The sequence below is a fragment of the Notolepis coatsorum genome (genome assembly GCF_963971535.1).
Source record: "Notolepis coatsorum genome assembly, chromosome: 9".
NCBI lineage: Eukaryota > Metazoa > Chordata > Actinopteri > Aulopiformes > Paralepididae > Notolepis > Notolepis coatsorum.
Genome location: NC_140173.1, coordinates 56,675,576 through 56,819,754, shown reverse-complemented (window position 1 = coordinate 56,819,754; position 144,179 = coordinate 56,675,576). Strand labels below are relative to the sequence as shown.

Sequence of the window (144,179 nt, the reverse complement as noted above, 5' to 3'; positions counted from 1 at the left end):
GTTCACGTCTGAGAGAGGTACCTTGTACATGGGTTGGTGTTATGGTGGGGGGGAAACGGACACACAAATAAACAAACAAACATACATAGGTAAAGAAAACTAATCCGGCCCAAGGGCAAGACCCAATTCTTTTTGCCCGTCTACCGGCCCACTGGCCCGGGCGGATTAGACATATTTATATAACTACCAAACAATAACTAAAAGTGTTTCACGACAAGAGCAGCTGGACCACTGGTGCTCTGCCGGGAAACAAACACAACAGTATTAAAACACTTTATTATTAAAACAATAACACACATAATTATTAGACAACATTACATGCTAAAACAAAGTTCTACATTTAAAATACCTGTTACCGTCGGTGGTCCTATTATCCTACCGACTACTTTCAATCCCGCTGGGAACCAGGCAAATGATCTGGAACAAACACTCCATGTCACACATATTGCCGAGCACATTAAAACCCGCTATTCCTATACCATAATACTACCACTGCCTACCTTAGCGTGTAATGCTTGTTCCTGCATTCCGGAGTGAGGTGTGCACCTACCTCACTGCACCGGCCGCAACAAACAATTCCAACTAACGTTCCTCCCGCAGGTATCCCCCTATAACGGAACCTGGCTCATTGAGGCCACTCCTCCTTTCTCATTAATGCCACCCGTCACACATAGATCTGATGAATGTCTTGTATTCGAGAGGGTCACCAGTGAATGTTGGAATGGTGAGCTCAGGAAGTAATGAAGCTTTGTGATTCTTCACGAGGTATTCTGTGACATTCGCCTGTTGAGAGATAGCCTTGCTTAGACTATGAAGCTCCCATCCTTCATTGAATTCCCTTTTTGTTGATTTTAATATGCTGGTCGTTAGTGGTGCTGCTGGAAGCTGCACGTCCTCTGGTTTACTGGGGGGAGGTGGTGAGGCACGCTGATATAGCGGTTGGAAGTTCCTCTCTTCTGTTTCATCTGCCTTTTCGATGTTTAAGACAGTCCCGTCATTTAATGGAGTACATTCATAATTTTCCAGAACTCCCATTTTTGCATCTGACTCAGCGAGAGCCGTCTTCATTGCATGTATTTCTAGCTTTCTTTTTTGTTCTGCTTCAAACCTCATTTCTTCAGCTTGTAGTTGAGCCTCCTTGCATCGTTTTTGTGCTAACCAGTCTGCTTCTTCCTGCTCAAGAGCTAACCTTTCATTTAAAGCGGTGGCCTTTACTTGTAGAGCCGCCCGCTCCATCTCTGCACTCAGTCTGATTGCGTTTGTTGAGCGAGAGCCTGATGAGCATCTACTTATTACTGTTCCAGACTTAGATTTGGTATCCATAGGTTTTTCCTGATTGGCAAATACAGTACTGTTTGTGATATAAAAATTGTCCAGAAAAGAGAGTATATACATTTGACGTAGAAACTGTTGGAGGAGGTAGGGTAGGTGGGGTGCGGTTGGGTGGGTGGGGGGGGGGGGGGGACACACACACACTGTACAAGCAAAACTGTACATTGGAATATTGACAAAACCATACTTGGTCATTTACTGTACATTGGAGGGGGTGATATAGCTATAAACCTGCATTCCTTCGAATATATCATTAATCAATTAAACTTATATCGAAATACACTATATAGCCTATACACCAACACTGAAATGACAGTGGATAAATAAATAAATAAGAACTAAAGCTAATCGCATGGCAATAGACTGCATTAATATTCCATAACAAGTCTTGTGTGCGCCAGTATGGCCTACATGTCTAATGAACAGTATAGGCTTAATATATTCTAGTTACTTGTTTCATTAGGATTTAGTAGATACTATATACGCTCTGCCTCTGCCCTACGTACAGTAGGGCAGACCATATAGTATCTAAATCCTAATGCAACAAGTCATTAATGGAATAATAAGCCTATACTGCGTTCATTCATTACGCCGTAGGCATTAATGTAATAATAAGCCTATACTGCATTCACGCCGTAGCGGCCCATAGGCTATACAGTATACTTATACTGCGCGCGCGTGTGTGTGTGTGTGTGTGTGCGCGCGGTGCGGCAGGTGTACCACAAGCTGTATATGATGACAATACATTAATCTAATCTCATTTCGATGGGTCGCAAGACTCGCAAAGCGCTTCCGCATGCATTTCCACACAGCTGCGTCATTACTTTGCCTTATAAGGAGCTCTGGAGGCGTTGTTTTGTATGCAAATTACCTGAACGGGAACGCGCTTTTGAGTTTAAGACAGAATGCCATTCTCCAAGCAGATATCAGATCATATCATTTGTGCGACCGTTTCAGCCACTTAAGACATAATACCAGCACGTTCGGGACTCAGAGTGAACTTGTCATTGATTCTGTCTCAGTCGTTCCAAGATAAGTCTTCCAAAATAACTCTTTGGACAATTTTCGGGAATGAGACCCAATGATACTATGTTTGTTTCTGACTCAAAGTGTGTGTGTGTGTGTGTGTGTGTGTGTGTGTGTGTGTGTGTGTGTGTGTGTGTGTGTGTGTGTGTGTGTGTGTGTGTGTGTGTGTGTGTGTGTGTGTGTGTGTGTGTGTGTGTGTGTGTGTGTGTGTGTGTGTGTGTGTGTGTGTGTGTGTGTGTGAGAGAGAGAGAGAGAGAGAGAGAGAGAGAGAGAGAGAGAGAGAGAGAGAGAGAGAGAGAGAGAGAGAGAGAGAGAGAGAGAGAGAGAGAGAGAGAGAGAGAGGGGGGGGGGGTGAGAGAGATGAGGAAGGGGCAAGAGAGAAAGAGAGCTGGGAAAGTGTGTGTGTGTGAGAGAGAGAGGGGGGGGGGAGTCCTCAGCCCTTGTGTGGGTGAATGTGACAAGTTCCTAACGTTTTCTTTCCCCTATTATTTTCATGCACACTTTATTCATTGTTTTATTATTTTCTTTTAAGTTATTTTGTGCATCACTCTGTTTTGAATTTGATGCAAATTTGCAATGCATGAGGGTAATCCTTTTGTGTTAAATGGCTGCATAAAGCAAGCATTTGTTGACTCATGTTGATAAGAGTATTAAAACTTGAAAAAGATCCGTGGTAGATTTAGAACAGATACAAAATATGTAATATAATCTGCGATTAATCGCGAGTTAACTATGGACAATCATGTGATTAATCAGATTAAATATTTTAATCGATTGACAGCCTTAGTATATGTGTGTATGTGTGTATGTGTATGTGTATGCATTTATGTGTATGTGTATGTGTGTATGTGTATGTGTGTATGTGTATGTGTGTATGTGTGTATGTGTATGCAATTATGTGTATGTGCATGTGTATGTGTATGTGTATGTGTATGTGTATGTGTATGTGTGTATGTGTGTATGTGTGTATGTGTATGTGTATGTGTGTGTTTGTGTAGGTCTGTGGGAACAGAGTGTCTTTTGGCAGATGAGGGTGAATATTTGGTGAGCTTTCCTGTCCATAGATGGACAGCTAAATGGGCTGATATCCTCCAACTTGCTACACCCCCCCCCCCGCCTGGACTGCTCACAGCTCTCCCACACACACACACACACACACACACACACACACACACACACACACACACACACACACACACACACACACACACACACACACACACACACACACACACACACACACACACACACACACACACACACACACACACACACACACACACACACACACACACACACACACACACACACACACACACACACACGCGCGCACGCTCACACACACACGCACACAACACACTCCTCCAGTCCAGAGGAATTAAGATGTTTTAATTAGTGGCGATAAGCAGAGACAGGGAGAGCATTGAGGAGCTCTGACACACAGCATCTGCTATCAGCGAGCTGATAAAGGAGCTACTCAGACACTACTTACAGCCTCCCTCCTCCTGCCCCCCCTGTCTCGCTCTCCTTCTGTACCTCCTCCTGCCCCCCCTGTCTCTCTCTCCTTCTGTACCTCCTCCTGCCCCCCCCTGTCTCGCTCTCCTTCTGTACCTCCTTTTGCCCCCCCTGTCTCGCTCTCCTTCTGTACCTCCTCCTGCCTCTCCCCCCTGTCTCGCTCTCCTTCTGTACCTCCTCCTGCCCCCCCTGTCTCTCTCTCCTTCTGTACCTCCTCCTGCCCCCCCTGTCTCGCTCTCCTTCTGTACCTCCTCCTGCCTCTCCCCCCTGTCTCTCTCTCCTTCTGTACCTCCTCCTGCCCCCCCTGTCTCTCTCTCCTTCTGTACCTCCTCCTGCCCCCCCTGTCTCTCTCTCCTTCTGTACCTCCTCCTGCCCCCCCTGTCTCTCTCTCCTTCTGTACCTCCTTTTGCAGTATATTATACATTGCAATAAATATGGTTACAATAAACACTAGAATCTAAATATATACTATGAGTAAGTAAAGTATACAGGGAAACCCCATGCAGTAACATTTAAAAGAAGAGAAAACCTGCGCTCCCCCCCCCCACCCCGTCGTCTGATTAGACGTGATGTACTCTCCCAGCACAGGTCCAGAGGGCTGGGGGGAGGCGTGTCTCTCTGTAGGAGGTACAGAAGGAGAGAGAGACACTTGCGACCCTCTCTACGCCGCACCCATACATCAAATGGATTCGCCATGCCATCAGCTCTATTTTCAATCTTTCAAAATGTTCAGTTGCTATTGCATGCACTTATTTGTGTTTCATTACACATTATGTGTGCATGCTTACCAACTGTTTCACCTGTTTTATTGCAACACTACTATCACCGACATCTAAGAAGGGAGATCCCCCCCCTTGAACGGCCCTTCTAAGGTTTCTCTCCTCCACATTGACTGTGGAGGGGGTACAGAAGGAGAGAGAGGCAGGGGGGCAGGAGGGGGTACGGTACAGAAGGAGAGAGACACAGGGGGAGGTATCGCAGGAGGAGGTATCACATTTGTTTGTGATCATGTGATTTTGAGTATCTGCCGATACCGATCTTTCCCGATCCGATCTTTCACATTAGTAACCAATTTGACGCATTTTTGTCAGAAACTGGCGAAGCGAGACAAGCCTCTCTGTTGCCTCAATAGCCCCGCCTCGAGCGCCGTGGCTCACATTACATTCACCCTGAGCCCCTGTTTGCACATTAGTATACATTCACAGTGTTCGACTTACGTAATGATTTTCTCCATTTTTTGTCTGAAATGCAGACGATAATCCTCACAAAGAGAATAACGACAGCTCCGCGGTTAACAACAGCTGAACAGCAACAATTAAATGCCCCCACACTGCAGACACAGACTAAAACATGAATGTCATCATGATACAAAAGCATACCGAAAACACTCATAAACCAGCAGCCAATTAATTTGAGTAAATCAGGACTCACCACTTCGCTGTTGATGAACGTCACGTCAGCAACAAAAACCTCTTGCGTTGAACAACGTTAACAAAACTTTGCCAACCGGCTAAATCAATCAATGGATGCAATCCTACTTGGAGGGGAGAGAACAGATGGTAGAGGTAAACGGTACTCTATCCCCCCCCCCCCCTCACAGTGAGCTGTGGTGTTCCACAAGGAAGCATACTAGGTCCGCTACTGTTCCTAATTTATGCAAATGACATGTCGTCAGCTTGTGACTGCAACTTGTTCCTGTTTGCGGACGACTCAGCCCTGCTGGTCTCTGACAAGAACAAGTTACAGGTTGAAAAAACCCTCAGCTCAGAACTAGGCAAAATCTGCATATGGCTCGCTGATAACAAACTATCATTACACATGGGCAAAACAGAGTCCATTCTCTTCGGTTCAAATAACAAACTCAGCAAGACCGACGGCTTCTCAGTTACAGTGGGTGACAATATTGTCACAAGGAAAGAAGAAATTACCTACCTGGGTTCCATCCTAGAGGCAAATCTTTCCGGTGACAAAATGGCAACCAATGTAATAAAAAAAGTCAACCAACGAACTCGATTCTTGTACCGGATCTCCTCACTGGTAAACAAGAATACCCTGAAGACTCTGGCAGGAGCACTCATTCAAGGGTACTACGACTATGCTTGCACCTCATGGTACCAAAGCACCTCAAAGGCGCTAAAAACAAAATTACAAACATCTCAAAACAAACTGGTCAGACTACTGCTTGACCTTACTCCTAGAACCCACCTCACCCCTGCCCACTTTGACAACCTAGGATGGCTTAGATTATACGACAGAGTACAGCAACTTGCAATGGGCCTGGTCTACAAGATACACTACATGACCAAGGTACCCATGTACATGTCAAAATACTTCCCAAAGGTCAGTGAATACCACGATCACAACACCAGAGGGAGCTCCACAAATCATGTTAAGCCCAGATTCGGCTCAAACAAGGGACTAAACACGTTTAGCAATTATGCCACATCAATGTGGAACGCCCTACCCAAAGCTGTAAAGGAATGTGAATCACTACCCACTTTCAAAAACACTCTAAAAAAACACCTACGGGAGACTGCAATTCGAAACTGGCCCCTGTAAATGTCCTAACACAACCCCCTCCAATGTACAGTAAATGACCAAGTATGGTCTTGTCAATATTCCAATGTACAGTTTTGCTTGTACAGTTGTACAGTGTCGCCCACCCACCCCTCCTTTGTTTTTCCGATCCCGATCTTCTGAAAATCATGTGATCGGTCCCCGATCCCGATCACGTGGTCGGATCGGGACATCCCTAATGACATTTCACTAGCTTCCACTAGCATTGCTAAATTAATGCTTTTGTCTTGGACTCGAATGAGATAGGCTTCTAATTAAAGGTGCTGTAAGTGGTATTTGTTTTTGTTAAAATAAGTGGTCTACATGTTATAGTATAGTGTATATAGTATATATAGTATATAGTGCTTGGTCAGTAACATGGGTCTTCCAGTCGCTCGCTCTGCAGTAAACAGAAAATTTATTTTCTGGTATCCCGTTCCCACTTTATCCAATCAGCAGAGAGAACTATGCACTGTAAAAATGGTCTGACAAAAATAAGAAATAGAAACTAGTTTTAAGCAAGTAAAATAATCTACCAGTGCAGTAAGAAAATTTGACTTGGTAAGATTTCTTGAAATAAGTAAAAATATCTAGGGTTCTCTCTCCTGATTGGATAAAGTGGGAAGGGATACTAGGAAATGTAAATGTAGGAAATGTATTTTGTGTTTACTTCAGAGTGGAGGGACTGGGAGACCCATGTTACTGACAGAACACTCTATATCAGTGATGATCAGAATGTAGAGATACTTAACACTTATTGTAACAAAATAAATACCACTTACAGCACCTTTAAAACCGATATGTGTAAGAATGTTGATGTGTGATCACAGTGGTGTGATTATAATTTTGACATAACATCCTCAGAATCATATCGAATGACCACTGATTATTGAAAGCTATAGTTCTAGAATTCAAAATAGAAATCCTGAGGAAACCCTAAAAAAATTCAAATAAAAACTCACCTCAAAGGGTCCAGATCTGTGCATTCCGGGTACTTTTGGGGTTTTTCACGGTCATACCTTTGGTGGACGCCATTCCTATAGATCATGATTGTATTGTATTTGACCTGTATAACAGATCGCTTAGATTTATTGAAACGTTTGTTTTGTCAGTGCACTATTGTGCACATTGTGAAAAGTTGCATTTTATTTCATTATAGATTTCAGGCACCTTCGTCTTCCCCTATTGTATTTCTCCATTCAGCTGCAGGATATTTTCCCCCTTTCCCTACCTGGACATTTAATATTATGCTTATGAATCTCCAGGGGACCTAGACTAAGAGATAATGACTATTTCTGGGACTTGATAGTCTTTGGTGTGATTTAGATCAGTATGACACTCACCATTGTTTCCTGTATGATAAGTTTGGCTGGTCTTCTCTTGCAGAGAGGCGTAATAAACATTGGTATTTGTTTATTTTCAAATCTCTTGTTGGTAAGCAACCCACTTACTTTACAACAATGCTGGATTGGAATTTTGGATTCTATCAAACTCGCTCAAGTGATCTTATTCACGAAGCTCACAGCATGAACTCTTGGTCTTCATACAACAATGAAAGGTTTTCATATTTCAATCTGAACGTGGAGCTAAAGCAATGAATGAATGTTCGAAAAATTATTTGTTTGTTTATTTATTTGTAAACATTCGAAATAAAATAATTCATTCATTCAATGAACCCAAACATGAACCAGTTTAAAAAGAGCTATAAGGAGGTACAGGGATGAAGAAGGGCTGTGACAGTCACCTGGGCCCTCATTTATCAATGCTGCGTACGCACAGATCTGTGCGTAAACCGTGCGTATGATCATTTCTAAGCAATGTGTGGGATTTATCAATATTAAAGGGGAACTATCTTATAAATGGCCTTTTTCAGTGTTTAGCATTGTTTCCTAGCTATGTGGACTTATATTAATATGATCTATGTCTCTAATTCTCATATTGGCGCATTCTTCCAATTCTCCTCTCACAATATTCACCCTCACTGAACTGAGTCATCTGAAAATGTGATGATTTGTGATGTCAGAGAGACTCAGCTGCATGTTAATGTGGCAGATGCCACCAGGCCACACAGTGGTTTAGGAGCCCAGCCTCAAAACGGCTCGAGATCTTGAGGTAGAAAAATGCTGTTTTTGAGGACTTGATTAGAAATACAAAACAATGAATTAAAAAAAATTATAATTACAGAGGTGTTCCATAAACTCACAGGAATTGTGTAAAAGTGCCCAAATAGTGAAAGAAATAGTAAAATAGTTCCCCTTTAACGTGTGCTTGTGATTGTGCGTACATGGCACCAAGCGGTAGAATATGAAAACAACAGACGGAATAAGCTTTCATGCATTAGAGTTTCAACACCGACGTGTTCTGTATGACTCATAATTAATTATAGTTAATTGTAAAATAGAGACATGAGTTTAATTGTTGTCAAACTCGATAAATAGCATCTGGAATAGTTCTTTCCGAATGAATGCAGCATGGCTTATCTTGCGTTATCGAAAGCGTTGTCACACGGTGCGCTCCGCAGGGAGCGTGTTTTCAGAGAGAGGGCAGAATGGGCTAGATCCACAAAGAATGGATTGCACGGTGCTAATTGCACCCTTACTTACAATTCATTATGAATTGAAAATGGGGGACCCTGATGTAAACAAGACGAAAGTCTTTCTCTGGTCTGCATCCCCTTAACAATTGTGTGTATTGAGCCGTACTGTATTGTACCCATTCTGCAATCTGTTAATAAAATGTTCATTCAATCAATCACCTGCATCACCAACGGCATACGTTGTGGAGTAACGTTACACACACACGTTGTGATCGAGGTGAAATCATGGTTGGATCAAAGCAGGATTGATATAATTTAGTCCTTACCTTCACTAGGAGGTACCCCAAAAAGAATATTCCAATTGTCTGATTGCGAGTCCAAGTACTGGTGTCCATTGTGTCACCAACATAATCCACCACAACAGATGCATCGGGGGCATTTGACACTTCTCAATGGGATCGGGATACCCGCTCGCCTCACCTGACAAAGAAGAGTGCGCCCGGAGATATTTGATCGTTGCACAGGCCAAGATATAAGGTTTCAAAGGGTGCTCGATACTGCCACCTGGGAGGATGCGGCCGGTATTGCACTTTGGCATTCTCAGGATGATTCCCCATGTTAACCCCGAGTCCGTGTGCCTGTAATGAATGGAAATATTGAATAAAAGAAATAACGGTGAAAACCCGACTATACTCGGGTCTGGCGCTGAACGGTCGGCGTCTCGGCGAGATAACCCGGCTATCCTCGGGTCTGGCGCTGATTGAGTTAAGATGTTTCACCTGTCGCTGGACAAAAATAACAACTTAAGGAACACAGCAACATTTGGGGAAATTAGCTTACCATCTTCTCCAGAGAGAGACAAGAAGATAGATACCAGTTTCCTCTCTGTGCGTTCAGTAGAAAGCAATCTGGCTGCATCTTAGCCTAGCTTAGCACAATGAATGGAAGCGGACATGGCCGGTTAGCCTTCGGGAGAGTGTTACAGTAGTTGGACAATGCCTAGACTAACCGGCCATGTACGCTTCCATTCATTGTGCTAAGCTAGGCTAACGTGCTGCCGGATAGCTTTCTACTGAACGCACAGAGAGAAAACTGGTATCTATCTTCTTGTTGCTCTCTGGAGAAGATGGTAAACTAATTTCCCCAAATGTTGGCATTTTCTTTTAACAAATCGTTAGTGATAAACATTACAAATGATTAATTGATTCTTGACTTGCCTGATTTATGACTTTACATCCAAACTAGTTATGCGCCAAGTAATCACAGTTTTAGCAGCTCTGACTTAGGAGAGCGCTAACACATAGCTGGTGCAGCCCAGTGCTGTTGTAGAAAACATCACCCATTAAAATGCCAGTGTTTTTAGTTCCAAGAGAGGGATGAGTGAGAGATGCGATTAAAAGCTCCTTTTAAAAGCTTGTTTTAAAATACAATTTATAAAACTGTGTGAGTTTCTGTAGTGAATTTATAGTACGAGACTATATTATAATAAAATACAATAAATGTTTTTCTAGTAGGTCTACTAGAACTATACAAAGTGCTTTACAATGGAATGAGTGCATACATTTTTCTTTTAGTATGGGTCACCTCAGTGGCAATCAAACCCCCAACCCTGTTATGCTCAGAGTGCCAAGCACTCTTGTCCTACACAGGACCACAACTTACATATAACATTCACACTCTAAATAATATGGTTTGGCTAAATAAATATTGATTAGATTAGGTTCAAATGTCATCATACAGCACAAGTACAGTACAACGAAAAGAAGTTTGGCATCCAACCATGCAAATGTAACAGTAAAGTGCAATAGTAATAAACAATGTGCAGGTGATTAAACTGGGTAAAAAATACATAAATTAGTACTACTTAGTAATTGTGCTAATCAGATGTGTACAGAGTTGTAGTATTAATATGTACAGTGATATAGGTATAAAAATACTATGGTAGAAAGTCATACTGGCCAGCAGCGTAACTAGCCTCTTATCAAGCAGGCAGAAATGTTACGGTTTGTATGCGACCCCAATAGCACAAAACAAGACAGGTATGAGAGTTAGCCAAAAACTGGGCATAATTTATTCACAAACAAAAAGCGGCGCTGTCCCTTTAAGGGAGAACAAAAATACACTGGTGAATCTTCTAGAGTCCATGAATGAAATGACAGTTCTGAGTCTGGTCTTGTACAGACTCACCAGAACACTGCCGACGGGCAACTCAGCAAACAGGGGTCCATGAAAAAGGAGTGAGAACATAGGGATCCTCCCGTGGAAGCATAGAGAGCGATGACGATGTCTCACAACAGGAACGAGGGACACGAAGAGAGAGTAGGGCAGTAGATGGCACGACGTCAGGAGTGAGAACATAGGGATCCTCCGGTGGAAGCATAGAGAGCGATGACGATGTCTCACACCAGGAACGCGGCGGTAGATGGTAGCAACAAGATGGCACGACGTCTCACGCCGGAGACGCGGCAGTAGATGGTAGTGTACAGAACGACCTGGCAATGAGTGGAAGGCAGTCGGCAGTACTTGTAGTCTCCCGACGAGCTGATTGCCAACCACTCTCAGGTGCGTGAGGTAGAATGTTCGGCACGCCCCCTTGAGGACTGCATACTTTTTTTGCAAACCAAAATACTATACTTTATACTTATAGCACATGCACAAGCCTGGTCTCTTTTGAAAGATAACATTCACTTTTAATGCTAATGAAATAGAGTAACATAGGTCTGAACTTGAGTTGTAGAAAAACGTGTTACTCACTTTTTTCCGCGTTTTTTTCTCTTCCTGTTTTCGCTTGTGACTTTTCACCTAGATCCCTGATCGCTCATCCCCAAGTGGGGTATCATTGGAAAGCCACCCTCATTGGTTACAACCCTGTCTAATAATATTAGAGATCGCCAAATGATTGATGGAGCTAGAGCCTCAGGGGTCGAGGGTGGTATTCAGAAGGAAAAAAAGTTTGCAGTGTACTTTGGCGCACGCCTCACATATCGGCATGTAATTCGAGAACCGCTGAACGGATTTTTTTGCCTAAAACGGCAATCGACAGGCAACGAAATATGCACACCCGAGCCACTAGAGGTCGGCAAAGTGGCACGTTGTCCTCAAGAGGGCCCGTATACGGGCCGTTGCGTGTTAAGAGGCTCTAGTAAGAGTAGGTAAGGGCTATGTACAGATATAGATATAGTATCTACAGATATGTAAAAAGGATTACATATGCAGGTATGTACAGACAGATATATACGGTAAGAATAAATAAATATATATATATGGTATACAGCATTGTTGTACATGCTATCGTGGGTCATAAGTAGGTGTATGGAAATTCAGATAATGGCTTTAATTAAAACAGACTGGAATAGGCTACTCTGACAACTTGTCCACAGCCACCCGGTCTTTGCCAGACCAGTTTACATTGTCAGGAGCTCCAAGGCACAGCAGATCTTATTTGACAGGAAAGAAAGACAGCTTTCTTTTCAAGATCAAGTTCAAAGACCAGAAGGCCTGTTTCTCCCCCTGTGTCCCTGGTTGCACCTGTGCTGCTCAGCCACACACACGCCCATATATGCACACACACACACACACACACACACACACACACACACACACACACACACACACACACACACACACACACACACACACACACACACACACACACACACACACACACACACACACACACACACACACACACACACCACGTCTTGTTCACACCAATGACAGATGACTTCAGAGGTATCTGGCTGTCCGTATGTAGGTGTGTGTGTGCACTGGCGTGTGCGTGTGTGTTGTGTGTGCCTATGGGTGTGTGTTGACTTGCGGTCGCTCTCTGAAGGGCTTGTCAGGAGGTGTTATGGCTTTGTTTACCTTTTGAAGGAATTTGTCACAACAGCCGAGCCGGCGGGAAGAGGAGAGAAAGTATATCATGCAGTCATCAGCAACAACAACACACACACACACACACACACACACACACACACACACACACACACACACACACACACACACACATACACAATTTCACAACCCTCCTGAAGGCCCCAGGGTGACAAATGTGGGTTGTGTTGAAATTGTGTGTGTGTGTGTGTGTGTGTGTCTGTGTGTGTGTGTGTGTGTGTGTGTGTGTGTGTGTGTGTGTGTGTGTGTGTGTGTGTGTGTGTGTGTGTGTGTGTGTGTGTGTGTGTGTGTGTGTGTGTGTGTGTGTGTGTGTGTGTGTGTGTGTGTGTGTGTGTGTGTGTGTGTGTGTGTGTGTGTGTGTGTGAGAGAGACTTTGATCTTTAAAGGAACCCTCCAACATTCGGGTAAATTCACTTATTTGGTATCTTCCCAGTCAGATAATAAGTTAGCTTAGTTAGTTAGTAGATAGTAGCAATTTATAAATATATGTATATATTTATAGAAAGTCTATAAATATATATATCACACTATAGTCTACCCATATAACTCTGTATGATAGCGTGTACAATAGTGCTTATACCGTATATATACAGCACTTATACTTAATAATTACATATATATATATATATGCTGTAATTATTAAGTATAAGTGCTGTATATATACGGTATAAGCACTATTGTACACGCTATCATACAGAGTTATATGGGTAGACTATAGTGTGATATATATATTTATAGACTTTCTATAAATATATACATATATTTATAAATTGCTACTATCTACTAATATATATATATCCATATCTGCATATAACCCATATAACTCTGTATGATAGCATGTACAATAATGCTGTATATACCGAATATATATATATTTATTCTTACCATATATATATATATATATATATATATATATATATATATATATATATATATATATATATATATATATATATATATATATATAATTCCACATCTGTCTGTACATACCTGCATATAATCCTTTTATCTATATCTGTACATATCCCTTACCTACTCTTACTAGTTATGCTGCTGGCCAGTATGACTTGTTATTACCATATTGTCTTTATACCTATATCACTGTACATATTAATACTACAACTCTGTACATACATCTGATTAGTACTATTACTCAGTAGTACTCATTTATATATTTTATATCCAGTTTAATCACCTGTACATTGCATATTAATATTGCACTTTACTATTACATTTGCACTCTGGTTGGATGCCAAACTTATTTTCGTTGTAATGTACTTGTGCTGTATAATGACAATACATTTAACAATACAAAGCTAAAATAGCAAGACAAAACACAATTAAATGATCAGCTATAACAATTCCATATTGAAACTGTGTTGTTTTTTATCATGGTTCCATGGTTGTCAACCCATCTTCTAACCAATCTGTAAGGTGTGTTGACAACCGTTCCATGTCTCTATGGTTTCTCTATGCATATTTCCCTTATTGCAGCATTTTACTTGGTTTTTGGTTAAAAGGTTAAAAGGCTCCTCCCTGTCTGTTCTCTGTCTCTCATGCTCTGTCATCATCACCATTCTGCTTCCCATTGGCATATATCAGTTTCCCATATCCCCCCTTCTCCCTATTTCTCTTTCTCTGTCTCTCTCTTTCTCCTCTTCTCGATCTGTGTGTGTCTCTCTCTCTCTTCTCTCTCTCTTTGTCCCTCTCTACTGTACACCATTTGTCTCTTAGATTATCTCTCTCCCACTCTCTCTCCCTCCTTCCCCCTCTCTCCAATTCTTCTCTATCTCTCTCTATCTCCACCCCCCCTCTCTCTCTCTGTCCCTCTCTACATCATTTGTCTCTTTCACTCTCTCCTCTTGCTCTCTGTTAGATTATCTCTCTCCCACTCCCTCTCCTTTCCCCCTCTCTCTCTCTTCTCCTTCTTCTATATCTCTCTCTATCCCCCCTTCTCTCTCTATCTCTCTCCTTCCCCTCTCTCTCTCCCCCCCTCTCTCTCTCCTGATACCCTCCTGGCTTGGACCATTAGCTGTGGCATTTCACCATAAACACTTGGATTTATCGGGGCGAGGTTGTCCATTCACTGCAAGTCTTGCATGATATTCTTTTATTAGATGCAGAGTGAGAAGTATCCCGTTACACAGTCAAACACGCACGCACGCAAGCTGCACACACGTTCCCTGGGTCATCTGCTGTCTACCGCGGGTTTGGCATCGCAGCGGACGAGTCCACATGCATGAATCAGCCAGCTGGATAAGCTCTTTCTCACAGGAACTGTGAAAATTATAATATATGTGTGTGGATGCCTGTGTGTTTTACTCTGTACATGTGTGTTGGGTGTTGTATTCGGTGGGTGTGTGCGCGCATGGCCGTGTGTAGTATCCGTGTGCTACTGTGATCCTGTGTGTAAAACCTCCTCATCATTTATCCTCATGGTGGTGGGAAGAATTTCTGCTCCCGACTGGTTCCTCCAAGTGATGACAGGAGACGTATCTCCCCACATCTCCATTCTCTGCACAATGGGAGACATTCAAGCCACAACTGGTACAGTGTGGTGATCATTAAACCCTCTTCCCATATTTTGATAGCGAGCACTCGTCCTCGAGTCGCACTTGCTCTCCCCAAATAATTCAAAACAACTCTACTATTACTACTACTACTACAATTAATACTACTACTATACTACAACTCTTAACAATGTTCATCAAAAAGTGTTGAAACTTGGCCGCTGCAGTGTTGAGTGCATAGTAGTAGACACATACTACTATTACTACAACTACTACTACTATTACAACTACTACTACGACTACTACTACAACCACTATTACTACTAGTACTACTCCTCTAGGCTCTTCTCCCGCAGCTTCCCCCTCTCCTCCCCTCTGTGTTCCTCTCTCACTCTCTCCTCTTTCGTCTCCCCTCCCCTGTTTCACCTCCTTCACGTGGGAGAGATGCAGGAAGCCAAAGAGGATTACAGCAACAGCCCCTTCATCCAGCAGCACTCCCAATGAGAAGTGAGATCACAGTGTGTGTGTGTGTGTGTGTGAGTGTGCAATCACACCTCATCGCTCAGCTGCTGGGAATCACGGCAGAAAGTGGTCATTATGGTGTAATCCTGTATCACTCTCTAATTCATACTGAGTGGTCTAGTCATGATGCTCTCTAATATATGGAGAGAGACCTGACAAGAGCGGCATAAATACAAGGAGAGAAGGTGCGAGAGAGAGAGAGAGAGCGAGAGGGAGAGAGTACTGTAGATGACCAGAGCTCTTCAGGAGTTCACATTCTTAAGTACCCTTGGAGTGTCTCTCTCTCTCTCCCCCTCTCTCTCTCCCTCTCTCTGTCTCTCTCTCTCTCTTATTTCTATTTTATTTTATTCTATTATTATTTGTATTTTTTTGCACAATCGAAGCGGGCATGGCCACCTTCATTTCACTATATGTCTTGTGTATGTATGTGATGAATAAACCTCTCTCTCTCTCTCTCTCTCTGTGATATAGACCCCTCCACAGGTGCTTGCTGTGAGGGTCTCTGACCCGAGGCTTGAATTTCCAAAACACAGCTTTACACCAACATACAGGGGAGGATATTGTGTGTGTGTGTGTGTGTGTGTGAGCCCTTCATCTGTGTGTGTGTGCGCGCACGTGTGCGTATGTGTACATGTGTGCCTTCCCTGTATGTGTGCATGTGTGTGTGTGTTTGCATGTGTTCACATGCTTTGGCATGTCTGTCTGTCTGTGTGTGTGTGTGTGTGTGTGTGTGTGTGTGTGTGAGTGTGTGTGTGTGTGTGTGTGTGTGTGTGTGTGTGTGTGTGTGTGTGTGTGTGTGTGAGTGAGTGAGAGAGTGCTCATCTTGGACCTCAAAATCAAGGCAGCATTGGAAAGTTAAAGGTGCTCTTTATTAGGTACATTAACTCTTTAATAAACAGATGACAGTAATCTGTGTCTCCTGTCATGTGTGACTCCTCAGCCATGCACACAGCCCACATATGATATGCCTTTATTAAAATAGGAGCATTAGAAAGCCTGTGATGACAGAGTCAGTGATTGTACAGTTTATTCATAAATAGTATGATCAAATTATGATTCAACGATAATGCAAAGACTCATCTCTGTGTGTGTGTGTGTGTGTGTGTGTCTCTCTCTCTCTCACACGCACACACCAGGTATCCACAAATGGATAGTTGCATACACACACCTACAGGGTAAATACCTCACCCACTAAATTACCGTCTAAACTACATATCTGTAGACATACATGTATCTCTCTATCTCGACTAGTCTTTGACTTACAGTTACCTGTACCAACATTTGCTTATGAGAGTGCCGTGGCGTCAGCATTGTAGTATCTCCCGGTTTGCGAGGTGAGGGGTCTGATTGCAGGGATACGATCGCTTGTCCTTATCACACCACGTCAGACGACATCGACGCGACAGCGGGGCCTCGGCATGGCAGCGATGAGTGGTGAGCAAGGTTACATATCGCTGCTGTCGGGACAAAACCTCATAACTCCATTTTTGGAATTTTTTTTATTATATAAATCAACTCCGTAGATCATCCTCCATATGTGTGTGTGGGTTTTACAATGGGAAAGCATTAAACCGATCATCTGTCTAAACCTCTTAACTCTATTCACCCTCAAATCTGTGTTAGTTTTTTTCATCTGCTGAAAAGTTGGGTTTTTGGAGTTATGAGGTTTTGTCCCGACAGCAGCGATATTCAAATAGACACCTGTGTCTGTTGACGTGCGAGAACCCGTCTTCGGGTCCGTCATCATCGATCCTTTATTCACGGAACACATAACAAAGACACGCGGTGTCACAGATGCAAAGCATTGATCGCACCGGTCTTACATAGTGTCTGTGAGACGCCATTAGGACAGAGTGGCTACTAAGCATAAGTGAATTACTGACTGACTGACTGACTGCCTGAGTGAGTTAGTGATGTGGCCGGTCCATGAAGCACTTTGCAACTAGAAATCTGCCAAGAAAGAGGGGAGATAAAGGGAGAAGACTTTGTTAGTAAATGTTTTAATGCTTTTTTTTTTTTAATAACTTGAATCTTTTGAAAAGTAGGCAATACATTTAAAGGTGCTGTAAGTGTTTTTGTTGTTGTAAAATAAGTGGTCTACGTACTAAAATAATAACTCTACACTCCGACAGCCGATACAGAGGGTTTTGTCAGTAACCACTCTGCAGTAAACTTTATCCAATGCAAAAATGCAAAAATGGTCTGACTGACACAAATAAGAAATAGAAACTAGTTTTAAGCAAATGTGTCCTTGAAACAAGTAAACTAATCTACCAGTGCAGTAAGCAAATTTAGCTTGGCAACATTTTGTAAAAATATAAGTACAAATATCTAGGGTTCTCTCTCCTGAAAGGTATTTTGTGTTTACTGCACAGCGGAGGGATTGAGAGACCCATGTTACTCACCAAACAATCTATTTCAGTGATGGCTGTCGGAATGTAGAGCTACTTAACACGATATCTTAACAAAAAACATCACTTACAGCATCTTTAAAGAGGTCCTTCCTTCATGTCGGAAACACACTTTCACATGTTTGTCCATTAAATCGACAAATCTAAAACCGATAAATAGCCTTGTGATTATTGGATGGAGAATGTCTTCAGTTGAGGACGCACTCTGATTCGGTCTTTACTCTTTAGTGAACAGAGAGAGAGAGTCACTTCAGTTGAGATGAACCACAGACTCCGTGGTTAACGGCACCACTTCACCGTAGCCCTCAGACCAATTAGGGCTAAGGAAAACACACACATGCACTCTCTCACTTAAACACACACAGACAGACATACACACACTCCTACAAATGGACAGTTGCACACACACACCACACTACTCAACACAATACACACAGGCACGGTGCACACACAGAGCAAAAGGGCAAATGAGCTCTGGGCCAGACTAAATAGTTTACATTAGAGAGGCAAAGAGAGATTTGTAGTAAGAAAACGCAACCACACACTCGGGTTCGTAGAGCTGCTTATTAGCAGGAAGGAGGAACCGTTCAAACTCTCCTCTGGCAAACACACTGGTTTCTACCCTGAGATTCTATTCTGCCTGACTTCTATTCCGTCTGTTATGCTGATATAATATCTATGGATTCTTCAGAGCTACATTGGATATAGCAGTCCTCTTCAGTGCTTATGAATTTGTTTACACTCACAGACACACACACACACACACACTCTCTCACTCACACACACACACGAACGTGCACACACACAAACACATAATATGTATGAATGTGCACACACACACACACACATAGATGTATGAACGTGCACACACACATACACTTATCCATTTAAGGTGTTTATGTTCTTTTGCTCAAACATGTGGTTATTGTTACTTCATCATTGTTCATTTTTTTTTTTTTTTTTTTTTTTTTATGAGATGTCACATGTCAGATAGTCGACCTGAAAGGGTTAAGTCGTCTCCTCTAAACCCTGTCAGTCAGATTGTCAATGATGAGCTACATCACCAGAGGCAGAGTGGGCAAGCTTGAGCTGGCTAATCCACAGCTGGGGAGAGAGGAGCAGGGCAAGCAAGCACGCACGCGCACGCACGCACACACACACACACACACACACACACACACACACACACACACACACACACACACGTGTGTGTACACATACACAAACACACAATACACTCTGACAGGAAAAATACACAATTAGGGGAATGTACAGTGGTTCAGAGAGAACACACACACACACACACATAGAGAGGGAGAGAGAGAGATAGAGAGAGAGTGAGAGAGAGACGGCTCATTAACACTCACTGTTTGAACAGGTGTCTGGCTGACAAGATGTGCAACTCTCTCTCTGTGTGTGTGTGTGTGTGTGTGTGTGTGTGTGTGTGTGTGTGTGTGTAGGTGTGTATGTATGCATAAGAGGGTAGGTAGTTATCACTCCGCACCTTGAAATTGTGAGATAGTTAGTTGTTAGTCCTCTCTAAACCTGCTTTTCTAAATGGAATTGTCACAGACACTCTCTTGCTGCCTGACGTACCAAAGGATTTATTGTTTATGTAGCATATCTTCTTTAAATCTCCCCCGGAGAAAAGCAACGATGAGAGCTTTTAAGCTTTTAAGCTCTTTGTTTCAGTCCATTTCTGCAACAACACATGATATCCGTCAAATCAAGTCATCATTTAGAAGCAAATTTTCCATGTGAACATAATTTCCCTCTGCTGCGTAACCCCTGGTTACATTACTTACACAACTCGTTGTCTCGCTAACAGAGTAACTATTTGTTGCCATATTAACCCTTTCACTACCACACTACAGAATGTTAACCCTTTCACTACCACACTACAGACGGTTAACCGACGGTGTGGTTGTGAAAGGGTTAACCCTTTGTTGTGTGGCAGTGAAAGGGTTAACCTTCTGTATTGTCGCAGTGAAAGGGTTAACACTTTGGTAGTGTGGTAGTGAAAGGGTAACATAAGTAAAAATAAATAAATAAATTCCTCCAGAAATTGTATTTTAGTCGTCTAATGAGGACAATAAACTAGGGATGTCCAATATTATCGGCCTACCGATATTATCGGCCGATATCGGCATTCAAATGTGATATTGGAAAATATCGGTATCGGTGTTAAAAATATATATATATATATTTTTTTACATTTCTATAACCTTTATTTACCCATAAAGCAAGTAAGAACAAATTCTGATTTTATTTATTGTCAAAAGTATGCATAATGTTGTGTTAATTCCACAACAATAGATATGTAATGTTAATTACCTGAAATTATTACATTTTTGGGGGGGGGGGGGGGGGGGGGGGGGGGAAACCCTGCATATATCGGTATCGGTTGATATCGTTATCGGAAATTAAGAGTTGGACAATATCGGTATATCGGTATCGGTAAAAAACCCAATATCGAGCATCCCTACAATAAACAACATTTTAGACTTTAATAAAAACTAATAAAAATGCGAAATGTTGTTGCAAGTCTTGCTGGTATGTTGCTTCTGTATATCTATAGTCTAATGTCTGAATAGACAATAGTGTGTCTGCATCCTTAGTTCATGCTTACTGACACTAGGATATGTTCATACATTTGTACTGGAAATAGATAGAATCTATCTTCCGTGTATCTATTTGAGTTGATGAATAGAAAATAAATATATAACATTAGCAACAAGATCTGGTTTGAAATCTGGTCATATGGAACCTAGAAAATATCTACTTCAACCAAATAGTAACATTATTTTGAATGATTTAATCTCTGTTTGATCAAATCCCTATTTAATGAACTACATTGCTTCAAAATAGGGTCGCTCTGTACTGTGAAATGATAATATGCCCTTTTCACGTCGGTAATTTTGACATGCCAGTGCAGGGTAAACATAGCTATATGTAATAACATTAATTATATATATTATATATGCTTTCTTATGTTCTATAGATGTATGTTATCTTGTGTATGCAGGGAACAAACTTAACTTTTTGACTTACCAGCCATTTGGCTGGTAGATTTTTAAAAGTACCAGCCGGGCAGATTTTTTACTAGCCAAAAATTATAAGTATATCGCCATGTGTTATTATTACATATAATACTCTCATATGCTATTTTCAATTAATATCATAAACAACATAAGGAATATTAGCATAATTTTGAGTGGACTGAAGGAATGAGTCAGCGTTAATAGTTTTAAATGCAAATAATTTATTGAAACATAGAAGTGGGGTCGGGACACACACACACTGTGTTTCAACTCACCACCCCCGCATCATATTGTAGTCTGTCTTCAAACTTCCACTCCTCTCAAATTTTTTTATATTTGAATATCAACATTATCTGTCCATCCTCAGTAATCCTCAGTTTACTATAATATACTCCTGTCCTGAGTCCTGACTAGTGACTCCGTCATCTTTCCAAACGCACGCACACACACACACAGGGAAGGGGAGAGTGCCCCCCCCCCCCCATTTCCCTTTCCTCGGTGCTGTTTACTGTGGCTCTGCCTCGTCTGATCATCAGGATTAGCTTGTTAGCTGACGTTAACGTTGTAGTGATTGGTACATAAACGTTAATTTCGGGCAATGTGGGCATAAAGGAATGGCGACGGTGCAAAGCATGTAGCTGCATTGGACTCGTTGTGAGAAGAAAAAAAACATCACAGACTTATTTCGCGCCTGTAGGCGCACTGCTGTGTTAACGCTGCTCTGTTTACAACGCCGCTCTGTTTTCAAGAAACAACACGGACTGGGTGGATATCATATGACTCGCGGAGTTGCTAGAGGGTTTTCAAAATAAGAGTATCATATTAACCTGAACGTTGCTAGCTGCCGGAGCCCAGATATTATGACTGGATCTGCGCTTGGGGCGGCAATGAGACCCGCACAGGATTTTCAAAATAAGAGTATCAATATGAATTACACGCCAGCTGGCGGGCAGACTATTATTTTTAGACGCCAGACGGTAAATCTACACGCATTTGGCGATGGGCGCCCAGTTATTTTGTTCCCTGTGAGGATTGGTTCATTCCCCGCCACACGCTTCTTAAGGTACTGTGATGATTGGTCCGTTGCCTAACGCACACTTCTAGGTCAAGTACCAATTACCATCACGCACCTGATGTGTGTTATAATCAGCGCTCCAGTGGCTTTTTATACTGGGACTTCCCTTCAATCGATGTCGGGTCGTTTTGAGTATTACTGCTTTGAATACTTCTGTTTCTGCCTGTTGTTCCCCGTTGCTGTGCCTCGTCTACTCTCCCTCCAGGACATCTGTGGATTGCCGCTGGTGAAGACCTTGTCCCCCCGTTTTGAGCTGCGCCTCGTTTACCCGCTTTACTCTTGCGCTTTGTTGAAGCTGGGAGTATCTGCAGAGCCGCTTCGGCGTCAACACCGTTTCCCCACCTCGAACACCAAGAGGATCTGCAGAGCCGCAGATAACTCTGCTGAAGGCAGTCTCCCTTTGTTTCAAGATTGTTACTTGCTCCTTTTTGACTCTGAAAATAAATACGCCCTAGTATTTGGCTAACTCTGAACTACCTGTCTGTGCCGTGCGTTTGAGGTCGGTTTCAAACCCTAACATTACGACCCGACCATGACGACCTCAGCCGACACAGACAGGGTCAGGGCAGCGTTGGCGGTCCAGATCGAGTTGGTCAACGACCACACCCAACAGTTGGGTGCGGCTGCGGCTGCTTTACAGGACCTCCGGGCCGAGGTCCAGCTTATTCTGGATGCCATTGACACTCTGGCCACCCAGCAGACTACCCAGGGGTATCAGCAGGCTGTTGTTCTGCACCAGCTACAGGCTCTCAGTACAGCATTAAACACTCTGCTTTTAACCCCACCTGTCCCAGGAGTCTCAGCCAGATCACCACCCGCGGCAGACCTCGCACCTCGGGAGCCCCGTCTCTCCGAACCACGTCTGTTCGAGGGTAACTTCGAGGATTGTGCCACATTCATCATGCAGTGTGAGTTGGTCTTCCTTCATCAACCCAGCCGTTTTTCGTCAGAGGGAGCCCGAGTAGCCTACATGACTAACCTGCTCACGGGCCGAGCAGCACAGTGGGTCACTGCTTCCTGGGCAATGAGGGCCGATTTTTGTTTCTCCTACCCAGACTTCGTGGCAGAGCTCCGAAGGGTTTTCCACCACCCAGCTCGTGGCCAGGACCCAGGAGCTCGGTTGGGCACCTTCCGGCAGGACAGTGGCAGTGTCAGAGACTACGCACTGGAGTTCAGACTGGCCGCAACGGAGAGCGGTTGGAACGATCAAGCGCTTCATCTCACCTTCCTGAGGGGGCTCAACGACGCAGTAAGGGACCAGCTCGCGACCCAAGAGGAGCCCGATTCTCTCGAGGGCCTGATCAGCCTCGCTATCCGCATCGACGGACGCCTCCGGGAGAGAAGGCGTGAGCGAGCACGACTAGGACCCCCAGACGTTCCCCAGACCCCCCGTCCTCGTGACCGTTCTGCTGACCGTCCTGCCCCCTCCGTGACTGGTGGGTTTTTTCCCTCCCGAGCTGTGACCGAGGAGGAACCCATGCAGCTGGGACGCACCCGCCTTAGCCCGGCCGAACGGGAGTCCAGGCTCAGGTCCGGCCTTTGCCTCTACTGCGGCCGGGATGGACACCGTGTCTCCAATTGCCCTACCCGGCCAAGAAGACCAGGCTCGCCGGGACCCCGGGAGATCCTGGTAAGCCGTTTTTCCTGTTCCCACACCCGTGCACCACCTAACTGTCTGACGAGCGTCACCCTAGCTTGGGCGGACCAGCGGGCGACGGTGGGTGCACTCATTGACTCTAGTGCTGATGGGAGTTTCCTGGACGTTGAGTTTGCCACCCGGGCCAACATTCCGCTTGAGGACCTCGAGAGGCCCTTGGAGGTCTTCGCGCTGGATCATCGCCGCCTGGCTGACATCACTCAACGCACCTGTCCTGTCCTCCTCACCGTGGCTGGTAACCACGTTGAGAGACTCCAGTTTTTCATGACCAGATCCCCTCTTGTCCCGGTAGTCCTGGGTCGGCCCTGGCTCGCGCTGCATGAGCCCCACATCGCCTGGTCCTCCGGCACCATCAGGGGGTGGAGCCCCTCCTGTCATGCCCAGTGTCTTCAGGTGCCGTCGCTCCGGGGTTCCCCTTGTGTCCCCGTCTCCAGCCCCCTCACCGGGCCTCTGTCTCCGTCTCCGGCCTCCCTCGCCGGTTCCCTGTCCCTTTCTCCGGTCCCTCACCGGGTCCCTGTCCCCGGCTCCAGCCCCTCTCACCGGGTCCCTGTCCCCGTCTCCAGCCTCCCTCACCGGTCCTCTGTCCCCGTCTCCGGTCCCCCTCTCCGGGCCTCTGTCTCTGTCCCCCTCTCCAGTGCCCCTGATCGCCAGCTTCCTTCGGTCCCATCCGGGCAGGCCGGGGCCGAGTGGGTCGCCGGGTGGCTCCCGTGGAGGGGGGGGGGGTACTGTGAGGATTGGTTCATTCCCCGCCACACGCTTCTTAAGGTACTGTGATGATTGGTCCGTTGCCTAACGCACACTTCTAGGTCAAGTACCAATTACCATCACGCACCTGATGTGTGTTCTAATCAGTGCTCCAGTGGCTTTTTATACTGGGACTTCCCTTCAATCGATGTCGGGTCGTTTTGAGTGTTACTGCTTTGAATACTTCTGTTTCTGCATGTTGTTCCCCGTTGCTGTGCCTCGTCTACTCTCCCTCCAGGACATCTGTGGATTGCCGCTGGTGAAGACCTTGTCCCCCCGTTTTGAGCTGCGCCTCGTTTACCCGCTTTACTCTTGCGCTTTGTTGAAGCTGGGAGTATCTGCAGAGCCGCTTCGGCGTCAACACCGTTTCCCCACCTCGAACACCAAGAGGATCTGCAGAGCCGCAGATAACTCTGCTGAAGGCAGTCTCCCTTTGTTTCAAGATTGTTACTTGCTCCTTTTTGACTCTGAAAAAAAATATGCCCTAGTATTTGGCTAACTCTGAACTACCTGTCTGTGCCGTGCGTTTGAGGTCGGTTTCAAACCCTAACAGTTCCCTGTGTGTATGTGTATGTTGTTGGACCCCAGGAAGACTAGCTGCCGCTAAGGCGTCAGCTAATGGGGATCTGTTTAAATAAACAAAAAAAAATAAACTAATAACATTAATTAGGGTTTTCGCCTAAATTCTATTGAGGTGTGCCTGAACCGTTTCAGTGACACAGCATGCATAGGCCACGGAACCTATACCTTGGCTGTGATGCGCCCGCACGCAATTTAGAAAATTATATATAATATATGTGCCACATAAATGGCATAATCATACTCCCTTATTCAATAACAATGCACTCTTGATTGTAAAACGACCTATAAGATTCCCTATATGGGAAAAGCAAGGCATACACTCATTAGGAGATGTTTTCAACAAACAGGGTTTTTGCAGTTATGATAAAATACGCAAAAAATGTAATCTCACCAATTCCACATATTATTTTTACGCACAGTTATTGTTATGTTTGAAGGCTCACGGTGTTCCATTAAGGATACCAATTGTACACCACAGATACCACAAATTCTTCTATGAAAGAGAGACATCGAGAGGTTTTGTTTCAGATTTTTATTATCAATTACTAACGTCCTCGTATGAAACCCTCCACCTAGACTCAGTCTGGAGGAGGGATATACCAGACCTGGAAAAAAAATTTGATTAGCAAGAAGCCTGGGCAAATGTTCGATTTACATCAAGGAACCCGGACCATCAACAAATCAATCTTAACTATATTCACAGGACATACTTGACTCCTATAAGACTGAACAGAATGGGTCTTAAACAAAACTCCAAATGCTCCTTATGTACAAATGGGGACGAGGGGACATTTATGCACATGTACTGGGATATTCTGGAAAGAAGTGACCCAGCAATTATCAAATCTCTTAACTCTGAATATACCTGTACACCCCTCTGTATTACTGCTGAATGATGTTTTTGAGTGTGCAGTACATCTCGTGCAGGTATCGCCCAGGCCTTTCTGTGTGGAGTTTGCATGTTCTCCCCGTGCTCGCAAGGGTTTCCCCCCCGATAAGATAAACCCAATGGAAAAACATGCACAACAGCAGATCGCTAACGCTGTGGCGTCCTTGACGAAGACGGACAGGAGCAATTGGATTGGTCCCCTGGCGCGGCTCACGTTGACGCCTGTCTGCTCCCGGCTGCCCTTGGGGGGGAAGGACGATGGGATGTCGGGATGGGTTAATCGCAGAGACGAATCGCATCGGCGATTCTAAAGAGACAATGTATGCGTGTGTGTTCCGGTGTGTGTGCTAAAAAAACTAACCGCTGTGTGTACCGCTAAAACATTGAGTGTCGTTGCATGCCGAATAAAGACCTCTGCAACAGGTCCTGCATTATTATATCCACAGCTAAAGAGATTGGTTTTATCGGGTATCACAGTGGCTAAAAAGCTGATAGCATCACGATGGTTTCAACCGGAAAAAATTTGCCGGAAGGTCTGGATTCTTACATATCTCGATGTGATTTATCAAGAAATATCTACAGCAAGAATTTTGGGTCTCAATGAATCCAAAATTACAATGTGGTTAGAAGTGGTGGAGAGAATAAAAGATAGCATATAATGGTAGTATCTGGTTAGGAGCGAGGGATAATGGATGGATTATCCAATGGGGGGTCCTGGAGGGGGGGGTACGAGCTAGAGCATATGTGTGTAGGGTATTAGATAGCAGGTATTAGGGGTATGTCCTGTATAAGACATTTAACTAAATGGTGATTTCATTGGATGTGCACTGTTAATTAATGCTTGTATATCTTATCGTGTGTTGTCATGTTTGTTTATATGTTTGTTTAAAAAATAATAAAAAAATAAAATACAAAAACAAATATATATGTGCGCAGCATTATATAGGCTACTATATTGTGTGTGTGTTGTGCTGCAGCCCTCTGGTGACAATTCAGCAAGGTGATTATGGGTAGGTTTAGGAAAAGAAAAAAAGAAAAAGCATTCCATGTACAGTCAGTATCCAATCACGCCGCAAAGCATAATTTATTTTTTGTAAACATCCGCATTCCGAATTTGCGCCCGCCAATAGCTTTGTAGTGAACACCAGCACGCTATTTTGAGTAAAATTTCTAAAAGCTAAATGGATATACAGTCTTTTTTCAAGGCAAAAGATAAACAAAGTAATTCAGAACCTGCGAGCAGCAGCACCCCTGCAGCCACAGGCAGCGAGCCCTGCCCGGGCTGCCCCTGGGCATACCACCGGATCACAACCTATTGTTGAGATGTTGCTTTATCTTGGCAAACAAGGGCTTAATCAGTTAATCAAATCGTGGACACTTTTTAGCAGAAGAGATCATTGATCAAAATGTGATCTGAATAGTGAGATCTTTTTTTTTTCTCTTCTCTTTCTTTTCTTTTTTATTCTTTATCATTATTATTATTATTTAAATTTTTCCTGTTTAACTGTGGATTGTGTTTCTTTTATAATGGTATAAATGATTATTTGTGTAAATAAGGTTATACGCCGACCATTAAGAAAATACATGTTAGTTTAGGAATAAGGGGCAGGTAATTATAAGATTTATTCTTCTTCCTGCTCCTTTTGTCCATGGAATGGCTATTTATGATTTTTTAATGAAGAAACTATGATTGTATTATTCCATGTGGCAAATAAAAACTCTGAACTGAACTGAACTGAACTGAACTGATCCCGTTGTACAGCGTGTTTGCCGGACATGCGAATTCTGCCAAACCACGCTGTACAGCGATATTGAGATCATATTTAATTTTTTCGCCATGGCATTCATAATTCCGCCACCCAGACTCTGGTGATACAGTGAGATCCTGCACAATAATGCAACGCCTCAATACCGCCGCCTGGTGGATGATCGGGCGAGTTACAACCGGAAGTGGCCATCGGTGCATCTGGGAAATCCGTCCGGCAGTCACATATCATTGCAGGACTACAGACAAACACTGGCGTGCATATGGATCGCTGCCATAACTCAATAATCGATATGATTTGGGCGTTTATTGCGCCATACAAACCGGAAATGGATCTAGTAGATCGACGTCAAATAAGTGGGACCTTTTTCCTCCAGTCTCATCGGCGAACGGTAAGAGGACAGTAACGTTATTTTCAGCTTGATTGTTTATTCTTTCCACTGTATAAAAAAGAAGCAGTGAAGCTAGACCAGGGCCCTCATGCATCAACGTGTTCTACGCACAGATCTGTGCGTAACCCGTGCGTACGATCATTTCTAAGCAAAGAGTGGGATTCATCAATTTCGATTTGAACTTGACTTCGTGCGTACATCTACGCACATTTCAGACCTGGCGTACCTAGCTCCCAGTGGTAGAATATATTATTACAACAAGGAAATGAGCTTCTGTGCATAATAACACTGGATGTTCTGTATGAACCGTAGTTCATTATAGTTCATTGTAAGATAGCAACAGTAGTGTAATTATGGTCAAAACCCTATAAATAGCATTTGGAATAATAGATCTTTCTCTCAGAATGAATGCAGCATGTCATATATGTTACGATGAATTGAAAATGGGGGACCCTGATGTAAACAAGACGAAAGTCTTTCTCTGGTCTGCATCCCCTTAACAATTGTATGTATTGAGCTGTACTGTACTGTACCCATTCTGCAATCTGTTAATAAAGTTTTCATTCATTCATTCATTCATGGTTTATATAGCGTTATCGGAATATACGGGGTGTAGGCTACTGACTGACTGCGCTCCGCGTAGCTTGATTGATTGATTGATTGAAAAGTTTATTAACAGATTGCAGAATGGGTACAGTACAGTACAGCTCAGTACATACAATTGTTAATTGGGGATGCAGACCAACTTTTGTCTTGTTTACATCAGGGTCCCCCATTTTCAATTCATCATAAATCATAAAGCTCAACTCGTTATTATTTTGCGCACAGACCGCCGAAACACGGGAACGTTTTGATTATATTTAAAAGGCTTTACGTTAAACGAAACAAGTGGAATTTCGAAGCTGTAAGCAGAATAAGTCATATGAATATAGTGTTCTTCCCCCTTTTTACTGTACAAGAAAGAATAGAAAACGCATTGCAATGACACCATGCAGATAGTGGACAGACTATATGATGGGATTCAAGTTCATGTATTGAAAGGCAGGATACATCATACATGCAGTGAGATTCATTGTTCTATGCTCTCGTATTATATTGTTTATATAGGCTACCCAATACTGACATCAAAATAGATTGTAGTATGCCTCTAGAAATCATATGCAGCAGGTAGAAAATTGACGGGAGATCCATCGCGATTTGGAATAGAATTGAGGAGAACTTTAATCCGTGGGTATTAATCAAACAACACGGGAAAAGGCAGTCATATTCCAGCGCGGTCTTTATTAGCCGACAACAAAATAGATGCCTCTAAAAATCATATAGCCAATCGAACACAACTAATAAAGGCATTCATACAGCACGGTTATAATGACACACAACCAGCGCCAAACAGTGGTCAACGAACGGTCTTTATTAGTATTTTGAGCTGTCCAGGCAGAATTGCAGCAATGGTTTTAGGGAGCCGTTGATATCTGACATCACCGTTTACAAGTCCGCCTTTTATTTATCCCATAAATCATAATACGCGATAGTGTCTTCTTGGTTCGACAGCAGTGAATTCTCCGTGGAGTTTCTCGGAGTCCCGCTCGGGTCGGTCCATTATTTCACATCCCATGGGGGGTGTTTCCAGCATGCCCTCATGCATCAACGTGGACTTTGAACTTGACCTACTTCCACACGTAAGCACGGAATGTAGAACTAGCGTACGCACAGGGAAGTCGGCATTCATCACACGTGCGTACGCAGGCTCTATGGTCCTCCGTGTTGATGAATACCACTTTGTTCTACCGTCAATGCTCGTGCATGAGTATCCATATATGGTCATGAAAATGAGGAAACACCCCCCATGGGATGTGAAATAATGGACCGACCCGAGCGGGACTCCGAGAAACTCCACGGAGAATTCACTGCTGTCGAACCAAGAAGACACTATCGCGTATTATGATTTATGGGATAAATAAAAGGCGGACTTGTAAACGGTGATGTCAGATATCAACGGCTCCCTAAAACCATTGCTGCAATTCTGCCTGGACAGCTCAAAATACTAATAAAGACCGTTCGTTGACCACTGTTTGGCGCTGGTTGTGTGTCATTATAACCGTGCTGTATGAATGCCTTTATTAGTTGTGTTCGATTGGCTATATGATTTTTAGAGGCATCTATTTTGTTGTCGGCTAATAAAGACCGCGCTGGAATATGACTGCCTTTTCCCGTGTTGTTTGATTAATACCCACGGATTAAAGTTCTCCTCAATTCTATTCCAAATCGCGATGGATCTCCCGTCAATTTTCTACCTGCTGCATATGATTTCTAGAGGCATACTACAATCTATTTTGATGTCAGTATTGGGTAGCCTATATAAACAATATAATACGAGAGCATAGAACAATGAATCTCACTGCATGTATGATGTATCCTGCCTTTCAATACATGAACTTGAATCCCATCATATAGTCTGTCCACTATCTGCATGGTGTCATTGCAATGCGTTTTCTATTCTTTCTTGTACAGTAAAAAGGGGGAAGAACACTATATTCATATGACTTATTCTGCTTACAGCTTCGAAATTCCACTTGTTTCGTTTAACGTAAAGCCTTTTAAATATAATCAAAACGTTCCCGTGTTTCGGCGGTCTGTGCGCAAAATAATAACGAGTTGAGCTTTATGATTTATGATGAATTGAAAATGGGGGACCCTGATGTAAACAAGACGAAAGTTGGTCTGCATCCCCAATTAACAATTGTATGTACTGAGCTGTACTGTACTGTACCCATTCTGCAATCTGTTAATAAACTTTTCAATCAATCAATCAATCAAGCAACGCGGAGCGCAGTCAGTCAGTAGCCTACACCCCGTATATTCCGATAACGCTATATAAACCATGAATGAATGAATGAATGAAAACGTTATTAACAGATTGCAGAATGGGTACAGTACAGTACAGCTCAATACATACAATTGTTAAGGGGATGCAGACCAGAGAAAGACTTTCGTCTTGTTTACATCAGGGTCCCCCATTTTCAATTCATCGTAACATATATGACATGCTGCATTCATTCTGAGAGAAAGATCTATTATTCCAAATGCTATTTATAGGGTTTTGACCATAATTACACTACTGTTGCTATCTTACAATGAACTATAATGAACTACGGTTCATACAGAACATCCAGTGTTATTATGCACAGAAGCTCATTTCCTTGTTGTAATAATATATTCTACCACTGGGAGCTAGGTACGCCAGGTCTGAAATGTGCGTAGATGTACGCACGAAGTCAAGTTCAAATCGAAATTGATGAATCCCACTCTTTGCTTAGAAATGATCGTACGCACGGGTTACGCACAGATCTGTGCGTAGAACACGTTGATGCATGAGGGCCCTGAACTCTCAGGTTCAAGAATTTAATGGCAGCCTGAAACAAACATGTTTCGGAATTACATATTCCTTCGTCAGTGTTATAGCTTGCAATGCACATGCAGTCAAGATGATGGTTATATACACAGGTGGTTAATGACTTGGCAGGAAATGACATCACGGCGCAGGTAAAGGTATTAAGTATGTAAATAAGTAAAGGGGCTCAATTAGCCCTATAAACTACGGGCATGTTACATAGCAAGTTTCTTGGTAATGTAATGTAATTTTGCTTTTGCTTTTGTTTTTTATATATGTTATATATTTGTATAATTTGTATTTACTAACAGACTCTATTTTGATAGGTCTTTCCTTTTGTCATTGAGGACCAATAGACTCAGGCACACCTGCGCCGTGATGTAATTTCCTGCCAAGTCATTAACCACCTGTGTATATTACCATCATCTTGACTGCATGTGCATTGCAAGCTATAACACTGACGAAGGAATATGTAATTCCGAAACATGTTTGTTTAAGGCTGCCATTACATTTTGAACCTGAGAGTGCTGGTCTAGCTTCACTGCTTCTTTTTTATATAATACTTAATGGGATTTCAGCACCCAGTGTCGAATCTTGAGAGCGCGGTCTAACTTGACATTGTATTCTTTCCACTGCAAACCGATCTGATCAATATATCACCAATACTACATAAAGCATTTACTGACGATCACGGAATTATAAACGACCCCCCCCCCCCCTTTCATCAGCGCATGATGAATCATAACGTATAGGATCATATACAGTTGAATTTTTTAATATAGCGTGTATCGGGAATAAACTGCAGTTGATAATCTATATATGCGTTTATGCCTATAACTCACGTTCTATGAATTACTGCAGAAAATGATAAAAACATACTTATATTCTAGAAGGTATTTTTGGAAGAATCTATGAATGAAAAAGTATAACGTTCCTACATCCTGAACGATAATCGATGTTGAATGGGCCATAGTAATGTCAATTTAGCAATACAATTAAAAAAGTTATAGCCCTGCAAAGAAGGTGAACATCTCCATAGGCTTAGAGTGGTGGCAGTGAGCCTACATTGATGGATATAACCGTGGCAGGGAATGTGTTAATGTTTTATGATGTTGTTTTATGTTGATGTATGTCCTGTTTTTTAATACCAGGGACCATGAGCTATCCTCTGCCCTTAGCTGTGGTTTTGGTGTCCCCCAAGGATCTATATTGGGACCGCTGTTGTTTAGTTTATACATTAATGATCTTCCAGCTGTATGCAATAAGTCTGACATCCAGATGTATGCAGATGATACGGCCATTTATGTCCATGCAGAAACGAAGCAGCAAGCTGCAAACAAGTTAACAGCGGTGTTGACATCGGTCACTGAATGGTTGACTAACTCATGTCTGCATTTAAACACCAAAAAGACTGTTTGCATGTTTTTTACAAAGAGGCTGATGAATACTGTCTCACCTGATGTCTATGTCAGAGGAGAAAGGTTGACAGTTGTATCCGAATATAGATACCTTGGGATAAAAATGGACTCCAATCTTACATTTAAAAAACAAATCAAATCGGTAGTAAACAATGCAAAGTTTCACTTATCAAACTTCCGTCACATCAGAAACTCTCTGTCAACAAAAGCAGCAGCACTGTATTTTAATGCCATTATTATGTCACACTTAACATACTGTCTGACTAGCTGGACACAAGCCTCCTGTACAACATTACGATCTGTACAGGTAGTTTACCATCAGGCTGTGAAGGTTCTGGACAGGAAAACAAACAGCCACCACCATTGTTATAGCATAGCAAACCAGAACCTACTGAGCTGGGACAATCTTGTCAAATTCAAAGATGCCTGCCTTACCTATAAAATCCTACATGGCTTGGCTCCTCCCCCCCTCTGTACTTTCATAAAACAGAAAGCATCTGCTGATAGATATACCAGGTCTGTAGTCAGAGGGGACTGTGTAGTCCCAAACAGGAGGTCTGCTTTTAGTCAGACAGCCTTTTCCGTGAGAGCAGCCCACACCTGGAACAGTCTGCCAACACGGCTCAGGGAGTATCAAAGTTACATCTCATTTAAAACTAACTTAAAATCATGGTTGAGAGATGGTCAAGTGTGCGACCATTTTAACTGAGGGATTGTATTTTAATGTATTTATTTGTATGTATTTTAGTGTATTGTAACCTATACTGATTCCTACTGTGTTTTAATTATTGTACTATGTTTTTTAACTGAGGGGTTGTATTTTAATGTATTTATTTGTATGTATTTTAGTGTATTGTAACCTATGCTGATTCCTGCTGTGTTTTAGTTATTGTACTGTGTTTTGATTATTGTTGTGCTCATGTCACCTGCCCCAGAGACTACAGTTGAAAATTAGCCAACTTGGCTAAACTGGCATATTTACAGTCAAATGTTCCTTAATATGCACTGTCTCTGTATTTTAAACCAATAAATACAAATAAAAAAAAATACAAAATGATGGAAATAAGTGCTCGCATTTTATCATGTTTTTATCCCTTGGATGATGTCTCTAATCCACAATAAAATCAATCAATCAATCATACCAAGACGAAACGTCGCATATTACAGCATTAAGGTAAGACAATGGTTAATAATATTGGATGCCTTAATTTGAACACTTAATTTGCACTATATATTAAATGGGTGGGTCTCGCTGTAGTAGCCTAGTAGTGGGTGTGTGTATTGTATGAATTCGGAACCATGTACAGCACTGTTCACAGGTGCGTGGGTGCAGCGCACGCAAGCATAAAAGGAAAAAAAGCATTACATGCTAGGGAGATCAACAGACAGACAGACAGACAGAACACTTGGAAATGTATTTGTGTGTGTCCCCCCCCAAATAAATTGGTCAAATTATGCTAAATAACTCATTGTTATTTAACTCAAAAATGTTTTAGCCTCTCCTAATGTTCGGCTCACCGGCCGCCTATGGCTAAGCCCAGACCTATTCATGGTCATTATTATACAACAGTTAGTTACGACCACGCATTGTGATTGGTCGAGAGCGTTCTAAACAGTGAGACAGTGAGACCTCCCTCTTCCTCCAGAGAGTTGACGAGACCCATCCGAGACCCGTCCTCTGATCCTCTCTCTTCCTCCAGAGAGTTGACGAGACCCATCTGAGACCCGTCCTCTGATCCTCTCTCTTCCTCCAGAGAGTTGACGAGACCCATCTGAGACCCGTCCTCTGATCCACCAAGACTGTCCTCAGTCTCCGGCGTGACCCCGTCAGCAGTCTCTATGGGTAGGAAGCTGATATCCAAGACAAGGTTGCGATGCACCACTCTCGTCTTCCCCTTGTCATCTTCCAGCTTGTAGACATGAGTCTGTGGGTTGCTGTCCATGACAGTATAGACTGTTGGTTCCCACTTGTCTGCAAGTTTCTTCTTCCCCCTCTCGCCTTTGTTTGCAAGGAGCACCCTGTCCCCCATGTTTAAACAAGTCCCTCTGACTTTACGGTTGTAACCTTTGGCTTGCATGTCTTGCTCCTTGATGGCATGTCTCCGAGCAATGTCTGCTGCTTCATGGAGGTGGGACATAAGCATCGTCACATAGCTGCTGTAGTCAACAACCACTGGGTCATGCAGAACCTGTCTGAACATCACATCAACAGGGAGCCTCGGAACCTGCCCAAACATTAGGTGGAAGGGTGCATACCCAGTTGTCTCATGCACCGTCGCATTGTATGCAAATGTAAGTCTGTATTTGCTGAGGCCACCTGGCCGTCTCTCTCAGCAGCAGTGAATGGATCATACCTCCCAGGGTTCTGTTAAACCTCTCAGTCCCTCCATTCCCCATGGGATGGTAGGCGGTAGTGTGTGACTTGGAGACACCTGACAACCTAAGCAGTTCCGCTATGAGCTCGCTCTCGAAGTTGGCTCCTTGATCCGTATGTATGCGCTTCGCAAATCCATATACACAGAATACGTTATCCCACAACTTCTTCGCAACTTGCTTCGCTTGTTGATTTGAGCAGGGAAAGGCATGTGCCAACTTTGTGAAATGATCTGTCAAGACAAGGATGTCCACCGAACGCTGTTTGCTATCTTCCGCACTCCAGAAGTCCAAACACACTAGTTCCATGGGAGCGGAGGTCCTTATACTTTCAAGTGGAGCCCTGGCAGACGGATCTGGAGTCTTGGCCAAAATGTACCTCTGGCAGCACTTCACATAGTCTTTAATTTGACGCTCCATCCTCGGCCAAAAGAAGCATTGTCTTGTCAGGTAGATCGTTCTCGCCTGCCCTTGATGTCCGGCTAAGTCATGTACGCCCCGCAAGGCCTCGTCCACTAGACACCGGGGCAAGACGAACTGAAGCCTCTTCTGCTTGCTCAATGGATCCTTAGTGACTCTATAGAGCACTCCATCAGTGACCTTCAGTCTCTCCCATTGTCTGATCAGTACCAGAGCACTTGCGCCCAGACCGTCTCTCTCTCGCCTCGATGGTCTCCTCTGTCGAATCAGAAGAGACGTGACCTTAAAGATGTCAGGGTCACTCTCTTGGCTTCTCTGAAGTTCTGCCAGAGAAAAGGCAGGTAGCAAATCCTGTCCTGGTGGAGCAAGATGTTGAACGGTTTGGATCAACTCTGTTGCCCTGGACTCCGCAGCTGCATCCCAATGGTCATGGGAATCAAGGACCGATTTCACAGCGTTGTCACACAAGGGTGGCGAACACTGGGACTGCATCACAGCAACGCGCTCTGAGAACTGCTCAGGGTCTTGCTTGCGAAAGCTATGGGGCGCGCTTTACTTTCACCAGCTGGTACTTGTGACAACACCGCTCCGAGCCCGTCCAAAGAAGCATCGGTTGACAGAATCAAGGGACGTGAGAAATCAGGATGCGCCAGAACCACACAGTCCAGCAGACTCTCTCTTAGACTGATTTTTTTTTTTTTATCAAATTTTTTTATTGACATTCTCACGAAACAAGACAACACATTAACCACAATCACAATACATAGAACTTCACAAGAAAATAACAAAAACAATAATAATAATACAGACTAACAATTATACAGACAAGAGAAAAGAAACCAGAGTTCAACCTACTAAATTAATTCCAAGGGGTACTATCTAATAAATGGTCTTTCCCAGTGTTCAGCCCCGATTCCCGGCCGTGTGACCCCATATTAATAAAACGTACATCTCCAACCCACCACAAGGACCATTTTTTGGGGGAACACGACCTGAAAACAGAGCAATGAACCTTCATGAAAAAACAAAAACCTGTAGAGGTGTTCCATAGACTCACAGAGACCATGTAAAAGTGGCCAAACAGTGAAGAAATAGTTAAATAGCTGCCCCCCCATAATATCCCCAGCTAAACTCAAGATGACAAGACAAGGGACAAGACAGACAAAAACATTTCCTCCTCCCCCTCCCAAGAGACCGCCGGACTCACCCGAACACGCACCCCAACCCCGCTCAGCCGCACACTGCGGTCTTTACCTTCTCAGCTGCTGCGAACCACAGGTCAATTCCAGCCTGCCCCACCCCAATCACCCGGGCTGTGGATATCTCAAGATAAATCACATCCAATAGAGTTAGGGACCAGTTAATCATTGTAAGCTTCTCAGGCTCCTTCCATCTCATTGCTATTAGCTTCTTCGCTGCTGTGACGCCCGCTAGGACAACCCTTTTCAGTTGTACGGACGCGGGTAGTGTCGTTATATCGTTCAGGAGTAGCGTAACAGCTGTGAATGGGATAGTTAAGCCACACAGATCTGAAAGTTTGTCCGTTATTGACCTCCAGAAGCGGGCCACTGGTGGGCAATCCCAATACATATGCATATAAGTGCCAGTGGCCTTTTGAGAGCACAAAGTGCACCGAGAGTCGGTTATCAGTCCCATAGCAAATAGCTTCCTAGGTGTAAGATAGGTCCTATGAATATAATTAAAATTAATTTGCTGGTGATTGGGGTTGCGGGAAGATAATGCCACATTTGCCCAAACATCATCCCAGTCAAACTCGGGGTCCAACTCCGGGATATCCACACGCCAGATTGTATCCAATGATAAATTTTTATACGTGGATTGAATTAAGAGCGTATAAAAGTCGGAGACAAACCCTCTGGATGTCGTCCTGTCCACTATGAGCCTGAGGAAGGGGTGTGGGTGCAGGGCCTGAGCCCACGGTACGCCATGCGCCCTCAGTGCTGACCTTAGTTGAAGGTAAAGAAAGAAGGACTCGCCGGGAAGATCATAAAATTCTCTTAAGTCCTGAAACGCACGGAGGCCGTTCTTATCATAAATATCCTCCAGAGTATGCACTCCCCTCCTTTGCCATTGAGGAATATTAACCGGCTTGTGTCCAACAAGTAATTGCTGGTTATTAAAAATTGGAGAGTCCAGGTGCCAAGGGCATTTAACCCCACACGACCTCTGTACATTACGCCACGTTTGGATCACGTGAGTTATGATCGGTCCATACCTCAGCCGGCATTTCGCAATAGAGACAGTGGAGTACACTACATCCTGCAATCTTAGCGGAGACACCGCCGCCGCTTCTAAGGAGCGCCACGATACAGCCTCTACAGGGTCTAGCCAGCACATCAGAGGTCTCAGTGAAAAGGACCAGAAATAAAGTTTAAAATCAGGGATTGCGAGGCCCCCATCTTGTTTCCTACGTTGAGTAGTAGCCCTTTTGATTCTCGGGCGTTTGTTATTCCAGACAAACTTAGATACCATCGATTGTACCTTGCGCCAGTGGTCTATTGGAGGGGGCAGGGGGAGCATTGAGCTAATAAAATTTATCCTAGGCAGGATGTTCATTTTGATTATGGAAGCCCGGGCTTGTAAGGAGTTAGGAAGGGACGACCACCTGTCTAGATCCTGGCGTATTTTATCATAAGTACCCGTGAAGTTGTACTTAGTAGTTTGGTTCAGCGTGGGGAATATCTCTATGCCCAAGTATTTAAAATGTTCTACTATGGGGATATCAGCTGGTAGTCGTACCGCCTTGGCCAGTTCATTAAGAGGTAGGCAGGCTGATTTGTTCCAGTTAATCTTAAAACCTGACAATTTACCAAAGTCGTCGATTATCCTCAATAATTTTGTGGCCGACCGGGAGGGGTCGTCCATGAAAATCAGCAGGTCATCCGCATAGAGAGCAATTTTGTGTGGAGTATTGTTGACCATTATGGGGACGATGTCCTCCGATTGCCTAATAAATTGGGCCAAAGGTTCGAGGGAAAGCGCGAACAGTCCCGGGCTCAGAGGGCAACCCTGTCTAGAAGATCTGGAGACTGGAAAGAGTGTGGAACAGTTTTTGCCTGTCAGTATCATCGCAGACGGCGAGGCATACAGGACTTTAATCATATGAATAAAACTCTTTCCAAGACCCATGACCTCAAGTACCTTCCACAGGTATGACCACTCAAGTCTGTCAAACGCCTTCATGGCATCCAAAGACAGAACTGTGGATGGAGTTGTATTGTCTTTACTGTTATCGATTACATGCAACAGCCTCCTAAGATTATCTGCAGCCAGACGCCCCGGGATAAACCCAGTTTGATCGCAGTGTACCAATACAGACATAAATCTCTGCAGGCGACGGGCCAGCACCTTGGCAAACACCTTTAAATCGGCCCCGAGAAGACTCAAGGGTCTATAGCTACCACAATCATTGGGATCTTTGTCCTTTTTGAGAAGTAAAGAAATCAACGCCATATTGACATCTCTTGAGAACTCCCCTTGTTTGATAGCGTAATTGATCATATCGAGCATCAATGGACCCAGTTGGTCCCAGAAAGCTAAATACACTTCGGGTGGAATACCATCCCAGCCTGGCGCCTTACCCCTCTGCATTTCAACAATAGTCTCCCTCAATTCTACGAGAGTAATCGGTCTCCCCAGTTCCTTGGCCTCTTCCTCAGAAATGTGGGGTATCTCAAGCCCGCCAATGAACGATTCAAATCTAGAGTCATCCAGATTACCCTCTGAGCTATATAACTGTGAGTAAAACTCTTTAAAAGTGTCATTGATCTTTTTCGAATCAGTAGTGACTGCACCCTGGCTCGTCCTAATCGAGGGGATATCCGAGAAATGATCATTTGAGCGTATTTTCATTGCCAATAGATGGCTAGGTCTGGAGCCGTGAAAATAGTAATTTTGTCTTGTCCTATGTATCAAGAACTCAGACTGTTGTTTAAGTATGGAGTTTATTTCTTTTTTGACTATCTTACGTTGTGTGTTTAGTCGTTCATTATAGTCAGTTTGCAAGGATGCGTATAGGTCCGCATATAATGATTCCAGTCCTTCTAGCTTTTTTGACCGGGATTTTCGCAAATTGGAGGCAAATAGTGTGACATGACCCCTGATGAATCCTTTCAATGCGTTCCACAGGACCCTAGGGTCTTCTACTGTGCCAACGTTGATCCGCAAAAATTCAGCTAGTTTACTCCTGAACTCAGAACAGAAGTCATCGTTCTTTAGCAAGGTCGAATTAAAACGCCATCTGGGAGCTCTTGCGGAGAGCCTGCCAAAGGTTGCCGTAAGGAAAATCCCCTTGTGGTCTGAGAGAGCCAAGGGAACCAATGAGACATCGAAACTATCAAACATATTAGGGGACGCGAATGCATAGTCAATTCGAGAGAAGCTTTTGTGTCTGGCTGACAGGTGAGAGTAATCTCTGAGGGTGGGGTTGCATAAGCGCCAGAGGTCTGTGAGCCCCGTGTCTTTGGCCCACATCCTGAGGGCCTTAGAGGCCCGTTTCTGGTCGCTCGTTTCAGAGGGCCCGGACCTATCCATCTCCGCATCCCAGCACGCATTAAAATCGCCACCCACAATGAGAGCGTATCCATTAAGTTCCAACATATTCTTCGTGATTGTATTATAGAACGCTGAATCAAATGTGTTAGGAGCATACAATGCTATTATAGCCATTTTCCTATGCAAGAATTCAACTTTTGCTATAGTAATCCTTCCCTCCGTGTCCGACCATACATCCAAGATTTTGATATCAAGGTTACGTCTTGTAACTATGACTACTCCTTTCGTCTTATCATCGGCTGAGGATGAGGAGATAACGTGATATTGCCGATTTGCCAGTCTTGACACGTCACCTACCATTAAATGCGTCTCACTAAGGAGAGCAAGGTCAATATTTCTCCTCTTCAATAGCCAAAGGACACTGGCACGCTTGTGTGGGGCGTTAAGCCCTCCTGCGTTCCAAATTAAAATATTCAATTTAGCCATGGTCGAGCTTGTATAAGTGCGTAGAGAACATACCCGTGCAGCCAGGCTGAGTACAGAGGTGCCGATCCCGGCGGGCCCGGACGGTCAATCCCAGGAGTTCAGAGGAGGAACACTTACACATATATAAGACAACAGTACATAGAACACATAAAAATACCACCCCAGCTACAACCCCCCCTCCTTCTACTCTAAACCCTAACCCACCCGTCCTACTATAAGTTCCCCTATACCCACTCTCCAATCCCCACCCTATGCCCCATCCACTGAGGATGGTCATCTTCCTATCACTTCCCACTAGAGACATGGATCAATAAGACGCTCCCCACTCCCACCCCCCTCTAGATAAACCCCTGAGTAAACCCCCACTAGTCCAATAAACACAAATAATAATAAAATAAAATTCAATAAAGATATCGGTCGAAACCCACCTGAGCCCTGGCCCCAACATGAGACAACCATAATGGTAAAAATAGCCATTATTAAATAATAACTCCGCATCAACCTGCAGCCCTCTATTTCCGAATCTGCGCTTCAACATCACATTGTTATAGCCCAAAAGGGGATAGGAAAATTCAAAACAAAATTAAATTAAAGCATCCCAGCCGATAGTCTAAGGCAGGTTCGGGTCACAGGTTAATTGTGCATAATTGTGTGAACAGTGTCAATTAAACAATGACAAAAAAAGGAGGAAGGGAAAAAAAAGGTTATGGTCAAAGTGCACCCCTTTAGTTGTCCCTCTGATCAGGCACAACGGCTGAAATGACATAACCTATGTAAGAATAGAATTAAACACAATCATTCATTAACCAATCCGGGGATGGTAATAGGCAACACCTGACACCACCTGTCATCATACATTGTTTCAATAAAGATATCGGTCGGAGCAGTTAGTCCAAGGTAGGATCGAATCACAGTTAAATTGCTCATTCAAATGCCATTAAAACAGCGACACTAATTATTATATAATTATTCAGCATCAACCCTGTAACCAACTACCTTGGAGTCTGCATATTAATGTCGCAACGTTATAGCATAAGTGGATCACGGAAAATTCAAAACACATTTAAGGCAGATTAGCAGTTAGTCCAAGGTAGAATCGGATCACATTTAAATCGCGTATACGGATGACATAAAAACAGCGACAGTAAGAAAGAAAAAAGGGAAGGAAAAGAGGGTAATGGCTATAGTGCAAGCCATATAATACATTGTTTCAATAAAGATATCGGTCGGAGCAGTTAGTCCAAGGTAGGATCGGATCACAGTTAAATTGCTCATTCAAATGCCATTAAAACAGCGACAATAATTATTATATAATTACTCAGCATCAACCTGTAACCATCTACCTTGGAGTCTGCATATTAATGTATCAACGTTATAGCATAAGTGGCTCACGGAAAATTCAAAACAAAATTAAGGCGAGTCAGCAGTTAGTCCAAGGTAGAACCGGATCACATTTAAATCGCGCATATAGATGACATAAAAACAGCGACAATAGGAAAGAAAAAAGAAAGGAAAAGAGGGTAATGGCTAGAGTGCAAGCCATATAACCATATAGCCCTGAAGTGCAAGCCATACCCGACCCAACCTGTTATCAAATATTGTATATGCTATATGCATATTCAACCGACCTCGGCATCTACTTTGGATCACCAAAGCTCAAAACAACCTGGATATAAAAATAAAAAGCATACCAGAAGTTAGTTAGGGACTCGGTCACTCTTGAACTGTGCAAACCAATGTCCCTTTGAACAGCAACAGCAACCAAAATACGTAACCATTAACGGGTCTCGAATGTCTCAGCGCAGACCATAGTCGAAGCCCGCTGGCTAGCCCGAGGCTAGCGCGTAAGCTAGTGACGAATCCGGATAGCACGTTAGCCTACTATGTACATTGTTCAGCTAGCTCGTTAGCTTCCAAAGAGGCGATACACAAGTACGACCATGGGATCAGCTTTAGCAAGTAACAGAAGTCATTGGGAAGCCCCGCTAGTTGGATGGGCAGAGGACAGTTAGCATGTCTGGGCATGACAGCAAGTGTTTGTGAATAGTCGACCTAATCAATGTATATAGGCCCAAACCGCCAAGTCACTCACCCTCCATAGATATCAAGCAACAGACTCGGGTGTCTCCGCGAGATACTCCTTCGCTCTAGCCAACGACCAAAACAAACGCTGACCACCGACCTTCTCCAACACAGATAATTTCGCGGGAGCGAATAACATGGGTCTCAGGCCTAGTTTCCATAGCTTAGTCAGGACCACCTTGTACTCGGCTCTCTGAGCTTGAACCTCCGGTGTAAAGTCCTCGAAAATGGCCACTTTGTGATCGCCAAGCCTCAGAGTACCCCTTCTGGTACGCGCCGACCGCATGATGATTTCTCTCTGTTGGAGTCTGTTCAGCTTGACTATGATGGGCCTCGGTTCTTTGTTCACGCCGGGAGAAAACCTGCCCGCTCTGTAGGCCGACTCACAGACAGGAGGCATAGGGAGGACGTCTGTCCCTAGTATCTTCTGCAGCAGTTCGGGCACGGTCTCAGAGAGACGGCCTTCACCGCTGGTCTCCGGTACTCCAACAATCCTGACGTTGTGGCGTCTATCCCGGGACTGCATCTCCTCCATCGCCGACTGTAGTTTGTTGACTTCAGCCTGCCTAGCCAGCAGGGCGGATTCAAGACCCGCCATCTTCTCACACTGTGATGATACCTCCGTCGTTAGCATGGCTAGTTCGTTAGCATTAGCCGATGAGGCAGCGTGAATCGTCTCCATCTTGTCTGTCAGCGGGACCACCGCCAGCCGTATTTCTTCCGATATCTCACGACGGAGGCTGATACAGAAATCCGCCAACACTTTCTTCTGTGCTTCAGCGATGCGTGCCTCAGAGTCTGCGTGTACTTTCTTCTGTGCTTCAGCGATGCGTGTCTCAGAGTCTGCGTGTAGCTTGGTCATGACCAAGAGCACAGCTTCGCTTAACTCCCCGACAGCGGGAGACGGTGCGGCCATGCTCGGCGGTGCCGGTGTCGTGCCTAATTCTTTCATGGCTCTGGTTTCCACCCCCGCCATCGTAGAAAGTCGAAAAAAGTTGATGAATGTATACTAAACACGACGACCTAGCAAACAGATAAAAAACAAATAAAAATAAAATAAAGACTAATGGGGAGAAACGTATATTCAGCACGGTAGAAGGGAGCTCATGTGAAACACGTCTACTCCATGATCGCTCAGCTCCGCCCCCTCTACTCTTTCTTAGACTGATAATAATAATAATAATACTTCGTTTTATATAGCGCCTTTCAGAGGACCCAAGGTCGCTTTACATAAGGGGGGGGGGGGGGAGATAACAAGTCAACAAACATAGTGGACAGACACAACACATACATATAATGATGAAGGCGACGTCACACTCTGAAGTCCAGTCATCGGGTCTCAGTCTCCTGAATGTTCCCGCCTTCACCTTCACCTTCATCCTTCCTCTCCTCTTTTGTCCCCCAGTCAAAGCGAATAGCGGTTTGGCGATGGAAGAGCAATTAGGGATGAAGTGCTGATAGAAGAAAACCATTCCCAGGTAGGATTTGATCCTGCGTACTGAGGGTGTACATCCATCCTCCTCCATGAGATCTGTCTTGAACATGCTGGATATGACTTCCACCTTTGCGGGATCCACAGCTACTCCGCTACCGTCTATGATATGGCCCAGAAACTTGACAGACGACCTCATCAGATGACACTTCTTTGGACTCAACTTGAGATTGTGGTCTCGAGGTCGCTGGAAGACGACCTCCAGTCTTTGTAACGCCTCCTCTTCCGTTGATCCGAAGACCAGCAGGTTGTCCAGATAGCATAACAGGCTGCTGAAGTTCATGTCCCCGAATATACTCAGCATCATGCGCATAAATGAGGCAGGACTATTGCACAGTCCCTGCGGCATTCTATTATACTCATGTAGGCCTATCTGTGTAATGAACGCTGTATATCTCTTATCCTCTTCAGCCATGGGAACGTTGTAGAAGCCGGACGTCAAGTCCATCGTGCTGAAGAAGGTGTTCCCTCCCAAGGCGGCCAGACATTCCGACTGGAAGAGGATGGACGTCCTTGAGTGTCCTCTTATTCAACCATTGGAAGTCGGTGCAGATCCTCAAATGACCATCCTTCTTCCATACCATCACCAGCGGTGAAACATAATCACTCACTGATTTCCGGATTATCCCTTGTTGCTCCATGTCTGTCAAGACCTGTCGTAGTTTCTGGTAGTGAGCAGGGGGTACTCTCCGGAAAGGAAGGCGGAATGGACGATCATCGGTAAGTCGAATGCGGTGGACGAAGCCCTTTGCCTCACCACAGTCCATCTCATGCTTGGAGAAGATGTCGTTGTAAGACTCGAGTAGCTGGACTAACTTCTCCTTTCATGTGTTGCTGGTATGACATCAAGTAGCCTCTGTTCGAAGTCTGAAAGACGTATGGTGCTCGGTCGGAGGAGCCCTGTCAATCCGACTACAGCCTTGGAGAAGCTCCAAATCTTCCACAGCCAAGCAGGGAGACACATCTGCCAGCTTACAGTTCCTCTTCAGCGTAACTGGTCTATCAGACAGGTTGGTGACCTTCATGGGGACCCACCCATCACCCCACAAAGGTGTCACGATCCGACCAACCATAATATTCCGTGGCATGGATCTTGATGAAGTCGGTTCCACTATCACAGTGCTTCCCGGTGACATGATGGTATTTTTGGGTAGCTTACCCCAGACGAGGTGTTCTTGCATCGCCAGGAGAGTGATCGACAGCTTAAGCTTGACCGTGCCGATCTTATCTGATAGCTCTTCACCCCTCCAACGGGATGTATTCACCATGAGGTCCAAAAACTGTTCACACCCTGGGGATGAGGATGGACTGCAGACGGAGATGAGCCGCCAGTAATCGTCACTGTTCTTCAACTTGTGCATGAGGAACTTGATCACATTCGTGCCGACGATGAGATCATCCCGTTGGCCTGGCACCACAAGAACTGGCACGATGCAGCTCACTCCATACATTTTCAGTTCAACTTTGTACACACACTTCGGTTTAGTGAGTTTTCCTCCACACCCCACTAAAACCACTTCTTCAGTCATCGGTCTTGATTCTTGCAATACTTTTCCCTTCAACATCCTTTCCTCTGCATCTTCACTGAAAGTACATGCCATGGAACCTGAATCGAGCATCCCTTGCATCTGAAACATATTATTTACATTGACTGGAGCATAGAACAGCTCATCATACGGCTCAACTCTTTGCGTGTTCTGTGCTATGATCTTCACACCAGCCGGTGCTGCACTGCACACTTTCACATAACACTGTTCATGTTCACTTTCAGCACTGAGGGTCTGTTTGTCCTCACCCACACGTTCTCCCTTCAAATGCGGGTTAGTCAGTTTAAAGACTGCTGCTCTCTGGGTGAGTGCACGGCCTGGTCTTCCCGTCCGGGAGTGTAACTGCGACAGTCTCTGCGGATATGGCCCGGTTCAAAGCAACCCAAGCACAGGTGCTCCTTCATGCAGTGTGACACAGTGGAATGCCCCGTCGATTTGCATACCTTGCAGTCATCTCACCGTCTATACCTCGGCTGGTAGTTCTGAGCCATCGGCTGGTAGCCCTGAGCCATCGGTTGATTGTCCTGAGAGACCGGCTGACTGTTCTGAGCCATCGTCCGGTTGTTCTGAGCCATCACTTGGCTGTTCTGAGCCATCGCTTGACTGTTCTGAGAGAGTGTCCGGTCAAGCAGGCCAATCAGAGTCTTCAGGCAACTACCATCAATCTGAGGAGCAGAAGTGACACTCGCTCCGACCTGAACAGGGGGTGACTCTGGAAGGCTAGGCGCAGACCCCTCCTCAAACACAGGTGTCTGGACATGAACTGTTAAAGGTCTCCCCAGACCTGCACGGTTTGTTCTGGTGTTCAGCTGTCCTCTCATGCTGATCTGATGACGGTCAACATGGTCCTGTATTTCACCAGCTGTCCACTTCTCTGGTGCTTTGAACCGCAAGATTGCAGCAAAGGAGGGATCGAGGGCAATACTTCACAAACATCATGGTCACCTCTCGACAGGGGTCATCAATATGTCGCCCATGCCTGCTCAGGCCCTCCTCAGCTGCATCAACAGCTTTGTTAAGTCGCATCCAATACTCGACAGGGTCCTCCCCTGTCACAGTGCCATAGAAATCTGCAAGAGGCATGCTTGAACATGACACGCCACCGAAATGTTGTTTCAATATGTCAGTCACAACTCTCGGGTTCTCACAAGGCCTTAGCAATGGGTTGCTAAGGAGCGTTATCTTTACAATGTCTCTGGCTCTGCCCATCAACCTGGACAACATCTCCTGATGCTGCTCGTCCACTCCTATACCCCTCTTCCTCAGGTAGGTGTCCATAAGCTCCTCCCACTCATGCACTGAGATCTTGTCAGACCCATCTCCTCTGTACACTGGAGGCTCCCTCACATCCGACTGCATGACCAGCTTTACGCCAGTCAGATTGAGTGTGGAGTGGACGCGTGGTTGGCTCCCACCTGGGTATTGAACCCGCTCTTGACTGCCTTCATTCGCCTGGCTCTCTCCTCTCAGCTGAGCCGATATTGACTGTCCCACCTGCTGGGCGATGTGTGTTATCAGGTCACTCAATGCTGGGTCGTTCCTGTCGGGAATGGCCGCAGGTGAAAAGGTAGGTCTGTGGGCAAAGGGTGTGTGGCTTGGTAGATGGGTTGAGGTGAAGACTGGGGAACCTTCATTGCCCGGGACACTAACCTGCTGGGTCTGACTGGGCGCTCGTGACCTCCCCTCATCTGGGCTCGGCCCTGGGGAATTAAATAGCTGTAACCCTCTCCCATAAGAATTAACCCTTTAATCGCCAAGGACGACTTTAGACGTTATTGCTCGCCATGCTTAATCTGCCAATGACGTCGTACAGCGTCTTTGAGATCAATATTTAAAAAATCTGTCATGGCAATCATATTTCACCCACGGAGACTTGAGACTTGCTGTTGATCTCCTCTCAACTCTCCAACGGTTCAAGACCGCCATCTGGTGGCCGATCGGCGAATCACCAAAACCGGAAGTGAGCGGCCGGAAGTGGTGCTCACCCATATTTCGTCCGGCCACTCGCTATCGCTAGCAGGACTCCAGCTTGATACACTGGATAGCGATCCATTGCCAATAACTCGATAAACAACATGATTTGGACGTATATAGTATTATTCAACCTGGAACTGGACCAACTAGATCGACATCCCATAATAGCGAACTTTCTGCTCCACGCTGATCGCCCAACGCTACGAGGAAGCTGCGGTGAGTTTCAGCATGTTTGATTATTATTATACATACACACTGCTCCGATCAACATATCACCCATACTACATTGTCATGTACAGAGGTCTAACGACCGCACAGAAATGTAACTGGAGCAGGCTGTACATGAGCAGAAACAGCCCCTCTCAGTAAAATGCTTTTCAAAACAGTCCCGGGTAGGCAGATAGTAAACAAAGACGTTTTCAAATGGTAAATTAAGTTTATTGCATGTGGGGCTTCCAACCCACGGCCTTTTCCCAAAGGAAAAAGGGATGTTGTCAGTGGGGATTTCAACCCACAACACACACAAAGGGAAAGAGTAAGGGGAGAACAAACAAGGTGAGAATAATAATAAACAAGGCAAACACTAACCACACAACCACATGCCACGTGGTTGGCAATCTGGGAACAAAGGAACACCACTCTAACCATGTAGCTCACAGTGTAGGATGAATCTAAAATGGCCAACAATATACCTACCCCACACAGGGTTTGGTCCACGCAGGCAGCACATAATCAATAGTCCATACACAGTGGCAATTGGCATAAGCAAGCACAATAATAGTAACTACACAATAGTGGCAAACAGAGGCAACCTCACTCCACTGGGTCACTGGCAAAATGACACAGTGAGGCGCCCCGACGTGTGTGTCCTGTCAGCTACTTGTCCACCCGTCCCTCTCGAAGTGATTTCCCTCAGCTGTCACTCATTAGGCAATCAGCACTCTTCAATGTAGGGACGGGCAGCACCTGACAGGAAGAGAAGAAGAGACAGCATCAGCTCTCATGTTCACACACACACACACACACACATACAAAACATAACATAACACTAATTATACTAACCTGATGTTCACATGGTCTTCCAAATACAGTAATAATGATAATGACCAACCCACGTACGTCACACCTCCCCCCATAAGAGCGAACCCGCAGGGTTAGCAAAACATTATCACTTATTATTAACCAACATCAGATTAGCACTAACAGAACAAAAATAAATAGAAATCACCCTCCATATAGGCCACATGCCCCTATTTTGGGCGCACACGGTCAACCACCACATCACCCAATACCAGATGCATCAGCCGTCGGACGTGGCTGGCACATTCGTCATACCGAGGCCATGACGGTATACTGTAGTCAACCATACGCGAATTGCTCAATGGTGTTCGCACTCCCAACATCAACACCGTGCGTCCTGTAAGGCACATTAGAACACAACACAGCATGTGAAACAACAGTCCTGTCACATCTCAACTCCGACGAGACGCGGGCAGGACTTTTCATTAGCCTATTCACATGACACCAGCGTGTCCTCCTCCGCCGCCCGAGCGTATGCAACATATACTTAGTGGCAGACACCTTTCCTTTTACCACATAAGGTCCTGAGAACCAGGCAGTGAGCACCGTACTAGGCGTGGGCAGCACAATAAACACCTCATCCCCCGCCTCAAAATGCTGCGCCACCGCCAATTTGCAAAACTCACCACGGACAGAGTCACCCAACGCTAGACCTTGGTCTCGCTTCCGCTCCTGTGCCCTAGGGACAGCACAAATAGAAGGGACATTGGGGTGATTATCAATCAATGCATCACACAATAAGTTAGTAAATGGAGTGTCTCCAACCTCCAACACAGGGACGACCTTACCCCCAGCGATATCATTCCCCATGACGAAATCCACGCCCTTTACGGGAAAACATGGGCGAACCGCGACCGGAAAGCAACCTGTGATCAGTGCAGACTGTACATGCACCTTATGCAACGGCACGCGCACACACCCCATGTCAATACCTCTCACCAATTCGCTCGACCGACAGGAGTCCACATCCAATGGTAATACATCAGCCAGGATGAACGATTGAGAGGCTCCTGTATCACAGAGTATTCTCACCCGTTGGTAGTCCCCAACTTTACCCGACAGGGACACATAACCATCAAACAAAAAGGGCTCGAAAGAGCTATGCTGGTCAAGACATGACACCGTACCAATCAACCCCACCCCTTTCGGTTCCTGGGCTGACTCCCTGGTCTCCTGTCGATCCCTTAGCGCATGACAGTCCCTCATAAAATGCCCTTCTTTCTTACAATAATCACACACCAAGGTGGCCTTTTCAGACGGCGGTGAGCGTGGTCGGAATGCTCGCTCGTCACCCAAGGCATTTCGAGACGGCGGTGAGCGAGGTCGGAATGTTCGCCCGTCACCTCCCTGATACGGCGACTCAGAAGGAGAAAACGCGCCCCCTCCTACATACACATCATTTCGCACAGCAATATTTTTGTGGATCAATGCGAACTCGTCTGCCAGAACTGCAGCTTCCTGTAGGGTAGAAACTTTGCGCTCCTCTAAGTACACTATAATGCGTTCAGGCACGCATTTCTTAAATTGCTCAATGAGGACTAACTCGCTCAACGCTTCGACACCATCCACGTTACATGCTTCACCCCAACGAGTAAACATAGTCCGTTGTTCACGGGAAAATGCAACATGTGTTTGAGAGGGAGCTTTACGTAGTGCCCTAAATCGTTGCCTATACGCTTCCGGCACCAGTTCATATACGCGCAAGACAGCACTCTTCACTTTCTCATATACCACGCTGTCCTCATTCGATAATGACTGGCATGCCTCCTGAGCCCTACCAGTGAGCCTGTATCGCAATAATATTGCCCACTGGTCCTTTGGCCAATGCAAAGTCCACGCTATTTGCTCAAAAGTAGAGAAATATGATTCCACCTCAGACTCCCGGAAAAGAGGAACCACAGAAATATGCTGCCCAATATTAAAAGTGCCCTGGTAACCTTCAGATGAGGAAGAGGAAGAGCCACCACTCTCCAACTACATCTTCCTTATCGTCACCTGGAGCACTCTGTCCTTCTCCTCCTTTTCCCTCAGCATGTCTCTCTCTTCCCTTCTCTCTTCCTTCCTCTCCTCCCTGTCTCTCTCTTCCTTCCTCTCCTCCCTGTCTCGTATAGCCGCTCTCTCCTCCATCTGGAGACAGGCCAAACGTGCACGCGATTTAAGAGTGGGAGAAGAAACAGAGGCACGTGTTGAGTGTACAGAGCTATCACTGTCATTCTCCTCCCCCTTGGTAATGCCACCTCTCCGTTTCCGCACCGCACCTGCGTTTTGATCTAAACCACCAGTGGCCTCACCAGTCTTATCAGCCGCCTCGTCGCGCGCGGCGTTCACAGAGCCATCCTCCTGGGCTATGGGCAAACTAAATATATTTTTGTCCACCAACCCAGCCAGCACGATTGTTTTTAACTCCTCTTTACTTTTCGAACTCTGGACAGTAATGCCATAATGTTTGGCGACACTACACAAATCTATCTTTGTGCAGACATCAATTTGATCCGTCGTAGGATCTGTCAAAAAAAATCCAAAGTAAAAGCCGTCCCAGCCATAGCCCTTGCAGAATATGACTATGCCACAAATAACCTACGTATAATTACCCTGTGCTCTCGAAACCACGAATATATAGTATAATAATAATAAACGAATCACAGGTACCAAGAAATAGCCACTCACCTACCCCACAATATCCGTGCGTAACACATTTAATCGCCACATTCCGTAGTATACAATTCAACCAATCTGATTTAATGCCCACATCTACCATTCATGAAAACAATAAACGTTGGTCTAACCATCTAACTAGGATCACCTACGTCACTCTAGCATACCCCAGCTAAACTACTCCCCTGGCGGGATGAGGCCTACACATATCTTCAGTCGCTTACCGATTTCATTGCGCGCTCCACGGGAATTACGACGCGTGCCCCCCCACCCGCTAACCAAGTAGGCTATCCCCCTGTTACCTATGTGGCAGAAAAAACAGATTAGTTTAAGAGCATCACATACAAGAACGGTTTACATCAATCAAACTGTGCAGCACGGACAATGGAAAACACACTACCTTACCTATGAGAAAAACGCAATCTACCTGACACGCTCCAATCGACAAGTCCACATGTCACATACCAACAAGGAACTATACAATTGTGCAAACTGACGAGCCCCCATGTCATGTACAGAGGTCTAACGACCGCACAGAAATGTAACTGGAGCAGGCTGTACATGAGCAGAAACAGCCCCTCTCAGTAAAAATGCTTTTCAAAACAGTCCCGGGTAGGCAGATAGTAAACAAAGACGTTTTCAAATGGTAAATTAAGTTTATTGCATGTGGGGCTTCCAACCCACGGCCTTTTCCCAAAGGGAAAAGGGATGGTGTCAGTGGGGATTTCAACCCACAACACACACAAAGGGAAAGGGTAAGGGGAGAACAAACAAGGTGAGAATAATAATAAACAAGGCAAACACTAACCACACAACCACATGCCACGTGGTTGGCAATCTGGGAACAAAGGAACACCACTCTAACCATGTAGCTCACAGTGTAGGATGAATCTAAAATGGCCAACAATATACCTACCCCACACAGGGTTTGGTCCACGCAGGCAGCACATAATCAATAGTCCATACACAGTGGCAATTGGCATAAGCAAGCACAATAATAGTAACTACACAATAGTGGCAAACAGAGGCAACCTCACTCCACTGGGTCACTGGCAAAATGACACAGTGAGGCGCCCCGACGTGTGTGTCCTGTCAGCTACTTGTCCACCCGTCCCTCTCGAAGTGATTGCCCTCAGCTGTCACTCATTAGGCAATCAGCACTCTTCAATGTAGGGACGGGCAGCACCTGACAGGAAGAGAAGAAGAGACAGCATCAGCTCTCATGTTCACACACACACATACAAAACATAACATAACACTAATTATACTAACCTGATGTTCACATGGTCTTCCAAATACAGTAATAATGATAATGACCAACCCACGTACGTCACATACATGAATGATTTAACGTGGGCCACGGATTTATAAACCCCCCCCCCTCCGGTCACCAGCAGATGATGAGGCATGACGTTTAGGACCTTGTACAATTGAAATTTTTAATCTGACGTCAATCGGTATCAAACTACATTTGATGATCTAATATATGTATTTAGGGCTATAACTCACGTTCTGCAGAATGCTGCAGAAAACGATAAAAACATATTTATACTTTAGACCGTATTTTAGTATGAATATGTGAATGAAAAAGTAGAACGTTGCTACATCCTAAACGATAGATACTTGACGTTGAATGGGCCATAGTAATGTCAATTTAGCAATACAATTTAAAAAGTTATAGCCCTGCAAAGAAGGGGAACATCTCCATAGACAAATAGAGCTGGCAGAGGATGGTATAAGGATGGATATAAGCGTGGCAGAGAAAGGGTTAATCAGCAATGAACCCCTCCCCAAACCAACACCCGGCGAGTTAATTCGAGCCAACAGCTGTGCCCCCCTCCCGGACGCAAAATCACTAGGGTCATGGACCACCCTCTCCCCAATGGCTCCCCCCTCTACAACAGACCCGCTCTCTTCGACGACTCCCCCCTCTACAATAGACCCGCTCTCTGCGACGCCTCCCCCTCTACAATATTGGGATCCATCCTTTTTTTCTATAAAACGGGCTATCAGGAAAGAAGGAAATAAAATTATATATATTCTACAGATCACAATATTTTTTTCTTGGCTATTCCTACACCAAAAGAGGAGAACAAATATATATATATATATGTTGGTCACAATATTTCTCCCTTTTACTTGACTACGAGAGGAGAAAAGAAAATATATATATGTTGGTCACAATATTTATCCCTTCTACTTGACTAAGAGAGGAGAAACAAATTAAATATATATGTTGGTCACAATATTTCTCCCTTCTACTTGACTAAGAGAGGAGAAAAAAAAATATATATGTTGGTCACAATATTCCCCCCTTCTACTTGACTACGAGAGGAGAAAAAAAAATATATGTTGGTCACAATATTTCTCCCTTCCACTTGACTAAGAGAGGAGAAAAAATATATATATATGTTGGTCACAATATTTCTCCCTTCTACTTGACTAAGAGAGGAGAAAAAAAATATATATATGTTGGTCACAATATTTCTCCCTTCTACTTGACTAAGAGAGGAAAAAAACAGATATAAAAGATAAAGAGAGAAGAAATTTTTTTTTCACATAATTTCACGTTCGACGACTTCCGGTGACCAAGCTGGTGTTGGTTTTTGTGCAGATCCGGGTCACGGCACCACTGTAGCCGGTACAACGCTGTACCTGCCTAACACTTCGACCATGCCTTGAGTGGGAGTCGAACCCCGGCCAGCAACACAGACCGCTGTGCCAAGAAAGGAATTCCCTTCTAAGCGCATCCCATCAGTCTGGATGCCTCAGGGGAGTGAGTTTTACTTCTATGTACCGTAGTCACACTATCGCGGTACATATCCGTTACACTACCACAGATAGTAATAAGTTATAAGAGTATGTAATCCATACCATATATATATAATAATAGTTACCTTATTACCATACTTGGCTGAAAATAAACTTTGCTGCCTGTTATGAATGTGTTTTTCCCTGTAGGCTAATACATAAGTAGGCATACATTTTTGCAGTTGAGCAAAGATTTGCAGTTGAGTAGGCGTGCTGTGTTTTTATGTCTTCCATCGAGGACCACCTTGGAAATAAATGTTTTAATGAATGCTTTTAGGTGATATCCTCAGGAATACAAATTGGTCGAGATAATTCGTTTTTATGATGTGTTTTTAATTTCCAAATACAAATCAAATCAAAAAAGCAGTTTTTGCAGTTGAGCTACAGGTGTTGTATATTATACAGCCTTTCCATGCATCTATAACCAATGCGTTGTGTACTTTTTTTAATTGAACGACAGACACTTGCTCCACGGTCTTGGGTGGTTTATTCTGGTAACACACAAAAGATCCTGGTTAGACAGGTTATGTGGTCGGCTCATCAGACCCCTCGAACACCGTTCACATGGGCTGCTTCCTCATGTAATGGTCAATATAATAACATGAAATAATAAACAATGTACAATCAAATGACAATATTTTGTACCTGGTAACACACAAAAGATCCTGGTTAGACAGGTTATGTGGTCGGCTCATCAGACCCCTCGAACACCGTTCACTACAGAAGAATTGGGAATAATTAGCCTACTAACATGTGGGCTAGTTATATACATTTTCGACACAATCTCACTTAATTATTATTTTAACACATTTACCATACGGTCGCTACCTTCTACAATGTATTGTCAACATGCCTACATTAATACTTCCAACTAGTAGTGAGAGTTAAACATTTAGGAATGTTATGTTCATTCTGGGTGTACATCTGTGAACCTACCATGGGCTGCTTCCTCATGTAATGGTGCCACGCTAACGTGAACACTTGGGTTGAAGCCCACAAGGAAATGCCCACCAACCAATAAGAATCCCTAGAACCATTAAGTGCCATGCTATTGGGTCTTAGTTACCTTGACAAGTGGAATCACAATAAACTCTGTTACACATCTTTATCAAGGGAACCCTTATCCTAATGATTTTTTTAATAATATTATGATGATACGATATGGACCTAGTAGTTGGGTCATCTGTGGTACTTCGTTTCTCAATGGATTTGTCATCTAGGAGGGTTAATAAACTAATTTAGCCGGGTGTATTAAAAAAAAAAAAAAAAAGGCTGGGACAATTTGTGAGAGACCAAAATCCAAAATGGCTGCCGTGGAAGTTAACTTTTTAATGGTTTGACCTACAATGATGCACAATACATGGTACCAGCCCCCTCTCAGTCATGTACCAGCCAGCCCCCTCTCAGTCATGTACCAGCCAGCCCCCTCTCAGTCCTGTATACCAGTCCCCTCTCAGTCATGTACCAGCCCCCTCTCAGTCATGTACCAGCCCTGTATACCAGCCCCCTCTCAGTCATGTACCAGCCCCCTCTCAGTCATGTATACCAGCCCCCTCTCAGTCATGTACCAGCCCCCTCTCAGTCATGTACCACAGCCCCCTCAGTCATGTACCACAGCCCCTCTCAGTCATGTACCACAGCCCCTCTCAGTCATGTACCACAGCCCCCTCTCAATCATGTACCACAGCCCCATCTCAGTCATGTACCACAGCCCCCTCTCAGTCATGTACCACAGCCCCATCTTAGTCATGTACCAGCCCCCCTCTCAGTCATGTACCACATGACTGGCGGGGTGCTTAGTAAGAGATATGATTGGGCCAGCCCAGTGTTAGTCAGTACCTACCAATACATGGTACCAGCCCCCTCTCAATCATGTACCAGCCCTCTCTCAGTCATGTACCAGCCAGCCCCATCTCAGTCATGTACCAGCCAGCGCCCTCTCAGTCCTGTATACCAGCCCCCTCTCAGTCATGTACCAGCCCCCTCTCAGTCATTTACCAGCCCCCTCTCAGTCATGTACCACAGCCCCCTCTCAGTCATGTACCAGCCCCCTCTCAGTCATGTGCCAGCCCCCTCTCAGTCATGTACCACAGCCCCATCTCAGTGATGTACCACAGCCCCATATCAGTCATGTACCACAGCCCCATCTCAGTCATGTACCAGCCCCCCTCTCAGTCATGTACCTGCACGACTGGCGGGGGGGTGCTTAGTAAGATATGTGATTGGGCCAGCCCAGTGTCAGTCAGTACCAATTGGGCGCTGTCCCACTGTGTCCCAGCCTAGTAGTGGGCCGGTCGTTGACCAAATGTAAAAAAAAAAAAAATGTTTTTAATTTTGTATCATAACGGCCCAAATATGCGTCGGCCCACCGGGCAAATGCCCGGTATGCCAGATGGCCAGTCCAGGCCTGGTTAGCCTTCTGTCGTGTGGCAGTGAAAGGGTTAATGTTTTTTTTTTATTATTATTGCAAAACAGAAATTATTAAAAGTCAGTACTCGACACACAATGCATAATGAAACTAACAGTCAAGGTGGCTAAAATTACATGCAAGTACAGAAACAAGACAAAAAAAAAAAGTCTATAATAATATTTTACCGTATACAGTGTATATCCAACGAAATTAACAATTATACAAATGCCTTATACAGGATATACCCCTAATACCTATTTTCTAAAACCCTACACACATATGCTCCAGCTCGAACCCCCCCCTCCCGGACCCCTCCTTGGATAGTACCTCCATTATCCCTCACTCCTAACCAGACACTACCATTATAAGCTAGCTTTTATTCTCTCCACCACTTCTAACCACATTGACATTTTGGATTCGCTGAGACCCAGAATTCTTAGATATTTCTTGATAAATCACATCGAGATATGTAAGAGACCAAACTTTCCGGCACATTTTTTCCGGTTGAAACCAGCGTGATGCGATCAGTTTTTTAGCTACTGTGATACCCGATAAAACCAATCTCTTTAGCTGTGGATCTACTGCAAACTCAAAAACATCATTCAAAAGCAATACAGAGGGGTGTACTGGTATATTCCAAGATACGAGTTTTGATAATTGATGGGTCACATCTTTCCAGAATGCCTTAACTGGTGGGCAGTCCCAATACATGTGCATAAATGTCCCTTCGTCTCCATTTGTACATTGGGAGCATTTTGAGTCTTGTTTCAGGCCCATTCTGTTCAGTCTTATAGGAGTCAAGTATGTCCTGTGAATATAGTTAAGATTGATTTGTTGATGGTCCGGGTTCCTTGATGTAAGACGGACATTTGCCCATACTTCTTGCCAATCAAAGTCACTTTCCAGGTCTGGTATATCCCTCCTCCAGACAGTGTCTAGTTGGAGGGTTTCATACGAGGACGTTAGTAATTGATAATAAAAACCTGATACAAAACCTCTCAATGTTTCTCTTTCATAGAAGAATTTGTGGTATCTGTGGTGTTCAACTGGTATGTCTAATGGAACACCGTGAGACCTCAAACATAGGCGTAACTGTATGTAAAAAAGCCATGTGGACTCGGTGAGGTTAAAAAGGGTTAATGTTAATACCATATCAATCTATGATAACAATCTGTTATGAGATCGTTATTGGCCGTCTCAGTCCACAGTTGTCTCCCCTCACAGATGCTCATAGTCTGGAACGATGCCCTGAGGAAACACCTGGCTAATTAACAGGCTGCATTTAGTGACAATGGACCAATTGATCTTTACCAGGATTTCTGATGCTGACGATAGTGTAGAGACATACTCTATGTCAGACCTGCCAAGCTTCAGCCTAAGAGCACCAGCCTGTTACCATGGACAGCAATCAAGGTAATAATAGGGAGGTACCAGGTACTTTCTATCTACTGTCACTGATGGCCTTCTCTGGTTGAAAGGTGTAACCATCATTGGTATTTGTTTATTTTTAAAGCCCTTATTGGTAAACGTCCCCCTTACATCACAACACTGTTGGAATGGAATCTATTCTACACGTTAAAATTTATCTTAGGGTTCCTCCAGTTTGCTCTCAACTAGGAAAAACTGCTTTTTCCTTTGATGCTTCCAACACCTGGAATCAGGGACGTGCACAGGACTTTAGAGGGGCAGGTGCTTAAAGGCTGAAAAGGGCACTTTACCTGTGTGTTTTAACAGAGCGCACGCAAGCCCCCTTTTTATGCTTTTTGGGGGGTTTTGGTGATCAAATATTGAACTATAATAATCAGTGCAGGAGCTCACTTATCCCTGAAATAATATATAATGCATTTTTTTTTATTCCAATCCCGATTTGTTTTTGAGATTCCCAAATCCCATCGGACTTGACTTCTTCGTGTCCCCGTATGCGCTACAGCAGTTTCTATCATCATCACCCACGCTATGCATAAAATATATAGGTCCGCGGCGAGGCACGCTGAGGAGGCCATGCAAACTGCAATGGAATATGGGGCATCTCTCTCTCTTTACCTAATATTTTGATTCTATCCTGACATTTTTCAGTTGGAAGGGCAGTCTATATGCGTAACGGTAAAGAAAATAAAAATATATTTTTTTCCCCTCAAAAGGGCACTTTTTTATGAGGCTCAAAAGGGCAGGTGCTCAAGCACCCCTTGGGCTCTGTGTGTGCACGTGGCTGCCTGGAATGCCCTCCGACTGACTCTGACGCTTCTTCCTTCTTTTGCTGCATTTAAAAGTATAATCTCCAACCACCGTATGTCGACTTGTAACCGTCTTAGCTGATTTTGAATAGTTCATTTTTAATTTGTGCCTATATGTATGAAATTGCTGACAAACTGCATCTCGTTTTGTAAGCTCGTCGTCACTGTGAATAAGGGTAAAACCTCAAGTGTCTCACGGGTTGACATGAAGGTTTGAAACAGCCACTGACGCCTCACGTCTTGCCCGTATGCAATATTCCCTTCTTGAAAGTTATGTTTTTTGGTTCAGAGGCTCATAAAAACGTGCTTTCTGAGTTCTTTACCCTGTTGTTAGTGCATCCCAGATCCCACCACACAGAGCAGCATTTAGACATTTGTCTGTCATTCGCTAGCGGACAAAAAATGACAAGGAGGCATCTTCAAGCAACTCAAAGTGAATGGAGAGCGTGGAATATTTCCCCCTCCGGTGTGGGCGGGGCCTATTGTCTCATGTAGGCGTTTCTCACTCCAAGACCATGTCAAACACTGGAGCTGCCATGATCGCTGTTATTCAAATGTATAGTAGGCCCTTTTCTAGCTAAGTGAACGCTACTGGCTGCGTGCTACACCATCTTACATCTCCTTCGTCATTCGTTACAGATCTTGTTATCATTCCTGCAAAGTAGATGTGTTTTCCATCTTCCTCGGATAATTGTGAGTCAATGTTGTGTTTTCCTGTTCTCAGGGCCCAGGGGTCAAAGTTTAGATCTGCACCTGGGTCTCAACCCAAACACTGTACCACCTACCTCCAACAGAATACCTCAATAAATACCTCAACACACACACAGCCTTGTGGGTAATCCTTTACTGTAATCAACAAGCCTATAACCCTTCCCTAACCTCAATTTAAGTAGCCTCTTGTGCTTGTGGAGTGCGGCCAACAAGGATGGATAATCTTGTTTGTATCCTCACAAGGATAGGAAAACAAGGACACAGACGGAGCGTTGCCAGGGGAATTCTCAGAATGAATGAACTGTGGTGCCTTCAAAACACAAAGATAAATGTATGTGTAACCAGGGGTGTAAAGTACTTGTACTTTGTTACAATACTTAAGTACTGTTTTGGGGGATTTGTACTTTACTTGAGTATTATTAGGTTCGTATACTTGTACTTTTACTCAATTACATTTCAGAGAAAAAAAACATACTTTTTACTCCTTACATTTAAAATGCAGACCTACAAAGTACAAATATCGCAGGTCCAACCATTTTAATTAGTATATTTGTTTCTCTGGCCGAACTAACGTTAATGTTATTAACACTTTAATCGCCATGGGTTAAATTCATAATTTACCATCCCTCGCCAGCTCTATTTGTCTATGGAGAAGTTCCCCTTCTTTGCAGGGCTATAACTTTTTAAATTCCATTGCTAAATTGCCATTATTATGGCCCATTCAATGTCCTATATGTATTGTTCAGGGTGTAGCAACGTTAAACTTTTTCATTCACATATTCATACTAAAATATGGTCTAAAGTATATGTATGTTTTTATCGTTTTCTGCAGCTTTCTTCAGAACGTGATTTATAGCCCTAAATGCATTATATTGATGATCAAATAGTTTGGTAGGAATCTGTGCGAGATAAAAAATTTCAACTGGACGTGGTTCTAGAAGTTTCTACGCATCATCTGATGATGACCGGATGGGCGGGGGATCGTTTATAATTCCGTGGGCAGCGTTAGATGATTCATCCAGAGTGGGTCATATGTTCATCATAGCAGTTTATATGGAATATGTTAGAATATAACGCTGAATCTTACCGTGGCTTCCTCGCGCCGCTGGCAGATGAGCGTGGAACAGAATTTTTTCTATTATGGGATGGAGAAATGCCCGATCCATTTCCAGGTTGTAGAATAGTATATACGTCCAAATCATGTTGTTTTTTCGAGTTATTTGCACCGATCGATGTTCACTGTGTCAATACGGAGTCTCTCTAACGATAGCGAGTGCCCGGACCACATATGGATGAGCACTACCGGTTCAAAGGTTAATTTCCGGTTGGCGATCTGCCGATCGGCCACCAGATGGCGCTCTTGAACCGCTAGAGAGTTGAGTGTCTCAGGGCTCCGGAAAGGAAATATGATTTCGATGACAGATTTTTGAAATATTGACATCAAAGACGAGTTACGGCGTCTTCGGCAGAATGAGCATGGCTAGGAATGACGTGTAACTCGTCCACGGCGATCATAGTGTTAATCCTGCGCCCACACTTTATTTAAAAACAGCCAATCAAATCCCATCAATGGAAAATTAACCCGCCCATACCCATTGGTCCTTGTGCAAGACTAGAAAGCCAGGATCTTTGATTAAACACCTGCTATCAAAAGAATAGACAGTCAGAAAAAAAGTTTTAACTAACTTTTTAGTACTTAAGTACTAAAAAGTAAGTGTTTTTAGCCAGATACTCTTGACTTTTACTTGAGTAAGATTTTGAGACGGTACCCATACTTTCACTTAAGTATAATTTCTGGGTACTTTTTACACCCCTGCGTGTAACTGAGCAGACGTGCCATGGGGCATCGTTATACTTTGACTAAACTCTTGTTCTTTGTTTCCCATCCCATTTTAGACATAATATGCATTCTAAACATTGCGAGTCTTCTATGACTGTTGAAACGTATAGCTACCAGAGATGTACCTCCTGGTGACACGTTGTTCACAATCTGTAAGTCACTTTGGATAAAATCATCAGCTAAATAATTGTTGTGCGATTGTTTTTTTTTTTTATCTACTTTTTCTCCCCATTTTTCTCCCGTCCACAATTTCGTATCGTCCAATTCTCCCCTCCCCTGTCTCGAACGCCGTTAGGCCATGCCTCCCACAAGCCAGCTGCAATGTGGACGAAGCCTTACATCACGTGTCCCCTCCGGTACTCGAGGAAGCAGCAGTCGCATCTTTTCACCTGCACAGCGCGATCTTTCAGTGGCGAGGAGTCACACGTGGGAGGCTCACGCTGCCCCGATACTTACCGATTCTGCTGTACAGGCGTACCAACCGACCTGTAGGAGTCGCTGTCCACAACGTCCGATCCCCACCCACCAGCTTCCCACCCCCTAATACTGCCAATTGTATTAGTATGAACGACCAGCCAAGCCGGAAGTAACGCAGAGCTGGGCTCGAACCCAGCATCTCCTGCGTTAGTGGCGAGCGCCTTGCCCACTGCACCACCCTTTGTTGTGCGATTGTTAAACTATTAACACCTTGTGTTGGCATATTTGTATTTTAGCAAAACGTTTTCAATTACATTAAAGCACTTGTAATGTGCTTATGTTGCTTTATATCAAAATCTTTTTAATCTAGTCGTCTCATTATAAGTCAGTGACTATGCACAAAAAAACCATCTTCCCTTTGTCCCGTCAATGGGTAGAAGATGGTTCTAACCAGGGTTATGAATCAAGATTCTCACAAGTGATAGTAGATTGTAGCTAACATACTGTAGATACATCTATAGCCTACATATCCTACTCTTACAAGTTACGCTGTAAGACTTATTTGCGTTGTACTTGTGCTGTATAATGACAATACATCTGAAGTATACCATCATCACTATTGTCTGATTGAAACCTGCAACTCACTACTACTACTACTCTTATCATTATTACTTAGCACTTTGTTATGTCCCATTATTATTACCAATCTTAAGAAACACTTGACTCAACTAGGGGCCAACCATACTAATAACATATGCCTTCTTGATACCCTAACTCTTGGAATGTAAGCCTACAGGCATCTTAAATATATAACTCTTAATTATATTGTTGCATCTTTACTATAATTTCATTGACTATATTTATGTCTTTCTACTATACCCTGCCCAGACCTGTACCTCCCCACCGCGTCGCCCCATTCTGCTATGATGGCCAAATTTCCCCAAGGGGATCAATAAAGGACTATGTTATCCTCTCTGCATGCAGCATTTGTCATGTGCAATCTGGCTCTTTGAATGAATTCAGTCAGGACAAGGGGGCTTCCAGCGTGTGGACAGGGGGAGGCCCACACAGCTCTAGACTTTATTAAACACAGGAGAGAGTGCAGTGCAAGGATGGGGGGGGGGGGGGGGGGGGGGGGCGATCAAGACACAGATCAATAAGAATGACAGCTTCCGTTCATAAGCTGAACCCTGGGGAAGGGGTCATAGTTCAACATTTCAGTGGTTCAAGATATTTCAACTCCTTATCGTGGTTCTGGACATCTTAACGCGTCAGAGCACACGTTAGCGAGGTGAGGGATGCACCGATGGCACTTCTTCCACAGTACAGTGAAACGGTATCGACTAAAGACCATTTGTTTGGGGTAGAATTCAATTTAGAACACATTTCTAGGTGTCTGAACATTACTTTCTGCTTTGCGTGTCACATATGTCTCATTGTTAGATTCTAGTATTGGGAGGGTAATTCTCAGAACCCGATATCGGCCTGACGTACGCCACCGGTATCGGTGCACCCCTGCACATTCTAGACAGAGACATTAAGAGACATTTGAGGCATGTTGACAATGGATGTTACCGTCTATTTCTCCATGTACGACTGGAAACGTAGTTTGATGTAAATACAGGGTTAGCGTGGATGACAGCATCCCAGGCATGCAGTTGCACGGTATTTCATGAACAGCAACACAAACTATTGCTGCCGCCGTGTAGGAAACTCGCTATAATTCAACGTTTTACATGGTCCTAAATTAGCTGATGAAATTCCATGAATCTAGGTCCCATGGGACCTACACAAAATACCTTTTATCGATCCCCAAAAAAATCTACGGTTGTCACAGTTAGCAATTGATAATGTCGTTTTCTTCACTTCTGAAATGTTTGAGATATAGTTTTTGCAATATTACACATGTGTCACATTAGCCACGTTAAACACGGTAGGGTTTCCCAAGCGACGCATCAGGATATTAGACCTTCTGACTAGGCTACACTATGGAGCTGTCTGCCAACATAACAGAGTAGGTTTAACTACAAAAATATTTTCAATATTAATTCTTAAAACCTGAATGGTTGCAATAAATTAGAATCTTTCTTCATCATAACATTTGACACAAAATCTGATCAATTCGATAAAACCTTTTGTATAAATTCACACGTGTAACCAGAAATATGTTTGGCGACCATCCCTGACCAGTTTTACAACCTGGGGGGGAGGCTGCTTCCCTATTGCAGCTTGGGGTCGTCTTCCTGTTCAAGAGGAGGGACATCCGAGAACCGTGATAGAAGCTTCCACTTCCATCATTCCAAACTGGATCCGGTTCTTACTTCAGTTATGCATCAGTTATGGTTTAGGGACTAGTGGTGAAGAGAAACCTGTTCATGGCCGCCCCCCCCCACACCAAAAAAACGATAAGCCAAAGTAACACTACTGCCACCTGTTGGCTGCTCCTCCACCTCACACCTAGTGCATTGCCGTTTCATACTCATGCTCTCAAAGAAATGTACCGCTCATCTGTCTGGCTGCCAAAAGAAGAATCCGCAGGTAAAACTGCGACTATAACACTGTCCGTAAAGAGACAAAAACAAAACGAGAAGCATTTCAAAACAAATCTCTGTTCCCACAGTGCTAAGCAGGAATGCCACTGACTAAAACAGCATAATATGGAACTCTTTCTTATTGGCTGTCTGGAAAAAGAAGGGGGGGGGGGGGGAGGGGAGAGGGTCAACTGAGATGGGAATTGGTTAGATTCTATGTGCGTTATCGACTTCCCTTCCTCTCTAGAGTGGAGAGAGGATGGATATGGCTGAGAGAGAGAGGGGGGAGACTTGGCTTCTAAGCCTCCCTGTGCTGCACCCTCCTCTTGTCGTGCTGGTGCTTGGTGATCCCGTACTTAAAGAACTCGTAGACCGACCAGCTGATGGCCGTGGAGGGCATCTGGTAGATGACCCTGGCCTGGACCCCCTTGAAGAAGCCCGGCAGGCCGCCCAGCCTGTATACCGTCCGGAAGGCGTGGGCCAGGCCGGAGATCTGTCTGTGGGGCCCCTGTGGCTGGCCGGGGCCCGAGGGCAGGGAGCCGAGGGCCAGGGACTCCTGGGTGTTGAGCAGGGTCTTGCAGACGTCCAGCGGGGTGGTGGAGGCGGCCGCGAGGGCCCCCGCCAGGGCCCCGGACACCATGTGGGAGGAGGGGTTGTATTGTCTGTGGGGGTTGAGCAGCTCCTGGAGGTATTCGTAGGTCATGAAGTGGAGCGCCTGGAAGGGCACGTTCATGGTGAGCTGCGTGGTGTAGCTGCGGTAGAAGGCGGCGGCGCCTTCCCTCTGCCACACGGCGCGCACACAGTCCAGCACGCCGCGGTACGGGGAGTTGTACATCTGCATGCGCTGCTTCACAACTGGGGGGAGTCGTGGACGGGAGGGACGCAAAAGACGACCAGGCGTATATCAGTCATCGTCGGGGACCGGGATCATCGGCGTAGGAAGAAAGAAGGGAGGAGGGAGAGAGAGACAAAGAAAGACAGACAGAAAAACAGAGAGAGGAGAGAGACAGAGAGAGGTGAGAGACAGAGAGCGGGGAGAGACAGAGGAGAGACGGATGGAGAGAGAGAGACAGAGAAAGAGTGAGAGAGAGGAGAGAAAGACAGAGAGAGCGGGAGCGAGACAGAGGAGAGACAGATGGAGAGAGAAAGAGACAGAGAAATTAGTGAATTATTAGCAGCAGTCAAAACATCCTTGAAGGGCAGAGCGTGGAATGCCGCGAGCAGATTAACTCGACTGAAGCCGGCTTCCTGCACGCGGCGCTCATCCAGATGGATACAAAGAGATGAGGCATATCGTTTTTAATAGTAGCCCGTCCCACGGGGAGCTGTACCCCGAGCGGCAGCTGCACGACACGACTGTAACCGGTGTCCTTTAGCTGACGAGCCAGAGCAGGTGGACAAGGGGCAGCTGGAAGGGTGGGTGTGTGTGTGTGTGCGAATGGGAAACCGCACGGTCGAGGCCAGCGATAACATAAGCATGTCCCCCCCAGGGTCATGTGAGGCACCTGTAATGTGCCGCTTTAGACTACTGTCGTAGCTTTTTCTGTCAACACACACACAAATACTGGTGTTTGTTCAGTTTTAAGGCCCTTATTGGTAAGCCACCTCCTTATACTACATAATTATTGGTAAGATACCTCCTTATACTACATCATTATTGGTAAGCTACCTCCTTATAGGGCTGACCCCTATTAATCGATTAGTCGAATAATCGGTAAAAAGGAGCCGTAGTCGACTGGTCAACCTCTTAGTCGAATATAATAAAAAAAAAAATATATTTTTTTATCATTCTTTCCAAAAGAAAAGAGGCCTAGAAGCGTGGCTAACGCTAATGGCACGCATACCAGAGGCTAACTGCCTACGAAAACAGGCACAGAGGCACTGAAAGAGGATTTCACCCATCTAATGAACACACTAGACTAGACCAGTGGTTCCCAAAGTCGGGGTCGCGACCCAAAGGTGGGCCGCGAGCAGCCACGGATGGGCCGCGAGACGATTTAAAAAAAATTAAATTTTTTTTTTTTTTTTTTTTTTTTTTTCAGGCCACTGAACTTAGAAGGAGGCCAGGACAGTGTTTCTAGTTGTATTCTAAAATTCTATTCTATTGTATTCTAAAATGTGACTATATGGTTTTATATTAACTTAATAAATAAACAAAAACGAAAAATCTACTTATTTCAACCAACATTTCAAACTAAATAACAGATTATGCACATAAAACGCTGAAAACAACCGAAGCAACAATAGTATTTTAATGAGGCTATTATTATTATCATTATTATTTTGCAACAAGTTAGCCCTCTCATAAATAGCACATATAAATGAATAACTAACTTGAACTAACTTAATAGGATTGAAGTGATATTTGGCTTAAAAAATCGGTCGCCTGGCAAAAAAAGAAGAAAAAAAAAACAGACTATGTGCATTGGGCCGCGGCTCTCTGACGCCTTATTTTCTGGGCCCCGGCCTGAAAAGTTTGGGAACCCCTGGACTAGACAAATATCAAGATGTATCCATCAGTGGACCAATTGCATGCTTTTGCAGAGGACAAGAAGCCTTCAGTCGACTCCTTCAGCATAATTATTGGTAAGCTACCTCCTTATACTACATCATTATTGGTAAGCTACCTTCTTATACTACATCATTATTGGTAAGCTACCTTCTTATACTACATCATTATTGATAAGCTACCTCCTTATACTACATCATTATTGGTAAGCTACCTCCTTATATATTATTGGAACGGAATTGTGGAACCTAAGGAACCATTTATAGTGACTGGCTGGTCCTTAACACATTGACTGCCAGACCCGAGATTTAACTCGCCATGCGTTGAGTGCCAGACCCGAGATTTCTCAGGTTTTTGGTAGTTTTTTTCTTTCATTTGATTTTTTTATTCATTATATCTTCACAGACCTCTGTGTTACTAGGAATGCCCCGATCACGTTTTTTTGCCACCGATACCGATCACCGATCGTCTATGAGCCATATCGGCCGATACCGATCGTTTTTGCTTTTTATATAAAAAAATAATAATAATAATATACACTTTTTAAATTTTTTATATAAAATATATATATTATATAATTATACTTGTAGTTGTATTATCTGCGAGACATCGCCACCACGCAACAAGTCAAAATGCTCGCTATCTGCAAACAGCTCCACTGTCTGTGTGTATACTCTGCTTTGGTCAAATCACATTCAGCATGCCCTCAGCGTCCCCAGTCAGAGCGATAGTTCAACAGGGTCTGAAATGTGTTATGAAGCATGATAGCTAATTAGCCAATGTTCAGCTGCAAAAACGAATGTCAATTATGTTATAAGACATTGATATCAGGAGCTATCTGTAGCTACTGTCTATCTGTATGTCATGTATGTCATATATGTTATGATGAATTGAAAATGGGGGACCCTGATGTAAACAAGACTAAAGTCTTTCTCTGGTCTGCATCCCCTTAACAATTGTATGTATTGAGCTGTACTGTACCCATTCTGCAATCTGTTAATAAACTTTTCAATCAATCAATCAATCAATACTGCTAGCCGGCTAGATGATGTTAGACAATGCATCATTTATTAAAATAAAGTGAACTATTTAGTTTACTTGGTCATTTCGTTAAAACAGTGAGCTAACGTGAGCTACCTATCTAACGGAGGTCTCATGCTGGCGCATCCCTATCATTATTAACACTTTGGATGCCCAACCCGAGTTTTCTCAGGTTTACCCCCTGCGGGTTGAATGCCCATAACGAGAATATTCGTTATTTTTTTTTATTAGCGATCTGAATTCATATTTCATCAACCGAGTCTACCGTTGGTAAATCAGCCACTCCAGGCGCTCAGATGTGAAAACCCCCTATCGTCTCCCAGATAGTAATTCACCCTTTTGGATTGGACTCAATGAAAAGGCATGAGAAAAAAAGACCCGGACTCCACATTTTACTTCTCACGCATGTGACCGGAGTCGATCAGCTTCATTCTGGACCCTCAGAGCAGCGGGGATTATGTGTTGTACAGTATACGGGGTGGATCAATAAAAGGATCGATTTTCGGAATGGCGATCAGGAATTGGAATAATCCATTTGGATACCATCTGATCTCAGGTAAGGAATCTATTTTACCAGTATTAGGATAATCAGACCCGTTTTCACAGAGATAAGCTTTCCCCCTATATGTGATATGGCTGTTTTGACTGTAAAAGCGATCAGGAACTGAGAGAATCGATTTTCAGCGCGCTGCACCAGCGTGCACACGTACACATACTATCGATAATTTAGCGTTTATTTGAAAACGATTCATAAATAGGCAGAAAAATGACAACGTTCTAGAATATTCCAGTACAAGGCGATTATCATGGAATCTCTTCTTTTTTCCGTGAAAACGAGGGCTTTTCAAAATGATATAAAACGGAAATGAACCGATAAAAAAACAATCCGCTTCGACAATGTTGACTGGAAATAGTAGCGTGTACAGGCAAGCAACGCCAACGCTTTTAGCAAAATTCACGAATTGCTCCATAGCACCGTTTTCAGGAATTAGCCAGGATCACTCTGAAACTATACAATATTCACCACGGTATAACATTCATGTATACATGACAACATTTATTATTTTTCACATGTTGAACGATGGATTGTTAATGTCAAATGAGCCATAGTATTGTCTCCATAGCTATAATATAGAATATAAATATAGCCCTGCAAACACTGCAAGGCACTTAAACTTAAACATATTTAAATACAAGCGAGTGCTAGAAAATAAGGTAAAAATAGATAAATATAATATCTCATGGTGAGCTTTGCCGATGTCCATTAGTGCATCTCTGTTGTAACTCACTGTTGCGTGCAATAACGTTGCATTTAGGAAGCAAATTAAGACAATAATAAGTAAAAAACTAAGTTGTTGTCGGGAGGACGACACAAAGACATCAGCCACGGAGGGCGCCATCATTCATCATTGTAGGTAACAAAGGGTTGAAGAAATATTGTTTGAACTGTCAGATGCAAACTGGCTGTGTGACTTTGCTATGTTGTGTGCAGGGGGCGAAACTAGAGCCCGCCAAGCGCCATTGGCGGTCAGTTTTTACGTTTGGCGACTACCACTGAGAGGTCTGTCCGCCATGTGGCGGGCAATCAAATAGTCATGTGAAAAACGAAAATCATGATCCAATTCTTAGCGGAGTTCTCACTCGCTGTCTCAGCACAGACACGCAGCGCATTGCTGCTCCTACCCCTCCCGCACCTGTTTCTGTATGCTGCATGTAAACAGAGGCTATTGCCTCGGACAGTCACCGTGACGTTAGTCTAGTCCAGGGGTCAGCAACCTTTACTATCAAAAGAGCCACTTTTCCCCCGTCCCACAAAATAAAATGCTCAGGGAGCCGCACAACCTATTTACCCTTAAAATGAAGATAACACAGTGTATAACGTTTTATATATCCCCAAGCATACCCCACATTTAGCATAAAACGCCTGACAATTGCATACCCAAAGTAATTTGCGATTTATTATACTTTATACTTATAGCACACAGTTTGTTGCATTAATGGGATTATAAAGCAACAAAAAGAAAATGTTGACTTTTTAATTGCTGTTTTTACCTGTTATAACAAAGGAAAACCTCAAACTCTTATGAAGAGGAGAAAAAATACTGGCTGTGTAGACCTACTTTGAAATAAAACACAGAAAAGGAGAAAAAACACTGGCATCTGTAGACCTACTTTGAAATAAAACCCTGAACTATGCAGCTCTATTAGAGTCCTTCCCTTATTTGTGGAAAATCTATAAAATAAAAAGTAAATTTTTCATTGTTCGCAAATTTCGCACCACATATCAGGCATACAGGTAAGCCTTTTGTTGACTAAATATCTTAGTTGATGAAATATTTTTTCATTTCAGTGTCACAGTATGACATCGATCTCCAAAATAAGAAAAAAAAAAAAAAAAAAAAAAGTATATTATAAAAAAAAAAAAAAAAAAAAATGGGGCTAGGGAGCCGCAGCTGATTGGCTAAAGAGCCGCATGCGGCCTTGAGGCCGCAGGTTGCCGACCCCTGGTCTAGTCAGTAGGACCTTCGTGAGATAACGTTAGCTACAGTTACAAAATGACCCAGTCAACTATTCACTTAGTTTAATACATGAGGCATTGTGTAACGTTATCCAGCCGGCTAGCTACTGATAGCTCCCGACATCAACAAATGCTCCAGCAATAGTCCAGTGCATAATACCTCCATTGGCTAGGTAGCTCATGTTAGCCCACGTTAGCTCACTAGTCACTACGAAATGTCCCAGTAAACTAAATAGTGAACTGAGGCGTTGTCCCAACGCCATCCAGCAGTAGCTACAGATAGCTCCTGACATACAACATGCGTATTCGAGCCCCTGGCTTACATCGCATGAGGGCTGCTGAATAGGGTCCAGGTGCAGCACAGGAGAATCCTTGCATGCTGAATGTAGAGTTTAGGGTCCAGCTGCAGCGCCGGAGAATCCTTGCATAGCTGGAGGCCACTCAAGTATACACACAGACAGTGGAGCCGTTTGCAGACAGCGAGGTGGCGATGTCTCGCAGATAACACAATCACAAGTATGATTATATAATATATATATTTTATTAAAGAAAAATTAAAAGAAAATTGGCGGGTAAGAAATATGCTTGGCGGGTAGATTTTTCTCATCTACCCGCCACTGGCCGGTAGTGTTGTCAAAAATATCGAAGTATCGATACATATCGATACTGAATATTTAAAACGGCTTCGATACTCATTTCCCGAAGTACCGATACTTTCTGCAGTATCGGTACCAGCTGGCGAGTGTTCTACCGCAAGTTGTTGACGCGCTGTTCAACAACTTGCCCTCCCTCCGAGTCCAGCCCTCCCCCTCACAGAGAGCCGTCTTCTTCAGTTAGTAAACAAACATTTTAGCTGAAGATGGTAAATGCAGAGCCTCCGCAACTTGTGCTTGTGGATAAAGAAAAACAGCAGAAGTGCTGTTTGGAGGTACTTTGGGTTTCAAGTAAACAACGAAGGACAAGCTACAAATGCCCCAATGCTATTCGCAAGCGGTGTTAGAGCAGTGCCAGCGCCGATCTCCATAAAGAAATGAAAGAGGTTCGTGACAGCTGCTCTTTCAACGTCACTGTGACTGAAGCATTAAACCATTAACTCTAGTTTAATACATGATACGTTGTCTACTGATGGCGCATAATATCAACGGCTGATTCGTTGTAACGTTACAGCTACCAGCTAACGTTAGCTACTGCTAGCTCCGTTAGCTTAGCTGGCTACTTGTATAATTACTGCATGGTAACGGAGTAACGTTAACGTTTAAACGTTATGTCGAGGTCATATAATACTACAGTCGACATAAGGTTAACGTTACCCCGTTTCCATCAAGTGTTTAAATAGCAGCAATCTTGTTGAAAATGTAACGTTACTAAAATGCTCCGAGCATAGCCTCTCTCTCTCTCTCTCTCTCTCTCTCTCTCTCTCTCTCTCTCTCTCTCTCTCTCTCTCTCGTTATCTTTAAATAAAAACAAAACTGTTACTAACTGTAATATAAACAGTTCAGTTTGTCAGGTACATGCAACACAGATTACAGTGTTTACATCTGTCTGCTTGAGAAAATACCATGTTCTGCATTTGCAATAAAAATGATTGAAGTGAGATGAACAGTTATTTTTAAATGTGTGATCTAAAGATAAACAAAGGGTTTTAAAATTGTTATATTTATCTTCTCTTATAGTATAGTATCTTATAGTATATAGTATACTATGATGAATTGAAAATGGGGGACCCTGATGTAAACAAGACAAAAGTCTTTCTCTGGTCTGCATCCCCTTAACAATTGTATGTATTGAGCTGTACTGTACTGTACCCATACTGCAATCTGTTAATAAACTTTTCAATCAATCAATCAATACGAGAGAGAAGCTAAATTTGTAGCTACATTTGTTTAAAAAAAAAAAAAAAAAAGAAAAAAATTATATATATATATATTTTTTTTAATATCGAAATAATATCGAAGTATCGATACTTTTCAAGGTATCGTATCGAAGTCGAAATTCCAGTATCGTGACAACACTACTGGCCGGTGAGTCAAAAAGTAAATTTCGTGCCCTGGTTGTGTGACATAACCGAGCATCTTGCCCAATTGAATAAGATGCAGGGACGCAAACAAGTCCCACCCAAATCTTGACCAATATAGTTGTGAACTGAGAACACCCTTATTTTGTTATTTTTGAGTACAGTTACAGTTGTGTGTTCATGCAGACACATGTTTTCTGTAATCAAACTATCTCCCATTAGTTGGATGTATGGCCTCTGCAAGGTTGTGTGCAGCCATTTGTTTTTGTAACAGCTGCTACATCTGTCCCACGTGTTCTTTGCAGCTCACATTTGTTAGTTCTGCCCCTCTTGACTGTGACCAAAAGGTTTTGAACAAACTTAATTTCATAGCTTGTATTTGATGATATTCTTCTTTGTTATTTACTTGAATGGTTTGATCATTGATTGATCGAGTAATAGGGGGTTCTGATAAACTAAAATGATTTATGTTAAAATAACATAAGCTAACATATTTTACATCTATGCAAATGCATATGCAATATGTGTAACTTGAATAAGTAACAAATACAGAAACAATATGTTTAACAATATGTAAAGGAGTAGTTCAATTTATTTTACATTACATTAACATTTATATGGTCTTTGGCCCTTTGAGGGCAACCATAATGCTGATGTGGCCATGGTGAAAACGAGTTTGACATCCCAGCTCATGGAATGAACTCCAACAGTCCTTAAAGCTTGAGATTCTCCCCTCTGTTGCAGAGAAACCTTGTCAACAAAGATGTACATGTTTTAATTGATTGTTATCCTTACTTGTCTAATTGTTCTGATGGTATATGTTGTGTGATTTTATGCCTTTTTTATTGCTTAAATCTATGTACACTCGACCTGACTGTAAATGAGGGAAACATGTTGCCTTTCGAGTTAAATAAAGGTTTGAAATGAAATATCTACGTGCACACACACACATCAAACCATGTCTCCCCAGTAATATAAATATAATAGAATATAAATCAGTGTTTACCTTCAGCCGGGTTCATGATTGCATCGTGAAGCAGAGTGGCCACACAGCCTGCCGCACCTGCAACACACACCTCAGAAATGACCACACGCTTGACAGGAAGGGAAGCAGAAAGGCCTTTTAATAACGAACCGAGCGGGCCGTGAGGACCGGGGCTGAACACCAGGATTTGGGATCAACCGGGATTAACCTGGGATTTCTCCGCCATAATCTGTTTGCTTTCCCTGGGAAGAATAACTGAAGTAACCCGGTAAAACATTCTTCCTTTTTATTCCAATAATGGCTTGTTGTGACGTTGGTGTGACATGAGATATCTAGTCTCTAGCTGAATCCTCTCTGCTCATATATACAGTATATATATATATATACAGTATATATATATATATATATATATATTAGGGGTGTAACGGTACACAAAAACCACGGTACGGTACGTAGCTCGGTTTTGAAGTCAAGGTTCAGTACAGGTTTTCGGTACAGTGTGGGAAAGTTTGGCTTTCCATGTTCCACTCAGGGGTGATGTAGTGTGCAGTAACTAATTGTACTTGTAGGGTACAACGAATACTCTATATTGAAATTAATAATCGACTTGAAATATTATTATTTTTTAAATTATAATTATATTAGATTATGAAAAAAACAGCCCCCGGTGGGCGGTCGTTAGTGGTTAACATACCGTTGTATTCGTTCGGTACACTACACAGCCGTTCGGTACGGTACACACTGAACCGGTTCGGTACGGATACGTGTACCTTTACACCCCTAATATATATATATATATATATAGCTACTTGGGTGACCCATTTAGTCCGGTCCAAGATTCATTGTTTTCTTAATAATGCACACAATGTCCAATTCTGCACGCAACACACACTCATCACTCTGCCTGCCCTGCATACATACTAATCACTCTGCCTGCATACATAATAACTTTGTCTGCAAACATACTAATCACTCTGCCTGCATACATAATAACTTTGTCTGCAAACATACTAATCACTCTGCCTGCAGTGCATACATAATAACTTTGTCTGCAAACATACTAATCACTCTGCCTGCATACATAATAACTTTGTCTGCAAACATACTAATCACTCTGCCTGCATAGTGCATACATAATAACTTTGTCTGCAAACATACTAATCACTCTGCCTGCACATATTACACATACATACATACTAATCACTTGCCTGCAATGCCCTGTAGGGATGGGTACCTTTCACATTTGAACAGATACCGGTACCTAGGCCTGCCGCGATAAGCAATAAATCGATTAATTGCAGCGATAATTAAAATTAATGCAATGATTTTGACGGGCGCGATTAATTGCTATTTGCGCGTTTGTTTTAATGAGGCGGAACCAGTGCCCCTTGTCAGTCACTGTCCGTGTTGGGAGGCGGGCCGCTGGCTTTACTACAGAGCAGAGAGCACAGCACAGGAGCTCCGTGGGGCAACACCACATAGCTTAACTACATTTCTCAATAGTGTTGCTCCTTTTAACCAAGTAGCGTTATTTGTAGTGTAACGTTAGCGTTTTAACGTTAGTAGCTAACGTTAAAACTAACTTAAAGTTAGTTGTTCACCAACAATCTCAACATTTGTTTTATCATTAGCTCATGTCGATCTACTAGTAGCATCAGCAAGCTAACGTTAGCTGGCCCCAGTCCACTAGCAGCATGTCGATCTACCAGCAGCATCAGCAAACTAACGTTAGCTGGCCCCAGCCCATTAGCAGCATGTCGAAGTAGTAGTAGCATCAGCAAGCTAACGTTAGCTGGCCCCAGTCCACCAGCAGCATCAGCAAGCTAGGATAATAACAACAATACTTCCGGTCCGGTCGGTGGGCTTCAAAATAAAAGTCTAAAACACCGGAAAAGACGGAGCGGTGGGCTTCAAAATAAAAGTTTTGGGAAATACATTTCTCAAAAAAAAAATTCTCTAACCGGTCGCAATAATATCGCTTATCGCGATATTTTCGGGGGCAATTAATCGCCCAGCAAAATTTGTTATCGTGGCAGGCCTACCGGTACCTGTGAATCGATACCGGTACCCAACGGTACCTTTTTTCGGTACTTTAGTCTCAAGAAATGTAATTTAATTTCAGTCGTAAAAAAAAAATCCAAACTTCAAATAACTACAATTTCGACAGTTTTCGGCTTGTCATTGCTCCGACTGCTTTGTTGTTGAATCAAGTCAAATCCTAGGTAAGCATATATTGTGCGTGTGAACGTTGACATGAAAAGAAAAAAGTTAAAAGTAAAAATAATAATAAATTTTTTTTTTCACTTGATTCGATACTCTGTAGTACAGACGTGTTTCGGTTCGGTACCTCAAAAGTACCGAATTCGGTACCCATCCCTAATGCTCTGCATACATACTATCCCTTTGCCTGCATACTAATAATCACTTTGCCTGCATTCTACACACAAATCACTTTGCCTGCAGTGCATTGTACACTAATCACTCTACCTGCATTCTACACACTAATCACTCTACCTGCATTCTACACACTAATCACTCTACCTGCATTATACACACTAATCACTCTACCTGCATTCTACACACCAAGTAATCACCGTGCCTGCACTCTACACACTAATCAGTACCTGCATTCTACACACTAATCACCCTACCTGCATTCTACACACTAAGTAATCACTGTGCCTGCATTCTACACACTAAGTAATCACTGTACCTGCATTCTACACATTAATCACCCTACCTGCATTCTACACACTAAGTAATCACTGTGCCTGCATTCTACACACTAAGTAATCACTGTACCTGCATTCTACACATTGATCACTTTGCCTGCATTCTACACACTAAATCACTTCATATGCGCACTTATAATATAAATGAATAAATGCATTCCATTTATAAATGCATTTTAAACCAAGAGCATCACCTAATATTTCCACCTAACGAATATTAACACTTTAATCGCCGGAAACGCCGAAAATCGTCATTCCCCGCCATGCTAATTCTGCCGAAGACGCCGTAACACGTCTTTGATATCAATATTTCAAAAATCTGTGATCGAAATCATATTTCTCCACCGGGGACCTGAGATATACTGCTGAGCTCCACTCAACTCTAACGGTTCAAGAGCGCCATCTGGTGGCCGATCGGCAGATCGCCCAACAGGAAGTCATGTGGATGAAGTGGTGCTCACCCATATTTCGTCCGGGCACTCGCTATCATTAGCAGGACTCCATCTTGACACAGTGAACACCGATCGGTGCAAATAACTCGACAAACATGATTTGGACGTATATACTATTATACAACCTGGAAATGGATCGGGTATTTATACATCCCATAATAGGAATATCTCTCCTCCACGCTCATCGCCCAACGGCGCGAGGAAGATACGGTAAGATCCAGCGTTATTTTCCAACGTGTTCTTTACGAACTGCTCTGATGATCATATCACCCACACTAGATGAATGATATAACGTTGCCCACGGAATTATAAACGACCCCCCGCCCATCCGGTCAACATCAGATCATACGTAGTAACTCCTAGAAGCACATCCAGTTGACATTTTTTATCTCGCACAGATTCCTACCAAACTGTATTTGATCATCAATATAATGCATTTAGGGCTATAAATCAAGTTCTGGAGAAAGCTGCAGAAAACGATAAAAACATACTTATACTTTAGACCGTATTTTAGTATGAATATGTGAATGAAAAAGTATAACGTTGCTACACCCTGAACAATAGATATAGGACATTGAATGGGCCATAATAATGTCAATTTAGCAATACAATTAAAAAAGTTATAGCCCTGCAAAGAAGGGGAACTTCTCCATAGACAAATAGAGATGGCGAGGGATGGTAAATTATGAATTTAACCATGGCGATCAGTGTTAAAGAATGATGACGAGAATTATTATTTGTTTAATCTGTGGTGTTCCAACAGCCCTTATGAAGAGATTCATTTAGCTTTATTTTGGAAATATGTGAGCTACCCAAAAAGGCCTTATGATCTTTAGAATTCATCCTGCACAGTTTCTCCTCCTTGTGCTTCTGTACGTATAATTGTGCTACATGTGTAAAATAACCTACACTACACTCCGGCGTAGCCCAGATATCAACAGAAAATAGTCCAGGCTTGTGAGCTTATGAGCCAGAACAGACCTCGAGAAAGGGTAACAGATCATGTTCAGGGTCTTAAAAAACAAAACACAGGCTTGGCCGGGAGTTGAGAGACACCTGGTGGAGGATGCCGCTCATTACACCTTGGGGGGGGGGGGTTACAAAGCCCATGAGCAGGAGAGAAAGGATGAACAGAGGTCAGCTGAGAGGGAGAGAAAGAGAAAACTTACCCAGCCTTCCCACTAAACTGGAAAAGAGGGAAGAGAGACTGGGGAGAACAAGAATAAGGAATGACAATAAGAATACATTTCCTCATGTACACAGCAAGGAAACTAGAAAAAAGGAAGGGTTGTCAGGTCAGAATACCAGCTTTCTGTGATTGGTGTCTGACTGGTGGCAATTCTATTGAAGCCTGTATTCAAATTCTAAATAATTGTAGTTATTAGTAGCTAGTAATTAATGCAACAGTGACACAATGACTAGGGATGCACGATAATTATCAGGCCGATATCAGCAATTATGATGTCATCCCGATAAAATTATTGATAGCTCCGATACATTTTTTTTTTATATATAACTTTTTAAACTGTATTGCTAAATTGACATTACTATGGCCCATTCAACGTCAAGTATCTATCGTTTAGGATGTAGCAACGTTCTACTTTTTCATTCACATATTCATACTAAAATACGGTCTAAAGTATAAATATGTTTTTATCGTTTTCTGCAGCATTCTGCAGAACGTGAGTTATAGCCCTAAATACATATATTAGATCATCAAATGTAGTTCGATACCGATTGACGTCAGATAAAAAATTTCAATTGTACAAGGTCCTACACGTCATGCCTCATCATCTGCTGTTGACCGGAGGGGGGGGGGGGTTTATAAGTCCGTGGCCGACGTTAAATCATTTATTTAGTATGGGTGATATGTTGATCGGAGCAGTGTGTATACAATAATAATCAAACTCGTTGGTCCAGTTCCAGGTTGTATAATACTATATACGTCCAAATCATGTTGTTTATCGAGTTATTGGCAACGGATCGCTATCCAGTGTATCAAGCTGGAGTCCCGCTAGCGATAGCGAGTGGCCGGACGAAATATGGGTGAGCACCACTTCCTGCCGCTCACTTCCGGTTTTGGCGATTCGCCGATCGGCCACCAGATGGCGGTCTTGAACCGTTGAAGAGTTGAGAGGAGATCAACAGCAAGTCTCAAGTCTCCATGGGTGAAATATGATTGGCATGACAGATTTTTGAAATATTGATCTCAAAGACGCTGTACGACGTCATTGGCAGATTAAGCATGGCTAGTAGGGATGGGTACCGAATTCAGTACTTTTGAGGTACCGAACCGAAACACGTCGGTACTACCGAGTATCGAATCAAGTGAGATACAGTTTTTTTTTTTTTTTTTTACTTTTTTCTTTTCATGTCAACGTTCACACGCACAATATATGCTTACCTAGGATTTGACTTGATTCAACAACAAAGCAGTCGGAGCAATGGCAAGCCGAAAACTGTCGAAATTGTAGTTATTTGAAGTTTGGATTTTTTTTCACGACTGAGGTAGGTAAATAAAATTTCTTGAGACTAAAGTACCGAAAAAAGGTACCGTTGGGTACCGGTATCGATTCACAGGTATTGGTACCGGTACCGGTTCAAATGTGAAAGGTACCCATCCCTAATGGCGAGCAACGTCAGTAGTCCTTGGCGATTAAAGGGTTAATATATATATATATATTTTTTTAAACTTTTTTCTTTTCATCTCAACGTTCACACGCACAATATATGCTTACTTAGGATTTGACTTGATTCAACAACAAAGCAGTCGGGGCAATGGCAAGCCGAAAATTGTCGAAAATGTGGTTATTTGAAGTTTGGATTTTTTATTTTTATTTTACAACTGAGGTAGGTAGATACAATTTTTAGAGACTAAAGTACCGAAAAAAGGTACCGTTGGGTACCGGTATCGATTCACAGGTACCGGTACCGTATCGGTTCAAATGTGAACGGTACCCATCCCTACTGACAAAGCACAATACCTGTTGGTTTTTAGTTCACTCATTGTTCAGGGAAACGCATTGTTAATGACATTGACGGATTGTGAATTTAGTGATTGACTCAAATTATATTTATTTGGAAAAATAAATATAGTCACTTTATTTGAAGAGTCAAAACTGTTCTCTTGGCTTTGTTTTGTTCATAGTAGTAACGCTCATGTCATGATAAATCTGGTTAGGTCAACAAATTATAAAAAAATTATAATACAATAAATATATATATATCGGTATCGACCTTGAGGAGCAGAAAGTTATCGGTATCGATATCGGGGTCAAAAAAATCAATATCGTGCACCCCTAACAATGACCCTTCCTTCTTTTATAGTTTCCTTGATGTAAAATGACTGGCAGAACCACTTCCTTTCTGTGGTTCAACTTCACAGATTCTGCCCCACAACACAAGAGTGATGGTCCCGCCCCGATTAAATAAGCTGGATTCTTCACATACTCAAAAAGTAATCTCAATCCATCCCAAAACCACTTGCACCGGTGTTGTGGTTCTTCAGACATTGGGGGCCGGTTAACTCACAGAGGAAGTGGCTGCTCTACAGCTGACAACACAGATAGTCTCCTAGGCTTCTAAACTCCCAGAGGCAGTGGCTGCTCTACAGCTGACAACACAGATAGTCTCCTAGGCTTCTAAACTCCCAGAGGCAGTGGCTGCTCTTGACTCACACCGTAACAACAGGGTCCAACCCCTCCGATTGCCTGCCATGTTTTCTTTTTCTGCGCTGGCGCTGTCTGGTCTATTCGTGGATTAGGCTGACTCAGCAGAATTCTGCTCCATTGAAATCATATCGTCAGCTCAGGCCTGGATTCCTATATACAGTATCAACCTACTGCATGGCAGTGATCTCATGGTTCAAAGACCCCCACACAGCTGTTGTGGGACTGCATGACACTGTTTTATTACGGAACTAGAATGTTGCTCGGTACAAATCATATTGAAGGGGGTTCCGTTTAGGCCCTCTGTCCTAATTCATCAGCCTCACTGCCCGACAACACTCGCACAGTTTGTGTGTGTGTGTGTGTGTTTTTTTTATGGTACCATTAGCTAAATGGCTGTTAGCCCCGGGGTCACTTAGTCTCTGTTTGAGTTTCTCGTAGCAGGCAAAGTAAAGGGCGTGAGCGGGACCGGCCCCGACGGCTGTGGCGTTCAGGCCCCTCATTGGTCGCCAGATGCCCTCGGTGGTCACGATGCGACGCAGGGCATCCATCACGTTCCTGTAGCGGGCCGCAGGGGCGGGCTGGAGGCTCTGCATGCGGGTCTGGAAGAGACGGGAGAGATGGAAGTGTTAAAGAGGACGACATTCAGTCGCCACGCCGGGGTCAACATCCTGCAGCGCAGCCGCTCACAAGGTCTACGGAGGAGATCAGGTCCAACACGGAAACAGACACTATTCCAGGGGTCGGCAATAGGGCTGCACGATTTTGGGAAATAATCTAATTGAGATTTTTCTGACGGATATTGCGATTGCGATTACATTTGCGATTATGATTTTTTTTAAGCAGCCCCACAGAGGTTTATTGTAAAATGCGGCTTGCATCTGGCCTACGCAGTGGGTCTGTTCGGGACACCGAGCCTGAAAATGTTTCTTTTTACCTGGGAATAGATACCGGTACGGTACTAGGGGTGGGACGATACATCGATCCAGATCGATACATCGATGTAATTATCAACAATCGAATCGGATCGATGCGATGTAATAAGATCGATTCATATTGATACTCTTATTTTGAAAATCCTGTGGCGAGTCTCATATCCGCCCAAGAACAACAGCAGTAGCTCCGTGTGTGTAGACGTTACAGCATAGCATTCTCCCTTTCTGTGTGTGTGTGTGCGCGCGTCTTTGGAAAGACCAGATGAGGTCAGAGGAGTTTGATGTTTAAATGTTATTTAAACATAAACAATATAATACATAATAAATGTAGGCCTATACATGATCATGCAACATCAACAAATTGTTGTAGGAACGGTTTGGGAGAGGGAGGTTGTGAGTTTTGAGTTCCAAAAAATGTAGCTTAAAGTTTAAAGCTCAATATATAAAAACGTGGCACTTTACAGTGAACAGGAGGTCTATTTGTATTAAAAACAATAGATTGATTTTCCTTTAAATGTCTGGAAGAGCTCAAAAATACAAATGTCAAATGATATTTTCATTACCTTTTTTTTGTTGATCTAAATGTTACTGATTGTGTTAAATGGGCATATAATATCGTCTCATATCGATCGCAGGCACCTGAATCTAATCGTATCGTATTGTATCGTGAGAGACTGTGATATCGGCAAATATCGTATCGTTGTCCAAAGAATCGATATCGTATCGTATCATGATGAAACTGGTGATTCCCACCCCTATACGGTACCCAACGGTACCTTTTTTTCTGTACTTTACTCTCCTTCTCTGAAGTAAACTTCACAACACACAATCTAAAACCCCTTACCTCCCTCTCCCAAACTGTTCCTACAACAAATTTTTTTTATGTTGCATGATCATGTATATTTATTTTGTATAATAATTTTTTTGTTTGTTTAAATAACATTATCTGGCAATCCTCAGTAAATACTATCAAACTCCTCTGATGTCAGACCAGATATGAGACGCGTGCACACACACAGAAAAGGAGAATGGCTTAAATTATTTTAGAATACTTCAGCTAATGAAGTTAAATGTTTATTATCATCAACTATCCAGTTCGTTTTTATAGTGCAACGTTTTTCTACTTTTCTACATTAATTGAACCAGTAGAGAGAGATTTGCGAACAATGAAAAATTTACTTTTTATTTTATAGATTTTATAGGATTTAAATAGAGCTGCATAGTTCAGGGTTTTATTTCAAAGTAGGTCTACATATGCCAGTGTTTTTTCAAAGTAGACTACTTTTTATTTGATAAATGTTCCACAAATAAGGGAAGAACTCAAATATACCTGAATAGTTCAGGGTTTTATTTCAAAGTCGGTCTACAGACACCAGTGTTTCGTCTCCTCTTGTGTTTTATTAAAAAATAGGTCTACACAGCCAGTATTCTTTCTCCTCTTCATAAGAGTTTGAGGTTTTCCTTTGTTATAACAGGTAAAAACAGCAATAAAAAGTAAACATTTTTCTTTTTGTTGCTTTATAATTCCATTAATGCAACAAACTGTGTGCTATAAGTATAAAGTATAATAAATCGTAAATTACTTTGGGTATGCAATTGTCAGGCGTTTTATGCTAAATGTGGGGTATGCTTGGGGATATATAAAACGTTATACACTGTGTTATCTTCATTTTAAGGGTAAATAGGTTGTGCGGCTCCCTGAGCATTTTATTTTGTGGGAGGGGGGAAAAGTGGCTCTTTTGATATAGTAAAGCAGGGCTATTCAACTAAATTGTTCAGGGGGCCACATTGTCAGAAACCCAAGGGGCCAGGGGCCGGACTGCCACAGCGCCTCCCCGTGCTATAAATATATGTACACTTGACACAACACGCAACCACATTTTCACAACTTTTATTTAACTACATTGCAAAAGTAGTATACTTTTCAAAAAAAGTGCTTCATTTTATGTGCCACATCTGCAACATCTCCTGCAAAAAGTGCTTCATTTTGACTGTGCAACAACTGCAACATCTCCTCTTCAACATTTCAATATAAAAATAAAATAAAAAACAAACAAGTGCATGATGTGCATCTGAACATTCTAACATCAACACTTGAACAAAAAAACACATTTATAGTGCAGCTGAGCTTATGAAAAAGTGCTTCATGTCTGTGCAACAACAGCAAATCACAGCATCTTATTAGCACTTATTGTCCACTCTTAACTCTCAAACATCAGGGGGGTGGGGGGCAGACAGGCCTAGCCTACATACACACATCTAATGAGAGTGATTGCACTTCTTTGACTGGGCAATGGCAGAGAAAGAGGGTTCATAGGAAGTGAGGGCTACCCGCAAACCAGGGTTTCCGTTAGAAAAAATTGTTGCCGGTCTCCGTGACCTGCAAGATTTCAATCTACCGGACAAATGAGATTAATTCCGGTCATAGTTTATTGAGCTTTAAAACAATTGATATAGGCTATATAAAGAATGTCATCCTCAAGGCATGTAGATTTATAATATTATTACTTAAAACGAGGCTACTTTTGCGTATAGTCATTAATATATTCCAAATAAAATAAGTCCCTCGATACTCCGTGCTGCTGCTGACTTGAAATAAAATAGACCGCGTATGTGGGCAGTCGGTCCGACACTAAACAGCAGTCTGTTATAATCACATTTTTATGAGCTAATGAATTCCGTTATATTGGACATTTGTATTAATTATATCAAGCGAAGAACTGAGAAATTTTGCAGAGAGAGACGGCAACATTATCGTGGGTTTGCGTGATGTATATCTCCACCTCCCAACGACTTGGTGCTGGTCATAATGTCCGGTGAAAACAACTCCCTCCAAGCACAACTTGACCACCCGAACCGTACCAAAACAGGCCAAAATTAAATAGCCCATGCGACGAACGATTCATTACATTCGTTTCATCGTTGCTCCACCAAGCAGCCGGTCCAACAATGAAAGCTGTTATCAGCGCGAGCCGGCCGCAGTTAGTTTGCAAGAAGCATCCAGCTGCAGACCCGCAGAGCAGCTTTCCAGGTCTGGGGACCGCACTGTGCCAGCAAAGCTGGTGGGTTCTGTGGGTCTGCAGCTGCATGCCTTCCACAAATCCAGCAGCAAGCTCTCACTGAGCGAAGCAACGACAACAAACGCAATGATTGTTTCGTTCATCGCATAGGCCACCCAACTCCAGCCCATCCAAATACAATTCAAATAATCAAACTGTGCCCAGAGGGAACTATTTTCACCGGACACTATGACCGGAGAGATTAAATATGTCGGACTTCAACAGATTTTGCCGGTCAAATACCGGTAATTACCGGCTAACGGAAACGCTGCCGCAAACAGTGATGCAAATGCTCATTTGTCAAGGAGGCACGGTTGCTTGTTTTAATGACATTCATGTGAGAGAAACTGGATTCACAGGTGTATGTTGAGCCAAACATTGTTAGCACAGATATTGCCAGCGTTTTTATTTTGGGGAATGTCTTGACATGAATACACTTTATCCAAAATGTTGTGGTGGATTCATTCTCAAGTGCCTGCTTCAGAGCAGATGCTGCTTGCATGTCAATTATTTCAAGTTGCAGGAGACCTTCATCAATGTGAAGTGATGCAAGGAACTCTAGTCCTTTTGTGGAAATAGCAGCTACATTGGCAAATGGGTTGCTCACAAAATGCATCAATTCTCTGGACATGTCAAATTCATCAAATCGACTTGCAAAGTTTTCCCTCAATTTATCCTCTCATTAATTGAGTGACTTTTGGCTCAATTGTGTGTGTTAACGTTGACATGAAAAGAAAAAAGTAAATTTTTTTTTTTTTTTATTATCATGTAATCTTTGGCGGGCCGGTCAGAATCATCCCGCGGGCCGGATCTGGGCCGCCAGTTGAATAGCCCTGTAGTAAAGGTTGCTGACCCCTGCCCTATGCCAAGAAAGAGCAGGGATCTGTTTGTTTATTTTTATCTGATTATTTTATAAATGTTTGTATACGTGTATGTATATGTATATGTATATGTATATATATGTGATTATATACTCGAGTGAAAAAAACATTATGTATTACAATTTGTTTACATTTTTTTTAACTATATTGTATCCCCTAAATGTTATACAGAATTTATATATATATATCAATCTATCCTAAAACACGTCAACCAAAGTCTGTACATTACAGCGTAGCCCGGCCTGCTGCAGTGTTCAGTACATTACAGCGTAGCGCGGCCTGCTGCAGTGTTCAGGTCTGTACATTACAGCGTAGCGGCCTGCTGCAGTGTTCAGGTCTGTACATTACAGCGTAGCGCGGCCTGCTGCAGTGTTCAGGTCTGTACATTACAGCGTAGCTCGGCCTGCTGCAGTGTTCAGGTCCGTCTGTTAGAGCCATATGAAATCCGCGTTCACGGAATCGCGGACGGAATCACGGAATTGACCAATAAAAATGGAATCAACTGCAAAACGTGGACTATTGCAGAATTTGGCCTAATCTCGACTGAAATTCAGTTTTTTGGGTGGACCGTTTGGTGCAAAGCAAACATGACCGGGGAGGCGGGGGCCGCTGCGTGTTACACACAACACAGCAGTGTCCAAGCGTCTCGCTGCTTCGGTGTTAACGCCGTCAAGAAGCTAAGAAATTCCGGAATAAGCCCTAAATTCAGAGCAGAGCAGTATCCTAATGACTTTTATGCCTCCGGCGATAAGGTGTTTTGCTATTTCTGTCAACGTTCCGTGGACTGGACCCGCAAAAACACGTGCGACACTATTGTGATTAAATGGCTATGTAACTATTGTGATTAAATGGCTATGTAACGTTAGGACTAGAGTTGTTCCGATACCGATACTGGTATCGGAAATGCCGCCGATACTGCCTAAAACGCTGGTATCGGTATCGGCGAGTACACGTAAATTCTAGCCTCCGATCCCATGATGTAATTTATCTCCTGCCGAGTCCTGCGGAGAGTGAGGATTATAAAATGAACATGTTTTAAAGTGTGATGCTGTGTCATTTTAACAGCAGATACACTTTCTTAAATTCCATTGTCCCCGACAGTGCGGTGTGACGGGGAGCTCGGACGGGAATCGGGCTGTGTTTGGCTGGTGTTATGATAGCATTAGCTGGAAAGATAGCTAGTTGGAACAACATCCGCTTTTAACGTTACATCAAATCAGATGATCGCCTGTCCTTTCTCCAGGACCTAACACTGTCCGTGACCGTCTATCAACAATAATGCACCCACGGTGAATTGTATTTAAGTTAAGTAGCTACGGACTAGCGTTAGCTGACTATTACTAACGTTATCAATGCGGGAAGACGCGCTAGGTCAGTTAGCTTAGCTTGATAACGTTACCGTGTCTAAAGTTGGTGCTATTCACATAATCCAGCAATAATGGCTGCAGACCTGCAAGCAAAGTACAGCAAGTGCCAAAGGATAAGAGTCTGAGGCGGAGTTTCAAAAGAGAATGTTGAATATTTATTTTGCATCAAAAACCACAACATGAACGTTCTATCTGCCACTAGCTTACAGACTGAATAGGGTATATCTGCAGAGCCACTGAGTAGCGAGTGCAACACCGTTTAATGTCCGTGTGGATCATTGGAGTAGGGTATATCTGCAGTGCTGCAGCCCATACTCATTGATTAATGATACTAATACAAATCTATACAATCACCTGTTGTTGAATAAATACTATACGTTCTAGTTATTACTAAAAAACAGTATAACAGTATCTGAAAAAAAAAAAAAGTATAATTTATATATTTATTTTTTTAGTATGCACTGGTATCGGATAAATATCGGTATCGGCCGATACCCAAAGCTTAGGTATCGGAATCGGATCGGAAAGGGAAAAATGGTATCGGAACATCTCTAGTTAGGACATAGGAAATGATAGCTTCTAGCTAAATCTAGTGCACCCATCTATTTGTTTAATGCAAACGATTGTCATTACACACTGTCCTTTATAAACAAAATAAACTTAAATAGCTATGTAACGTTACAGTACATAGGACTATAGATAGCCCCTTTCGTGACTGTGATGCAACCCTTGGTTGAATACGCAGTCACTGGTTCCCGCGTTACTAGCCAGCACATCAAGCACTGGTTAAAGACGAGCGGTGGGTCCAAAATATATCAGATATTTCAAAGGTACGCACCGTTGCATTAGGGTTTCACACACACACGGCCGGGTTTGAAAGCTCGCGTTGCTAATAAACATTTTAAATCATTTTTATAAACTAGTAAAAATCACTGAGCTAGCCTTCGCTAAAATGGCTGCTTCCGTATTTTACAGTAGGAGCGCTGTGATTGCTGGCTGCTTTGTCACATGTCTGGTGCGGCCAGCAATCACAGCACTCCTACTGTAAAATGCGGAAGCAGCCATTATACAGCAGATATATTTTGGACCCACCGCTCGTCTTTAACCAGTGCTTGATGTGCACATTAACATGGCTAGTAACATGGGAACCAGTGACTGCATATTCAACCAAGGGTTGCATCACAGTCACGAAAGGGGCTAGACTATAGATGGAAATGATAGCTTCTAGCTAAATCTAGTGCACCCATCCATTTGTTTAATGCAAATGATTGTCAGTACACACTGTCCTTTATAAACGAAATAAACTAAACTAAAAGGTGCCTAAATTATGCATTACTACTATATTTCATCACAATATAATAGATATAGCTAGGCTACTGACATTGTCATTGTGATAATGTCAGTAGTAGTTGTATCTATTGTTTACACTTGAAATGTGTATTTTTATTTCGTGTGCATTTTTATTTTGTCACAATTAGGCTTGGGCGGTATGACGGTATTAAGGTATACCGGGGTATTTCGAAATACCAACGGTATTGATTTTCAACACCGTCAAAATCAGAGTTTGGTTTAAGTTTCTATTTCCACTGAAACAGAGTTTATACAGGGACGGCATTGGGTTTCGGTTTCCATTAGTGAAACGGAGTTAACTATCGATTTGGTTGAAGTGCGAGTTGAAGTGCGTGCACACACACAGCACGGCCAGCAGAGGGCAGGGGAGGCGGTCCGTATTTCCCGCACAGAGCTGAGCTGAGTGAGCAAGATGGCATGTGGCGGCCCCGAACTCGGAGAATTGGTTAAAAAGAAAATGCTTCTGCGCCCGTTTGGGACTATTTTGGATTCACTCCGAATGAAAAAGGTGAGCCAGTCAACCCCAACGAAGCTGTGTGTATTATTTGCAAGAAGACTGTTGTAGCAAAAGATGGTAACACATCAAACCTCCGTTCACACCTCAAAGTACACCACCCTATAACTGCATCAAAACTGAAGCCATCGTCATCAAGGAGCAACGTTACCGCAGCCAAGTCGACAACGGGTCAACCAACAATATCGGGTGCTTTTGCAAAATCAATAAAATACAAAAAAGATAGCGACAAGTGGAAAACGTGCACAGAGGCAGTAACCAGATATATTGCTAAAGATATGGTATCATTTCATACCGTTGAGAAACATGCTTTCCGCGATATGGTCAACACGTTGGATCCCCAGTATGAATTACCCGGACGAAAATATTTCTCACAAAAAGCAATACCCAACCTGTACAATAAAGTTCGGGAAGAAGTGAAATCGCTTGTGATGGGGGCAGGCAACTATGCGTTGACAACAGACATGTGGTCATCACAAAACATGGTACCCTACATGTCTTTGACGGCGCACTTCATAACGTCTGACTGGGAACTGGGATCAAAATGCCTTCAAACCAGCTTTTTCCCAGAAAATCACACAGCCGACAACATCAGCGAAGCCCTCAGCGATGCACTCACAGATTGGGGTTTGGATGATAATAAACTGTCGGCCATAACCACCGACAACGCAGCAAACATCCAGGCTACAGTAACAAAAAACCTTAAGTGGCCGTGGCTCAATTGTTTTGGGCACAACCTTAACCTGGCCGTAACCAATTCACTGGCAGACCAGAAGAATAAGACTGATAGGGCATTTGGAGTATGCCGGACCATCATAGCCGCCTTCTCCCACAGCTGGCCACAAAAGAGGGAACTAAAGAAAAAGCAGCAAGAGTTGAGACTACCTGAGTATAGTCTCATAACGGTAAGCTTAGTTGGCAAATCATTATTCTATCCAAATTATAGGCTATCCTGTCTTTTGCTTAGGTTAGGTAAATAAGGATACACCTCTATTAGTTATTAATAATTATAATTTATAGCTTACATGCTTGCTTGCTGTAACTATAAATGCTTCTATTATTAGCGTTTATTATTAGGCTATTATTATTATTATTATTATTATTTTCGGCCATTATTAAATATGAATACTATATTTCCATGTGCAGGACTGCCCTACTCGCTGGGGTTCGAAGTAGGGATGTCCCGATCACGTTTTTTGCCACCGATACCGATCACCGATCGGCGTGAGCCATATCGGCCGATACCGATCCGATACCGATCGTTTTTGATTAAAAAGAAATTAAAAATTATTTTATATAAAAAGTTTTTTTTTCTTTTTTTTTAATAAAATATATATATTATATAATTAGACTTGTACTTGTATTATCTGCGAGACATCGCCACCACGCAACAAGTCAAAATGCTCGCTATCTGCAAACAGCTCCACTGTCTGTGTGTACTCTAGTAGCCCTAGCTCCAAAAAGGATTCTCCGGCGCTGCAGCGGGACCCTATTGCCTTGGTAACGTTATGCTTTGGTCATTTCACATTCAGCAAGCCCTCAGCTCGAATACGCATTCAATCAATGTTATAAGACATTGATATCAGGAGCTATCTGTAGCTACTGCTAGCCGGCTAGATGACGTTAAGACAACTATTTAGTTCAATCGGACATTTCGTTTTGAACCGTGAACTAACGTCAGCTAACGCAAGCTAACGCAAGCTAACGGAGATATCAACATGGGCTACTAGACTTCCTGGGGCATTTGTTGATATCCGGAGCTATCAGTAGCTAGCCGGCTAAATACCGTTAGACAATGCCTACTAAAAGTGAATAGTTGACTGGGTAATTTTGTTTAAACAGTAACGATAGCTAGGTAGCTAACGTTAGCTCAGGTCGAATGCACTATCTAGACTCAGCAGAGGAGGTCCGCCTCCTCTGTGTTTACAAACTCTACACGGGTACGGGCGGGGCTAGGGAGGAGGAGCAGTTTGCAGGTCCTGTGCGTCTGAGACAAGCGAGTGAGATATCCACTTGATCAGTTTCCGCGATCGGCGAATATGACTAATTATCGGAATTCCCCGATCGTATATTTATACTGATTATCGGCCGATAACGATCGGTGGCCGATCGATCGGGGCATCCCTAGTTCGAAGCAACAGATGATTGCTCGGATAATTGAGCAAGCTCGAGCCATTCGACAGGTGCTGGCAGATGACAGACGGGCAACAAACCACCTGACATGGCAAGACATTGATGTCCTTAAAGCGGTCAACGCGGGACTGGAACCAGTGAGCACATTCACAGATGCGCTGTCGGGTGAAGCGTATGTGACCAGCTCATCCATCCTCCCCATTCTACAACTCCTAAAGGAGGACATTCTGGCTCCATCGGAAAGTGATGTGGAGTTAACCGCTCAGCTGAAGTCGGGGATGTTGGCAAAGCTGGACGCCAAATATGACAATGCCTCTGTGCAAAAACTGCTGCGAAACTGCACCTTTGTAGACCCCCGCTACCGTGAATATTACAGCAATGATGTGGATGAGACAAAACGGGAGATTGAGACGGAGATGATAGTGCTGGGAAGGAGTCAAGTTCAAATCAGAGTGGAGGAAGGAGAGAGCGCGCAACAAGATGCGGGAGAAGAGCAGCCCGCCAAGAAGAAGAAAGCCACGTTGGCCAGTCTGCTGGCAAGGAGAGCGGTTGCAGCGAGACCAGTCCTCACTGTAGTGGAGCGAGCACACGCAGAGCTGGTCGTGTACACACAGGAGGACACAATCGACACGGGGGAAAACCCACTTCAGTGGTGGAAGTTAAACGAGACACGTTTACCGTTGCTGTCCATGGTGGCACGCAAATACCTCTGCATATGTGCGTCAAGTGCAGCGTCTGAGCGTATTTTCAGCACCGCAGGGAACACGGTGACACCCCAACGCGCACAACTAAAGCCAGAGAAAGTGAATATGCTTGTCTTTTTAGCAAAGAACCTATAGGTTGAGGTCCGCGAGATAAATGTGAAATTGATTAGCCATTTCATATTCGGCTAGACGGCTACAGTACAAACCATATGCCATGCTTGTAGCCTTATTACTGGTTTTTTGTTGAAGTTATTATATTAATCCTTTTTAGTTAAGCTGTCCTCCTTATAGCCTAAATTATTTTAAGTTTTATAAAAAGTTTATTCCCCTTATTTTCATTCTCTGTTGAGAACATTTATGCCATTTATTTATTGTTTTCATATTTAATTAGGGCCTAAGTTTAAGTTATCCGTTGAGAGCATTTGTGTGCATGTGTGTAAATAAAGTTATCTGAAACATATAGAAGTTGTAACTGTTTTATTGATGGAAAAATTACGAATGTATTACAACAGGGACAAATTTAAAATGAAACTAATTTATTACAACAGGGATGATTTAAGAAAGACCTATATTATTATTATGTACACTGTGCATTATGTAACAATTTAAATATATCAGCAAATACATTTACATTATTCTATAATGTATTTAATTGCACTTTGCGTGCTTCCCACGTCACAAGCGACAAATTCTGTTTCCTAATGATTGATTGGCTATTGTGAGTCACGTGAGGAGAACACAGATGTGCGTCACACTAACCTACCTGTATTAATTTCCTCTAACTCTGAGCAGCTGCTAAAGCTTAAGCAATAATAATATTAATAATATGATGTTATTGAACGATGAAGCGTCGAAGTTAACCACAGTCACTCCAGCCCACGATGAGCTCTCTCGCATTTGGACAATTAAAGGACTGCAGTCTGTTTGGAGTTAAAGGGGAACTCTAACATTTTGGGAAATTAGCTTATTTAACATCTTCCCTGGAGTTAGACAAGAAGATACATACCTTTTTTGTCTCTGTGCGTGCATTTAGATTTGGGAATAGACGCTCCGTTAGCATAGCTTAGCTTCATCACTGGAAGTATACAGTGCCTTACAGTGTATAGTTTGATTGATTGAAAAGTTTATTAACAGATTGCAGAATACACTCCAAATACAACTCCAAAACGTTCATGTAAACATGTTGTGACAGGTGTATTCACCACGTGGAGAAATAAAAAATAATTGAATTAGACAATTACGTTTTATAAGCAAATATACTCTGAACTTTTTTTGACCAACCACTACTCTATGAGCGCAGCCAGTGATTTCAACGTGACGCCGTGTGTGTTTACATTCTCATTCATTCAAAAGATCCAAACCGATTGAAGTTTATGGATACCATGACTTGAAATCCTCTTACCTTGACGATTAAAAGCCTCCCCAATTTAGAAAACAGTAATCCAATGGCTGGTATTGTTATATACCGGACGCTCTGAGCTAACCGGAGCTAACACAGACCAGGATCGCAAAGCATAATATAATGACTTCCTTTCTGTCGTGGACCAGATGGGCATAGGATGGACCAGATGGCGATCAAATAATTGGAATATTATTTTTGGAATACCACCGACCACAGGTAAGGACAATTTCACGTCAATTTCAGCGTGATCATGCATGGTTTTCATACCCATCCCCCTGATCGGTGTGTGTTGTGGTAATAACGAATACCGTTATTGGCAATCAATTAATCAGAAACGACCCCCCCCCCACCCCCCTTCATGCATTCATGATGAAACATAATACCCATCATATGCATTTGATTTGAAAATACTAGCGTGTCCAGGGACGAAACGCCAATGGTTTAACAGGGCTCTACAGTGCGACCATAATGCTCGCATATGCCCCTAAAAATATGTGTGTGCGAACCTGAAAAATCAATTACTTGCACGGGTTTACTGCAGCATTACAACTCAAGCGGGTGCCACCTGTAGAAGTTCTGACGACTCCTCCATCGTAAGCTACAACACCCACGACGATGAGGAGGAGTATAGAGCCCTGGTGGAGAGCTTTGTGGGGTGGAGCGACAGCAACCACCTCCAACTCAACACCAGTAAGACCAAGGAGCTGGTGGTGGACTTCCGGAGGGGCAAGAAGAGCCCCCCCCCCCGATTCCCATCACCATGCGAGGGAAGGAGGTGGAGGAGTCATAAGTTCCTTGGGGTACACCTGAACAATAAACTGGACTGGTCAGACAACACAGAGGCCCTCTACAGGAAGGGACAGAGCAGGTGGTTCTTCCTGAGGAGAGTCTGTAGTGGCCAGCGTCCTCTTCTATGCTGTGGCATGCTGGGGGGGCTACACCAACTCGAGGGACACCAACAAACTGAATAAGCTGGTGAGGAAGGCTAGCTCCGTGGTGGGAGTTGAGCTGGTCAGACTAGAGGTGATCCGCTTCGACAATGTTGACTGGAAATGAGTCATTGATAAGCGACGGGCAGATTAGACACATAGCCATAATTTAAAACATAGATTAGGCGATATTAATGCTAACATTGAAGTGGATGGTGGACATTCAAGCACTAAATGTGCGCCCCCTGCTGGGCACTGAAAGTGTTCAACTGAAATGCGCATTTGTTGATATCGGGAGCTATCAGTAGCTAGCCAGTTAGACAACGGCTCATGTATTAAACAAAATAGTTGACTGTGTAGTTTTGTTTAAACAGTAACGTTAGCTCGGTAGCTCACGAGCGATAGCTAGTTAAACTGATTATATCAAACGTTGATATCAGGAGCTATCAGTAGCTAGATAACATTAGACAACGCCTCATGTATTAAACTGGGCCATTTTGTTTAATGCTCGTTAAATGTTGAACGAGGAGCTCTGAGGACGGTGCTCATGCACTCGAGGGTTTGTTTACAATATGCCACGGGTCTGGGAGGGGGAGGAGGAGGGGCAAGACGGTCAGCAGTGTGGCTGTGAGAGAAAAAAAATCCTCCGTCCCCGTTTGTGTCCCAGCAAAGATTTCTGTCCGCCCCAAATCAATATTTGACCGTCCAGGGGATGACGGGACATCGTCAGCCTCGAGCCCTGGTCGCGGGCAGGGGTGGTAGCGCCCGGCGGTTAGCCCCCCCCCCCCTTTCTTCTTCTTCTTATTATTATTATAAAAAACAGCGGTGATGCAGTATTCAGCTTAACTCTGCGGTGGGCGTGATGCAACAGCGATACCGCGGTAACCGCGGCAGCTCTACTCTTAACACTTTGGCGACCGATGGGCTTAGTCTAATTAGTGGCTAGAGGACCGGGGAATGTAAACAAACATGTGGGTTTTCTAACAGCTATATCTATACTTTATAGTGTTGCTATCCGTCCATTCTCATTGTCAATTGAGTGCATAAACCGTCCCTTCAGAATGGCTTAAAGAAAAAAAAATCCATCTGTAGGTTGTCATTTTATAGCGCCGTGAATATAAGCTTTATCGCAGATTTCGTATCATCTATTTTCTGGAAAGCTAGTTATAGAGATAAAGGCTACTAACGTTATATTCAACGGCATTTCCGTTGTATATATGCTAATGAAATAACAAACTGCTTATGATCCGGACTATCCCTGAGCATCTATGGATGAAAGGGGGGCGGCGGGGGACGTCGATCAGTATTATCGATTACCAATACAGTGTCCGTGTAAGTAGCCACATTCACAGATCGATTGCTAGCGTTGCACAGCAAGCTCCGATCCGGCTATAAATTAGGTGATAAATGTCTTACCGTCAGCCCGTGTGATACCCGGCAGCATTTCCCCGTTATCGATCGGCATCTGGTAGATCGATATGTCCATTGGTTGATGATAAATCCCCTAATTCCATGGTGAAATCTCACTTCGAAACGTGATACACTGTGCATGCTGTTGGTTTGTGATCAGAGTAATATGATACTCCGTTGGAGGGTAAAAAAAAAATTCCATTCGCCCACAATGATACTGCAGTGGAGCGATGGCGCCCCTAAGAGGATCTGGCCGGTATTGCATGTTGCCGATTCCACTGAGGCGGGTAGATCTGCAGAGTCAATCGGGGATCTTATCTATCTAGGTCAGGGGTGGCCAACCCGCGGCTCGCGAGCCGCATGCGGCTCTTTGCCCGTCAATGTGCGGCTCTTCCATCCATAAAAAAAAAAAAAAAAAAAATTAATTTTTTTTTACTTTTTTTTTTTCTTTTTTTTACTTTTTTTTTTTTATGTCACTCATTCCATAAGGACGTAGAATAAACATTTACAATTTTTTTTTAAATGGTCCATTTGCATGTTCTTGGTATCTGAATCAAGGGACATATATGGATCAGTGTCAGAAATAGTGTGTCTGTTACTAGGCTTGAGTAAATTGTAATGAACCAAAGGAGAATATCAATTCTATTTAAAAAAAAATGATCTTTGACTGTAAATAACACCATGCTAAAATTGACCAGACCTGAAAAATCTAAGCAAATGAATAAAGGGAAGATGATTAAACAGAAGGTTTTGTAGATACAGTACTGAATTCTGCCATCTTTTTTATAATGTAAATTTCTCCACCATTTTTCATCATATTGCAACACCGTTTTTTGCAAGACGTTCACAGAAAGGTAGAGAAACGAACTGCGTTCTGTTTTATGGCAATAACGTTCAGGTTTGTGGGAGATAATCCCAAAAAATAAGAGAAATTAAAAAGTAAATCCAGAAGTCGGATGATTGACAGGGGCTGGTGTGAGCTGGGTAGGGTAGTTTTTCGAAATTTGAAAGCCCTGAGTCTCTTCCTACAAAAGACTACACTCACTTTTGGCTGTGCCACTTCCTCCTGTCAATATGCGCCGGTTTCCGACTCAATGCCCTGAGATTTCTATAATCTTATATTTCACTAATAACAGTTAAAATAATTGGTAAACAAACATAATGCTGAAAATATACACTTTTACTGTATATCTCGGGCTTAAGAGGTTAACCCTGTGAGGCCCAAATTAAAAAGAAATTAGCAACTTCAGAGGCCAGAGGGTGGGACATATAAACACATTTACTATCAAATAGCATTGTGAGGCTGAACAACAGGACCAATTGACTATACATGTGCTTAAAGGGGAACTATCTTATAAATGGCTTTTTTCAGTGTTTACCATTGTTTCTTAGCTATGTGGACTTATATTAATAGGATATATGTCTCTAATTCTCATATTGGCGAATTCTTCCAATTCTCCTCTCACAATATTCACCCTCACTGAACTGAGTCATCTGAAAATGTGCATATCTGTGATGTCAGAGATTTCTCAGCTGCATAATAATGTGGCAGTTGATGTGGCAGTTGGCACCAGGCCACACAGTGGTTGGAGCCCAGCCTCAAAACGGCTTAAGATCTTGAGGTAGAAAAATGCGGTTTTTAGTACTTGATTAGAAATACAAAACAATGCATTTTTTTTGGAAAAAAACCTAGGTGTTCCATAGACTCACAGGAATTGTGTAAAAGTGCCCAAATAGTGAAAGAAATAGTAAAATAGTTCCCCTTTAACATTTTTTAAATAAACGTTGTTTTTTTAAATGGCTAAAAGTGATTTTGTAATTTTGCAACCGTGGGTCTCACAGGGTACTTTTAACCCTGTGAGGCCCAAATAAAAAAGACATTAGCAACTTCAGAGGGTGAGACCTATAAACACATGAAGGGTGCCGTGACTGAAAAAAAAGGTTGAGAAACGCTGGTATATGGTGTGGCTCTTTGTGGTACCACAGTCATTTTTTTGTGGCTCTTAGTCTCTGACTGGTTGGCCACCCCTGATCTAGGTCGTCCTCGGACGGGCCCTCCATCGGTGCTTCCAGTCATCCCGATCCTCCATGCATCTGGCTAGCTCGCCGGTGCTTTCTGTTCCCGCATCTCTCCTGAGTATGTCCACGTAGGTTAATGTGGGACGTCCTCGTGATCGATGCCCGTGTGTTGGTTCCCACAGCACAAGTTTGCTGGTTGGCATCTCATGGTGTCTCTGGCAGTGACCTGCCAGCCTCATTCTCCTGACTGCCACTTTATCGCTCACCTTTAGCACCCCCCCATACAAGTTTGCATTAGTGACATGCTCATCCCTGTTGATGTTGAGCACTGGGGATCCCTGGGGATCTTGATCCGGTTATTAATATGGAATAAAACAATAACAACTTGCCACGGCTATATACGTGCCTCTGGTCCACAACGCATGGCACGAAACACGTATATATACGTGGCTGGTCCTTAAAGTGTTAACAAGCGGGCAGAAAAGTGGATTTTTTTTTACTTGAACTTGAGGACTGCAAACTTTTTTTGCAAACCTAAATACTATACTTTATACTTATGGCACATGCATGAGCCTGGTCTCGTTTGAAAGATAACATTCTGAAGTTTCTGATACAATAAAGTAGGGGTGGGGGGAAAAATCCATACGTAGTAGTATCGCGATACTTTGCGTGGCGATACTGTATCGATACAGGGACGCCAAGTATCGATATTTAATTATTCATAAAAAAAAAAAAAAAAAAACTATACGGAATTTGCATTGTTCATTTCAATACCTGTAATAGTACAGTAGTCCACACACACATGTGCATTCAGTTAAGTTGGAATATGACTATTACAAACAGTTCAGTTTGTCAGGTACATGCAACACAGATTACAGTCTGCTTGAGAAAATACCATGTTCTGCAATAAAAATGATTGAAGTGAGATGAACAGACTGAACTTTATTTTATTAGATAAAACATGTCGACAAAGTTTTACTTTTGCAGTTGAAAAAGGTAATAAATAAAATTTGAGCAAAAATAAATATATATATTTTTTTGTAATACTCAGCGTATCGCGATATATTTAGTATCGCGATACTATCATATCGTGACGCAAGTATCGCGATAGTATCGTATCGTGAGGTCTCTGGCGATTCCCACCCCTACAATAAAGATACTTTTAGTGCTAATGAGATGAGCTTGAGTTGTAGAAAAAATTATTACTCACGTTTTCTGTAGTAGTTGCAATATCCAAAAGTATATTTCCCAAAAAATTGGTATGGCTGGAAAAACACCCTGGGTCCATTTAATAAAAATCCATTCAGAAATAAGTGATTAGGAGTGATTTTGGTAAACTGGAGAGAAAAAAAAAGCACAAAGCTCTAATTTTTTCTCTTCCTGTTTTCGCTCGTGACTTTCACGTCGTGAAATAGGGGTGGGACGATACGCATTCGAACCGTGTACCGTACGGTACGACCCCACGGTTCTGGGCGTCTGTGTATCGTACGGTTCAGATGACGCGCAAATAAAAAAAATCATTTGGCGGAGCCGGGAGAGGTGAACACTGGCTGCAGGCAGCAGCAGCAGCACTGCAGCCAGGTGCTAGTCAGTTTGTGTAAAAATGGCAAGCACCATATAAATCAATCTTCATTACGACTTTAAAAACATAGCCATTAACATTACATAGGCCTACACACATCTTGCCATAGCGTTAGCAGTTTGTACAACACAACGCACGTTTTAACTATGGTAGCCCGCCAGCTAATAGTCAACGAAATGTTACCGTAGCTACTAGCTAGAAGAGGAGGAAATGGGAGTCTGAGAGGCAGGGTGTTTAAAGACAATGATAGGAGTTTATTCAACATCCAAGAAGGCTAACATACAACTGTGTTTTACTAACTCCAACCGGGACTATTGCCGCTTTCGTGCTGCTTGTTGATGTTATATGACGTATGGCTATCGCGTCCCGCTCTTAGCCTTATGAGATACCCCTTATCTCCTGGTACGTATTGTACCCCAATACGAAACAACTTAATGCACCCACACCTGATGGGGCCCCGCCCCTATGGAGGCGTAGCCTATATAACCATAGCTATGGTCACCAAACACTCTTCCTCTATTTTCGTTCAATCATAACGGCTGCGTGCACCGTATGTAACTAGTAGGATGAAAAGATCAGAGAAGATTCATAATGTTGAGAGCTTACCGGAGGATTGCTTTTCCCTGGCTTCTTCGGAGCTTGTTTCAGCGACACATGAGACCTGTGCTGATGGTTCCTCGGCTGACGATGGCAGACCGTGGGGCAGCGTGCAAGGTTTGACTAGCAAGTCGGCTATTACAAAGGTGAGGTCTGCGTCAGTAGGCATCAATGTCGGTGTTGGTAATGCTGTGGAGTATGTTTTGGCGCCAGGGCCGGGACGGCTTGGCGATCGTTCCACTGCAGTGGACGGTTTCCTGGCAATCCTGGAGCATGCTGTTAACGCTAATGCTGCTACTTCTGCTAATGCTGATGTTGACGCTGGAATGTCTAATAATCCCCGCCGCGGGATAACGTTTTTCCCTCCTCTTACCAGCTTCATTGATGAAGGTCAGTCGGTGGTGGATGGGGGGGGGTTCGCTGAGTCCTATTTACCTTTTTTACAGGTAAAGGGGCTAACAACAGGGTGCAGGCCGGGGGTACCGTGGCTAAGCAGCCAGGTAGCTTTTTTCCTGTGCCCAGGCGGGGATGAACGACGTTCCGCCCGGCCGATGCTGGATAGCAAATCGGCTCGGAGGGTGGCAGTATGGACTGATGAGTGGTATACTGCTACAGGATGGCATTTGGCGGCGGCCAGTGTTATGGCTCAGCTGGCTACTTTTCTATCCGCAATGGCGTCGGGTAGTAGGACTTTGGGTCCAGCCGGCATTGTAAACATGGTTCATGTTTGTGGTGTTATGGAGATCTTGACTCAGTCGCAAGCTATAACTGCGGGGAGGATTAGGATGCTATCAACTTTGATTGTTAGGCATGTTTGGTTGGAGCAATCTCCTCTTGGGGAAGAGGATAGGTTCTCTCCTCACGACTCCTTTTTCCACAGATAGTCTTTTTGGGCGTTCTGTGGAGGCGCAGGCGGTTGTTGATCGGGGTCCTACACCGCCTCACGCTGTGCAGCCAGAGGTGGGAGCACGGTCTCGTCAACGACTGTGGCGAGATCCTCGACAGGCGGCCATGTTTCGAGTTTGGTAAAACAAGCCTTAGTCATTTTGCCACGAGCAGCCCGCTCCCCGTTCAATCCTCTCTCTGTTACTCACGGAAGCGGGGCTCTGATCGTTCTCCTTTGGCTGCGGGCCGCGAACCTTCATTGAAGCGTATGCGGCCCCATTCTTCACTTCTCATGGAGACAGGGGCTGACACCCAGTTGATGGCTGAGCCTGGGTCTGTCCGTGAGATTGTTCCGTCGCGTGGTTCCTACACCACAGGTTGTGGGTGGGAGGAACCTGGTGTTACAGCTGCCACTAGCTCCAGTGGTCAGCAGGGGGACTCGTTGCCTCTTCTGTTGAATGCTCAGCAGGGGTTACCCTGGCTTCGCCTTCGCCAGGCGGGGTATCGCGCTGTTGCCTCCCACTCCCGCCAAACCGGCAGTGGTCTGCAAAGGAGAGGCGAGCGTGATTTGAGTGGTAGCAATATCACTGCAGGGCTTCGGCATGTAGGAGCCCATGGGGTCCTCATGCCTTGCGTGTCTAGCTGCGGAACAACTCCTCAGCATGCGCTAGAGGGGTGTTCAGGGGGGGGGTGTGTGTCAACAAGTTTGATGACAGCTCCTCCCGTATCAAACGGGCCCTTTCTGTCGGGGTCCCCGCGTCGCACAGCGGGAGGGACCGGGCCAACTATCTACTGTTCCTTGCGGCCCAGCGTCAGTTGACGGCGGGGGCACTGTGGGATTATGTTCACATATGGCGACAGGAATGCCGTCTGAATCGGTGGATGGAGAGAACGTTAGAGGAGGGGCTTGTTTTGCAGTTCGCACAATCCCATCCTCCGTTCTCAGGTTTGGTGCCGACCCTATTGTTAGGGTCAGACGCAGTGACAGCCCTGGCCGACGAGATCCAATCTCTGTTGGCGAAGCAGGCCGTCGTTGTGGTCCCGAGAGAGGACGCAATGTCGCAATGTCGGCTGGTGGTGGAATTCCTCACCAGCCTGGGTTTTGCTGTGAATTGAAAGAAGAGTACCCCTCTTCCCAGTCAACAGGTGGAGTACTTGGGCTCGACGTTGAGGTCGAGGCCCATGATTGCAACCCTCTCGGAGCAGCGTCGGGGGGTTCTCCGTCACGCGCTCTGGGGTTTCCGTCTGGGAAGGACGGTTACGGCGCTGCAAGTGATGCGTCTGCTGGGCATTATGTCATCTGCTCACACGGTGAGGAGGATACAGAGGTGGTTTCTCTCTTTGAGAATAGATCCGGTGAGGGACAAAGGGAAACGGTTGACGGTTCCTTTGTCGATTTGGGGAGATCTCGCCCACTGGAGGAGGCTGGGTATCCTCACCATTGGGGTCCCCATAGGCAGCGAGAGCTCACACGTCACGGTCTTCACCGACACCTCTCTCACGGGTTGGGGAGGGACGTGTCGGACCCATGCAGTGGGGGGCAGCTGGACAGGTCATGCTGGTCCGGCTACCCTGCATATCAATGTGTTGGAGTTGAAGGCGGTCCTCCTGGTCCTCAAACGGTTCGACCACCTGGTGGTAGGCGAACACGTTTTGGTCAGGACGGACAGTATGACGGCGGCGGCGTATATCAACAGGCAGGGTGGGACTCGTTCCATCCGCCTGCTCCGGGCGGCGGCCGAACTGTTGCTATGGGCATCCCGCAGGCTGCGCAGTCTGAGGGCGCTCCACGTTCCTGGTACAGAGAATGTGGCGGCGGATATGTCTCGAGCGGTCCTCGTCACGACGAGTGGGAACTCCGCCCCGACATAGTCAGACAGATCTGGGATCGGTTCGGGGAGGCCTCGGTAGATCTGTTTGCGTGCCGACGCTCTCACAAGTGCCCCTTGTGGTTATCGCTCAGTCGGGCAGATCATCCCCCCTTGGGGGTGGATGCCTTCTCGACCTTTCCATGGCCGCCCGGTCTTCTGTACGCCTTTCCTCCTGTACAGCTGTTGAGTCAGCTGTTGGAGCGGATACGGAGGGAGCGCAGGACGGTGATCCTGGTCGCGCCGGACCGGGGCACGTCAGTGTGGTTCCCGGTCTTGGTCCAGCTTCTGGTCGCTCCTCCTTGGTTAATTCCGTGGTCGGCGACGGCCCTCTCACAGCGCAACGGATTGCTGTTCCAGTCTCCGGTGTTGGGCCAACGCCTGGTGGTGTGGCTGGTGGGGGGGTGAGTCTGGAGGGAATGGACCCCTCGGTGGTTGATACCATCCGGTGTGCGCGTGCTCCCTCCACTGTCGCGCTTTACGCGGGCAGATGGCGTGCGTTCCAAGAGTGGTGTAAGGGGGAGGGCTGGGACCCAGTCTCCTGCCCCCTGGATGCTGTCCTGAGTTATCTCCAGTCTCTTCTTGATAGACTGTCGGCTTCGACGGTGAGGGTATATGCGGCAGCTATATCCTCCTATCATGAGGGTACTGAGGGGACTGTTTTGTTCAGCCACCCTCTTGTGAAGCGTTTCCTGCTTGGCGCTCGACGCGTTAAGCCGGTGCAACGCTCCTTGGCTCCGACTTGGGATCTTCACTTGGTCCTCGGTCGGTTGTCCTTGGCCCCGTTTGAGCCGCTCGAGCAGGCGCCGTTGGGACAGCTGTCTTTCAAGACCGCGTTCCTACTGGCTGTCACTTCCGCTAAACGCGTAGGTGAGCTCTGTGCTCTCGGTACGTCCAGAGTGCCTGTCTTTTCTGGCCGATTGCGGTGCCACTCTGCGACCTAATCCTGCTTTCGTGCCTAAAAATATCCGGAGTTCCTTCCGCTCCTGGGATATTGTGGTTCAGGCGTTTCGTCCTCCTCCTCACGACAGTGAGTTGGATGTGGCCCTTCACCCGTCATGTCCAGTCCGTGCTTTGGGGATTTACCTCAGCCGTACTCAGGACTTCAGGGTTACCGACCAGCTTTTTGTCTGTTACGATGGGTCTCGTGCTGGTAAGGCACTGTCGAAGCAGCGCCTGTCCCGTTGGTTGTGCGAGGGCATTGCCCTCTGCTACACATTGGCTGGGCAGGACCCCCCTGGGGGCATCAGGGCACACTCCACTCGTGGGGTGGCTGCCTCTGCCGCTCTCCTGGGTGGGGCCTCGGTGGAGGACATCTGTGCTGCAGCTTCATGGTCCTCCCCGGGCCCCTTTGTGAGGTTTTACCTCATGGACATGACCGGGGGTTCTGTCTCCCGGGCGGTTCTGGGGTCTGTGGCCTTTCCTGCTTCCCGTCCTTTGGTAGGGTAGCAGGAGTGTGTGGGTATGGGCCACAGTGTGTTGAGTCACACGTGGTTCCGCCTGTGCGGTGTGTTCAAGGGGTTCTGGTTCCTTCTTGTTCGCATTCAGGTGGAGTTGACTGCGCCCCTCCTTCATTAGGAAGGATGGGGTGACAGGGCTCCCCGCGCCCCTTGATGTGGGCTTACGGGTCCTCAGGGGGTACATCTGTCGGGCCTCACGTCCGCTCTAACCCATATCTCATAAGGCTAAGAGCGGGACGCGATAGCCATACGTCATATAACGATAGGCCCTGAGTTCCCTTTTGAGGGATCTTTTGCTGGAACGAGATTTGGCGAGGAAGAGTGTTTGGTGACCATAGCTATGGTTATATAGGCTACGCCTCTATAGGGGCGGGGCCCCATCAGGTGTGGGTGCATTAAGTTGTTTCGTATTAACGTTATTAACGATTGCAGAATGGGTACAATACAGTACAGCTCAATACAACAACAGTGGACTGGAGGATGAAGACCAGAAAAAGACTTTCGGCTTTTTTACATAAGGGTCCTCCATTTTCAATTCATCAAAACATTTAGAGACATACAAATATACAGTAGTTTCATAAAAATGCTAAAATGCTATCGATTGATTTAAAACTTTATTAACATATTGCAGAATGGGTACAGTACAGCTCAATACATACAATTGTTAACACTTTGATTGCCACTCACGAGTTTTCTCGGATTTATAATAGTTACGTTGAAAGCCACTCACGAGATTTCTCGGAATCTGAAATTATATTGCATCACGCGAGCCTACCCTAGTCTACCCGAGAGCCGCCGGCGATCAGATGTGGAAAAAAGCGCCCCCTATCGTCTCCCAGATGACATAAGGGATTTTGGAATGGACTCAATGAAAATGGATGGGGGAAAAAAATCCTGTACTCCACATTTTCCAGTCCATTGATGCAGCCGGGGTTACCACAGTTCATTATGGATCCTCTGAGCGCCGCGGATCATGAGTTCTACTGTATACACGTTAGATCTATACACTTATCGATTTTTTCGAATGGTGATCAGGAATTGGAATATACCAGTTGGATACCATCTGATGTCAGGTAAGGAATCTATGTTATCAGTGTTAGGATAATCAGACTCTTTTTGATGAAGATATAAGCTGTTTTGTGAAATGTGCTCCATCGGTTTTACTGAAAAAACCATGAGGAAATGAAAAACGGCTATTATCAGCGCACGGCTCGAATGGGCGTGCGTGTACGTATAATATTGATCATCTAGCGTTTATTTGAAAACGATTCATAAATAGGCCGACAAATATCAACGTTCTGGAATATTCCAGTAAAAGACGATTATCACAGAATGGCCCAGAATGGGCTGTTTTTTACCTCAAAACGGGTGCTTTTCAAAATGCTCTCAAACGGAAATGAAGCGATAAAAAACCAATCTGCCTTGACAGCACTGACTGGCAAATGATTCTTTGATAAGCGACGGGCAGATTAGACACATAGTAGGCTTGGGCGGTATGACGGTATACCAGGGTATTTAGAAATCACGACGGTATTGAAAATCAATACCGTCCGTCACCGTCAAAATCACAGATGCGCTTCAGTTTCTATAACAGTGAAACGGAGTTTTGAGTGTAGTGCACACATGGGGCGAGACCGCTCTAGTGGAGCGAGTGGGTCACAACGGTGTTCACGTTTTACGGTAATGTTGCGACAAGGCTGTGAAAATACCGTAAAGCGTTGTGACGAGAGTTGGTGTGTGTTGTTGTGGAGCAACTGGTGGAGCAAGCAAATAATCCATCTCTTGTTATATGTGAACTAACGAGTACAAGGTTTACACAACAGCCCCCACCCGCCTTTTTATTGTATTTGTACCGTCCTGTACTATCCGCTGTCAGCTGTTTCTCTCTCTGTGAGCTACTGAGCTTGAATAACTAGCGTTAGCTCTGCGGCTAATCTTAGATTACCCTGAACTAAATCAATGACTAGGTTATAAAGCATTAGAGTAGTTTTCACTGCACATAGAAGTAGCCAAACAACGGGAGCATATGACCAAGGAATCAAATAGTCTGCCATGGCTAGATGCTAACGCTAAAACGGTGCAGGCTTCTACCGGTGCGGGACTACCATTCTGAGAGCTGACGATGATTTGTTTACTTGGTAACACGTAACCCCCCCCCCCCCGCTGATGAAAATGAAAGTCATACCGTCAAATACCGTGCACCGGGGTATTATGTCATAAAGATTTGACGGTGTGAAAAAAAGGATACCGCCCAAGCCTAACACATAGCCATAATTTAAAACATCGATTAGGCGATATTAACGTTAACATTAAAGTGGATGGTGGCATTCAAGCACTAACTCTGGCGCCACCTGGTGGCACTGAAAGTGTTAAGGGGATGCAGACCAGAGAAAGACTTTCGTCTTGTTTACATCAGGGTCCCCCATTTTCAATTAATCATATATCATATCTAAATCATATAATATCTCATTGCTAAATATATGCAATATATAATCTAATAATCCAATAATCTAAATCTAATTAGGGCTGGGCGATATGGCCTAAATATGATATCACGATATTTTCTGACCTTTCGGCGATACACGATACACATCACGATGTTTTTCTTTTTTACCCCAAACAATTCATTATGAGGCTTACCAAGACAGTATTTGAGTTTGCAAGCTAACATTAAAGACAAAATAAAATACCCATCCATTTAGCATTTTTATATTAGATTTAGATTATTAGATTATATATTGCATATGAGATATTATATGATTTAGATATGAAATATGAATTGAAAATGGGGGACCCTGATGTAAACAAGACTAAAGTCTTTCTCTGGTCTGCATCCCCTTAACAATTGTATGTATTGAGCTGTACTGTACCCATTCTGCAATATGTTAAAGTTTTAAATCAATCAATCAATAAATAGCATTTTAATGAAACTACTGTATATATGTATGTCTCTAAATGTTTTGATGAATTGAAAATGGAGGACCCTTATGTAAAAGAGCCGAAAGTCTTTTTCTGGTCTTCATCCTCCTGTACTGTATTGTACCCATTCTGCAACCTTTTAATACAGTTTTCATTCATTCATTCTGACGGAAACATAATCATTTTGATTGACAGTCGAGTCTGCCAATGACGTCACACCGCTTCCTGAATGTCCCGTGTGCTGAACATCAACAAAGCTACTAACGTTAGCTCCCCGCGGCCGTCGAGTAGGAGACCAGTGCTTCACAGGATGACTAAATGAGGCATAATGATTTTACTACAACGAATGTTATAATAAAAGCCTTTCCATACATCTGTCTGATTGAAAACTTTATTAACAGACCGCGGAATGGGCATATCTCAGCACAGGCTGAGATATGAACGAGTAACGTGTGGACAGATTGACGCGACACAATCCTCTTGGGCAAAACATCACGATATCCACGATATGTTGAAAAAGTGTATCGTTAATGAACTGTACCCGATATTTATATAATATCGTCATATCGCCCAGCCCTAAATCTAATATATAATATAAAAATGCTAAATGCATGGGTATTTTATTTTGTCTTTAATGTTAGCTTGCAAACTCAAATACTGTCTTGGTAAGCCTCATAATGAATTGTTTGGGGAAAAAAAGAAAAACATTGTGATGTGTATCGTGTATCGCCGAAAGGTCAGAAAATATCGTGATATCATATTTAGGCCATATCGCCCAGCCCTATTTCATTGTATTTCAAATACTGCACTTTAATTTCAAGCAGAAAACTAACCTTTCCATTAAGAACTGACAAACAGGGAATTTAAACATGGTTGACATTGTTTTTTTGTGTTTATATTAAAGAAAGGAAAGTCTAGTGCTGGCTGAGCATATTGTTTGTTTGCACTAAGTTAATACTTTGACAAATGTAGCCTATATTTTTCTGTCAGTTTGGTCTTTGTGTGCCAAACATTATTTAAGGCTGTAAACACTGTAAACTTTTATTTTTTTTAATAAATGAAGCATGTTTAGATTTTTGAGTGTTACCTTTTCTTTTTAATAAAAATGTATCGAATTTATTTATCGTATATCGAACCGAACTGAAAACAGTGACCCCAAAACCGTGATACGAACCGAACCGTCCATTTTGTGAACCGTCCCACCCCTAGTAGCTAACGTTCGCTCACGGAGGTCTCATGCACTAGAGCAGACTATTGCCGGAGACAATAGTAGCCTCTGTGTTGACACGGGTCTGGGAGGGGCAGGGGAGAAGGAGGAGGGGGAGGGGCTGTGCGCTGCAGCTCTGTGTGCTTGAGAGAGAAGTCAGCGAGTGAGATCTCCGCTAAGAATTGGATCATGTTTTTCGATCGTTTTTTACGATCGGCAAAAATAAAGCATTATCGGTAGGGATGCACCGAATGGGAAATTCTTGGCCGAAACCGATACCGAAAATAGGAAACAGTTGGCCGAAAACCGAATGCCGAAAGGCCGAAAAATGATTCATAGAATAGAATTTTTTTTTACCAATGTTGTTCAGCTACCTGATTATGGAAAAATATATGATTATGGCAAAACTTTACTTAAATAATAAATAATCACTATTATGGGTCCATAAAACATTTATTCAGCACTTCTGAATGCATACAGTACATTAATTCCAAGTCAAGTGCATTTTCTTTTCTCTGTAGGATAACTGAACTGCATTCAGAACAAAGCCAATGTGCTTTAAAAACTGCATAAAGATCTGCACACATGAGGGAGAATAGCTTATAGCAGACTTACTGATGTTACTGTAGTGGCTACAGTAAGCATTTTATATAAAAGTACCCCCTCCAATGTACAGTAAATTACCTAGTATGGTTGTCAATATTCCAATGTACAGCTTTGCTTGTACAGTTGTACAGTGTTCCCCCCCCCCCCCAACCCCTCCTACCCAATACATACAATTGTGTGTATTGAGCTGTACTGTATTGTACCCATTCTGCAATCTGTTAAGTTTTCAATCAATCAATCAGAGAGAGAGAGAGAGAGAGAGAGAGAGAGAGAAAGAGAGAGAGAGAGGTAGATAGATAGAGAGAGAGAAGACATGTGTGGCTGCCGCCATGGCGGACATCTGTGCTCTACTGAGCGCACCTTTCTAGTCCCCAGATGAATGTGCTCTCTTGACTTTGGCACAGTAGATGTAGAGCTGCCGCGGTATTGATGTTTTCCTTACCGCACACATTTGCAATATATTTCCTACCGCCGCGGTATTACCGCACACACACAAAAAAAAAGGTTTGAATGCATTTTTTTTGTAGTCTACTCTTTATATAGCATATAGCCTGCCTCTAGTCTAAATGTCTATCTTTAGAGGATGACTTTGCAGCATGAATATTGTTTGGGATTCGGCATGCACGCATTCGTTATTAAAAGTGAAACACGGATTCGAAGTCTCCCCTCGGTGTCGCGCCCGCCGGTTACCCCCCCGACCCTTTCTTCTTCTTATTATTATAACGTTACTACTTATGATTACAAAGGCATTCGATTTGTGGCATTAACGTTAGTATAGTTACACGTTCGTATTTACCGGACCACATAGCAAGGCAAGAGTTACTCAATTAATATCTAAGTTCCTTTCTTTGCTCAGAGCGTGCCGAGTTGTACCCATTCTGCGGTCTGTTAATAAAGTTTTCAATCAGACAAGTGTATAGAACGAAGGGCTTTTATTATAACATTTCGTTGCAGTAAAATCATTATGCCTCGTTCCCTGAGGAGCGACGGCGTCGGTAATCCACTCCGGTCTCCGGTGGGAGCTAACGTACTATTAGCCGTGTTGTGATGGCTGAGATTCAGGAAGTAAACGCACTGCAAGATGCTCCAAGCAGGGTTAGAAATTAACATTTTTTTTCAAGGGCTTTTTTTGCCCCCCTTAATTGCTTTTCGGGGGCTTTTTTTTGTATTTCGGGGGCACAACATTTTTATAATGAAAATTAACATAAAGATTATAAAACATTGTTGACACTTTTTTTTACAGTCTTCGTCCCTATGTTTGATAACGTAATGTTAATGTCTCCATATATAGGGCTCTACGCTAACCTTTTTCCCAAGGAGCACATGTGCTCCTGAATAAAATGTTAATAAATAAAATCTAAATACAAATTTAGGAGCACACAGAAATTTAGGAGCACAGTGACAATTGTTCAAGTAACACACACACACACACACGATGTGTGACATCATGGCTTGGTTTCATGTTTTGAGGTACCTTCAATTATCTGTAAATAATACATACATACTCTATCTAAATAGATTACATATTATTGTCCCTGAGTGAGGGCAAGTTGTGTTGTTGTCTTGATATAATAACCGGTTGCCTCTGGATCAATGAATGTCTAATATTGAATAATATTATTAGATATTTAATTTTTAACATCCCTAATTCCAACAGTCAAGAGGCTTGTTTCAAATTGATGAAAAACCCCACACACGCAACGTTTGTGAGTATAGGCTCTGGCCAGGTCGATCAATGAAATACGTTGCGCGCTCAGCGCTGTGGAATGAAGGAAATGCGCATCGGGATCGGATTTGGATGTTATTCTTTTGGAGTTGTGTTACAAATGGAATGGTCTTTCCCCGCCGAACACAAGTTACTTAACGTTACACAGCCAGGTCGCGCTATGCAGATGCTTAGCTTGCTAACGTTAAGATAGCAGTGTAATGCTTGATGAGAGCAGAGCGCTCTCTCTGTGTTCGCAGCACCTCTCAAGTGCCTGGAAGCATCTCCCTGTAACACGCAGCGGGCCCCGCCTCCCTCCTCCTTGGAACAAACATTCCACCCAAAAACTGAATTTCAGTCCAGTTTCAATCTGAACTATTAACAGCGGAGCTGTTTTGTAATTCTTCATAATCACTCGTCTGTCTCCACACTGCAAGTAAATGATTTTTCCGCTTTGCACACACACATATTATTAGGGGCAATACGAGGGAAATGCTCGCACTGTAGAGCATATATATAATTATATATATAATTAGTAAACTGTCTGGGGCTTTTTTTGCCCCCCTTAACTGATATTCGGGGGCATTTGGTCAATTTTCGAGGGCATTTTGCCCCAAGCCCCCGTTAATTTCGAACCCTGGCTCCAAGCATGTGACGCGTATCTCTTCTGACCAATCAGTGGTCTGCAGTGTTTCATGTGACTTTTCTGGTACCCAATAGGGTCGCTTGGAATCTCGACAGAGAAGTAGGGTATATCTGCAGAGCCGCAAGCCCAACGAGAGCGTAATAATAATAATAATATAATAAATGCCGGTATTCAGCCCAACGCTGCGGTGGGCATGATGTAACAGCGATACCGCGGTAATACCGATACCGCGGCAGCTCTAAGTAGATGCGCAACGTGTATTCTCGAGAATGATAATAATAATGCTCTTCAGATTATATTATCAACGACAGACCGCGTCAATGTGAGAAACACAATCCCTCAAGCTCTCGCTCTGAAGAATATGCATATTAGATAACTCGGTGATTAACCGCGACGGGCATATAGTAAATAAGGATATAAAGCATGTTAAAGACGCATTTATTGGACGCGTTGCGCGCAGAGTTTACATAGAAACAGCGCGACTCCCAAGTCCCAAGAGGAGTTATCACAGGCTGCAGAACGCAGGACTGAAGAGCTCACGTTGCGCAGCATGTAATGACTGAAGCCGCGTTTTGATGACATCATCAAAACAACACGCGTTAGGTTACAGGTTGTTTCTGTTTCGGTGATATATTTTCGGTGAAAAAACTCTTTCGGCCGAAAGCCGAAAGGCCATTTTTGGCCATTTTCGGCCTAAAACTTTCGGTGGCCGAAATTTCGGTGCATCCCTACTTATCGGAATTCACCGATCTCATATTTATACTGAATATCGGCCGATACCGATCACTGGCCGATCGATCGGGGCATCCCTACTGACGTGAATAAGGTACTGATTTGTAGGGCTGTCTTAAATACTTTGAAGCTTCGTTCGATGGGCATGGGATTCGAATATGAAAATAAAATGTAATATGTAAAAAAATATATATATATGAATTTCTTTTTTTTGTTGCAAAATCAACTCTGCCTCTGTTAATTACAACAAGCAATGCTGTTTGTTATTTAAGATGAGGTCGGACTCTGCACTGACAGATTTGTGTTCATTGTGCTGCTTTTATAAAGCCTCAAATGACGGCTTACAATATTTCATGGAAGCAAAGTGTTTAGTTTGTCTAAGATTTAAAAAGGTTCACTTTTACAGCACTGACAAAGTTGAACAAAGTGCTGTACAAGCCCCCCCCCCCCCCCCCAAAAAAAAGCTTTGAATCTCGGCCCTGAAGCTTCGAATTCCAAAGAATAAAAATCGAAGGTCAGCCCTACTGATATGCATAACTAACGCCCCCTCTATGGTTGACAGCGACAGCAGAGCGAGTGGAAATATCTTCACTTCCTCAAACAGAGCGAGGCAGACAACGAGCGAGCAAGAGAGGGAGAGAGAGAGAGAGATAGAGAGGGAGAGACGGAGAGAGAGAGAGAGAGAGAGAGAGAGAGAGAGAGAGAGAGAGAGAGAGAGAGAGAGAGAGAGAGAGATAGAGAGGGAGAGAGACAGGAGCTTCTGTCGGGGAAACAAACCCACACACACAACCAGGACCGCGCGGGGAAGCAGTGACACACACACATTTACACACACAACCTGGACCGCGTGGGGAAGCAGTGGCACACACAGGGAGCGAAATTAACTTTTTGACTCACCGGCCAGTGGCGGGTAGATGGGAAGAATCTACCCGCCAAGCATATTTCTTACCCGCCAACTTTTTTTTGATAACATTTTTTTTTATTATTATTTTATATAGATTTTTTTTTAATAAAATATATATATTATATAATCATACTTGTGGTTGTGTTATCTGCGAGACATCGCCACCTCGCTGTCTGCAAACAGCTCCACTGTCTGTGTGTATACTCGAGTGGCCTCCAGCTCCAGCAAGGATTCTCCGGGGGTGCAGCTGGACCCTAAACGCTACATTCAGCATGCAAAAGAATTGTCCGGCGCTGCACCTGGACCCTAGTCAGCAGCCCTCACTCATGCGATGTAAACCAGGGACTCGAATACGCATGTTGTTGTTGTGTAGGACATTGATGCCAAGAGCTATCTGTAGCTACTGCTGGATGGCGTTGGGACAACGCCTCAGTGAACTATTTAGTTTACTGCGACATTTCGTAGTGACTAGTTACCTAGCCAACGGAGGTATTATGCACTGGACTATTGCTGGAGGATTTGTTGATGTCGGGAGCTATCCGTAGCTAGCCGGCTGGATAACGTTACACAATGCCTCGTGTATTAAACTAAGTGAATAGTTGACTGGGTCATTTTGTAACGGTAGCTAACGTTATCTCACGAAGGTCCCACACTGACTAGACTAACGTCACGGTGAGGCAATAGCCTCTGTTTACATGCAGGCATACAGGGGTAGGAGCAGCAGTGCTAAGTGCTAACTAACGTCACGGTGACTCGGAGGCAATAGCCTCTGTTTACATGCAGCATACAGAAACAGGGGGTAGCAGCAGCAGTGCGCGGTTTGATCATGATTTTCGGTTTTCACATGACTATTTGATTGAGCGCCACACGGCGCTCAGACGTCTCAGTGGGAGGCGCCAAACGTAAAAACTGAGCGCAAATGGCGGGTGGCGCTCTCTAGTTTCGGTCCCTGGGCACACACGCATTTACACACACAACCTGGACCGCGTGGGGAAGCAGTGGCGCACACGCATTTACACACACAACCAGGGCCGCGCGGGGAAGCAGTGGCACACACACGCTTCCTCCGAAACGTGCGCCGTCAAGCCAGTGACGCTTTTTTCCACTTGGCAGCGAGAACTCTCATTGGTGGAGTGTAACGCGTGGGAGGGCACGCTATCTCCACCAAGTCCTGCCCCGCTGAGCAAGCGCCGAGACCTGTAGGCGTCGCTGTCCACAACGGCAGATTCCAACCCACCAGCTTCCCACCCCCTAATACTGCCAATTGTATTAGTATGAACCAGGGTTAGAAATTAACATTTTTTTTCAAGGGCTTTTTTTGCCCCCCTTAATTGATTTTCGGGGGCTTTTTTTTGTATTTCGGGGGCACTGAATTTGTATGATAAACGGTATGGGTGGGACGGTTCACAAAATGGACGGTTCAGTTCGTATCACGGTTTTGGGGTCACGGTTTTCAGTTCGGTTCGATATACGTAAATTTTTATAAAAAAAAATGTAACACTCAAATCTAAACATGCTTCTCATTTATTAAAAAAAAATAAAAAAAGTTTACAGTGTTAGTGTTTACAGCCTTAAATAATGTTTGGCACACAAAGACCGAACTGACTGAAAAATATAGGCTACATTTGTAGTATTAACTTACATTAACATTAACAAACAAACAATATGCTCAGCCAGCACTAGACTTTCCTTTCTTTAATATAAACACAAAAAAACAATGTCAACCATGTTTAAATTCCCTGATTGTCAGTTCTTAATGGAAAGATTCGTGTTCTGCTTGAAATTATTATGTATCTGTCTACATTTATTTAGACTAACATTATTTAAATATTGAGTGCAACTGTGGTGGATTACGTAATTCGGTGAGTTGGAACTATCTATGGGTTGGCGCCGGGTCCCCACGGACATTTTATTGTCACGCACCTTCAGCTCAGGCAATGTTATTATCAGCTCCGGTAGCTCCGGTAACGTTAGGAGGTGATGGCATGCAGTGGGAAAGCGGCAATAGTCCCGGTTGGAGTTAGTAAAACACAGTTGTATGTTAGCCTTCTTGGATGTTGAATAAACGCCTATCATTGTCTTTAAACACCCCGCCTCTCAGACTCCCATTTCCTTCTCTGCTAGCTAGTAGCTACGGTAACATTTCGTTGACTATTACCTCGCGGGCTGATTCTATAGTTAAAACGTGCGTTGTTTTGTACAAACTGCTAACGCTATGGCAAGATGTGTGTATGCCTATGTAATGTTAATGGCTATGTTTTTAAAGTCGTAATGAAGATTGATTTAGATTGTGCTTGCCATTTGTACACAAACCATTTGTACACAAACTGACTAGCACCTGGCTCAGCTGCAGTGCTGCAGCAGCCAGTGCTCACCTCCGCCAAATGATTTTTTTTTATTTGCGCGTCATCTGAACGGTACGATACACAGACGCGCCATTACCGGATAAATATATATATATAATTAGTAAACTGTCGGGGGCATTTTGTGGCCCCCTTAACTGATTTTCAAGGGCATTATGCCCCAAGCCCCCGTTAATTTCGAACCCTGGTATGAACGACCAGCCAAGCTGGTAGCAACGGCGAGAGCTGGGCTCGAACCCAGCATCTCCTGCATTGGTGACGAGTAGAGATGTTCCGATACCATTTTTCCCTTTCCGATCCGATTCCGATACCTAAGCTTTGGGTATCGGCCGATACCGATATTTATCCGATACCAGTGCATACATAAAAAAATAAAAATTATATAAATTGTATATATATATATATATATTTTTTTTTTTAAGATACTGTTATACTGTTTTTTTAGTCATAACTAGAAAGTAATGGTATTTATTCAACAACAGGTGATTGTATAGATTTGTATTAGTATTATTAATCAATGAGTATGGGCTGCAGCACTGCAGATATACCCTACTCCAATGATCCACATGGACATTAAACGGTGTTGCACTCGCTACTCAGTGGCTCTGCAGATATACCCTATTCAGTCTGTAAGCTAGTGGGAGATAGAACGTTCATGTTGTGATTTTTGATGCAAAATAAATATTCAACATTCTCTTTTGAAACTCCGCCTCAAACTCTTATCCTTTGGCACTTGCTGTACTTTGCTTGCAGGTCTGTAGCCATTATTGCAGGATTATGAATAGCACCAACTTTAGACACGGTAACGTTATCAAGCTAAGCTAACTGACCTAGCTCGTCTTCCCGCATTGCCATTTGATAACGTTAGTAATAGTCAGCTAACGCTAGTCAGTAGCTACTTATACAATTCACCGTGGGTGCATTATTGTTGATAGCCGGTCACGGACAGTGTTAGGTCCTGGAGAAAGGACAGGCGATCATCTGATTTGATGTAACGTTAAAGCGGATGTTGTTCCAACTAGCTATCTTTCCAGCTAATGCTATCATAACACCAGCAAAACACATCCCGTCCGAGCTCCCCGTCACACCAGCACTGTCGGAGACAATGGAATTTAAGAAAGTGTATCTGCTGTTAAAATGACACAGCATCACACTTGTTTTATAATCCTCACTCTCCGCAGGACTCGGCAGGAGATAAATTACATCATGGGATCGGAGGCTACAATTCACGTGTACTTGCCGATACCGATACCAGCATTTTAGGCAGTATCGGCGGCATTTCGGATACTGGTATCGGTATCGGAACAACTCTAGTGACGAGCGCAATCTCCGCTACGCCACCTGACCGCCTTGGTTGGACTTCTTTACGTTGTACTGTACTTGTGCTGCATGATGGCAATACATTTGAATATAATCTAATTATATATAGGTTTCATCTCAAGTCACTTTACAGTTAGGCCTATACTCCTATACTGTAGCTTCAGGTAGCCAGGCAGACACACAGCTCTCTAAAAAAACAACCAGCTCCTCTTCCCACAGCCAACAATGCCCCCGACTCTAAAGACCTCCATGCACAGAGACCCAGGAGCATGGGGTGACTAAACTAAAGGTTTTCTATCACAAGGTAAAAGGTGAGTGGACCTATTCCAGGTAGGTCAATGATCTGTGTACACTGGACATGTGTTTGCATACCCAGAAAGCACCTTTCAGAGGGAGGGGGACCTTTGAACGGAGTGTAAACAATTTCACGGCCTAACCAGAACACTATCCCGCAGTTGGAGGTCGCCACAACTTTTCCCCTCAGGTGTTGGGAATCGCACGACGGTGCGTTGTGCCGCGAACACCTCGGTCTATATGTCGTGTTTTCACTTGCCGCTTCTTTTCACGAGCCGTTACCATGACCTGAAATCCCTGGGCTGTATGAGGAGACTGTAAAAGCTTAATCCTAAACCGCTAGAGGTCCTGGAGTTTGGTAAATATTTTCAGCACAAGAAAGGCCACAAGCCTGTGCACACCAGGGTTATTACAGTTTGGGATTTTTCATTTGTTTTAATTAAATGTAAGCTGAAGGGGAAGAACATTGCAAAACCAAGGGAACCTGCTGAATGATGAAAGTAGAAATTAACGAGCAACAGGCTGATTCTTCTCCAATACATTTCAGTTTTGTGTCCTATAGTCTGTTGCACTAAGATTTTCTGTGTTCAGAGTGCCAGCTTTACTTTTGAATGTGTATGTGTGTTGAGTGTGTATGTGTGTGTGTGTGTCTCAAGTGTTTGTACACCTCCTGTGGATACTAGACTTAATTTATTCATTCTGTTGTGACCCCCCCCTCAACACACACAGCCCTTATACGGTAATAATTACAGCAAAAAGCAAGTTGCATAATAGGCTCACATAGAGCTGCCGCGATAACCGCATTACCGCGGTATCGCTGTTGCATCACGCTCACCGCAGAGTTAGGCTGAATACCGCGGCGTCACCGCTGTTTTTTATCATAATAATAAAGTTGGCTTGCGGCTCTGCAGATATACCCTACTCGGTTCCAAGCGACCCTATTGGTCCAGCCTGGCTCTGCGGCTCTGCAGATACCCCCTACTCGACGCGTCACACTTTGTAGCCTCTGAACGAAAACAGAACGCCGCGCCGCCATCTTTACTGCCTCGCTAAGGATGCATTTCATTCAGGATTTGTTTGCGACAGAACCAAGTGCAATAAACAAAAAAGAATGGATTCACTGTGTATTCTGCCTTATTTATTGATGAAACAAAACCGACATCAACCCAATTTACCACCGAGCGGAGAGTTTAGTGTCACAACAAGATCGCTGATGTGTTAAGTTTGTTGTTGTGATTAGCCTAATACTACAGTCAGCCGATATACACGAGATGTAACAACGTTAAACCCGGGTTTGCTTGGTAGAATACACAATGAGAGGTAACGTTAGCTTTGGCAGAATAGACGCAACGAGAGTCTGGTTAATGTTGTTATTGATTGATTGATTGAAACTGTGTTAAACTCTGGCTTGCTGCAAGCCCTCGGACATCTATGCCCACGGAGCTTTCAGTGTACACAAGCGAGCGGCCCCGCCTGCATCCCCATTCCCCAAACGGAGTAGTACCTGGCTGCAGTGGAAAAGGAACGAAGTACCAGGTGCCTAAAGCGGGTCGAGTCGAGTAGGTAATATGCAGTGGAAAAGCGCCATTAGACTAGAGGCAGGCTATAAGAGTAGACTACTAAAAAAAAAAAAAAATGCATTCAAACTTTTTTTCTTTTTTGTGCGCACTGTGCGGTAATTACCGCGGCGGTAGGAAATATTGCGCAAATTCGTGCGGTAAGGAAAATATCAATACCGCGGCAGCTCTAGGCTCACAGTGTTTTCCCTATCATTGCCTTACGCCAGTAACGTTAGCGAGCTAGCTAAATTATACACAAATCAGTTTTCATATAAATTAATCTTCACTACGACTTTAAACCGGTGGCGCGGCACGGTCTACGGAGACGCAGAAAAAAGCTACTAAATCCATTCAGAGACAACGGAGCGCAGTGCACGCTCCGCAAGTGTAACGATTCTCAGTCTCTCTCCCTCTCTCTCCTTCAAGTAGCCAAACGTACACTATAAAAATGAACTGGATAGTTGACTTAATGATAGGGCTGGGCGATATGACCTAAATATGATATCACGATATTTCCTGACCTTTCGGCGATACATCATACACATTAGGCTTGGGCGGTATCCTCATTTTCAAACCGGCAAACCTTTATGTTATAATACCCCGGTGCACGGTATTTGACGGTATGACTTTCATTTTCATCAGCGGGGGGGGGGGGGGGGGGGTTACGTGTTACCAAGTAAACAAATCATCGTCAGCTCTCAGAATGGTAGTCCCGCACCGGTAGAAGCCTATAGCCATGGCAGACTATTTGATTCCTTAAGGGCTAGAAATTGCCTGGGTTTTGGTCATATGCTCCCGAAATGCTCCCGTTGTTTGGCTACTTCTATGTGCAGTGAAAACTACTCGAATGCTTTATAACCTAGTCATTGATTTAGTTCAGGGTAATCTAAGATTAGCCGCAGAGCTAACGCTACTTAACGTGAGCTAACGCTAGTTATTCAAGCTCAGTAGCTCACAGAGAGAGATAAACAGCTGACAGCGGATAGTACAGGACGGTACAAATACAATAAAAAGGCGGGTGGGGGCTGTTGTGTAAACCTTGTACTCTTTAGTTCACATAATAAGAGACGGATTGCTCCACAACAACACTGCTCTCGTCACAACGCTTTACGGTATTTTCACAGCACTGTCGCAACATTACCGTAAAACATGAACACCGTTGTGACCCACTCGCTCCACTAGAGCGGTCTCGCCCTCTGCTAGCGCGTGTGTGCACTACACTCAGTGTGTGCACTACACTCAAAACTCCGTTTCACTGTTATAGAAACTGAAGCGCATCTGTGATTTTGACGGTGACGGACGGTATTGAAAATCAATACCGTAGGTATTTCTAAATACCCTGGTATACCTCAATACCGTCATACCGCCCAAGCCTAATAAACATCACAATGTTTTTCTTTTTTTCCCCAAACAATTCATTATGAGGCTCACCAAGACAGTATTTGAGTTTGCAAGCTAACATTAAAGACAAAATAAAATACCCATGCATTTAGCATTTTTATATTATATATTATCTTAGATTATTGGATTATTAGATTATATATTGCATATATTTAGCAATGAGATATTATATGATTTAGATATGAAATATGATTAATTGAAAATGGGGGACCCTGATGTAAACAAGACGAAAGTCTCTCTGGTCTGCATCCCCTTAACAATTGTATGTATTGAGCTGTACTGTACCCATTCTGCAATATGTTAATACAGTTTTAAATCAATCAATCAATAGCATTTTAGCATTTTTATGAAACTACTGTATATTTGTATGTCTCTAAATGTTTTGATGAATTGAAAATGGATGACCCTTATGTAAAAAAGCAGAAAGTATTTTTCTGGTCTTCATCCTCCAGTCCACTGTTGTTGTATTGAGCTGTACTGTATGGTACCCATTCTGCAATCGTTAAACGTTTTCATTCATTCAATCATTCAGCCGGCAACAGAATAATTTTGATTGACAGTCGAGTCTGGCAATTACGTCACACCGCTTGCACCCGCCCTGCTGTTCTTAGCACCAATCGGCAAGCGCTATGCGTTTTTTACTTTCCGGAAAGTCCTCCAGTGATTTTGACGAGAGCTCAGCTCAAGGACAACAACAACAACAGCTCCCCGCGGCCGACGAGCGATTACCAGCGCACCGCAGCATAAACAAGGCATAATGATTTTACTGCAGCGAATGTTATAATAAACGCCTTTCCATACATCTGTCTGATTGAACTTTATTAACAGACCGCAGAATGGGCACGCACAACTCAGCACGGGCTGAGATATGAACAGTAATGCTTGCTATCTATGTCGTCATCGGACGTTGCCATGTTTGGGTAAATACGCTGATGTTATTGAACGTGTAACTATATAACGGTAATGCCACAAAACGAATGCCTTTGTTAATAATAAGTAGTAACTTTGATGCAGTAGTGTGTGTGGGGGCGGCGTTGTTCAAAAGTTTGAACGGGTGTAGACCAGATTGACGCGACACAATCCTCTTGGGCAAAACATCACGATATCCACGATACGTTGAAAAAGTGTATCGTTAATAGGGGTGCACCGATATATCGGTCGGGTATCGGTATCGGCCGATAAGTGCCTTGTTGACTGCTATCGGCCTATCGGCCGATAAGCTCAAATGTGCCGATAGCAGTCGCCGATAAATACCCATCAATTTGTGTAGCGTCAAAAGGCAAAAAAAAAAGTTCACTCGCGACCTACCTGACGCAACACAACGCCCGCCGTCCCCCACACACACACACACACACACAATCTACTGCATCAAAGTAACTACTTATGATTAACAAGGCATTCGTTTTGTGGCATTAGCGTTATATAGTTAGTGTTACACGGACAATAACATCAGCATATTATTATTACCCATAGCAGCAAGGCATTACTCCGAGTCCGTTCATTAGCTCGGTTCCATTCCGTTGCTCATTCCGTACCCAACTACACATTCTGCAATCTGTTAATAAAGTTTTCAACCAGACAAATGTATAGAAAGGCTTTGTTTTATTATAACATTTGTTGCAGTAAAATCATTATGTCTCATTTGGTCATGCGTGGAGCGCCGGTCGGCGGGCCGGGCAGCTAACGTAGCTACGTTATTAGCTATTAGATGCAAGACTAACGTTACTGGTGAAAATGTGATTTGCGTTGGAATACTCCTTTGTCAACTTGCTGTACTTTGCTTGCAGGTCTGCAGTCATTATTGCTGCATTATGAATAGCCCCAACTTTAGCCAAGGTAACGTTATGGCTAAACCTTTAACAATAGTTAACGCTAGCTTTCGGTTAGCTGTTCAATGCTATTAATAACACAACTCCCCGTCAACACCCTCTCTCGGGAAGATGGCATTTAAGAAAGTATCTGCTGTTAAAATGAAGTGTTACACGTTCAATAACAAGCATATTATTTACCCGAAGATAGCCGTAAACAAGGCATTACTCCGTTAGTCCGTTCATAGCTCGGTTCCATTCCGTTGCTCATTCCGTACCCAACTACACATTCTGCAATCTGTTAATAAAGTTTTCAACCAGACAAATGTATAGAAAGGCTTTGTTTTATTATAACATTTGTTGCAGTAAAATCATTATGTCTCATTTGGTCATGCGTGGAGCGCCGGTCGGCGGGCCGGGCAGCTAACGTAGCTACGTTAAGTGTGTTCCGCTCTCGCAAACAGAACAATGGCGGCATGCCCGGAAGTAGAAAAAATTATAAACGCTTGCCGATTGGTGGTAAGGACAGCAGGAGGTGGGTGCTAGCGGTGTGGCGTAATTGGCCGAATCGACTGTCAATCAAAATGGTTCCATTGCATTGGTTGAAAGCTCTGGTTGAGAGAATAGTATCCCGCTGCAGGCCGCAAGAATGGTTCCATTGCATTGGTTGAAAGCTCTGGTTGAGAAAATAGTATCCCTCTGCAGGCCGCAAGACGATACTGGGAGAGAGATAGTGATACCATAAACATATTTCTTGATGTTTCCTTTTTTTAAGTAAGTAAAGAGGCCTACAAATACAAACATACACATACAAATATACAGTAGTTTCATTAAAAAAAAATGTAAATTAAAAAAAATTAAAAAAAAAAAAAAAAAAAAATTACAAATACTTATATACAAATATACAAATATCGGTATCGGTATCGGTATCGGCCGATAGTGTTAGTTGAACAATCGGTATCGGCGGCCAATTTTCATATCGGTGCATCCCTATTATATATCATAGCCTGTATTAAGTTATCCCAGACTGGAAGAGAGGAGAGAACTACTGTATAGATACTAGAGCCATATGAAATCCGCGTTCACGGAATCGCGGACGGAATCGCGGAATTAACCAATAAAAATGGAATCAACTGCAAAACGTGGAATATTGCAGAATTTGGCCTAATCTGGACTGAAATTTCGTTTTTGGGTGGAACGTTGGTGCACACGCGACCGGGGAGGCGGGGACTCTACAGCGTGTTACACACAACACAGCCGCGGTGCTCAAGCGTCTGGCTGCTTCAGTGTTAACATCGTCAAGAAGCTAAACAATTCCACAATAAGCCCTCAATTCAGAGCAGAACAGTATCCTAATGACTTTCATGCCTCCGGTGATAAGGTGTTTTGCTAATTCTGTCAATGTTCCGTGGACTGGACCCGCAAAAACACTTGCGACACTATTGTGATTAAATAGCTATAACGTTAGGACATGAATACATGATAGCTTCTAGCTAAATCTAGTGCACCCATCCATTTGTTTAATGCAAACGATTGTCATTATACACTGCCCTTTATAAACTAAATACACTTAAATAGCTATGTAACGTTATAGGACTATAGATGGAAATGATAGCTTCTAGAAGTTCTAGCTAAATCTGGTGCACCCATCCATTTGTTTAATGCAAACGATTGTCATTATACACTGCCCACTGCCCTTTATAATCTAAATAAACTTAAATAGCTATGAAACGTTACAGTACATAGGACTATAGATGGAAATGATAGCTTCTTGCTAAATCTAGTGCACTCATCCATTTGTTTAATGCAAACGATTGTCATTATACACTGCCCTTTATAATCTAAATAAACTTAAATAGCTATGAAACGTTACAGTACATAGGACTATAGATCAGGGTTCGAAATTAACGGGGGCTTGGGGCAAAATGCCCTCGAAAATTGACCAAATGCCCTCGAAAATCAGTTAAGGGGGGCAAAAAAAGCCCCAGACAGTTTACTAATTATATATATAATTATATATATGCTCTACAGTGCGAGCATTTCCCTCGTATTGCCCCTAATAATATGTGTGCAAACCGGAAAAATCATTTACTTGCAGTGTGCGAGACAGACGAGTGATTGTGAAGATTACAAAACAGCTCCGCTGTTAATAGTTCAGATTGAAACTGGACTGAAATTCAGTTTTTGGGTGGAATGTTTGTTCCAAGGAGGAGGGAGGCGGGGCCCGCTGCGTGTTACAGGCACTTGAGAGGTGCTGCGAACACAGAGAGAGCGCTCTGCTCTCATCAAGCATTACACTGCTATCTTAACGTTAGCAAGCTAAGCATCTGCATAGCGCGACCTGTGTAACGTTAAGTAACTTGTGTTCGGCGGGGAAAGACCATTCCATTTGTAACACAACTCCAAAAGAATAACATCCAAATCCGATCCCGATGCGCATTTCCTTCATTCCACAGCGCTGAGCGCGCAACGTATTTCATTGATCGATCTGGCCAGAGCCTATACTCACAAACGTTGCGTGTGTGGGGTTTTTCATCAATTTGAAACAAGCCTCTTGACTGTTGGAATTAGGGATGTTAAAAATAAAATATCTAATAATATTATTCAATATTAGACATTCATTGATCCAGAGGCAACCGGTTATTATATCAAGACAACACAACTTGCCCTCACTCAGGGACAATAATATTTAATCTATTTAGATAGAGTATGTATGTATTATTTACAGATAATTGAAGGTACCTCAAAACATGAAACCAAGCCATGATGTCACACATCGTGTGCGTGTGTGTGTGTGTTACTTGAACAATTGTCACTGTGCTCCTAAATTTCTGTGTGCTCCTAAATTTGTATTTAGATTTTATTTATTAACATTTTATTTAGGAGCACATGTGCTCCTTGGGAAAAAGGTTAGCGTAGAGCCCTATATATGGAGACATTAACATTACGTTATCAAACATAGGGACGAAGACTGTAAAAAAAAAGTTGCAAGAATGTTTTATAATCTTTATGTTAATTTTCATTATAAAAATGTTGTGCCCCCGAAATACAAAAAAAGCCCCCGAAAAGCAATTAAGGGGGGCAAAAAAAGCCCTTGAAAAAAAATGTTAATTTCTAACCCTGCTATAGATGGAAATGATAGCTTCTTGCTAAATCTAGTGCACCCATCCATTTGTTTAATGCAAACGATTGCCATTATACACGGTCCTTTATAAACGAAATAAACTAAAGGTGCCTAAATTATGCATTACTATATTTCATCACAATATAATAGATATAGCTAGGTTACTGACATTGTCATTGTGATAATGTCAGTAGTAGCTAGCTGTATCCATTGTTTACACTTGAAATATGTATTTTTATTTTGTCACAATATTAATTAAAAAATATTGTGTAAAATTGAACTGTATTTCTGAGTTGCAGCACTTAAAAACATTAAATGGACTGGTATATCTTATTCAATTGTGGACATTTATTCATTCCCACTTATTAGACACTATTTCTGATGGTAAAATGAGCATAAAAAGCAAAATACAGAATTCTGAAATATTAAAACGGAAAAAATGGAATTTGGGAAAAAATTAAACGGATTTCATATGGCTCTAATAGATACTATACATCATAGCCTGCATTAGTTATCCCAGACTGAAAGAGAGGAGAGAACTACTACTGTATACTAGGGGTGGACGGTATAAACGGTATACGGTATAAACGGTATGAATTTGCTCTACGGTATGGATTTTGCCTATACCGTGTAACCGGTAGTGCAGCTCTAAAATAGCAATGACGTCATGTAACCACAGCGCGACTATTTCACTCGCATTTGCCCCTAAAAATAGATAGAATTAGTCATAGATAATAGATATGTGCGAACTGGAAAAAGTTATTTAGGAGGCTTCGCGCAGTGGGCGTGCCAGCCCCTCCCGCACGCATGTAAACACGGGTCTCCTAGTAGTCTAGTGGGACGGGACGTCTCCCTGAGCTAACGTTAGCTTAGCTACCGTTACAAAATGACCCAGTCAACTATTCACTTTTAGTTTAATACATGATGAGGCATTGTCTAACCGAACGGTATCTAGTCGGCCAGCTACCGATAGCTCCTGACATCAACAAACGCTCCATCAAGTCTAGTAGAGAGTAGACGTGTATGATAGCTCCGTTAGCCGTTAGCTCACGTTAACACAAGTTAGTTCACCGTTCAAAACGAAATGTCCCATTGAACTAAATAATTCACTGAGGCGTTGTATTAACGTTATATATCCGGCTAGCAGTAGCTACAGATAGCTCCTGATATCAATGTCTTATAACACTGATTCGATGCGTATTCGAGCTGAGGGCTTGTGAATGTGATTTAACGTTATACCAATACTAGGGCCCAGCTGCAGCGCCGGTGAATCCTGGCCGTAGCTCGAGGCTACTCGAGTATAGGTCCAGCTGCAGCTCCGGAGAATCCTGGCCGTAGCTAGAGGCTACTAATGTACACACAGACAGTGGAGCTTGTTGCGTGGTGGCGATGTCTCGCAGATAATACAAGTACAAGTCTAATTATATAATATATATATTTTATATAAAAAAAAAAAAAAAATTATATAAAATTAAAAAAAAAAATTTAATCAAAAACGATGATACCGTGATATATACCGTTACCGTCTATGCTTCAAATTATACCGTGATATAAATTTTAGACCATACCGTCCACCCCTACTGTATACTATACATCATAGCCTGCATTAGTTAGCCCAGACTGGAAGAGAGAGGAGAGAACTACTGTATACTATATACTAGGGCTGCAACGATTAGTCGACATAATCGACGACGTCGATTAAAAAAAATCGTCGATGAGGAATTGTTGCGTCAATTAGTCGTTAAAAAAAATTATAATTTTTTTTATATTTTTTTTGCACTACCTATCTTTGTGAAAGTGGCTTCTCAGCTCTGGTCCAGCTGAAGACTTCTTAGCTTAACATAACAGACCGACAGTAAGTTTGGGGAAACTAATGGGATAACTGGGGATGTTGTTTGGTCCTGACAAGAGTCTCAAAGTCTGCGGTGATGGTAGACCAGGGCTGTACGCTAAGCTTTTTCACTAGGGGCTAGGGGTGGACGGTATAAACGGTATACGGTATAAACGGTATGAATTTGCTCTACGGTATGGATTTTGACTATACCGTCTAAACCGGTAGTGCAGCTCTAAAATACCAATGACGTCATGTAACCACAGCGCGACTATTTCACTCGCATTTGCCCCTAAAAATAGATAGAATTAGTCATAGATAATAGATATGTGCGAACTGGAAAAAGTTATTTAGGAGGCTTTGCGCAGTGGGCGTGCCAGCCCCTACCGCACGCATGTAAACACGGATCTAGTAGTCTAGTGGGACGGGACACGGGAGCTCAGCTGTCGGCGGCGTCTCCCTGAGCTAACGTTAGCTTAGCTACCGTTACAAAATGACCCAGTCAACTATTCACTTTTAGTTTAATACATAATGAGGCATTGTCTAACCGAACGGTATCTAGTCGGCCAGCTACCGATAGCTCCTGACAACAAACGCTCCACAAAGTCTAGTAGAGAGAGACGTGTGTGTGCTACCTGTTAGCCGTTAGCTCACGTTAACGCAAGTTAAGATAAGATAAGATAAGATATTCCTTTATTAATCCCCTTGGGGAAATTCATGACACACACACATACAGCTCAACGTCTCATAAATGATATTAAGTTAGTTCACCGTTCAAAACGAAATGTCCCATTGAACTAAATAATTCACTGAGGCGTTGTATTAACGTTATATATCCGGCTTAGCCGGATAGCTCCTGATATCAATGTCTTATAACACTGATTCGATGCGTATTCGAGCTGAGGGCTTGCTAACGTTATTCCAATATAATAGGGTCCAGGTGCAGCGCCGGAGAATCCTGGCCGTAGCTCTGCTCGAGGCTACTCGAGTATAGGTCCAGGTGCAGCTCCGGGGAATCCTGGCCGTAGCTGGAGGCTACTAGAGTACACACAGACAGTGGAGCTTGTTGCGTGGTGGCGATGTCTCGCAGATAATACAAGTACAAGTCAAATTATATAATATATATATTTTATAAAAAAATATATATATATATATAAAATAAAATAAATTTTTTTATCAAAAACGATGATACCGTGATATATACCGTTACCGTCTATGCTTCAAATTATACCGTGATATAAATTTTAGACCATACCGTCCACCCCTACTAGGGGCACACTTGCCCCTAGATGAGAAATTTAGGGACAAAAAATATTTTTTAGGGGCAAATTTTTAAATAACAATTTTACCATTATTAAAAAAATATGTTCCTCCTGCCTCATTACTGTGGTCCTTTTATTTAACATTTAAGTGAGTTTGTTTTCAGGTTTGTATCTTTTATAATGAACCAACTGAGAAAGTGTGTAAATCACTAATAGAACAAAAACAACAAACTGTGTGTGTGTGTGTGTGTGCGCGCGCTTGTGTAGTGCTCCTTGAATGAGATCACCACAACACACACACACCATTGCATTAATCAGGAGGACAAGGAACTCTGCATACATTTGTTTCACAATGAAAAGTGCTTTAGAAATCAAATGAATTATTATTGTAAATAACCCCATGAAAGGTTTATTTGTATGGGTAATTACCTGCTTCATATTTGTGATGTTACTGGTTTCAGTGTGTGCCTAAAGTGATCAATGTGTTGGGCCATTTATAGAGATCTATGCCAATTAATGTTTATGTATATCCGGGACTTTTTTAAATAAGAATTGAGAGGTATTTGTATATGTGACCTTTATTTTGAAAACCGTGTTGCGACGCAACCTTATTTACATTTGCGCTTTTGACAGTGAAAAGTTCAGTCCAACTTAGCTGGAAGGAAAGACTAATCAAAAAGGTTTAATTGACCCGTATGGGGCTCTTACGGTAGGACTACTCACCTAATGCATAGCTGAACCTGAACGTTAGAAGTGTCCGTGTCCCCGTCAATCAATCATCACATCATCACGTCAATCATCATCATCTTAACATCTCTCCACATCGGACGTGGTTGTCATAAGATGGACTGATATCCACTCCGTTGTTCTTTTTTGCGTCTTAAATGTATTGAAATGAGGTGCTTCTTTGGCGATGCACCAATAGCCCATATTGAAAGGAAGAGAGCCCACATTCAGTTTCGTTTTGCTAGGAATTATGGGATTTGGTGTTGGATGTATAGACTACGCAGATAGGGACATGGTCTTTAATCGCACGATAGACTACAAGTACCAGGTACTGTATATAGCGTGACCCAGATTCACTCCACACGCAAATCTTTTTTTTCACTCAGGCTATCGGTGATCGCAGTAAGTTCATTCATTGCCGACAGATTCTTTCATAGCACCACGACATTGTGTCGCACTGTACAGCCCTGGTTGTAGGCTAATGTTTTTAAAAAAATGTATCCAATTTGTATGGATTAATTTAGGAGTGAAATGCGAATGAAGGGTTGAAATAACAACTCGCAACGTTGCTCCCAAATAATATTTCCAACTCGCAACGGCCAAATTAAGGGGCAATTTGCGACGAGATCATCGCACTGTACAGCCCTGTAGACAATGTCCAATCTGTTCCTCTGCTCTGTCTTCAGCTGGACCAGAGCTGAGAAGCCACTTTCAAAGATAGGTAGTGCAAAAAAATTAAAAAAATAAAAAATAACGTTTTTTTTTTATATAATTTTTTTCCGATTAGTCGACTAATCGAAAAAATAATCGACAGATTAGTCGACTACCAAAATAGTCATTAGTTGCAGCCCTACTATATACATCATAGCCTGCATTAGTTAGCCCAGACTGGAAGAGAACTACTGTATACATCATAGTAGGGGTGGACGGTATAAACGGTATGAATTTGCTCTACGGTATGGATTTTGACTATACCGTGTAACCGGTAGGGCAGCTCTAAAATAGCAATGACGTCATGTAACCACAGCGCGACTATTTCAATCGCATTTGCCCCTAAAAATAGATCGAATTAGTCATAGATAATAGATATGTGCAAACTGGAAAAAGTTATTTAGGAGGCTTCGCGCAGTGGGCGCACTGGGCGTGTCAACACGCAATTGTCATTTCATAACAAACACATATCACTGCGGCGCACAGCAAGTTTCAATTTCAGTTCCTGGCATTTTTAACCAGTGGAGAAAGGTAAGAGATCTTACCTATCGTTTTTCTTATATGAATTATTCTACGTTAATAAAACATACCTGGTGATCAACTACAGTTTGCTGTAAACATTATGATATGTGTGTAGTGTTATGATAACGACGGGAGGACGGCTGCTGCAGCAGTGGATTTGCGAAATAGCATGCAGCTGCAGAGCCGCAGAGCCAGTGGCTCTTTCATGTCTGGTCACAGGCCCGCTCAACAGCGCCCCCCCACCAAACGGCTGAACGACCTGAAAGAGCCACTGGCTCTGCGGCTCTGCAGCTACATGTGCTTCTAGCAAAATCCAGCCCCGCTGTTTGCAATGGGAGCAGCACGGAGTCTCGACTCGGGACTTATTTTATTTGGAATATAATGACTTTATACGCAAAAGTAGCCTAGTTTTAAGTTAAAATATTATAAATCTACATGCCTTGAGGATGTCATTCTTTATATAGCCTGCCTATCAGGCAAAACAAATTATTCTAACGGAAACACTGATACCGTGATATATACCGTTACCGTCTATGCTTCAAATTATACCGTGATATAAATTTTAGACCATACCGTCCACCCCTACATCATAGCCTGCATTAGTTAGCCCAGACTGGAAGAGAACTACTGTACATCATAGCCTGCATTAGTTAGCCCAGACTGGAAGAGAGGAGAGAACTACAGATACAGACATGGATGCAATAGGCCACTTTGTGTAAATAGGACGCCATTTTTTGGCCTGACAGGAGCAGCTGACTGCACTGAACCCCCTCTCGCTCCTTCTCTACAGCGCTGTCCCCCTCTGTCTCTCTCTCACACACACACACACAATAGGCCTACCTACCTACACTACACAAGCTGACACTGAGGAGTAACTAGAAGTATCTGTGGCGGGCAATACAACACCACCACAGTGGACATGCCTGCTAACAAGCTCAACAAGCTGGTGAGGAACTAAGGCTAGCTCCGTGGTGGGAGTCGAGCTACCTAGACTAGAGGTGATGGCAGAGAGGGGGATGAGAAGGAAGCTGGCTGCCATCCTGGAGAACCCCTCCCACCCTCTCTACGACGAGCTAGTCAAGATGAGAAGCACGTTCAGCCACAGACTCATAAACCCCCCCCCCCGACACTCAACTAACCGCCTCGGACAGTCCTTCATACCAGCGGCCATCAGGCTCCACAACAGTGGGCAGGGACTGCTGCCAGACATCGACCTAGAACTAATAGGAACCCAAGGAGGACAATAACTAGGGATGGGTACCTTTCACATTTGAACCGATACGGTACCGGTACCTGTGAATCGATACCGGTACCCAACGCTACCTTTTTTCTGTACTTTAGTCTCTAAAAATGTAATCATTATCTACCTACCTCAGTTGTGAAAAAAAAATCCAAACTTCAAATAACTACACTTTCAACCGTTTTCGGCTTGCCATTGCCCCGACTGCTTTTTTGTTTAATCAAGTCAAATCCTAGGTAAGCGTATATTGTGCGTGTGAACGTTGACATTTATCGGTATCTCACGTGAATCGATACTCTGTAGTACCGACGTGTTTCGGTAAGTACCTTTAAAAGTAACGAATTCGGTACCCATCCCTAACAATAACACTACCTTAGGCATACTGCACCTTATGTGGATACTGTGAATAATGTATATTTCAGTTAGTTAGATAGTAAATTATAACACTACCTTATGCATACTGCACCTTATGTGACACTGTGAATATATATTTCAGTTAGTTAGATAGTAAATGATATTGACCCATTTGTTTACACTGCTTGTGTTGTTCTTACTACCTGTACCCCCCCCCCCCTTCCCCCTTGCTGCTATGATGCCTGAATTTCCCCAAGGGGATCAATAAAGGAATATCTCATCTCTTATCTTATCTTATCTCACACACAGACAATATACCTCTACTCTACACACACTTCATCACTGTTCTCAAGCCATTACACAGGGTCTGGCTCCTATTATAGATTACAGCACTGAGGTAATTTAGGGCTTTTGACTGTAAATGGTGCATTTATATAGCGCTTGTAAGCACTTTAAAATGTTTTGTTCCTCACATTCGCTCACACCGACAGCAGAGGTGACCATGCAGGGCCAGGGTAGGGCCTAACAAAAATAATGGTTGGTTTCAGGTTGCCGACCGACCCTGCCGATTTAGGTGCGACCCAATATATTTTATGAGTTTTTAAAAAAAATTATATATTTATATAAAAAAAAAAAAAAAAAAAAAAAAAAAAAATCCGATTTTTTTTTTTTTTTTTTTTTTTAAGAATAAAGTTTCATAGAAATCTTAGTCAAACATTTAGTATTATGGATATTAAACATGCTGGCAGAGTACATGCATCCATGTTGTTGTGAACATTTTAATTAAATAAAGAAATTCCCTATCCATAGTCGCCGTGGGAAAGAATAAAATAAAAAAATAAAATAAAATAAATTCCCTACCTACCCATGGCCAAACTGACAACCAACCTGAAACCAACTATTATTTTTGTTAGGCCTAAGTGTCTTGCTCAAGGACACTTCGACCGGCTGCCCAGGAGAAGGGGAAATCGAACCAGGAACCTTCCGATTACTCCTGAGCCACTGTCCCTTGATTGAGAGACTATTAGAGGAAAGGCATTCACTGCCGCCTTTGTAGAATGAAGCGCCATCAAAACCCCATCTCTACATGATTCTGTTGTTGCCCTGCTTTCCTGTTTTTCATATTTATTTGCATGAAGGAATTTGTAACGCTTTGTTTTAAAAAGCGCCATGTAAATAAAGCTGTATACTTCCTTACTGGTAAGCCTACTTGCTTTCATACTTACTACTATTAGGCCTAATTCCAATGAATGAAAGCACCCACATCATGAGTAGCTGGCATCCCGTATAGGGTTATTATCACTTGTATCATCCACTGACCCAGTCGAATCCTATGTCTCGTCTCCCAACATGTGATCAAGAGACCCTTACAACCCATTGGTTATGGATTTGGCACAAGTGGGCCAATGTGTAAGCAAGTATTTGCTCTTCGCTAATGGGATGTCTGAAAGAATGAGCAAGAAAACAAACGGTCACTGCTCTGTTATAATTCCTTTAATTAGCTCAAATTCTTGGCAACCAGGTCACATTGGACTAATCCAAAAACATCTAGCCAATTACTTCCTGCAAAACAAATAACTATTTCACCCAAAATCCTTCCAGTATCAAATCTAAATCCGACCTAGACTGTCCCTTATATTCCAATGTACAGTGTCCCCCCCCCACCCCCTACCCAACCCCCCCCCCCCCCCCCCCAATGTACAGATGTGCAAATCTGGTATGTCATAAATGTATAGATGTAGCAGTACTGTCCATCTGTATGTTGTGTATGTCATATATGTTATGATTAATTGAAAATGGGGGACCTGATGTAAACAAGACGAAAGTCTGTCTGGTCTGCATCCCCTTAACAATTGTATGTATTGAGCTGTACTGTACCCATTCTGAAATCTGTTAAAGTTTTTAATCAATTCAATCAAACAGGTCTCTCTTAGTCTCTTCATCACGTGACTGTCTGCAGGAGGGAGCATGTGCCCTCCTGTATAGATACATAGCAGCCTGCCCTCCATGTGATACTGTACAAATAAAACATGCAAAAGCAACATGAGGAGAGAAGAACCCGCGAGACTTTAGACCCAAAACTCTGGTCGATGATGGTGCTTGAAGAAGCACGGGTTAATAACCACCACAGCACAAGCTATGGCCCATCATCGACTAGCCGGCTAACTTAGCATGCTAGCAGCTTTAGCACAGAGCTGGCTGACCTTGTCACGGCTATACTTCCCCACCACGCCTGTGTATACCTTAGCATGCAAGCTAATGTGAATGGTTAGCCGGCTGTGCTAACTAGCCAATAAGTTTGCTTATACAACAAGAGATGGCCAAAGTAGCTATAACGTTAGAGAATATATTTCTGAGAGAACAACTAGGTGGAGACTCAGAGTAAGCTAGCACGCCAGCTAAACAACATCACGCTGGTATACCAATTACCTTGACACAGTCGATGGGGAACATGATGCAGTGCTCCATGATCCCGGCCACGGCTCCGGCGAACATGTGTGTGCTGGTGGAGGCGCCCTGCGGCAAGCCCTCGTAGTCCGGCCCGGTGGTGTCCTCTACCGTGTCCTGTGCGGCGGCACCGGCACCACCGCCGCAGCTGAAGTGGACAGTCTGTAGCTCGGTCCTCCCGACGATACTCTCCGACACTCCCCAGAATCGTCCCCCGAGCCATCGCACTTCTGCCCCGGCGGAGGCGCCGGCAACCCCGGGGTCGTTGTGGTTGTTGCCCCCCGGCGTCTCGCCTGTCATCCGACGCCTCCTCACGAAACCATCCGCTTCCATTAGAGGGGAAACCGTGGGTAAAAGTCTTTTCACGCGCGTGTGGGTAACGGGCGCCCGTTGTTGGTTTCAATTTACATTCCCTCTCTCAAGATGTCTCTCCGACCGCCGGTTTCCTTCACCGTTCCCCCCTCTCTCTCCCGCCTCTATATGCGAGCCAAGGCCACGCTTATTATTGTTGGGAAGTACAGGCACCACTACCTAAACATTTGGTATCTCGTGTATAAACCCGCCTCCTACCGTAAACCGAACCGTAATCTCATTGGACCTCGTGTCACACCTTAAACGCCCATTGGACGCGGTGCATGACGCGATATACACGAGACACCACGTTTTTAGGGACTCGGTTTAGGGACGCATTGCCCCGCCCCTTCCTGGTTCCGGTTAAGAAAACCTCTAGAGACGGAGGTCTGTCAAGGAAACTCTAAAAAAGAAGGGTTATATTATCATACTGTCATCGCGTCTCGCTCTTGCCATTATGAGATAACTCTTATCTCCTAGCACCTACTGTGCTCATGAACAAAAATGTGCACCCATGCACGTGACCAGGCCACGCCCCAGTGTCCTCCTATAAGACACCGGACATGGTCACACTCTACCTTCCTATTTTTTTGTTTCCAACATGGACGCTGCAGTGCACTCCATGAACTAGTTGTTATGAAATGCAGAGAGAAATTACACAATGTTGGGTTTTCGCCGGAGATTCACCAGCCCCTGGAATCTTCTCGGCACATCCTAACAGCGCATCGGGCCTGTCCTGGGGTTTCCTCATCTCGTGACAGCGGATCGAGGGACGTCGCCCGGCGGCTAGCTGTCGGGCTAGGTCGCGCACAGGTAGGGCCTGCGCTGCCAGGCATTAATGCTAGCATTTGTGATACTGCTCGTTGTCCTGTGAGACAGCCGAGTCGTGTATTGGCGCGAGGGGCAGGATATTTGGGAAAACATGGTCGTCATGACTCTGTTTTGGGTGTTTTCCTAGCTATCCTAGTGCGCACGGCTAATTCTAATGCTACAATGCTGGGTCTACGTTCTTGTTCCCCGCCGAGGACTGTCTTTACTAAAAGGTCTTCCCTCCTCTTAACCATTCATGCTGACGGTCAATCGGTGTCTAATGTTGGGAGTTTTGACGGGGGCTTGTTTACCATTTTCATGGGTGGATGGGCTGAGGCCTAGGGCTGGTGTGCTTTTTGTGAATCTATGAATTGTGTGCAGGACTGGTGTTTTTCTCTGGTCTGCATCCCCTTAACATTTGTGTGTATGGGCTAGCCCATTCTGCAGTGTGTTAGTGGAGTTTTCGTTCATTTATTCATTTACCCCTTCATGGGTGCACACCACAGTGGAGGTTGCTGCATGCCTACTAATGAGGCAGTGCTTCACTAGTAGTAGTTTTTTGTCTGCAGCCACCACTGGTGCTCCGTGCTTGTGAAGCAGGTGGCATCAGTCCTTTGCCTCTGACATGGTGGAACGGTGTCCCGCCCGGCCGACGCCATGAGGCAAGTCGGCCCGGCAGGTGGCTGGTGGGCTGTTAAAGCCTATACCACCGCGGTATAGAATTAGCAGCGACTAGCAACATTGTTCGAATTGCTGTTTTTTCTGTCAAAAATGGTGTCGGGTGGTGGGGCCCTAGGGCCAGCCAGCGTCGAAACATTGCGCAAGGTTTTGAGGTTATTAGCTTTTGACCTAGCCGCAAGCTATAACCGCAGGGAGGGCTAGGATGCTGTCAACGATTGTTTACAGACATCTTGGTTGGATCAGTCTCCCCTTGAGGAGGAGAGACGTTTTTTCCCTCCTCAGGGCTCCCCTCTCCGCAGAGGGACTTTGGTCTTTCCGCAGGAGCGCAGGCGGTATTTGACCTAGGCCCCACACCGCGCAGCCAGAGGTGAGGGCGCGGCCTTGCCAGAGGCTGTGGCGAGGCCCTCAACCAGCGGCTGTGTTTCCCCCACCTGAGGTAAACTGGACACAAAGAAAACAGGTGATCGCAAGGCCGAGGGATCGGCTACATTAGATGAGCACGCCCTAAAAAAACGTCGCCGTCTAGCTGTGTCTAGCTCGCTCTCCGGCCACCCCCCAACACCAGCGGGATAAGGGCTCTGATTTGTTTCCTTTGGCTCCCACGCCACACGTTCTGCGTCTGTGTTTGGTGAGCCTGGTGTTGTGTCTGTCAACAACAAAGGTTGTCAGCGGGGGAGCTCGAGGCCCTTTGGGTCGCAGCGCGAGTTCCCCCAGCCCCGCCCTCGCCAGGCCGGGTATCACGTTAGTGCCTCCCATGGCCGGAAGACCGGCGGTGGTCAGGCAGGCGCGCGTGAGTTGGGTGGTAGTAATATCACTGCAGGGCTATGCTGTGTAGGAACCCACCCCATCGGGCAGTGTGGGGACCTCACGCCTTGCATGTCCAGCTGTAGAACAGTTCCTCAGCAATCCATGCCGGGGAGGTGTTCAGTGGGGGAGCTTTTGTCACCCAGTGTGATGTCAGCTTCCCCCGTATCAAACCGGCCCTTTCTGTCGGCCTTGGGTGCGATTGCCTCGTTGGTAGTGTCAGGGTCCGATATCCTGACTCCGCGAGACACCCTGCTTGCGCAGTTGGTGGGTCCAGGGTTGGCAACGCACAGTGGGTGGGACCGGGCCACCTATCTGCGGTTCCTGGTGGACCAGCGCCAAGTGGCGGCGGGTGCGCTTGGGATTATCATCATATATGGCTACAGCAGTGCCATATGTCGATGTGGATGGAGAGAACGCTGAGGCGGGGACTTGTGTTTACACAACCCCACCCGTTTTCAGGTTTGGTACAGACCCTATTGTCGGGGTCGACAGCAGTGACAGCTCTGGCCGACGAGATCCAATCTCTGTGGGCGAAGCAAGCCATCGTTGTGGTCCCAAAGGAGGACGCGATGCATGGCGTTTCCTCCCGGTATTCTCTGGTGCCCTAGAAATAAAGGGGGGGGGGGGGGTGTCAGACCCATTCTGGACCTGTCCCATGGAAGGTTCAGAATGTTGACCGTCTCCCACCTGTTAGACGCTGTCAGGTGGGGGCCTGGTTCTCCTCCATAGACCTGTAGGATGCGTATTCGCATCCCGATCTTCCATCCTAGGGCTTACCTACGCTTCCTTTGCAGGGCTTAGCGTACGAGTACCAGAGGCTGGCGTTCGGCTACTCTCTGGCTCCCCGCATCTTCACCAAGTGCGTGGAGACCGCGCTGGGGCCTCTGCGTCGTCGGGGGTTACGAATTGTATTCTGCCCTGGACGACGTTCTGGTCCTTGTCAGGGTAGATCGCCAGGTCTCATATCAGCAGGTGGTGTCTCACCAGCCTGGGTTTTGCTGTAGACTGTAAGTAGAGTTCTCCTCTTCCCAGTCAACGGGTGGAGTACTTGGGCTTTTTCTAAGCTCAAGGTCTATATGGGCATCCCTCTCGGAGCGGCGGCGAGTGGTTGGGTTCTCGGCGCGCTCGGGAAGTTCCGTCCTAGGACGGTTACGGCGCTGTCCGTGATGCTCCTGCTGCTGGGGTCCCTCTTGGCCTCCTCTTCATGGGGAGGATGCAGAGGTGGTTTTTTCCAGTATGGAAATGGACCCGGTGTGAGACATATGGAAGCGGCTGAAGGTTCCCATGTCAGTACTGGGGGACCTCGTCTTCTGGGGAGGGTCTGGTGCCCTCACCTGCGGGGTCCCCTTGGGCAGCAGGCTGTCACACGTCACGGTCTTCACCGACGTCTCCCTCATGGGATGGGGGGGGGATGTGTCGGACCAACGCAGTAGGGGGCAGCTGCCATGCTGCCCGGTCTGCGCTACATTCAATGTGTTGGGATTGAAGGCAGTCCTTCTGGTCCTCAAACGGCTCGACCACCTTGTGGTGGGCAAGCGTGTTTTGGTCAGGACGGACAACACGACGTCAGCGTCGTATATTGTCGGACAGGGAGGAGTGTGCTCCCCCCGTCTGCACCGGGCGGCGGTCGAGCTCTGGCTATGGGCGTTCTCCTTCTGCTCTGCCTGAGGGCTCTCCACATCCCCGGCAGGGTGAATGTGGGTGCAGGTGTGATGTCGCGGGGCGGTCATCACCCTGACGAGTGGGGACTACGTCCAGACATAGTCGGGCAGGTCTGGGACCGATTCCGTGGCCGTCCGGGATTCTGTACGCTTTCCCCCCCTTACACCTAATAGCTCAGCTGTTGGGGCGGGTACGTCGGGAGCGCGGGACTTGGTCCTGGTCGTGCCGGGCCGGGGCTCAGCTGTGTGGTCCACGGCCCTGATTCAGCTCTTGGTGGCCCCGCCGTGGCCTGTTCCGTGGTCACCGCGGGCCCTCTCTCAGGCACGCGGAACTCTGTTCTGCCTTCCTGTTCTGGGGCAGCCTCTAGGCTTGGCTGCTGACAGTGTGAATCTGGTGGGGATGCGTCTTGACTATTCTGTGGTTAACGCTATCCGGTACGTGCACGCTCCGTCCTCTACCGCGGCTTACGCTGGGGAGTGGCGTATGGTCGAGTGTGGGGGCGGGACGTTGTTCAGCCACCCTCTCGTGGGACGTTCCTGCTTGGCGCTCTGCGTCTCAAGCCTGTGGAACGTTCTCTGTCTCCGAGTGAGACCTCCAACTGGTCCTGCGCCGGTTGTCGGAGGCCCCGTTTGAGCCTCTTGAGCAGGCGCCATTGGATCTGCTGACCTGAAGACCGCTAAATGCGTGGGTGAGCTGTGTGCTCTCTCGGTGCGGCCTGAGTGCCTGTCTATTCGGGCCAATAGCGGTGCGACTCTGAGGCCTAATCCAGTCTTCATGCCAAAGAATATCCTGAGCTCTTTTCGCTCCAGGGATATTGTGATTCAGGTGTTTCATTTGCCTCCTCACACTAGTGGGTTAGAGGCGAGCCTTCATCTGTCGTGTCCTGTCCGTGCTTTGGGGGTTTATCTCAGTTGGACGCAGGATCTCAGGGCTGCCGATCAACTGTTGTTTGTTACGGTGGCCCTCGCGCAGGTAACGCACTGTCCAAGCAGCGCCTGTCACATTGGTTGTGCAAGGGCATTGCCCTTTGCTACACGTTGGCTGGACAGGTCCTCCCTGGGGGTGTCAGGCCGCACTCCACTCGTGGAGTGGCGGCCTCTGCCGCCTTGTTAGGGGGGGCCTCGGTGGAGGACATCTGTGCTGCGGCCTCCTGGTCCTCCCCGGGTCCCTTCGTTAAGTTTTACCTCATGGACATGACTGGGGGTTCTGTCTCCCAGGCAGTTCTGAGGTCTGGGACCTCCCCTGCGTCCCGCCAGTCGGTGGGCTAGCAGGGGTGTGTGGGTGTGTGCCACGGGGTGCTGTGTCACACGTGGTCCCGCCTGTACTATGCGCTTTTAGGGGTTTCTGGTTCCCCTTTTTTCGCACTTTGGTGGAGTTGACTGCCTCCCCCCCTTCGTTAGGACGGGCGGGTGGACGGGACTCCCCTCCTCCCTGGTAGTGGGGCTTACGGTCCCTCAGGGGGTACACTTGTCGGGTCACGCATCTGCTCTGCCCCATATCTCATAATGGCAAGAGCGAGACGCGATGACAGTATGATAATATAACAAAAGGTTATCCTATAACCTAATTATATGAATACTGGCAGAGCGTCTCGCTCTCAGCGCCCTGAGGTCCCTTGGTTAGGTTTTCAATGTTGGAAACCTTTTTTCCCGAGGAAGGTAGAGTGTGACCATGTCCGGCGTCTTATAGGAGGACGCTGGGGCGTGGCCTGGTCACGTGCATGGGTGCAAATTGTTTGTTTATGAGCACAGTAGGTGCTACGAGCGAGACGCTCTGCCAGTATTCATATAACTAGGTTATAGGATAACCTTTCGTTATCAGTGATCAATCATCATAAAACTCAAATAGCGTGTAAATTTTTTTATTTGAATATATAGGCTTCAATATAACCGGCACTAAGCACAGAATAAAACGCACGTCCGAATACCAGCGTTTTATTCTGTGCTTGGTGCAAGTTTTATTGAAGCCTATATATATTATAGGCTTCAATATATTTATTACAGAATAGGTTATTACCTCGGATATCAGATAATCATCAGCAATTCGTTGCATTGTTAGCTAACGTTTGATATATTGGCTGATGTATATTTGCTCAAATAGCGTGTATATTTTTTAAATATACACGTTAGTTGAGGTAATATACATCAACTAATATATCAAACGTTAGCTAACGAATTGCTGATGATTATCTGATATCCGAGGTAATAACCTGTTTAAATGACTGAGATGGCTGATCCCATTTAACTCAATGTCGGCCAAACTGAACGTTTGCACACTTGGCACCAATGTGCACTGAGTGATGTGATGACCTTTCCTTGTTTTATAGATTCCTTGAGGTCTATATAGCCTCTGTCAAAAAAATCTGACATAATTCATTAATAATTACATTTCGCTGCATGGAAACCCTATGGTCTCTGCAATTGTAAAACAGTTGGAATGTATATTCATGCTGTCCGGCAGCCTGGCTACATGAGTAGAGCTCCGGACTCATGATCGGAAGATCACCGTTTCGAGCCCCGGTCAAGGCCGTTGTCGGAAAGTGGTGATGTTGTCCAGGGACTCTGTCCTCTGGACTTGTCAGTAACAATGTCCCTGTTACGTGATAGGGACACTGTACAGCTGCGAGTGCCATCCTTAGGATGAGACGCTAAACCGAGGTCCTGGCTGAATTTGGTCGTTAAAGAACCCAGGGCGCCTATCCAAAGAGTAGGGGGTTCCCCCAACGTTCCTGGCCAAATTCCCAATCAGGTCTCTGACATCAAGGCCACCTAAAGGCCACATCCCTCCCCCTTTAATTGGCTGATATCAATCCCATTCAGCCATTGTGTGTAGTGTGCTGTGTGCCTGGTGCCAGTGTACAGTATGGCAGCCATTGAGCCTGCGTAGCCTGAGGTTGGGTGCTACCAGAAGGAGGCAATTTCCACCCTACATTGTGGGGAGCACTTTGAGTGTCTAGAAAATCGCTATATAAATGTAATGATCATTCATTCATATAGATTAACACCAGGAAAATGGTTGATTTTAAGTAATTGTATCTTTTTTTTTAATCCACTTTTTCTCCTTATTTTCAATTTTTTTCTCCCATCCCAATTTCATATCGCCAATTATTTTTCCCTTCAATTCTCCCCTCCCCTATCTTGAATGTTGCTAGACTATGCCTCCCACTGGTTGGCTGTAGTGAGGATAGAAGCCTTGCATCACGTGTCCCCTCCAGTACACGAGGAGGCAGCCTTTCGCATCTTTTCACCAGACAGCGCGGTCTCTCAGTGGCGAGGAGTAACGCGTGGGAGGCTCACGCTGCCCCAGATACTTCCTAACTCTGCTGTACAGGCGTCACCCAACCGACCTGTAGGAGTCGCTGTCCACAACGTCCAATCCCCACCCATTGACTTTCCACCCGCTACCTCTGCCAATTGAGATAGTATGACGACTGGCCCAAACCGCACGCAATGCTGACTCCGGGAGTCGAGACCACAGCCTCTTGCATTGGTGACGAGCGCAATCTCCGCTACGCCACCCAGCCGCCCAAGTAATTGTATGTTTAAGTTTATAATAATAATAATAATAATAATAACTTTATTTGTATAGCACTTTTCATACAGAGGTTGCAGTTCAAAGTGCTTCACAACAGTAAAAAATACAGGCATAATAATGATAAATGTAAGTGACTGTTAGTCATGACATCCAGACGTGGCATGAAATTATGGGTCATTGTAATCACGAGGATTTACTAAAGCTACAAGCAGTAACAGACGGTATGCACATTAAGGGTGAAAAGCATAGACCTGACAAAGAATGTGAAGTTTGCATAAGGGGGAAGTTTACTCAAACAAGGAACAGGGACCCCACAGAGAAGGTAAAGAGACCACTGGAGCTAGTTAACACCGACCTAGCCGGTCCAGTAAGGAACGAGTCCATAGGTGGCTTTAACTATGTACAGTCCTTTACAGATGTGGGTACAGGCGTAGTGTTCGTCTATTTCCTTAAAGCAAAGAGTGATGCACTCCAAGCCACGGAGAAGTTCCTTGCCGATGTCGCCCCCTATGGGGACGTAAAATGTTTGAGGTCAGACAATGGGACCGAGTTTACAAACAGAGAGTTCCAATCACTGTTGAGAAAAAAACAGGATCAGACACGAGACATCATGTCCCTACTCCCCACATCAGAACGGGGTAGCCGAGAGGGAATGGCGCACTCTTTTTGAAATCGCCAGGTGTAAGCTAGACGATAGTAACATACTGAAGAGCCTGTGGCATTATGCGGTACAAGAAGCCGCCTACACCAGAAACAGGTGTTTTAACAAACATACGGGCACCACCCCATATACAGCAATGACAGGGAAAAGATGTAATCTAGCCAGAATGCACAAATTCGGATCAGTGTGGTATGCTTACCAGCAGGACAGAGGCAAGCTTGAGTCCAGATGTGAAAAAGGACTCTTTGTAGGACACGACAGAGGGAGCCCCACACTCCTAGTCTACTATCCCGGTAAAGGGAAGGTGCAAAAGCACAGACTAGTGAAATTTGTCACCAAGACAACGTGCGAAATCGAGACACAGACAGAGGAGCCATGGCTGGACTCCGGGGTAAGGTATGGAGGGACAGAGACACCACAGCCTAGTGTACTGAGCACAGGCGTGCAGGCAGACCTCCAGACACCCCCAGAGGGCGATGACGAGGAGCACCCGAGGGTGACGTCAAGTGCCCCATGCAGTGGGAGATATCCCTCAAGGGAACACAACCCCCAAGATATCTGAAAGATTATGCCCGGAGGGGTAGTGACGAGGATGACAGTACACTCGCCAGTATTGATTACTGCTCCCGAGCGGTGTGTGGCATGCCTCAGTCCTTTAAGGAAGCCATAGTGTCCCCAGAGTCGAGTAAGTGGGAGAGAGCGACGGACGAGGAGATGAGGTCCTTAGAGGACAACCACACCTTTACCCTCACAAAATTGCCAGAGGGCAGACAGACAGTGGGAGGAAAGTGGGTGCACTCAATCAAGGAAGGGATCGAAGGCCACGAAAAGTACAAAGCGAGATTTGTAGCTAAGGGTTTCAGTCAGAGGGAGGGGATAGACTATGGTGAAACATTCTCCCCCACAGCCAACCTGACCAGTGTAAGGGTAGTGGTTCAGAAAGCAGCTGAGGACAATCTGATTTTACATCAGATGGATGTGAAGACAGCCTATCTGCATGCACCCATAGATAGGGAGATATATATGGAACAACCTGAAGGTTACGAAAAGAAAGGGGGAAAGCTAGTGTGCAAGCTAGAAAAATCCATTTACGGCCTGAAACAGTCTGGGCGAAATTGGAACGAGATGCTTCACACATGCCTCATCGAGGATCACTTCCTACAGAATCCAGTAGACCCCTGTGTTTACTCAAGGGAGTCAAAAGAGTCAGGAAAAGTGATAATAGTAATTTGGGTGGATGATTTGATCATCGCAGCAGACAACTCTAGGAACCTAGTAGGGCTGCACGATTTTGGGAAATAATCTAATTGCGATTATTCTGACAGATATTGCGATTGCGATTTGCGATGCGATTATAACATATTTTAAATTTTTTTACAAGAAGCATGTTGCTGTTTTCTGTAGTCGGGTCCCAACTGCAAAATTACTGTATTACCCTGTATTATACACTTTTACTATCATGTAGACTATTCTGCTTTGTGTTTACATGTGATGTATTGTATACATGCACATTTATTATGTTCTTGTGTGATGTATCGCACATTTTATTGCTGTGTGATGTATTGCAAATGTTATTGCTGTCATCTTGGCCAGGTCTACCTTGCAAAGGAGATCTTGTATCTCAATGGGACTTCCTGGTAAAAAAAAAAAAAAAAAAAAAAATTAATTGCAGGCTTGGCGATTTGATAATTGCATCATTCCAAATCGCGATTTCGATTAAAAAACGATTAATCGTGCAGCCCTAGAACCTAGATCAGGTGAAAGGTATGCTCTCTACCAGATTCAAAATGAAAGACCTTGGCAGGTTAAAGCATTTCCTAGGCATGGACTTTGAGCAGTCAGAAAATTGTGTAACTGTATCCCAGAAGAGATATGTGGAAAAGATCCTGAAACGTTTTGACATGCAGGAATGTAGAACAAGGGAAACACCATGTGATCAGAAACTTGATTATCAGGAGGATGCTCAGAAACTGACAGATGTAAAAATTTACAGGGAAGCCGTGGGTAGCCTCATCTACTTAACAACATGTACCCGCCCTGACCTATGTTTTGTAGTAAGTAGTAAGTAAGTAAGTAAGTATTTATAAAGCACCTTTCATACATGTCATGTAGCTCAAAGTGCTGTACACAAACATAGGCATAT

General features: G+C 44.1%; 1 protein-coding gene across 2 annotated transcripts; it reads right to left on the bottom strand.

Moving 5' to 3' along the window:
• Positions 1-63,444: 63,444 nt before the first annotated feature.
• Positions 63,445-134,048, bottom strand: slc25a28 (solute carrier family 25 member 28). 2 transcript variants are annotated; one of them, XM_084321056.1, is made up of 4 exons: positions 133,513-134,048; positions 81,136-81,355; positions 73,923-73,979; positions 63,445-65,689 (listed from the first exon to the last, which is right to left on the bottom strand). In XM_084321056.1, the coding sequence occupies exons 1-4, from the start codon at positions 133,861-133,863 to the stop codon at positions 65,133-65,135; spliced, it is 1,185 nt and encodes a 394-aa protein (XP_084177182.1). In that variant the 5' UTR covers positions 133,864-134,048; the 3' UTR covers positions 63,445-65,132. The 2 variants fall into 2 exon arrangements, with proteins under 2 accessions (XP_084177182.1, XP_084177183.1); XM_084321057.1 differs by lacking the exon at positions 73,923-73,979.
• Between the last annotated feature and the right edge of the window lie 10,131 nt (positions 134,049-144,179).

Coding starts and splice junctions, on each gene's coding strand:
- slc25a28 (XM_084321056.1), bottom strand. CDS start 133,863: ATGGAAGCGGATGGTTTCGTGAGGAGGCGTCGGATGACAGGCGAGACG. Junction 81,356..133,512: donor TCCCCATCGACTGTGTCAAG/GTAATTGGTATA, acceptor CGTCTCTTCCAG/ACCCGCATGCAGAGCCTCCA. Junction 65,690..73,922: donor AATCATGAACCCGGCTGAAG/GTAAACACTGAT, acceptor GACTCCCCCCAG/TTGTGAAGCAGCGCATGCAG.